The sequence below is a fragment of the Erpetoichthys calabaricus genome, chromosome 5 (genome assembly GCF_900747795.2).
Source record: "Erpetoichthys calabaricus chromosome 5, fErpCal1.3, whole genome shotgun sequence".
NCBI lineage: Eukaryota > Metazoa > Chordata > Cladistia > Polypteriformes > Polypteridae > Erpetoichthys > Erpetoichthys calabaricus.
In genome coordinates, this window is record NC_041398.2 from 20,570,338 (window position 1) to 20,714,516 (window position 144,179).

General features: G+C 43.4%; 3 protein-coding genes across 3 annotated transcripts in view; 2 read left to right on the plus strand and 1 right to left on the minus strand.

Annotated features, from left to right (window-relative positions):
- The first annotated feature begins 10,411 nt into the window (after nt 1-10,411).
- Nucleotides 10,412-86,552, plus strand: LOC114641652 (zinc finger protein 665-like). The gene is made up of 5 exons (XM_051927764.1): nt 10,412-10,933; nt 25,241-26,375; nt 68,443-68,518; nt 68,583-69,003; nt 82,878-86,552. The coding sequence occupies exons 1-5, from the start codon at nt 10,543-10,545 to the stop codon at nt 83,765-83,767; spliced, it is 2,913 nt and encodes a 970-aa protein (XP_051783724.1). The 5' UTR covers nt 10,412-10,542; the 3' UTR covers nt 83,768-86,552.
- Nucleotides 38,572-55,144, minus strand: LOC114641687 (zinc finger protein 501-like). Its single transcript, XM_028790712.2, has 3 exons — nt 55,078-55,144; nt 45,098-45,635; nt 38,572-42,216 (listed from the first exon to the last, which is right to left on the minus strand). Exons 2-3 carry the CDS (start codon nt 45,489-45,491, stop codon nt 41,054-41,056), a joined length of 1,557 nt encoding a protein of 518 aa, XP_028646545.1. The 5' UTR covers nt 45,492-45,635; nt 55,078-55,144; the 3' UTR covers nt 38,572-41,053.
- Nucleotides 86,553-94,144: 7,592 nt separating the features above from the next.
- LOC114641699 (zinc finger protein 420-like) overlaps nt 94,145-144,179 on the plus strand; it is a 52,334-nt gene continuing 2,299 nt past the window's right edge. Inside the window, exons 1-6 of the mRNA XM_028790726.2 lie at nt 94,145-94,285; nt 101,975-102,432; nt 105,618-106,507; nt 112,559-112,795; nt 136,493-136,949; nt 142,805-144,179. The exon at nt 142,805-144,179 is cut by the window's right edge and continues 2,299 nt beyond it. Of these exons, the coding sequence (XP_028646559.2) occupies nt 102,072-102,432; nt 105,618-106,507; nt 112,559-112,795; nt 136,493-136,949; nt 142,805-143,640 (2,781 nt within the window). The 5' untranslated portion in view covers nt 94,145-94,285; nt 101,975-102,071 and the 3' untranslated portion in view covers nt 143,641-144,179. The remainder of the gene's footprint in view (nt 94,286-101,974; nt 102,433-105,617; nt 106,508-112,558; nt 112,796-136,492; nt 136,950-142,804) is intronic.

The window sequence follows — 144,179 nt, forward strand, 5'->3', positions numbered from 1 at the left end:
GTTGTCTCTGCTACCCAACTGGCAGTACGCTCTATAGAGTCAACTTCTGATCCAGTCACAGAGGCAGTTCTATCCACATCACACTGGTCCCAACTTGGTTCAGAGCCACTATCAAAGGAAGGCTCCACTTCCTGTTCGATTACCACTGGCAAGAAGCTAGCTTGCAAGATCAAGTTCCTATGAACAATCTTCTCCTGTCCATTAATGGTGTTTTTGATGTGGTATGTATGGCACTTTGAATCTTTAGAGACCACAGTGTACAGTGTAGAGTCCCATCTGTCAGCCAACTTCCTGCGACCACGTTCACCTCTGTTTGCCAAGAGAACTCGATCTCCTTCCTCAATGTCTGCACCTTTTGTCTTCATGTTGTACAAGTCTGCCTGGCGCCGCTGGCTGGAATCAGTGTTGACTTGGGCCAAGATGAGAGCTTCCTTGAGGTCATCCCTCATTCTCCTGACATAGCTATCATAGTCAATGATATCACTGTTCCTCTCCACATTGTGGAACATAACATCCACCGGCAGTCTAGGGACCCGCCCATACATCAGGTAGAAGGGAGCATACCCAGTTGACTCATGAGCTGTACAGTTATATGCGAAAGTCAATGTCTGCAGCATTTGCGGCCATTTAATCTTATCCCTGGGCGGTAAGGCTCTGATCATGTTCCCTAAGGTTCTGTTGAACCTCTCAGTGTGGCCATTCCCCATTGGGTGATAAGGTGTTGTTCTGGACTTTTTCACACCTGCAATCTGTAACAGCTCCTGGATCAGTTGGCTCTCGAAACTCGCCCCTTGGTCTGAATGGATCCTCTGGGGGAATCCATAGACACAAAAATATCTATCCCAGAGCTGGCGCGCAACTTGTTTTGCTGACTGGTCTGAGCAGCAGAAAGCATGGGCCATCTTGGTGAAGTGGTCTGTCACCACCAATACATTCACACTCCTTCCTCTGGAGTCCTCTGCAGACCAAAAGTCCAGACAAACCAGCTCAAGGGGGTATGTAGTCTTGATACTTTCGAGTGGGGCTCTCCCCTCTGGCTCCAGTGTCTTGCTGACTACGCAGCGTTTGCAGCATTTGACATAGTCTCGGACGTCGTGCTCCATGGTACTCCAGAAAAATCTCTGCCTTGCCAGGTACAGTGTCCTACTCTGACCCTGATGACCGGCATCATCGTGGACACCACGAAGAACATGTGTGACTAGGGAGGAAGGTGTCATATACTGGTGGCGCTTCTTCCCAGTCACTGAGTCTTTACATACCCTGTACAGGATATCATCAAGCATGTTCAGTTTCTCCCATTGCTTCAGAGTCTTAAGAACCTTCAGCGATAGTACAGCCCTTTCTCTCCTTGATGGCCGCCTCCCTCGGGTGACAAATGGGATGACCTGGGACAATATAGCATCTCTCCTTTGCTCATCCTGGAGCTCTTGGAGTGAGAAGACAGGCAAGGCATCTTGGCCAGGTGGGATTAGCTGTTCCAGGTCTTGAGCCAACCAAGTGACCACCCTCTGGTTGGCTCCTTGGTCCCATTCCATATGACCTGAAAGGACCGCAGACACTTCACCGCTTGTCATAGAGCAGTGTCTAAGGCTCTCAGGTGGGAATGAGCACTTGATACTCTGGTTGTTAGCACTGACTCTAAATGCCTCCTGGACCATGCCCTCTCTAACCTGCTCCGACTCCTCTAACAGTGCTTTGTACGGCTCTTTAATGAGCCTCTGGCAAACACGATTTTGGACAAAGGGCTGCCTGCTTAGGGCGTCTGCAACAATGTTCTTACTACCAGAGATGTACTTGATGCTGAAGTTGTATGGGGACAGTTTTGCTACCCATCTCTGCTCGCATGCGTCGAGTTTGGGCTTTGTGAGGATGTAGGTTAGCGGATTGTTGTCGGTCCAGACGGTGAAGTTGTGTCCCTTTAGCCAATGGCTAAATTTATCACAAACAGACCATTTCAGTGCCAGAAACTCTAGACGGTACGCTGGATAGTTGCTCTGAGCACGGGTGAGAGCCTTGCTGGCAAAGGCAATGGGGCGTGCCTTACTCTCACCCTCTTGGACCTGAGATAGCACAGCACCTAATCCATCCTGCGAGGCATCTGTGGACAAGATGAATGGTCGACTGAAATCAGGGTGTGCAAGGACAACAGAGTCTAAGAGAGTAGATTTTAACTGTTCAAATGAGTCACGCTGCTCTTGCCTCCAGTCACTTGGATGTAATTTCCTGAACGAAGCAGCACCTCGTGCATTCCCTTTCCTCCCCTTAGGTGCAGCAGTCAGGGCGAACAAGGGTTTAGCTATACTGGAACAATCTTGGATGAACTGCTGATAGTACATGACCATGCCCAAGAATGACCTGATCTTCTTCTGTGATGGCGTTAAGCCATCCTCCATCATAAGGTCAGCCTCTGTCATAGCAGCGATAGCTTTGACCTTGTCAGGGTCAGTTGAGACACCACTTTCATCCACAACATGCCCCAAGAACCTCACAGTTCTTCTGAGTAGCTGGCATTTTTTGGGGGCCAGTTTCAGTCCATGAGCATGGAGCCTGCTGAAGACCATCTCCAGCCTCTTGAGGGCTTCAGCCTCATTGGGTGCATACACTAGCACATCATCCAAGTAACAGAGCATCGTCAGGAAGTTCTGGTCACCAAAAATACCCATCATGAGGCGCATGAAGCTTGCAGGGCTATTACAGAGGCCCTGCGGGAGCCTGTTAAACTCATACAGCCCCATGGGTGTGGTGAAAGCTGTAAGTTTTTTGTGTTCCTCTGCCATTGCGATGTTATAAAAGCCAGAGGTAAGGTCCATGGCACTAAAGATGGCACTCCCTCCCAGAGCTGCGAGACAGTCAGACTGGTGTGGCAAGGGATGTGCGTCCTTGACTGTGCGCGTGTTCAGCCAGCGATAATCCACACATATCCTGAGATCACCATTCTTCTTCCAAACAAGCACTAGTGGGGAGGCCCACTCACTGTTAGACTTGCGGATGATCTCAAGCTCTTCCATCTCTGTGAGCGCTTGACGGAGCTTATGATATTGCCCTGGTGGGACACGTCGATATGGAAGTCTGAAGGGTCGATCATCAGACAGATGGATGTGGTGAACAAAGTCTTTAGCCATCCCACAGTCAAGCTTACTCTTTGAGAACACATCCTCATACTTTTGCACCAGCTGCAGCAACTGAGATTTCCAGTGGTGGGACACCTCACAGGAGTCAATATCCAGATCTTCCAACCCCAGCTTATGTAGGCTATCATGAAAACTGGGACAAGGAGGGCAGCCTGGCTTGCTGACCACTTCATCACACAGTGTCTGACTCTGCAGCTCAAGCTCCTCAGCTGGTGTCTGTCCAGTGGTCACATCCAAATCTTCAACAGCAATGCAGGGTGACACATTTGCAACCTTGGTGTTGCGCTTTAAGATGATAGGTTTGTCAGAGGTATTCAAAATCCTTATTGGGACCCACTTATCACCACTCATGGAGCACACCGACCTGCAGACAATGATGATTTTCTTGTGAGTTTGTGCCTTAGATGGTTCGATCAAAATGGCACTGCCCTCAGAAAGAGGTGAGGCTGCAGGTAATTTGGCCCAAACCAGGTGTTCTTGTTTAGGGAGAAGAGTCACTGCCTGTGCCAACCTGGCGGTTCCAATAGCATCTGGGATTGTTTCACCTCTCCACCTGTTAATGCCAGACAGCATATTAAGAAACTGCATTATTTCAGGTGCTTTAGTGGACTCAGGTTTGCTTACAACTTGCCAGAACTGGGGAGACTGCTTGAACCACTTTAGAAGGTGCTTTATAACATTTGTGCCCAGGATAAGCTGGTCTTTTTGCCCAGGGACCACCAAGGCAGGCACACTGAATGCACATCCATACACCTCCATCCTTAAATTGTAAATGCACTTGGGCCTAACCTGAACTCCACCACAGCCAATGAGCACAACATCAGTCTGGATATTGTCAGTCTCCAGTGCCAATCCAGCATTCTTTAGCACCTGCTCAGCCTCTGCATTAATGGTGCAAGCCATAGAGCCGGTGTCGAGCAACGCTTGTAGTGAGACTTTATCACCCACCTGTGCACTGGTATAAAACAGACTGTCAGCTTTATCAAGTCTAATCATGTTCTGAAACAGTACAGTACTTCCAGGTGGGGCAGATTTCAGGCACTTTGTATACACAAACTGCACATCTTCATCAAGGTTGAGGGCTTCAACATTTTTACTCACACTGTCCCCTCCTGAGTGTGAGCAACTTAGTTTCCCTGATCAGATGAGCTAACATTCTGTGCAATAACGGCTTTGGGGCAGTCTCTCCGCTGATGCCCTATTTCTAGACAGGTTAGACATCTCCTCTCTCGCATACAATGTGTTCGTGTTGAGTGAGAGGCGTCCCCGCAGACTTGGCATGGAGGGAAACGTGCTGGGGTTGAAGCCTGTGGTCTAGCTGTAGCGTGAACAGGCTGGCTGGTGCGCTCTAACACTCTCTCCAGCATACTTAGCACACGTTCCAGAGCACTTGGCTCTGAAATGACTGCCTCACTTGACTTGGTTGGATTAGGCGGGCTGCACCTGGCTGTGTTCACATGAGCACATACAACTTCAGGTTCTGGCACACTGCTACTTGTTACGGCAGTGGCCACTTGTATAGCATGTGACTTCATCATGTCTGCACCTGATCTTTTAGCTCGGTATTCTCGCTGATGCTCATCTATAGCCTCTTGCACCTCTGTAATTGACCACTTGCTTGTAGGCTTACACTTGAAAACACATGCGAGACTACGGTCAGGACAGTTTCGGATGAACATCATGGCTATTTCTGCATCCATATTCTCTAATTTACTACCCTGACGTCCCAAGTGCCTATTGGCCACTTCAGCAGCTGTGTTCAACCTGACCCAGTAATCTATTGGCGTTTCTGTTGCTATTGGTTGGGTGGCATAGAAATCGGCCAGTGGTAGACATGAAGCAGGGCTCTCACTAAAGTAGCGTCTCAATATAACATAGATTGTCTCAGGGTTAACAGTAGCACCAGGTGAGGGGTTGCTTTTCAGTCCCACTTTGACTATACTTTTTGCCTTACCAAGGAGGTGGTTCAGGACCTCATCTCCCTGCTCATGACTTGGAAGGCCTTTTTTATGCAGGTACACCGCCATCAGCTCAATCCACTCCTGAATGGAGTATCTGTCTGCACCATCGCCACGATACATCGGGGGCTCTTTGATATCCGGCCTCACTACTAAGTTCACTTTGGATAAGTTTAGAGTTGTGTCAGGTGGTTCAACCCTAGCTGACTCAGCTGGTGGAGGCTGACTTGGAGTGAATGGGTGCTGACTAGCCAGCAAACAGCTGGCTATGGATTCACCTATCTGGCTCCCCAACTCACCAATTAACACACGTAACTGTTGTACAGTGTTGTCATTTGTAACAGGAGTCGAGAATTGAGGTTCAAGGACAGGTATGTCATTTACGCTTTCTGATTCAAATGGTTCATTTAAATCATAGGTTAGCACTGGGGTCCTACCAACTTCTCCATCTATATTAAACAAACCCCTCCCCCTGCCTGAAAGTTGTGTAGAAATATTAAAGGTATGTTGACCCCTGCCTGCCATATCTCACACAGGAACAAAACAGTTACAATAACAGTGAGCAAGAACTATTAAGCAGTTTACATTAAATATTTCAACTTATGTCACTAACTTTTAACATGAACTTATATTAACCACAGTTGCGCTTATACAAAACACCAAAAACCATCTCAGCAGCTACAAAAAGATCCACACTTCCACCAACTTGATATCCCACGATGTCACGAGCACACAGCTTGACCTCGGCGATCGGCGGTAGCTGATCAGTGGATCCGGGTCACGGCACCAGTTTTATGTAGCGGCTTTAGAATGGCTGCTGGTGATTTGGAAGAAGACAGACACAGCAATAGCCAAATTCTGCCGTTTATTCTACAAAAGCGTCATCCACTTTTTTCTACAAGACAAGCAGTAAAGGGCACAGTCAGCACATGTAACGTCAGGCGCTCTCTGTCTCCTCCAAAAGCGTCCTCCAGCTTTTTTTTTTTTTTAATTAACCATATATACACAAATACGATAAATACAAATTTAACAATTGAATATAAACAGCAACAATGAAGGACAATAATTAACGTTGCAACATACCTACAAGACAAGCAGTAAAGGGCACAGTCAGCACATGTAACGTCAGGCGCTCTCTGTCTCCTGTAGCAAGCCAAACAAAATACCAATGAGGTTGGATCTCCGCTAAACCAAACACTTTTAAAATCCACTTCTACCGACCAAAAGTGACAACAGACCCTCAAAACACATCAACAACCACGTGGTGTGATGTTTCCACTCAGTTTCAGACAGAAAAACACTCATTTAAAACTTGTCAGCTTATACAAGAGACGGAGAGCATTGAGAAGCACCTTACCTGCAAAAGCGTCCTCCAGCTTTTGCCAGGAGCCTGCTGTACGTCACATGTGCGTCCTATGGGTGTTACATTAATTAAAGCCCCCCCTGCTACAACAGACAAATAAGAACTATATACAACAGATACAATGATTACATTCACATTAAACAAAATTCACAATATATAAAACAGAAGAATTTCAGTATAAAAAAATATAGTTTTGAGAATGTTCACAATACAACAAACTAACTCAGCCACACTTGCAAATTCCGAGAATGCAGCTCTGTTGAAACAGAAATCTGCCTCCATCTGTCGATTCTAAAAAGGATTCCATCCACCTTAGAAAAGATTACCTTGTTACCGCGAAAAACTAAATACTTTATTGATCTGACGCTCAATGCAAGTGACCGCTTTTACTTTTACAGCTTTTCTTTCCGTTTGTGACGTCATTTGTTTGCGCGACGTATTTTGATTGGGTCGTTGACTGAGTGGAGTTCCGCACGTGGTGCCTTTTGAGCAGTTCGGCTCGCTATGCGGGGAGTGTGTCTGTAACTTAAGAGAGAAAAAGCAGAAGAAGAGAAAAGAAAAGAGCGAGCGGTAAGGAGGAGGAATATTGGTGAGTAATGGGGACATCGAGCAGCTGGGGTTTACTGAGAGGAAAGAAAGTGGGGCTGGACACGACTGGAATCTCGAGGAGGTGGAAAAGGCAAGGGCGGCGTGTAGGCAATGAATCCCGAGAGTGGTGGAGTGAAAATGAGAGGGAGGAAAGGAAAAGAGAGTTGTGGTGATCTACCGAAGTAGTCCGGTGTCAATGGTGACGGAAGTCCGCCCGCCATGCACTAGCACTCTCCCGTTTACGTTCACGAAGGCTGCCGTACCGAAGTCAAGTTAGTTTGATGTTTGATATTCGGACTTTGAGGCTTAATATCTCCGAGATGAAAATAGCAATGTCACTAAAGGTATGTGTACGCCAATCGTTCGTCTCGTCAAGTCATTGAAAAAACTCCCGGTTGGGAGTTTCGCAAGAACGTTCTACTTAATAGCGTGTGCGTACGTAATGGAGGTTAATTAGCCTTACATATCTATCTATCTATCTATCTATCTATCTATCTATCTATCTATCTATCTATCTATCTATCTATCTATCATATAGTTCTATATCTATCTTTTCTTAGTTTAATTAAATTTTAAGGCCTTAAAAAAGCACAGGGATATTTTAAGTTTTATTTTTTTTTTATTTCAGTGGAAACGTTGCCATTGCTGAACTGAGAGGTACAGTAATTAACACCAGCACCCCTGCCATGTAAATGGAACTTTCCCAAAGACCCTTTTTGCATTTTCTCTTGAATGTCTTTCTACATTAAAATCATTCACTTTTCATGAAGAACAAAGGCCGACATCACTGAGCTTGGAGATGATTTTGTAAGGGGAAATGCAGGGTGTCATTTTTCACACGTCCTGATTAACAAACCTTGAACAAGACAAGAAGTGGTGGCCGTGCTTACCGCCTGGACTGTTGCCCAAGTGGAAATATCCATAGTCTTGCATGGAGTTTGATGGGTAAGAAAATATATATATTTAATATTACAGTGGAACCTCGGTTCACGACCATAATTCGTTCCAAAACTTTGGTCGTGAACCAAAGCAATTTCCCCATAGGATTGTATGGAAATACAATTAATCTGTACCTGACTGTATGAACTGTATGTATATATATATTTTTTTAATTTTTAAGCACAAATATAGTTAATTACACCATAGAATGCACAGCGTAATAGTAAACTAAATGTAAAAACATTGAATAACACTGAGAAAACCTTGAACAACAGAGAAAACTAACACTGCAATAGTTCACGCTATAGTGCTAGGAACCGTGCACTAAAAACACTTTTTTTTTTTTTTTTTTAATGAGTTTTAAGCTCAGGGGAAAAAATGAACATTTGAAAAATCCATAATGTAATAAACCACCAAGAAAAGTAACATTGCAGCAATGCAATGCAGGCTACGAACCGATCGCTGTAAACAGAACTGAAAACAAAAAACAAGCCTTCTCTACCTTATGCGTCCCTCCCTCTCTCTCGCTCGCCCGCTCTCTCTCTCTCTCTCTCTCTCTCTCTTTTGCGAGCCTGGAGCGCCTGTGTGTATGTCTCTCTAGCGCGCTTCTGTGTGCGCGCCGCGCATCTGTCTCTCTCTGTCTCTGCCTGTGTGTGTGCGCGTATGGCTCTCTCTGTCTCTGCCTGCCTGTGTGTGTGTGTGTGTGCGCGGCACTATCTCTCTCGCTGCCTGTGTGTGTGTGTGTGTGTGTGTGTGTGCGCGCACGCGCGCCTCTCTCTTGCGCTCCTGTGTGTGTGTGTGCGCGTGCGCCTGTCTCTCGAGCTCCTGTGTGTGTGCGCGTCTGTCTCTCTCTGTCTCTGCCTGCCTGTGTGTGTGTGCGCGGCTCTATCTCTCTCGCTGCCTGTGTGTGTGTTTGTGTGTGTGCGCACGTGCGCCTCTCTCTTGCGCTCCTGTGTGTGTGTGTGCGCGCGCGCGCTCATGTGTCGAGCTCTCTCGCTCTCTCTTGCTTGCTGCACGGGAAATGCACAGGGAGAGACTGAACATGTACAAAGTGAAAGGGAACCTGGCTTGTTCGTGAACCGAGGCAAAAGTTTGGCAAACTTTTTGGTTGTAAACCGATTTGTACGTGTACCGAGACGTTCGTGAACCAAGGTTCCACTGTATATATAATACAGAAGATTGTTTATACTCCCAAGTTGAGAATCCCTGCACTAAGCCGACGCCTGGCCATTTAATTTTCTTTATATAATAACATTTATTTGTATAGCACATTTTCATACAAAGAAGTAGCTCAAAGTGCTTTACATAATGAAGAACAGTAAATAAAAATATATAACATAAGAAATTAAGACAATATTAGTTAACATAAAAAAAAAAAAGAGTAAGGTCCGTTGGCCAGGGGGGACAGGAAAAAAAAAAAAAAAAAAAACTGCAGACGGCTGGAGAAAAAATAAAATCTGCTGGTGTTCCAGGCCACGAGACCACCCAGTCCCCTCTGGACATTCTACCTAACATAAATGAAATAGTCCTCTTGTGTCTAAGGTTCTCACGGCAGGACTTGATGATGATGGACATGCAGACTTCTGGCTTTTAATTCTTCACTGTTGGAACATCGTGGTGCTTTGTTGGCCACCACCAAAAGGACACCGGAAAAAGAAACAGAAGAGAGAGTAGGGGTTAGTACAGATTTTAGAGCTACCATGGATAGTTTATTATAATGAATTGGATATATATCAGGATTAAATTACAGTGAAATTATGAGAAGGCCATGTTAAAATGTGTTTTCAGCAGTTTTTTGAAGTGCTCCACTGTATTAGCCTGGCAAATTCCTACTGGTAGGCTATTCCAGATTTTAGGTGCATAACAGCAGAAGGCCGCCCGCCTCACCACTTCTTTTAAGTTTAGCTGTTGGAATGGCATCAATACAGATAGTTCAGGAAACCCATGGGGACTTCCAAAATGACTTTTTAGTTTGTGATTGTTTTAGAAAATGCACATGAGAAGAGACAGACAGCCATTGAGATGCTTGCAGGTCCAAAATTTCCTGGTTTTTTTTTTCCTTCAGGTGCCCCCTGCCCAGGTTCTTGTTCACCCATTATGCTTAATCTGGGCGTGGGAGATCATAGCCCACCCTAGCAGCATCAGGTTAAAAGTAAGAACCAACCCTGGGCAGGGTGCCAGTCCATCACATGGCACACTCGGACAGTGACACCGAGTTCGTTGAGAGCCACCACTCAGCCATAACATAGTCATTTTGGTTAGAAGGGTCGTCTTGGTCTTTGAATTTGAGTGTGTTTGTTTTTTGAGGAGGGGATTGGATCGATGTTCTCGGAGCAGGGCCGAGCAAACGAGGGAAGTTTAATTTATTCGTTTTGATAACCTTGTATGAAGTCATTCTATCACTCTTATTTTGACAGAATTAAAAAACGGAGCCACCTGCCCAGTTCCCACGTAGTGAGGTGTCTTAATGGCCTCCAGGACAGGGCTGTCCGCATGAGAAGAGAAATCTTAAAAGGAGAAGAGCAGACAGTGGAGTGAAGACACAATAGTTTTAAACAGAGCTATGGCCTCGGCCAGGGATGAAGACATGGAGGATCGACTGGTACACATTAAGCAAGAGGATCGTGAGTGGGGCGCATTGACAGACTTGTGCGTAAAGTCGGAGGATTCTGATGAAACAAATTCAATTTTTCAAGATGAGAAGGCTGCCGCCAATAAAGTTGAGGAATGTGAAGATCTGTCAGTTAGTCGTGAACTGCAAAAGCACAAAACTGGGAATGTTTTGAAGCAAGAGGTCGGTGAAGAGTCTCATTCCAGTTTACAACCCTGGGTTGGTCATACGGGACAACTGGCTACCCAGCAGCATTCTGCTGAGCTGAAATCGGAGTTATCGGAGTCTGAAGGGAACGGGAGAGACGCAGAAGAGCAGAAGTCCTCTAGGAGTGCGGGAATAGGTGAGTAATGGGATTTAAATGTTAAAGGAAGGGAAACTGGGAAGGTTTATTTGTTTTGGTGTTTTTAGTGGGTGCAAATGAGAGTGAGAGACACAAATAGATGAGTGACTCGAGTGCATACCGACTAACGACCGACCTGCCAGATAGTGAACTGGAAAGGTTTATGCAAATTCCAAACAAAACCTGAAAGGGTCCGGCACGTGATTTTCCCACATAAAGTCGTGTTTGTACAAACCCTTGGGAAAAATGGTGGAATCCCGACTCTTGGAGGATGTCCGTTCAGCTGTCTATCTTTACTATTTTTTTTTTTTTTCCTTGATTTGGTCTAAACAAAAACAAATGTGCCATTAATGACAACAATTTCATTTGAGGTATGTTTTAAAATGTCGGAATGTTCAGCTGTTAAATTAAAGAGTTTGGTGTCGTATCTGTGATTTGTTTTATTTATTTATTTTTTTGTAACAAAGTTAAACAGCTGAGTGGAAATCCACCAGGAGTCGGGATTGCACAGTTTTTGCCAGGGGTTGTAGCAGTAAACCATCACAGACTTTTAGGTCCAATGAAATAAAAGAATCAGAATGCATGCTTTTAAGAAGATCCATCAGGTGTGCTTTAGTTATGGGAATATCTTGAAGAAAGTAAACAAACGTGTAGAATCCTTCCAACCATGCAGTTAAATCTACTGGCGTAATTTTGGTCCAAAGGCGTCTGTCCGTAAACTCCGTGGTTCAAAGTCGCACACACAGGTGGAGCAGACCCATCGGGCACCAGAGCTGTTGGGGGTGCCAGTCCAGTCCGCCCCTTCACCCCCTTTGACATCCATATTGGGCCAGTTCAGAATACCCTCCGTGCACCTCACCTGCATGTTTTCTGAGACGGTGAAAGGAAAAGCTGCAGTCTCCTGAGAATAGCTTGTGCAGATCTAAACATGTGAAGCCAATAGGGACAACGTCCGAATGCAGGATTTGACCCAAGAATACTAACTATGAGACAGCAGAAATGACCAAACTGAACGGACAGAATCCAGCTGCCAAAAGCAACCCCTCTGGCCACTCCACAAGGCATCGGGCAGGAGATATGAGCGGCTGTGCTAACCACTGCACCGCCAAGCTTTACTAATGTAAGGAAAGGCATAGATAGGCTTACTGTTTAATTTGAATTATTTTGTAAGGCATCACAATTGTATCAAATTAAATACAAAGAAGGAAAACACAAACTTCCATTGGTCAGCTCTCCACTTGGGCCCCTGTGGTACCCCTTTGTGCTGGAGGTGAATGTCAACAGAATAAGACAAAATTAAGGGGGTGAGACCATCATTGGAGATAAAGAATGTTCACTGCAAGATCATATTAAAGTCTGTCTGTCTGTGCCTTTAGTGAAGCTTGACCTTTCACTACATTCATAATGGTTAATACGGTACAACACCCTGGTACTACACGTAGAGTGCCTTTCATATCGTCTATCAGATAGTGATACTAATGGTGGAGGATGACTGGTGCAGCTACCCAAACAGTGGTATTTTTTAATGAGTTATGAAATTAAGGGTATTGCTCAGTTCTTTTTCGACGATCCTGTGGTCATTTGTGTATGAGGGTAGTCAAGTCACTTCCTCACTACTTGCTAGTGTGTCTCAATTTTATTGCCTATATCCTAATTATCTGCATCTAACCTGATTCCCTGATGTTTGCTGAAAAAGATGGAATGCATTAGGGTTTATAAGTTTCTATATTATCTTTCTGTTTATCTATTGTTAGTAAATTAAAAAGAGTCTTAAGTCATTGTTATAAATGAAATTCAAAGACATCCTTAATTTACACTAGTTGGTGGAGGCTCACTATGTGAGCAGCACGACTCTCCATCGCAAGCCAGCTTAATCTTAAGAGAACAGCTCCAGTTATCACTTAGGTTCATTTATATCTAGTAGCTGGTAAAGATTTCAATTCCACCAATGAGCACTGGGATAAAAGGTACATTCCAACAGTACCCCTCTGCCATTTAAAACATCCAAAGGTCCAGAAATTGTTCATAATCACAAGCCTTGTCTAAACATTTTGGTTTACAGAATAAGTCGTCTTTATATGCAAAACTGTTATGACAAAACCGAGCACAAGGTTAACTTTAATAATGAATGATCTCATTTCCTAATTTAAAGTGTGCTGCTATAAATGAAGTCACAATGTCTCACCATAACACGCAGGCAGCTTCAAGCACTTTTTTTTTCTTTAGATTACTTGATCTATCAAATCTAATCTAGTCTAATGTAATATATCCTAATCTATTCTGTTATGTCCTATTCTAGTCGGTCTAATCTATCCTAATGTATATATCCTAGTCTAATCTGTCTATCCTAGTCTAATCTATTGACTCTATCCTAATCTACTTTATCCTAGTCTACCCTAATCTAGTCTGTCTATCCTAATCTACTTTTATCCTAATCCTAATATATCCTAATCTATCCTAATGTATCTACCCTAATCTAATCTGTCTATCCTACTCTATCAATTTATCCTAATCTAGTCTAATCTATCCTATCTACCATAATCTAGTCTAATCTATCCTAATCTACTTTTATCCTAATCCTAATATATCCTAATCTATCCTAATGTACAGTTAGGTCCATAAATATTTGGACAGAGACACCTTTTTTCTCATTTTGGTTCTGTACATGACCACAATGAATTTTAAATGAAACAACTCCGATGCAGTTGAAGTGCAGACTTTCAGCTTTCATTCAGTGGGGTGAACAAAACGATTGCATAAAAATGTGAGGCAACTAAAGCATTTTTTGAACCCAATCCCTTCATTTCAGGGGCTCAAAAGTAACTGGACAATTGACTCTTTGGCTATTTCATGGGCAGGTGTGTTCAAGTCCATCGTTATGTCTTATCAATGAAGCAGATAAAAGGCCTGGAGTTGATTTGAGGTGTGGTGCTTGCATGTGGAAGATTTCGCTGTGAACAGACAACATGCGGTCAAAGGAGCTCTCCATGCAGGTGAAAGAAGCCATCCTTAAGCTGCAAAAACAGAAAAAACCCTTTGGAGAAATTGCTCCAATATTACGGGTGGCAAAATCGACAGTTTGGTACATCCTGAGAAAGAAAGCAAGCACTGGTGAACTCAGCAACACAAAAAGACCTGGACGTCCACAGAAGACAACAGTGGTGGATGATCGCAGAATCATTTCCATGGTGAAGAGAAACCCCTTCACAACAGCCAACCAAGTGAACAACACTCTCCAGGGGGTAAGCATATCGATATCCAAGTCTTCCATAAAGAGAAGACTGCATGAAAGTAAATACAGAGGGTGCACTGCAAGGTGCAAGCCACTCATAAGCCTCAAGAATAGAAAGGCGAGATTGGACTTCGCTAAAGAACATCTAAAAAAGCCAGCAGAGTTCTGGAAAAACATTCTTTGGACAGATGACACCAAGATGAACCTCTACCAGAATGATGGCAAGAAAAAAGTATGGAGAAGGCGTGGAACAGCTCATTATCCAAAGCATAGCACATCATCTGTAAAACACGGTGGAGGCAGTGTGATGGCTTGGGTGTGCATGGCTGCCAGTGGCACTGGGACACTCGTGTTTATTGATGATGTGACACAGGACAGAAGCAGCCGAATGAATTCTGATCTGTTCAGAGACATCCTGTCTGCTCAAATCCAGCTAAATGCAGTCAAATTGATTCATGATACAGATGGACAATGACCCAAAACATACAGCCAAAGCAACCCAGGAGTTTATTAAAGCAAAGAAGTGGAAAATTCTGGAATGGCCAAGTCAGTCACCTGATCTTAACCCAACTGAGCAGGCATTTCACTTGTTGAAGACTAAACTTCAGCCAGAAAGGCCCACAAACAAACAGCAACTGAAAGGCCTGGCAGAGCATTAAAAAGGAGGAAACCCAGCATCTGGTGATGTCCAGGAGTTCAAGACTTCAGGCTGTCATTGCCAGCAAAGGGTTTTCAACCAAGTATTAGAAATGAACATTTGATTTCCAGTTATTTAATTTGTCCAATTACTTTTGAGCCCCTGAAATGAAGGGATTGTGTTATAAAAATGCTTTAGTTGCCTCCCATTTTTATGCAATCGTTTTGTTCACCGCACTGAATTAAAGCTGAAAGTCTGCACTTCAACTGCATCGGAGTTGTTTCATTTAAAATTCATTGTGGTCATGTACAGAACCAAAATGAGAAAAAAGTTGTCTCTGTCCAAATATTTATGGACGTAACTGTATCTATCCTAATCTATCTAATCTATCCTAACCTATCAACGCTTAGCTAATCTATCCTAATGTAATCTATCATAATGTGCCTTACAGATCTGTCTGTCTGTCTGTCTACTGCTATGTGAGGAATAACATGAAAATAAGGATTAGTAAGAGCAGTGAAAATAACAAAGTGAAGGTCACCAGTGACCACTTGACATGGTAAGAAATCCACCTGAGAGAGACTCGCTTCATCATCTCCATTTGTCAGATCCTGTCCTTCCATTTCCTTCACCTGGGGTCTCCTGCAACTTTTGGAGAATGTCCTATTTATCAGCCTGAGAATGGATTGCAGTCCACTGCAGGGCACACACATCCACCACTCAGTCACACCAGATGGTGACTAACACAGCAGACACATCTGTGGGGTATGATGGATAGTTTATTAATCCCAAGGGGAAATTCCTCTACTCCAGCAGCAGCATACTGATAAAGAACAATATTAAATTAGAGAGTGATAACAATGCAGGTATACAGACAGACAATAACTTTATATAATGTTAACGTTTAACCCACCCCCCCCCCCACCCCCCCCCCCCCCAGGTGGAATTGAAGAGTCACATAGTTTTGGGGGAGGAACGATCTCCTCAGTCTGTTAGTGGAGCAGGACGGTGACAGCAGTCTGTCGCTGAAGCTGCTGCTCTGTCTGGAGATGATCCTGTTCAGTGGATGCAGTGGATTCTCCATAATTGACAGGAGTCTGCTCAGCGCCCGTCGCTCTGCCACGGATGTCAAACTGTCCAGCTCCATGCCAACAATAGAGCCTGCCTTCCTCACCAGGAAGATGGGGGAGCCAGACAGACAGGCGGTGAACAAGCCAAGTCCATTTACACAGTGGGCAGACTGGGGGGTGGATATACCACGATTCCATGAAACGTGCCTAAGCCAGTAAGTCCCCTTTAAATTTGTTGGATACTTCAAGTAAAGAGGAGCTTGTGTTAGCATGTCTAATGTTCCTGAATATCTGTGACACTAGATGATGATCTTTCCACTATAACGGCACCAGCAGGGTCCTTCGTGTCAAATTCAAATCCTTCATACTATCCGAGCACAGGTCCATCCATTTTTTTTTTTTAAATGACAGTGACATGTCTGTGGACAGTCGTATTGTGCAATGAAACATCTTGATGAGAGACGAGTGACTGTGGGGTACCACAGCTTTCATTTGGACTGTTTTAGTGCACAATACAGTTAAGGTCATAATCATTAGCCCCCCTATGAGAAATGGGGCATTTTCCTACACGTATGTCCAATTTTAACACGATTTTTCAAACTTGACAGATTACAGTGGTGCTTGAAAGTTAGCAAACCCGTCGGCATTTTCCATGTTCCTGTTAGGATATAGCGGGTTGGAGAATGACTGACTGATTGGTATAATTCAGAATTCATCTTCCTGTCCACGGTGGCAAACTGTCCTGGCCCTGATGCAGCAAAATGGGCCCAAAATGTCATGATACAACCACCACCATGTCTTGGATGAGGTTCTCATGATGGAAGGTAGGGTCTTTCTTTCTTTCGTCAAATAGAATGCTTCTCATTTGAATCCAAAACTCCTGTTTTGGTCTCATCTGTCCATAAGCCATGACTCCAATAGCTTTCAGGCTTGCCCAAGTGCTCTTCAGGAAACTGTACATGGGACGGGAAGCAATGCTTTCTCCTTGCCACCCTGCTATGCACACCGCTGTTTTTCAGTGTTCAGTGGTGGACTCTTGAACATTAACATTTAACCAATGGGGGAGAGGCTGATGAATGAAGAGAGAGAGAGAAGAGGTTGGATGATGCGGAGATAGTGAATCCGGAAGTGCAACTAATTAGCAAGGAGGAGGTAAGGACAGCGATGAAGAGGATGAAGAATAGAAAGGCTGTTGGTCCAGATGACGTACCTGTAGAAGCATGGAGGTGTTCAGGAGAGATGGCAGTGGAGTTTTTAACCAGATTGTTTAATGGAATCTTGGAAAGTGAGAAGATGCCTGAGGAGTGAAGAAGTGTACTGGTGCCGATATTTAAGAATAAGGAGGATGTGCAGGACTGTAGTAACTACAGGGGGATAAAATTGATAAGCCACAGCATGAAGTTATGGGAAAGAGTAGTGGAAGCTCAGTTAAGAAGTGAGGTGATGATTAGTGAGCAGCAGGGTGGTTTCATGCCAAGAAAGAGCACCACAGATGAGATGTTTGCTCTGAGGATGTTGATGGAGAAGTTTAGAGAAGGCCAGAAGGAGTTGCATTGTGTCTTTGCGGACCTGCAGAAAGCATATGACAGGGTGAGGAGAGAGGAGCTGTGGTATTGTATGAGGAAGTCAGGAGTGGCAGAGAAGTACGTAAGAGTTGTACAGGATATGTACGAGAGAAGTGTGACAGTGGTGAGGTCTGTGGTAGGAGTGACGGAGGTGGGATTACATCAGGGATCAGCTCTGAGCCCTTTATTTGCAATGGTGATGGACAGGCTGACAGACGAGATTAGACAGGAGTCCCTGTGGACTGTGATGTTTGTTGAGGACATTCTGATCTGTAGTGAGAGTAGGGAGCAGGTTGAGGATACACTGGAGAGGTGGAGATATGCTCTAGAGGGGAGAGGAGAGGAATGAAGGTCAGTAGGACAACCAAGACAGATTACATGTGTGTGAATGAGAGGGAGGTCAGTGGAATGGTGAGGATGAAGAGTAGAGTTGGTGAAGGTGGATGAGTTTAAATACTTAGGATCAACAGTACAGTGTAATGGGGATTGTGGACGAAAGGTGAAGAAGAGAGTGCAGGCAGGGTGGAGTGGGTGGAGAAGAGTGTCAGGAGTGATTTGTGACAGACGGGTATCAGCAAGAGTGAAAGGGAAGGTCTACAGGATGGTAGTGAGACCAGCTATGTTACATGGGCTTTAGACGGTGGCACTGACCAGAAAGCAGGAGACAGAGCTGGAGGTGACAGAGTTAAAGATGCTAAGATTTGTATTGGGTGTGACGAGGATGGACAGAATTAGAAATGGGGACATTAGAGGGTCAGCTCAGGTTTGGAGACAAAGTCAGAGAGGTGAGATTGTGTTGGTTTGGACGTGTGCAGAGGAGAGATGCTGGGTATACTGGGAGAAGGGTGCTAAGGATAGAGCTGCCAGGGAAGAGGAAAAGAGGAAGGCCTAAGAGGAGGATTATGGATGTGGTGAGAGAGGACATGCAGGTGATGGGTGTCCCAGAGCAAGATGATGAGGACAGGAAGATATGGAAGAAGATGATCTGCTGTCTTGACCCCTAATGGGAACAGCCAGAAGAAGAAGAAGAGGAGAGAGGCTTTAAGTTACTTAGAAGTGACCCATTTGTTTCTTTTTGTGATCTCATGGGACAATCACACACCTTGACTTTGGTGTGATCTTTCTTGGTTGACCACTCCTGGGGAGAGTAACAGTAGTCTTAGACTTCCTCCATTTGTACACAATCTATCTGACAGTGGATTGCTGCAGTCCAAACTCTTTTTAAAGATGGTCTGGTAGCCTTTCCCAGCATGATGAGCATCAACAATTCTATTCCTGAGGTCCACTGAAATGTCCTTTATCCCACAGTGATGATACACTGACACTGGACAGACATGTTTGAAGATGAAGCCTAAACAGGGTGCCCATTCACAACTGATTGTCATCACATTGACTGACAACACCTGACGCTAATCGCACTTTCAAATTACCTGCTAGCTTCACATACGTTTGCCACTCACAAATATGGAATACCAGGAGATTTGCCTCAATGAATGACCAAGTATGACTTTTTTTTTGTCTCCTTTGTTTAGCTGGGTTCTCCATATCTACTTCGAGTTGGTGTAATAAATATTTGATCCCCTGCTGAATTTGTAGGATTGCTCATTTACAAAGAAATGCACAGTGTCTCATTTGTACAGTAGTTTAATTTTAATGGAGTGAGACAGAATATCCACCAAAATCCAGAAAAAACACATCACATAAAAGTTACAAATTGATTTGCATGTCAGAGAGTGACCAAGTATTTGATCCCCTACAACCCAGCCAGAATTTTAGCTCCCACAGTTTGTAATCTGTGTGCCATGTGGGCACACAGCCAATCAATCAATTCCAGATACTCTTAATCTCAATTTATGTGTATAAAGCACACCTGTCCACCAAATCAAATGTCTTCCATTCCAACGTCTCCACCACCACGGGCAACGCTAAAGAGCTGTCAAAGGACGCCCAGGACAAGGCTGGAATGGGCTACAAGACCATCAGCAAGAAGCTTGGTGAGGAGGGGACAACTGTTGGTGTGATTACTCGGAAATGGAAGATAAATATAAAATGACCATCAATTGCCCTCCGTCTGGAGCTCCATGCAAGATCTTGCCTCATGGAGTGAGCAGAAAAACAGCCCCAGAGTGTGATGTGTCCAACTCCGTGCTTCACTGTGTGGATGGTGTTCTTTGGGTATACAGCTCTTCCTCCAAACAAGCTGGGTCGAGTTGATGCCATAGAGCTCGATTTGGGTTTTATCTGACCACAGCACTTTCTCTCAAGCCTTCTCTGAATCATTGTGATGTTCACTGGCAAACTTGAGACGGGCCTGTACACGTGCCTTCTTGAGCTTGCGAGGCACTGCAAGATTTCAATCCGTTACAGCATAGTAGTGTGTTACCAATGGTGTTCTTGGTAACTGCCTTCAGATACTTAACAAGCTCCTCCCGTGTAATTTTGGGCTGATCCCTCACAGTTCTCAAGATCATCCTCATCCCATGAGGCAAGATCTTGTGAAGTTGTGGTCCCACAGCTCCCCAAACTCCCAGCACACACACAGGCTTGAACTCAAGTTCCAATAAGCAGAGAGGTTTTTATTGTGTCAATATCTTACATAGGTAATCGTTTCACACCCCACAATCACAATTCTGTATCTCTGCCACTCTCATCATCTCTTTCTCTGCTCGTCTCGCAAGCTTCGTCCTCCTGCTCTCAAGTCTGGCCCCCTCAATTGAAGTGGGGCTGCTCCTTTTATGTAATTCCCAGGAGCACTTCCTGTGTCCCAAAACATTTGCTTGGAAGCACTTCCAGGTGAAGTTGAAGTCCAATAAAGTAGGACTCGCTAGTCCCCTCAGCTACCCCCTGTCCGCACCCATGGAACCCCAACCAGGCTGAGCTGACGAACTCCCAATTTCCTACATGCCCTATTGGAATCTGCGGTCAAGCCCGGGGGGTGCCATATAGCATTCCAGGGGGAAGACAATGTCCTGCACAAGCTGTCTCACCCTGTTCTTCCATGTTGTGGGTGTCCCGGCCAGATAAGATTTCCAGTACAGCACCGGCCAGATTGGCAGTCCCCATGTGGCGGCGTCCCTCACAAGGTTTACAATGAAAAGGTTACAAAGTAGGTAGCAGGCTAAGAAAAAGCAGAGGAAGAAAGTATTTTCACAATCGGGCAACATTATATCGACCACCGGTGGTCTGACTCCTTTGTGGCTAATGTTGACTCTTACTGCACTGTCACATGAAGCGATTACACCGAATTCTATTTCCTGTGACAAACTATTGATTTTTTTGAAGGAAGCAATTTCAGCCTGCATCTTCTGCACTATTTCTTTGGAATTACATGCACATTAGAACATTAGAATAATCTAGATCAGCAAAGCTCACCAGTCCTGTTCACTTAATTCTTCTAAAAAAAAAAACCTCAAGCTGAGCTTTCAAAGTCCCTAAATTCCTATTGTCTACCATACTACTTGGTAGCTTATTCCAAGTGTCTATCATTCTTCTTGCATACATCTACATTTTGGAAAATACCAAGCAAATAACAGCAATGCAGAAACCCAATTCATCTATGTGTCTACAATTAGAAGTCAAGTTCAGAAAACTTTAATCACATCATACATGTGACTTTGCAAAGATCAGGATGCTACGCCACATATCGTCACTTCCATCCGGATTGACGCATTAGGGAAGTGTTCAGATCTGTACAAATGGGCACAGCTTAGGCAACATCTATTAGAGGCATGGGGGAACTGCCCAAGCAACCCCCCCAACCTCCAACACACTACAATTAATTCCCCCAACACGATCCTAGAGCAATGCTGGAGAAACACTGCCATGATAAAATGCGTGGGAAAGTCTATTCTGGCTGCGCCGGACTCCATTTGTTGCTCCACTCAGCTACATTCAGATTGCAGTGATGAGGATCTCCATTCTCCATTTTGGCTCATATCTGACTTTTTTCATTTGATGGTTCTCATTCACTTAGTAAGCGTTTACAATCTGATATAATCGTTTGCCCAAATCTATTAGTAACAATTCATGAGACGGGTACATCTTAACAGACCAATGAGAATCCCAGCTGCATGCCAATTGCTGACATGCTGGCTTCAGATTCTTTACAGTGCAAATCGGTCAGCTCACTATGGCCCATGCTCAAAGATCTCCTTAGTGGATTCATCAGTTTTGTTTTTCATATCTGCCCAAGAGGTAGGGCTCAGATTACCGGAGGGCAGTCCCAGTGGTGCCGAAATCAGAGGGAGTGGCAAGGAGGATCTGGTGGGTGGGCTATGTCTAAGGCAGAGCAGTGATCTGGCAGGATGAGCACAGATGACATGTTGGGACCTGTTGATGATGAAAAGTAGAGATGTTTGCAGCGGAGTGGCCCTTCTTGAAGTCCACCTGATTAGGACCAAGCAATCGGTTCTGTAGAAGAGACTTAGTTAGAGACGGCAAGTTCCAGTGCTTTGGTTTAGAAAGAACAGGAGAGAGAGACTACTTGAGATGGGTCCTACAGTAAGTGGACTTCATGAGGAGAGGAGTCAGTAGGGCTTGACAGAACAATTTGCGGAGTGAGGAGTTGATGACTTGTTAAACTGCAGGAATGATTGCGGGAGAAATAGTCTGGAGGAGATGTAAGGGGATTGGGGGTGTGGGTCAAGTGGACTTGGACTCAAATTCCAATAAGCAGAGAGGTTTTTATTGTGGCAAACTCTTACATGGGTAATCTTTTCACACCCCACAATCACAATTCTGTATCTCCGCCACTCTGTTATCTTTTCTTCCACTCGTCTAGCAAGCTTGGTCCTCCTCCTCCCAGGTCTGAACCCCCCCTCCCCCCAGAGCACTTCTGGTGTCCCAAAACTGTGGCTCAGAAGTGGGTAGTGGGGTGACTAGACAGGTGGTGGGAGGGAGAGAGAGAAGGAAGTTGTGGTGTGTTCAGGAGGGAGCAGACTGGCTGGTGAGGGTGATGACAGTTGGCTGTTGATGCTAGCCAAGGTTGAGGGTAGAGGCACCTTTGGGTCAAGTAGAGTGGTGGAAGCAGAGAACAAGCCATGAGTATCAGATGTACTGCTAATGTTGTTTTGAAAGAAACTTACCTTAAGGTTGGTGGTAGCAGAAGAGAAGGGAGACTTCCTTTGATTTCCTCCCTCCTTTTCCTTTCGGCTGTCCTCTGTTCGGTCCATTGACTGCACAGAACTCCAGACAGCCATGAACAGGAGGGTGTTTGGCATTCAGGCCTAGTGGAGAAAAGATGGAGGGCATCAAGGCAAGGAACTGAGAACAGGATGTCAGTGGCAGCATTGATGGAGGAGGTGGAGAAGATCAGAAAAGCCAAAAGAAACAGGTGCTGGTGGGGAGGGAGTGGCGGTGATGGTGGGAGGAATGTCAGTGGAATAAGAGACAAGGAGTAGAGAGAATGGAATGAAAAAAGTGGTGTGGTGGATGCAGTAGAGTGATAGTTGTGCTTGTGCAAACCGAGTTTGTTGCGTGAGCGGACACAGTCCAGAAAAATTAACGTCTTTGTGAGTTGATAGAGTTTGGAGGTTTCACTGGGTGAAAGAGAAGAGGAGAGAAAGGAAGTCTGTCCAAGCAGATGTTCCGGTCCCAGAGGATTACAAGTGGAAATTTGATCACATTATATTACACTTCACTATTAGTTGAGAGTCGGAGTCGGTAAATTTAAAACGACTCCAACTCCAGTAACCCAATAACTACTTCCGACTCAACAGCCTGCTCACTGCATGCCACAAATATCCAGATATCATCACATATAATTTCAATCAGTAGCATTATATTTAGAAACGGCAACAGACGGAGCACTGCTTTGTACTGTAATGTCCCACGCTGAACTTTTTTGTCAGGTCGAGGAGCATTCACTGCTACAGCGCATTACTGCACCCACCACACGATGAAACAGCTCGGGATCCCGGTTGACAACTCTCTTAAGGCAGACACGCGGTCCAGTCTCACCCTTTGGAAATGACCATCTATCTGCCGCAGCCAGGTGTTACGTGGGCGCCCCCTGGGCCTGGTCCAGCCACTCGGGTCCCCAACAATGAGGATCTTACGAGCTGGATCACCCTCGGGGATACGCGCCACATGGTCATAGTGCCGTAACTGACGCTCCCTCACAATGCAGGTCATGTGCCTCATTCGGGACTCCGTGAGCAACACAAAGTCAAACCAGCGGCACCCAACAGTACCAAAGGTTTTTGTGGATGAATTCAAATAAATGGGGGAGTAATGACACGACGGGGTTCTTCATTGAAAACAATGAGAGATGAGCCGACTTTGCATGCAGTTTACATTAAGAGGCCGCAAACTATGAATGATTGTACAGACCACTAGAGACATTTTGACAGAACAGAGCACTTCCCGAATATGTTGATTAGTACACAAGTAACTTTCAAAGTCAATCATATAAGATAATTAAGTAGCCCTGATGCACACATTGCTGATTTTTAATTCTGAACAGCAGCACTACCGTGTATGTATGTGTGTATATAATTTTTTAATCATGCGATTCAGAGCTTTCATAACATCCAAACTATTGTATAAAAAACTAGGGGGCTCTGCCCCCTGCTCACTTCACTCACCCACCCCCTCACAACTGAGGGTGTCGGGTGCCCCTCCGTTAGAGAAAGCGATTGTATTTAAAGAGATGGTATATAGAAGAGTATGTGGGGTGCGGGAGGAAGACGGTTTGGTGTTTAGTTCTTACAGATAGAAAATCAGTTTCTTGAGTATTTCACTACAGCTGTCTATTTTAAATACCAATGAATAAGAAAATTTAGTAAAATGTAAAAAAATAAAAATTAAATTACATTAACGCCTCATCAAAAACAGAAGTATGAAGGACTTTATCCTCTAACTTACATTCTATAACCGTTGCTTTTTTGCGTTTTTGTAATAAACTCTTCCATGGAAAGCTTCTCTGCAGTCTTAAAAGTAAAGATGCCAGAGCGGTGCCATAGGGGAACCATTTTTGGTTCTCAAAAGACCCATCCACATGAAGGTTCCAGAAAGAGCCCTTTATTTATTTAGATCTGTAACGGACTCCACACACTAAATTACCACGATTGCTAAAGACTTGTGAAAAACCAGTGGAGTCCTGATTCTTAAGGGGCTGTCGCTGCGTACAAGTAACACGGGCTAAGGTCTGGTTTTCTTAATCTGTTGGTGTTCTCCTAGGTAGCCTACCATCCATTTAAGATTTCAGGGTTTTTTTTCTACATGTTTGTAATTTTGTCAAATCACAAAGAACCAACTTCATAGGCAAAGAACCTTTCCCAGAATGAAATGGTGTTTTGTCAAGCAAAAATTGCACAAGAAACCAAATCACACGTTACTAAAGACTCTGTCACATGTTCTTCTGTTTTATGACAATTGTTAAAACTCTTAACTCTTCCAAGCTATCCCATAATGCACCATACATCCCATCAGCTTCACACTCGCTCACAGAGTCATCAGTCTGCAGACATCACATGCTCCATCAGATATTGCATTGTCCCTCCGTGACTTTTTGAGCCCTCACAGATGCTTCTAATGATTGGTTATCGGGGCTGCTTAAACGTCACACGTATCATGGATTGCCTCAGCCCGGTTCATGGTAAACACTTTGTATTTGTGGAACTGATTTAAGCCTCAATGGGAAAAGGAGGATTATTGCAGGGAAACAAGGCTCAAGTCTCAACATCATAAGTGCTGATCTTGGAACTGAGGAGTGAGGAAGAAATAACAAGCAATGTGGCACTTGTCTTGTGTTACGGTTTTGTTTATTTAAAAACATTGAACAAAGTCTTTGTATCATTGCAGACTTTCAAGAGATCGGCAGCTTCTCCCTGTCATCATTTGTTCAGACCTCTCTTCAATGTAGACCACAAGACAAATGGGACAAGGAGAAGACAAAATCAACAAGAGGATCTGAGAATTTGACAGCAGCTTCTTTCCAGTGTAATTCTCTTCCTATGAGAGAAGACGTCACTACTAAACAAGAACAAGGGGATAACACAGATCAAGAGGCCTTGCATGCTGGCCAAGAGTGTGGAAAAACATTTAAAAACAAGTTTGACTTTAAAGATATCAAATCAACTCATTCAAGACCAAAGTCATATTACTGTTTTGATTGTGGCAAACAATTCACTGTCAGTAGCCATCTAAAGAAGCACATAAGAGTTCACACTGGAGAAAAACCTCATTGCTGTTCTGAATGTGGCAAACGATTCTCTGCCAGCAGCAGTCTCCAAAGACATAAAAGAACCCACACTGGAGAAAAGCCGTATGGCTGTACTGATTGTGGAAGAAGATTTTTTGACAGTAACTGTCTTCGGATCCACGCACGAATTCATACAGGAGAGAAGCCGTTTGGCTGTTCTGAATGTGGTAAAAGATTTACAGAGAGTACAAATCTTCAGAGGCACAACAGAATTCATACAGGAGAGAAGCCATATGTCTGTTCTGAATGTGGAAAAAAATTCACCAGAAGCGTCCATCTTCAGAATCACATAAGAATCCACACAGGAGAGAGGCCTTATTGCTGTTGTGAATGTGGCAAACGATTCTCTGATAATAGCACTCTTCGCCTGCATAAACAACTTCATACTGGAGAGAAGCCATATTGCTGCTCTGAATGTGGCAAGCAATTCTCTAACAGTAGCAATCTCCGGCAACACAAACAACTTCACACAGGAGAGAAGCCTTATGTCTGTTCTGAATGTGGCAAACTATTTGGCCAAAATAGCAGTCTTCGAAATCACCTAAGAATTCACACAGGAGAGAAACCATATTGGTGTCCTGAATGTGGTAAACTATTCACTGACAGTAGCACTCTTCGCCAGCATAGACAAATTCATGCAGGAGACAAGCCATTTAGCTGTTCTGAATGTGGCAAAATATTTTCCCTTAAGCGGAGTTTACGAAAACACAAAAGAATCCACGCTGTTCCGCAGTTGTAAATGTACCAGAATATTTTCCAAAAACAGGAGCCTTCAGCTTCATTTAAAAATAAACCCTGAAGAAAAAATTTTTTACTGTGAAGCTGGTAAAGGATCCTTCCTTTTAAGTAATTTCTGTTGGTGCTCATAGTGGACAGAAGCTTTATTTTTGTTGTGGATGTGGTAAACTATTCTCAAACAGCAGTGGACTTCATTACCATGAAAGTCTCGTGGCTTTTCTGAATGCATCAAGTGTCTCTCGGAGAGCAGGAGTTTAAAGCCATGAGAACCGAACAGGCGAAGACCAGGGGCCTCATGTATAAACGGTGTGTATGCACAAACATGTTGCGTATGAACGTTTCCACGCTCAAATTGCAATGTATAAAACCTAAACTTGAAGTAAAGCCATGCACATTTTCACGGTAGCTCCAACCCTGGCGTACGCAAGTTCTCCACTAGGTTTTGCAAACTGGCGGCACCCAGCGTCAAAGCAGTACTACTATTCTGTGTGGTTTCCCTTTCTTTTTTTAGATCCACATCCCTGACGTGGCTTTATAAATACACTGAAATTAACTACATATTGTTTACTAGTTTAATGCATCTGATTGTAATTAACCTGCAACAATATAATGGTCCACAGAATGGTCAAACTATTCCAAATACCATAACTGCTTTAGCATTGTTACTGTCACTGCACCTTCTTCTCCTTTCAGCTGCTCCCGTTAGGTGTTGCCACAGCGGATCATCTTTTTCCATATTACTCTCACTGCACCACTCAGAGTATTTATATCACTGTATCTGAGTGGGAATCACAGATCTACAGCAGCTGATCGGAAAGACAATTATCGGCATACAGCATCAAGCACACGCTGTCTCAGCCATGCTGTCTATTGAACTGCTCTCACACGGCAAACACTTCAGAGCCTTCCCTGTACGGACCTCGTGGTTCAGAAACAGTTTCATCCCAAGAGCTATAAACGCACTCAATCAGTCCATCAAGTGCTCCTTGTAGAACTGTTTGAACCTATAAGTACAATCACCTCACTGTAAACTTGAGATAGTTATAATATTGCACAACCTGAGCCACTTTATAAAGCGCGTATTTACAGTACATATGACAATATCATTTTTAAGATAAAATGCAGCAAAATGTTTATTACATTATACAGATAAAACTTTAACTTAATTTAAATAATCTATATTGTTAATAAATAAACATGTGAGGACACGGTGTTGCTGCGCTAGCGACGATCTGACACTCCGTTCACGGATTGTTCCTGCCTCGCACTGTTTTCTAAACACGTACCACAAAGATATTTCAATGTTTCTTAAAAGTTTTGAAGAATCGGCGTTCTAAGCTTACAGATGGCTTAACATCTATTACAGTGCTGATTGTGTGGTGATTGGGTATTTGGAGAAAGAAAAGTAAGGACAGGAATTGGAGGTCAGTACGTTTGAAAGAGACAGTACTGCTACAATAAAGTATCTCATCGAAGGTCGCGCACAGCGCAGCAAGCATCCTGTGTGAGGCAGGAACAATAACTGTGACATTGTGTTCTCATACTTTAACTCCTATCATCATGAAAATGATATCACATAAACATCTCAGTATTTTAATTATTCAGAGAGCTGTAATATCACGAATGTAATGGATTCTGTGTCCTGTCGGAGGAAGAGAAAGCCGGTTTAAGAAGCACGTAGTGATTCACACACACAGAGCACAAAGAAGATCAAATACAAAACAAAGCATTTAACGTGCTACTTTAATTACGATGGGATTTGAGAAACTAGTAAATTAAGTGATTTTAAGATGAAGTTTATGATGTTCTACTTTAATGACAAAATAAACTACGTGATTAAAGTGGAAAATTAGAGATTAAAGTTGACATTTCGTGCTTTTTTCCCCCACTGTGTGCCTATTTTTTTTTTTTTTTGTCTGTACCCTAATAAGCTTTCATATGACACTCAGATGGTGGGCTATGACTCGGTACGATATCTGACAACTTCTTTTTTATTTTAGGCACTGTGCTACTTTGTGAACTTGAACTTTTGAGTTTCTCCGAAACACTATGTCACTCAATCAACTTCCTTTTGGTTGTTTATTCCACTGTTTAAACCAACAAATTGTATGTTTTTCTTTGCCTCCACTTGGTATTCGCTGAAATTGTCTTTTCACAGAAGGCTGACCTTAAGGGTTATTTATATTGATTTGCATAATCAAAGAGGTGTAATTCTGGGAGGAGACGAGGCGGGACAGCAGGCGCATGCACGTGCGTTACTTTTCACACTGACCGGGATTTATGGAGCGGAAGAACGTGGAAGTTGGCGAACGCACAGATTTATTCATCCGGATTTTTTTGTGCGTACGAACATTTCCGCTATTGTGCTTACGTCATGTTATAGTGTGAGTTCTATGCACGCTGTTATGCATGAGGCCCCTGGGATGGAGAGAAGCTTAAGACCTCAAATGGAGTGCCGTGTATGACAACATGAAAACATCGGCAGACAATCTGAGCGAAATAGAGGAAACTAACAACTTTTTTTGGGGGGGGGATTCAGAAATAAACAATCAAATATTTGTTACGCTTCAGCCAGGTTTCCTCTGCTGGCTTATGTTTAAATTCTTTTTGTCTTTTTTTTTTTTTTCTTCATTTGTTATCCTTTTAAATCCAGAAGGGCTACTGTGGCTCCAGGCTTTCCATTCTAATCCTTAATTAGTGACCAGTTTTGACTGCTAATTAACTCCTTTTGCCTTCATTTAAACTGACTTGTTTTTCAAGACCCCCCCAACACACACACACACTGCTTCATGTTTTTTCCTTAAATGACACCCAATGAGAAATTGGACACTGGAGAAGTTGGAACCCCAGATGCAAATCAGTTCCTTAATCAGAATCTGATTCTTATTAATTAAGCCCATTATTTAATCCCATGGCCCGTTGCTGCTCTCATTTTGCCACACCAGACATTTCCAAAACTGTTGATTTATTTTTGTGTCTTTTTTTCTAAGAACACCATCAATGTGTTTGGTGGACCTGAGCAGATCACCATTACTGAGACCATCACCTTTCTTTATTTTTCAGATATTGTATGAGAGGCACAGGTTAGCTGGTTATGTGTTGATCAGTTGTGTGTATCGTTCTTGTTTCTGCTAATTAATGCCATCGGAAATAATAAAGGTCTCGGAATCTTAAAGAGTTAGACAGTTAAAATTAAGGCCAAAGAATTAATTAGCATCAAAAAACATAAACAAACTGGCCAATAATTAAGAAAAGGGTTAGAATGAAAACCTGCAGCCATAGTGTAGTGCTCCAGGGATCGGAGTTGGAGGCTCCTGCTATAAATATTATTTTGTTTATATTTGTTATTCATACAATTCTGTACATTTTGTCAGTTTTGATTTCTCTAAGTTATGACAGTATGTTCTGCCCAGTGTTTTCTGGGTGAATTTCCACCTGTGTGTCACTGCTGAGTGTCCTATAATGGCTGATGAGAACTGCAGTCCCTCGCTGGGCGTTGTATGCACTTGGTGTTGGTGAGTCCTCTTTCTTCTTTTGGTTCTCTGGCTAATTAGCAGGTTTTTGTGTGGTTTAGTGTAAGGATTTTGACAACCCCTTGTTCCTCTTTTTCATTGTAATTGAGTTATTTTTTTTTTTTAAATAAATGATTTCATTTATAAAGATTCTTTGTTTGCCTGACCTATACAAGCTACGGGTTTACGATCACGCCTTCCCTTGTGGGGCTGTTTCAAGTTTGCTGAAATATTTATTTTATTTTTCCGACTCTCCTTTTTTTTTTAGGACCTGTTAGGCTGAAGCCTGCAGGTAGAATTTTGAGGTGAGCCTCTGCTGGGCAATCCAGGTAGGATCCTAGCCTCATTTGAAGGCTTCACCTTATTTTGCTTTAGAAGTACAAGAAACCCCCAATCATTAACAGTATCAAATCACATTTTAACAGAAGAAATGTTAACCAAAATACTGTGAAATTGTATGAGGAAGTTGGGAGTGGCAGAGAAGTATGTAAGAGTGGTACAGGGTATGTATGAGGGAAGTGTGACAGTGGTGAGGTCTGCGGTAGGAGTGACGGAGGTGGGATTACATCAGGGATCGGCTCTGAGCCCTTTCTTATTTGCAATGGTGATGGACAGGTTGACAGACGAGATTAGACGAGAGTCCCCGTGGACTGTGATGTTTGCTGATGACATTGTGATCTGTAGTGAGAGTAGGAAGAAGGTTGAGGAGACCCTGGAGAGGTGGAGAAAGCATATGACAGGGTGACTGAGAGGAGCTGTGGTATTGTATGAGGAAGTCAGGAGTGGCAGAAAAGTACGTAAGAGATGTACAGGATATGTACGAGGGAAGTGTGACCGTGGTGAGGTCTGCGGTAGGAGTGACGGAGGTGGGATTACATCAGGGATCGGCTCTGAGCCCTTTATATTGGTGATGGACAGGTTGACAGACAAGATTAGACAGGAGTCCCCAACATTGTGATCTGTAGTGAGAGTAGGGAGCAGGTTGAGGAGACCCTGGAGAGGTGGAGATATGCTCTAGAGAGGAGAGGAATGAAGGTCAGTAGGAACAAGACAGAATACATGTGAGTGAATGAGAGGGAGGTCAGTGGAGTTGGTGAAGGTGGTTAAATACTTGGAATCAACAGTACAGAGTAATGGGGATTGTGGAAGAGAAGTGAAGAAGAGAGTGCAGGCAGGGTGGAGTGGGTGGAGAAGAGTGTCAGGAGTGATTTGTGACAGATGGGTATTAGCAAGAGTGAAAGGGAAGATCTACAGGACAGTAGTGAGACCAGCTATGTTATATGGGCTGAAGATGGTGGCACTGACCAGAAAGCCGGAGACAGAGCTGGAGGTGGCAGAGTTAAAGATGCTAAGATTTGCATTGGGTGTGATGAGGATGGACAGGATTAGAAATGAGGACATTAGAGGGTCAGCTCAGGTTGGGAGACAAAGTCAGAGAGGCGAGATTGCGTTGGTTTGGACATGTGCAGAGGAGAGATGCTGGGTATACTGGGTGCTAAGGATAGGGCTGCCAGGGCAGAGGAACAGAGGAAGGCCTAAGAGAAGGTTTATGGATGTGGTGAGAGAAAACATGTAGGTGATGGGGGTGACAGAGCAAGATGACAAGGACAGAAAAATATGGAAGAAGATGATCCGCTGTGGTGACCCTTAACGGGAGCAGCCGAGAGAAGATGACTCTGTGAGGCACCTTGAGCACAGGAAAGGTGCTAAATAAATGTGTTATCATTAATTAAATAATGGCATACAAGTGACAGTGATGCAAGCCTGTGTGTGTATTTTTAATTTTTATTTATATTTGTTTATAACAAGTACAATTCCTCCCCTTGCATGCAACACAAAGCATTGCCAGACGTGTCCTCTGCCGTTTTCCTGTCTGACACGTGTTAATATGGTGCTGTATCACCAACACTCTGACCCACTTTCTAATCTACAGTTCACACCATTTTTCCTTATGTAGTATTGCACTTTCTAGAGCAATTTGTCTACTTGCAGTGAGTACCGACTCCCTCCGTATTTAGTGATATCATTGTTTTTAAAAAAAGGCTGATATTATATTTTAGGAACTTGAAGACCACGTTAGTCCCAAAATATCAGCTCTTGTGACCAATCTACCAGCAAGTTTGGTAGGAGAGCGGTGGTTGGCATAGTGGGCTCAGAAATCTGTGAGTCACCTGCATAGGAATGGAATCTCACCCAACTGGAGAAAACTGGACAAGAACTGAGCCCTGAATAACATCTTGTGTAACTGAGACAGGTGGGGGGAATGTGTGGCTACCAATAGACGCAAACTGCAGCCTGCCAGTTAGATAAGCTTGAAACCAGTCCAGCACTACATTCATGAGACCTAAACAAGACTGTAGATTGTGGATGGTAGGGGGCGCTCCAGCTCCCCAAAAACTCAACACAAACACAGGTTAAAAACCAAAGAGTTTTGTTGTGGGAAAACTCTTCTGTTGGAAGTGTTTCCCACCACTCCAGCCACAAGTACACTAAACACAATACAGCGCACTCTTTGTCTTCTCTCTCGCTGCCACCGCTGCTCCTTTCACAAGCTTTGTCCTCCTTCCTTCCTCTTGAGGTGGGCAGACCCTTTTCTTTTAGCCGCACCAGAAGTGCTCCCGATCTTCCGCAACACATTGTCTGTGAGGCAGAAACCCCATGATGTAGGAACTCCCCAATCAGGCAGCTCCTTCTGGCGCAACCCAACAGGGCTGTCCCCTGGGACTACAATACCTGGCATGCCCTTACCCACGTGGGAATCTGCCTGTGCTCGCTGCCATCTAGCATCCGGGGGGGAGATAAAGCCCTGTGTAAGCTGTCTCCTCCTGTCCTTCCATCCAGAAGATCGTTGACAGCCTCCACCGAGGCAGGCTCAGTCCTGTGCTTAGCCCTGAAACCAGAGTGACGCGGTCCAAACAGCTGGTGCCTTTCCATACAAGAAATGAAGTGTGAGGCAACGGTCCATAATATCTTCAGCCTTCATTTCGCTGAAGGGAGTTTATTGACATCCACTGGTTGTGACCATGTAAACAAGTCATTATGATGTTCAGCGAGTCATCAGATTTTAGTGGCAGATACAGCCGAGTGTCACCTGCATGGCGGTGGTTAGAAGTGGTACACTTCTGAAAAGTGAACTGAAAGGAAGCACATGCAAATAGAACAAGACCTGACCCAAAAATGGAACCCCCCGGAGAAACCTGTGGTAGGAATAGCCGTTCAGCAAAGACAGGCATATACCACAATCTTTATTACACAGCAAAGTAACAGAGAGAGTTCACCAAAGTGCATGCACGTAAACCAGGAAGATGATTCTTATCATCGATGCCAAATATTCTCCCCCTTTGAGCTCTTCCCACTGTTACCTAATGTCCATGCCCACCATTACCTTCATTCCCTGTGCAGGTGTCCGAAACGTATTTACTGATCAACTCCCACTATTAGAGTTGAGACTAGGAGGACCCACACATGAGATAATGTTTCCTTAAAGTGTTGTTATATTACACACCGTCCTTGACTTATCGCTGCATGCTGGTGTCTTAACAAGCAGGCAAACGAGCCTTTAATAATGAACTCTTCAAGCCAGCTACTACAACACATTCTGCTTCAATCTGAGTGAGAAGGCATTGATCCGCAAGTTTAAATTTACCTATAAAAGCCGCTCGTCCAATACGGATACATTTTAATCATTAGTACCAAAGGTTACTCAATTAGGCCAATACTACAAACCCCACAGGAGACAGTCATATGAAAAAGTTTGAGACTCCCTCTTTGGATTTTTGTTTCTCATTGGCTGAACTTTCAACGTAGGAACTTCCTTTTGATATACGACATGCCTTATGGACACAGCAGTATTTCAGCAGTGACATTAAGTTTATTGGATTAAAAGAAAATATGCATCATAACAAAATTAGACAGGTGCATAAATGTGGGCACCCCAACAGAGATATGACATCAATACTTAGCTGAGCCTCCTTTGCTAATCTAACAGCCTCTAGACGCTGTCCTCCTGTAGCCTCTGATGAGTGTCTGGATTCTGGATGGAGGTATTGTTGACCGTTCTTCATCCAAAATCTCTCCAGTTCAGTTCAATTTGATGGACAGCCTGCTTGAAATCATCCCATAGATTTCCGATGATATTCAAGTCAGGGGACTGTGACGGCCATTCCAGAACATTGTACTTCTCCCTGTGCATGAATGCCTTTGTAGATTTTGAACTGTGTTTTGGGTCATTGTCTTGTTGAAATATCCAACCCCTGCGTAACTTCAACTTTGTGACTGATGCTTGAACATTATCCTGAAGAATTTGTTGATATTGGGTTGAATTCGTCCGACCCTCGACTTTAACAAGGGCCCCAGTCCCTGAACTAGCCAAACAGTCCCACAGCATGATGGAACCTCCACCAAATTTGACAGGAGGTGGCAGGTGTTTTTCGTGGAATGCGGTGTTCTTCTTCCACCATGCAAAGCGCTTTTTGTTATGACCCAATAACTCCATTTTTGTCTCATCAGTCCAAAGCACTTAGCTCCAAAATGAATCTGGCTTGTCTAAATGAGCATTGGCATACAACAAGCGACTCTGTTTGTGGTGTGAGTGCAGAAAGGGCTTCTTTCTCATCACCCTGCCATACAGATGTTCTTTGTGCAAATTGCACTGAATTGTAGAACGATGTACAGATACACCATCTGCAGTGAGATGTTCTTGCAGGTCTTTGGAGGTGATCTGTGGGTTGTCTGTCACCATTCTCACAATCCTGCGAATATGCAGCTCCTGTATTTGTCTTGGCCTGCCAGACCTGCTGGGTTTAACAGAAACTGTGCTTGTGGCCTTCCATTTCCTGATTCCACTCCTTACATTTGAAACTGACAGTTTAAACCTCTGAGATGGCTTTTTGTAGCCTTCCCCTAAACCAGGAGACTCAACAATCTTTGTTTTCAGATCTTTGGAGAGTTGCTTTGAGGATCCCATGCTGTCTGTCACTCTTCAGAGGAGAGTCAAAGGGAAGGAAGCACAACTTGTAATTGACCACCTTAAATACCTTTATATCTCATGGAATTGAGGAGTCTGATGTTGGTAGATACAGTGCATCACTTTTTCCACATTTTGTTATGTTACAGCCTTATGCCAAAATGGATTTAATTCATTTTTTTCCTCAGAATTCTACACACAACACCCCATAATGACAACGTGAAAAAAGTTTACTTGAGATTTTTGCAAATTTATTAAAAATAAATAAATGGAGAAAGCACATGTACATAAGTATTCACAGCCTTTGCCATGAAGCTCAAAACTGAGCTCAGGTGCCTCCTGTTTCCTCTGATCATCCTTGAGATGTTTCTGCAGCTTCATTGGAGTCCACCTGTGGTAAATTCAGTTGAATGGACATGATTTGGAAAGGCACACACCTGTCTATATAAGGTCCCACAGTTGACAGTTCATGTCAGAGCACAAACCAAGCATGAAGTCAAAGTAATTGTCTGTGGACCTTCGAGACAGGATTGTCTCGAAGCACAAATCTGGGGAAGGTTACAGAAAAATTTCTGCTGCTTTGAAGGTCCCAATGAGCACAGTGTCCTCCATCATCCGTAAGTGGAAGAAGTTCGAAACCACCAGGACTCTTCCTAGAGCTGGCCGGCCATCTAAACTGAGCGATCGGGGGAGAAGGGCCTTAGTCAGGGAGGTGACTAAGAACCCGATGGTCACTCTGTCAGAGCTCCAGAGGTTCTCTGTGGAGAGAGGAGAACCTTCCAGAAGGACAACCATCTCTGCAGCAATCCACCAATCAGGCCTGTATGGTAGAGTGGCCAGACGGAAGCCACTCCTTAGTAAAAGGCACATGGCAGTCCGCCTGGAGTTTGCCAGAAGGCACCTGAAGGACTCTCAGACCATGAGAAAGAAAATTCTGTGGCCTGATGAGACAAAGAATTGAACTCTTTGGTGTGAATGCCAGTCATCACGTTTGGAGGAAACCAGGCACCGCTAATCACCAGGCCAATACCATCCCTACAGTGAAGCATGGTGGTGGCAGCATCATGCTGTGGGGATGTTTTTCAGCGTCAGGAACTGGGAGACTAGTCAGGATAAAGGGAAAGATGACTGCAGCAATGTACAGAGACAACCTGGATGAAAACCTGCTCCAGAGCGCTCTTGACCTCAGACTGGGGCGACGGTTCATCTTTCAGCAGGACAACAACCCTAAGCACACAGCCAAGATATCAAAGGAGTGGCTTCAGGACAACTCTGTGAATGTCCTCGAGTGGCCCAGCCAGAGCCCAGACTTGAATCTGATTGAACATCTCTAGAGAGATCTTAAAATGGCTGTGCACCGACGCTTTCCATCCAACCTGATGGAGCTTGAGAGGTGCTGCAAAGAGGAATGGGTGAAACTGGCCAAGGATAGGTGTGCCAAGCTTGTGGCATCATATTCAACAAGACTTGAGGCTGGAATTGCTGCCAAATGGGGCATCGACAAAGTATTGAGCAAAGGCTGTGAATACTTATGGACATGGGATTTCTCCGTTTTTTTTATTTTTAATAAATTTGCAAAAACCTCAAGTAAACTTTTTTCACGTTGTCATTATGGGGTGTTGTGTGTAGAATTCTGAGGAAAAAATGAATTTAATCCATTTTAGAATAAGGCTGTAACATAACAAAAGGTGGAAAAAGTGATGCGCTGTGAATACTTTCTGGATGCACTGTAGACAGAGTTATGAAAGGCACTAATTAGATAGATGGATGTGAAAGGCACTATAGAACACAGATAGATGTGAAAGGCATTATATAACAGAGATAGATAGATAGAAACACAGATGCGTAAGGCAGCCATGAAATTTTAAATTTGTGAATATTTACAAAATAATTGGTCAGTACAACTACTGAAAATCTTTTGTCAGTTAAATAAAGTGTGATGGATTGCCGGCTACATATTCCGGCCCTCACCCCCAGGCCGCCAGGAGGAGCTCTCCCGACAGCATGAACGTGCCGCCAATTCCAGCAGGGCATCATGGACTTTGTAGTTTGTATACACAGCCCTGCTGGATACCATGAGGGCCACCAGGAGTCGCTGTGGGGAGGCTGTCTGACGGCTATGTACCCTATAACCTAGAAGTACGTCCTGGCCAGATGAACAGGAGGAATGACGTGCTTCCAGGTTGAAGAGAAGGACTTGTACCCTGGCCCGGAAGTAATAAGGACTTGTGGGTTGTGGAACAGAAACACCTCCGGGTCAGGGGGTATAAAGGACTCGGGGGAAAGCCTAGTACACTGAGCTGAGCTGGGATGTAGGTCAAGAAGTGTCTGGGTGAGGAGGAGAGAGTATTATTTTGAGTAATTGGTAGTTGTATGAATAGTGTGGAGTGGAGGGTGCTTAGTGCACATATTTATAATAAAAAGAAGTCTTGGACTTTTACCTGGTGTTTGGAGTGGTACCTGAGGGTTCAAGAGGTGGACAAAAGCTTCTACTGCTACAAAAGGTTCACTTGAACTAACATATCACAGATTTTTGATTTTATTACATTTTGCACAATATCCCAACTTTTCTGGATATGGGGTTTGATAAGGATAAGATTGGGTATCACAAGGCAATGACAGGAGTTTAACTGATCAGTCAGCATGGGCTCAGAAGAGGGAGGTCGTGTTTTACTAACATGCTGGAATTCTAAGAGGAGCAGATGAGATTATTTATCTGGACTTTCAGAAAACATTTGATGAGGTGCCACATGAGAGGGTGGGCATCAAATTAAAAGAAGTGGCAGTTCAGGGTTTGGTTTTAGGTGTGTGCAGAGTTGGCTCAGACACAGAGGGTGTTGGGGTGAGGAACCAAATCAGAATTGGCTGATGTTAAGAGTTGGTGACCAGCAGGGGTCAGTGCTGGGGGCTGCTGCTATTTTTAACATACAGAAATGATTTGGATAAGAATATAAGTAGGAAGATGGTCATGTTTGCAGATGATACCAAGATAGGTGGATTGGGAGATGATCTTGAATCCGTTGATTCATTACAGAGGGACTTGGACAGCAGACAGGCTTGGGGAGATTTGTGGAAAATGAAATTTAATGTCAGTAAATGTAAAGTTTTAAACGTAGGAATTAAAAATGTGAGGTCTGAATACACAATGGGCGGTCTGAAAATCGAGAAGAACTTAGGAGTTGTGGTGGTCTCTAAGCTATCAACTGTCAGACAGTGTGCAGAAGCCATTAAGAAGGCTAACAGAATGTCAGGTTATATAGCGCCTTGATGTGTGGAGTACAAGTCACAGGAGGCCCTGCTTAAGCTTTATAACATACTGGTGAGGCCTCACCTGGAGTCCTGGGTGCAAAAAGGACATAGCAGCACAAGAAAAGGTCCAGAGAAGAGCGACTAGGCTGATTCAGGGCTACAGGGGATGAGTTATGAGGAAAGATTAAAAGAGCTGAGCCTTTACAGTTTAAACAAAAGAAGATGAAGAGGAGACCTGAGTGAAGTGTTTAACATTATGAAGGGAATTAGTCCAGTGGAACGAGGCGGTGACTTTAAAATGAGTTCATCAAGAACACAGGGACACAGTTGGAAACTTGTGAAGGGGAAATTTCACACAAAGGTTAGTTAGGAAGTCTTTCTTCACACAGACACATAATATATTAATAAATTTTATTTATATAGCGCCTTTCCCATGCTCCAGGCACTTACAGAATATAATAAAGAACAGCAGCGTATACAGTACATAGCATTGTACTAAACCAGATAAATAAATAAAGAAGATTAAGACAGTAAATTCAGAGAAAAGCCTAACAGACAACATCATTGATGGTCTCGCACACACACACACACACTCACAGGTTACATCAGCATCTTGACAGAGAGGGGTAATAAAGTCAAGTGGAGCTAAAAGCCTTCCTGAACAGATGAGTTTTGAGTTGTTTTTTAAAACAATTCATGGAGTCCGCTGACCTGATTAATTTTGTTAGCTCATTCCAGAGTCTGGGCGCTATACAGCTGAAGGCCCTGCTGTCACCCATGGAGTGTAGATTAGTGAGGGGCACAACAAGATTACCAGAATCAGAGGACCTTAGTGGGCGGGCAGGCACATACTGATGGAGAAGGTCACTGATGTAGTTTGGCGTGAGGTTATTTAAGGCTTTGTAGGTTATTAGTAGGATTTTATATTCGATTCTGTAGGACACAGGGAGCCAGTGGAGACGGAGCAGGATGGGTGTGATGTGCTCGCTGCTGCTGGTCCGTGTCAGGACTCTTACAGCCAAGTTTTGAATAAGCTGGAGCTGTGATGTAAGATTAGAAGGGGCACCTGCCAGTAGGGAATTACAATAATCAATGTGGGATGTGATAAAAGCATGGACAAGTTTCTCAGCATTAGAGAAGGAGAGGAAGGAGCGAACACGAGATACGTTACAGAGGTGAAAGTAAGAAAGTTTCTTAATGTGATTTATGTGGGTGGAATAAGAGAGGGAGGAATCAAAAATGACACCAAGGATCTTTGCAGTAGAGGCAGGTCTGATGCGATCACCGCCAAGACGGACTGGTGAAGGAGCTCATTTTATTAAGTTGCACTTTAGTCCCAATCTGCAGGAGTTCAGTTTTGTTGCAATTTAATTTTAAAGAGTTCTGCTCCATCCAGGTATTAATTTCACGGAGGCAGGTTGTGAGCTGAGAAAGCTCTGATGAAGTTCCACTTTTAACATTGAAGTAGAGTTGAGTAACATCTGCATAAAAATGATAACCCAGTCCATAGCTATGAATAATATGGCCAAGGGGAAGCATATAATTACAGAAGAGAAGAGGGCCGAGCACAGAGCCCTGAGGAGCTCCTTGTGTGACTGGCACCGAGTTGGATCTGCTGTTGCCAAGACTAACAAACTCTTGTCTATCAGTCAGATAGGACTTGAACCAGTGGAGGGCAGTGCCAGAGATACCCAGCATGTTCTCCATTCTGGACAGTAGACTGTCATGTCTGACCCGAGTGTTGAATGCTGCACTGAGGTCTAACAGAATTAATATGCTAGTTTGTCCAGAGTCCACTGCCATAAACAAATCATTGGTTACCCGTAGCAGAGCAGTTTCACAGCTGTGCCACACCCTGACACCAGACTGAAAGGGTTCCATCAAGTTATTAGAAGTGAAGTTATTGGTGAGTTGGGAAGCTACAACACGCTCAAGAGCTTTTGACAGAAAAGATAAGTGGGAGATAGGCTGGAAATTGTTAAGATTGTCAGCATCAAGGCCAGACTTTTTTAACACTGAGGTTACAGAAGCGATTTTAAAAGTGAGCGGCACAGTGCCAGTGTCAAGGGACGAGTTTATTATTGTTGTAACAGTCGGGATTGTGGCATGAAGGCAGGATTTAAGTAGTGTGGTGGGGATGGGGTCCAGTACACAAGTAGTCGGCCTCATCTTACAAAGCAGGTCATTAACAAACACAGATGTGACTGGTGAGAACTTAGAGAAGGAGCTGGATGGAGTGGGAGAACAGGGAGAGATCTAAACAGATGATGGATTTGTTAGTTGAATTATTACATTGTGATTCCTTGAAAATATTCAGATTTCTCTTTGCTTAATAGTTTCATACCAATTAGAGATCTTAAGTCTGTATCTGTTATATTATTTAATTTGGAAAAGAAGGCTCAATTTCTGGATGGCAGGTTTATGGAAGCCCACCTGGCATATCCCTTTAAAAGAAACCCAGTATTTGACACCCTCTTTGTCTTCAGTTGACCACTGATGTCTGTCCAGTCATCTTATTTTATTTCCCATGATACAATGTTGTGGTCTTGTTTGTTCCATTATGCTGGGGCTAGCAACGTCGTGCATCTGAAATGACACAACAGTGGAGGTCTTCCTCATCTAGTTGTAGAATTACTACCATCATCACCTTCCCTGTTGCTGAGGCAGGGGTTGGGCATCTTTTCATATGAAAAATGTGCAGCCAATGCTGAATTTTTGTTTTTGATGATTTCATACTAAGATCGCTTTACCTTGATGAGAGTTCCTATGGATCTTATACAATATAACCCACCATGTGAAGGTACTTATCAAGACTTGTAGGCAGGTGAGGTTTTGACTCCTTTTTCTTCCCCTCTAACAGACCCTCCCTTCAAGGTTTTGTTTCTCATCAGTGTGAATTCTTTGGTTTCTAGTAAGCCCTTACAAAATGGAGAATCCTGTTATCACCTTCAGAACGGCAATAAGGGTTTTCCTTCAGTGTGCACTTTTGTATGCTTATGAAAACTGCTATTACTAGAATATCTTTTCCCACATTCAGAGCAGCAATACGGCTTCTCTCCAGTATGAATGCGTGTGTGTTGTCGAAGAGCACTATTGTCAGAGAATTGTTTTCCACATTCAGAACAGCAATAAGGTTTCTCTCCAGTGTGAATTCTTCTATGTTTACGAAAACTGCTATTACTGGAATATTGTTTGCCACAATCAGAGCAGCAATATGGCTTCTCCCCAGTATGAATTCGTGAGTGCTGTCGAAGACTACTGCTGATGGAGAATTGTTTTCCACATTCAGAACAGCAATATGGTTTCTCTCCAGTATGAATTTGTGTGTGCTGTCGAAAATTACTACTGTCAGAGAATTTTCTGCCGCATTCAGAACAGCAATAGGGTTTTTCGCCTGTGTGGATTCTTGTGTGCCTCTGAAGATGGCTTAGTAGTGAGAATCGTTTACCACATTCAGAGCAGCAATATGGCTTCTCTCCCGTATGTGTTTGTGTGTGCTTCTGAAAGCTGCTACTGCCAGAGAACCGTTTTCCACATTCAGAACAGCAAAAGGGTTTCTCTCCAGTGTGGATTCTTGTGTGGTTCTGAAGATGGCTTACTTGTGAGAATCGTTTACCACATTCAGAACAACCAAATGGTTTCTCTCCGGTGTGAATTCGTGTGTGCTGTCGAAAATTGCTACGGTCAGAAAATCGTTTTCCACATTCGGAACAGTAATAGGGTTTCTCTCCAGTGTGAATTATTATGTGTTTTTGAAGACTGTTGTTTTTGAGAAATCGTTTGCCACAATCAGAGCAGCAATATGGCTTCTTTCCAGTATGAATTTGTGTGTGCTTCTGAAAACTTCCACTGTCAGGGAATTGTTTTCCACATTCGGAACAGCAATAGTGTGTCTCTCCAGTGTGAATGAAGTGTTTACGCAATTGTTGATCAGTGTTGATGGATTCTGTCCATCTTAGTTTAACATCAGGAAGTGAACTGCACTGCAAAGAGAGTGCTGTTAAGCTCTGTGATCCAGTTGTTGATTTCTCCATCTTCTCTTTGTCCCATTTGTGTGGCTGTCTGCACTGGGCAAAAGATGATGTGGAAAAGCTGCCATTCTCCTGTGAATCTGCAATAAAACAAAAAGATTATCACATGTATTTAAATAAATATATTATTGTAAAAAGACAGGTGGAACACTAGTAATAATAATCAATTAACTGCATCAATATAGCACTTTTTCACTACTCGAAGTGCTCAGACAGAGGGGAATCACTTCAGCCACCACCAACGTGTTAGCGCCCTACCTGCCGTTATTTAGCCAGTACGAGAGAGGGGTAAGAGAGACAGTCAATTAGAGATTAAGGGGCCAGAATGATTAGGCCATGAAGGGCAATTTAGCCAGGACATCAGGATACACCCTGCTCTTTATGAAAGGATGCCCAGGGATCTTTAATGACCACAGAGAGTCAGGACTCCAAGTTTTATATCTCATCTGAAGTACAGCGCAATATTTATAGGGCAGTGTCCCCTGTCTCCGCACTTGCATATTGTAATCTTTTTAGTTAGCCAATAAAAGGCGTCATTTTGCTGACCGTCTCATTACATCCATAATGGCTACCACGGTACAACACCTTAATGTCATGGGGAAATTCAAAACCACAAGTTAAATCAAGTCCATGAAGAAATTAAAGCTAAGAATAATACAGGGAGATTCACTCGAAAGAGGCCCACGAATATTCTGTAATGACTCTCTCGCTAGGACGAAACAACATGCAATGTGCTCCTCAGTATATGGAGCTTCAAACAAGCCGGGATGCCCCTGCGTCAGAGTGGACAGTGACCTTTAACCTCCGTTTCCACCTTCTGGGTGCATATTGCTCATACCCCATCACTCAGTCACTCAACTTCTCATCAGGATGGTGGTGTACAGTATGGAGCAGCGTGTCCTCATGGTGCGAACCTATTGGCTCACCAATTCGTTTTAAGCAATGTCAGAATCAACTGGATGATCGAGAGTTAACGGAAGGTGACTTCCAGCAAGATGGAGCAACGGGTCACACAAATCGGCAAGGAGCGTAGCAGACACTGAGTCCTCCTTCGGCAACAGGGTCATTTGGCCACCACAGTCGCCGGATCGGACACCACCAGACTACTTCTTCCTTTGGGGTCTGCTCAAGGGAAAAGTCTATCGGGACAAGCCTCACAACTGTTGAAGATTGGAAGGAAAACATCCAACGTTAAATTCCTACTATCCCCCCCCCCCATCCCCGAGACACTGGCCGACACATTCGGGAACATGGAGCGCCGCGTCGAAATGTGTCTGGCAGAAAACGGAAACCACTTCCGGCATGGCATGTAATGCAATCGATTACACATATGTCAAAGTATTGAGAGTTTGGTTCAGATTGCTTCATCCTAATGGGCGTTCCAACAGAATATTCCGGGGCCTCTTTCGACTGAATCTTCCCGTAGTATCGAAGGCTAAAAATGGAGACGTTAACGCACGCTTTTATTTTTTCACATCTTGATTATTGGAATTCCCTGTGACCCTGTGTTTGGATTCAGTGGGTTGGAAAATGGATGGATTATTGGAATTCTTTACTAACATTTAAACAAGACATCGCTGCTGTGTCTTCAAACTATTCAGAAGACTGCTGCTAGATTGTTAACCCGCTCCAGTAAGTGGACTCCCATTACTCCATGAGTGTCAAACTCCAGTCCTAGGGGGCCGCAGTGGCTCCAGGTCTTCATTCTAACCATCTTCTTGATTAGTGACCAGTTTTTTTGCTGCTAATTAACTTCTTTTGCCTTAATTTTAATTAACTTGACTCAGGCCCCTTAGCAGCCAAACAATAATGAGACACAAAACAAGCCGCCCACATGACCAGCTAACCCATGCCCATCGCACAACATCTGAAAATAAAGAAAGATGAAGATGTCGGTAAGGCTGATCTCTCAGGTTACCAAAACATTTTGATGCCGTTCTTAGAAAAAAAACAGAAAATCAACAGTTTTGGAAAATGTCTGCTGTGGTAGAATGAGAGCAGCAACAGGCCTTCTTCTCATTAAGAAAGTAATTGGAGTGAAACTGGCTGGAGTTTGAAGCCCCAGTTTAGCTGATCATCTGTTGGCTTGTTTCACGTCTCATTTCTGTTTGGCTGTCATTTAATGAAGAAAAGAATCAATTCAGAGGACTGAATCCTTAAAAACAGGGCTATTAAAATGAAGAGGAAAAATAATTTAATTAGCAGTGAAAACTGGGCACTGATTAGGAAAAGAGTTAGAATGAAAACCTGCAGCCACTGCGGCCCAACAAGACCAGGGATAGCCACCCCTGCATTACTCCAATTATATCTTCGCTGTATTGGCTTCCAGTGGAATTTAGAATCCGTTTTAAACGTTTAGTAATCTGTATGGTCAAACTTCACAATATATTTTAGATTTTTTTTTACAACATTATACTACTAGTCGGCCACTTATTGATACACAGACTCGGCTAAAGACCCGTGGGGATCGGGTTTTTCAGTCCATTGCCTCCAAAATGGCAGAATCGCCTTCCTTGTGCTTTACGGCCTGCTAATACAATTGACACAATCAATGAGGCACCTTTTCAGGTTAGCGTATGGGTAGCCGTTTTTGGTTTGTCCGTTTTATCTTCATTTTGTTGAAATGGTTTGTAATTGTTATATTGTTAGTAACTGTGCATGTTGTTTTCTATGCTGTACAGAGATCTGTGACTCTGTCTGTGAAAGGCGCCTTATAAGATATTAAAAAAAGTGAAAGTCATGTGCTGGAAACTTTTTTTTGGCAACCACTCCCCCCACGTCCCCCCCAAAATTAGGTAACCAATTGTTAATCTTCCAGCCCTGCTGCCCATGAGCTCCATTTAATTTTAATCAAACGAGTGCCCTGCTTTCATTTTCACTTATTAAAAAAATTCAACACAACCACCATTAGAACTTGTACCTGTGCTCAGTTTCTCTTGAATGTTAAATTCCATTACTTACTTATCCCAGCACTCTGCTCTTCTGCTCCTCTCCCGTTTCCTTCATTGACTTTCTCTTCAAACTCCGAGGACTCCGATTTCACTTCTAGCGAATTCTGCCGTGCCATATTAGTGAGCTGGGCCGGTAAACAGTAAGGAGGCCCGTCAGAGATATCTCGCTTGACAATATGCCCAGTTTCATGCGCCTGCGCTCCAAGACTAACCGGGAAATCCTCTGAATCCTCAGCTTTAATAGTGCTAGTCTCCCCCTTGGGTTGCTCTTCTTTAAAAACTGAAATTCTTTCTTCACACTCCTCCACCTTTACACACAAATCCCCTGGGTCACCCCACTCACACTCCCGTTTCTTCACGGGTGCCAGTTTTTCCTCCATTTCGTCACCGGTGGAGGAGGCCATTACTCCGTGTTAAACTCTTCTCTCCCCATAAGTGTCTGTTCTTCTCTTCTAAGATTTCCTTCTTCACATGGACAGCCCCAGTCTGGAGGTCATTAGACATCTCACTGCATAACTAGATGATCTGGGAAGGGGGCACTTTATTATCTGTAAACAGAAACAGGGATAGAATTATTCCATAAAGTCACAACACATGGCAGAACAAATGTCCAAGTTGTCACACACATGCATATGGCAGGCAGCTAAAAGGCCTGAACGAGAGTAATCCCATGCCAGACCAGGAGGTGGCAGAGTGCACCAACTCCTTCTCTCACTCTTCTGTAGACCAGTTACGAGAAATAACGCCTGGCTCCGATGACATCACTTCTGGTTCTGGGGTGGAGTGATGCCACGTCCAGTTCCGGCCCCAGAAATGATGTCACGTCCTGTCCCAATGACATCACTTCCGTTTCTGGCCCTGGAGATGGTGTTAGTTCCGGCCCTGGGCTCAATGACATCACTTCCGGTTCAGCCCCCACAGATGATGTCACTTTCAGTCTGGGGCATAACATCACTACTTCTGGTTCCGCCCCTAGTGATGACATCACTTCCGATTCCACGCCCTAGAGATGACGTCTGTTCTGGTCCCGGGCTCAATAACATCACTTCCGGTTCTGACCCTAGAGATGATGTCACTTCTGGTCCCCGGCCTCAATGACACCACTTCTGTTTCTGGCCCCCGAGATGACGTCACTTCCTTTGCTCCTCCTTAAAACCGCCAGCTTGGTGCCAGCAAGTCAGTTCTGTTCTGGACTCTGATCTGTATGCTTCTATTGTGATTATTCATTCCATTTGCAGCCAGGAAATAATATATGAGTGGGCTGCCCCAAACCTTTCTGTGGCTTTTTTTTTTTGTCAATTCCTGACAAAGTTTATGAAGAGAGATTTGAAATGCTGAGAACAGCCCAGGTCAGCCAAAACGGAATCTCAGCAGACTTGCATACATGCAGATGACTCTTCTACACAAGAATCACGCACATAGGCTTCTACCCATCGCTAATAAATGCGGCACTTTTGTTAATTACCAACGTAAAGCAAAAATTGCTTCCGTTTACATTGCCACATGCCACATCTCCTTTCCACCAGATGACCAGCAGGTCTCAACCCGCATCTCAAACTGCCTTGCTGATATCTCCTCTTGGATGACATCCCACCACCTCAAGTTGAATCCCAGCAAGACTGAACTCTTGTACATCAAAGGCAACTCATCTCTGAATCTTGACCTTGCAATCTCTTTTGACACCTCGGTTATCGTCCCCTCAAAAACAGCAAGAAGTCTTGGTGTCACTCTAGATGAAGAATTGTCTTTTTCTCCACACATCAGCAACCTCTCCAGGTCCTGCAGATATCTTCTTTACAACATCAGGAGAATCCGCCCCTTTCTCACTACAGAGGCTACTCAGCTTCTCGTCCAGACCTTGGTCATCTCTAAGCTGGACTACTGCAACTCTCTGATGTCTGGACTTTCACTAAAGGCAACACGACCACTTCAATTGATCCAGAATGCAGCTGCAAGACTCATTTTTAATGTTCCCAAATTCTCACGCACTACACCTCTGCTGCGGAACCTGCACTGGCTCCCTGTGGCTGCCCGCATCAGGTTCAAAACCCTAACACTTGCCTTTAAGGCCAAAACTGGAACTGCACCACCTTACATAAAGTGGTGTGAAAAACTATTTGCCCCCTTCCTGATTTCTTATTCTTTTGCATGTTTGTCACACAAAATGTTTCTGATCATCAAACACATTTAACCATTAGTCAAATATAACACAAGTAAACACAAAATGCAGTTTGTAAATGGTGGTTTTTATTATTTAGGGAGAAAAAAAAATCCAAACCTACATGGCCCTGTGTGAAAAAGTAATTGCCCCCTGAACCTAATAACTGGTTGGGCCACCCTTAGCAGCAATAACTGCAATCAAGCGTTTGCGATAACTTGCAATGAGTCTTTTACAGCACTCTGGAGGAAGTTTGGCCCACTCATCTTTGCAAAATTGTTGTAATTCAGCTTTATTTGAGGGTTTTCTAGCATGAACCGCCTTTTTTAAGGTCATGCCATAGCATCTCAATTGGATTTAGGTCAGGACTTTGACTAGGCCACTCCAAAGTCTTCATTTTGTTTTTCTTCAGCCATTCAGAGGTGGATTTGCTGGTGTGTTTTGGGTCATTGTCCTGTTGCAGCACCCAAGATCGCTTCAGCTTGAGTTGACGAACAGATGGCCGGACATTCTCCTTCAGGATTTTTTGGTAGACAGTAGAATTCATGGTTCCATCTATCACAGCAAGCCTTCCAGGTCCTGAAGCAGCAAAACAACCCCAGACCATCACACTACCACCACCATATTTTACTGTTGGTATGATGTTCTTTTTCTGAAATGCTGTGTTCCTTTTACGCCAGATGTAACGGGACATTTGCCTTCCAAAAAGTTCAACTTTTGTCTCATCAGTCCACAAGGTATTTTCCCAAAAGTCTTGGCAATCATTGAGATGTTTCTTAGCAAAATTGAGACGAGCCCTAATGTTCTTTTTGCTTAACAGTGGTTTGCGTCTTGGAAATCTGCCATGCAGGCCATTTTTGCCCAGTCTCTTTCTTATGGTGGAGTCGTGAACACTGACCTTAATTGAGGCAAGTGAGGCCTGCAGTTCTTTAGACGTTGTCCTGGGGTCTTTTGTGACCTCTCGGATGAGTCATCTCTGCGCTCTTGGGGTAATTTTGGTCGGCCGGCCACTCCTGGGAAGGTTCACCACTGTTCCATGTTTTTGCCATTTGTGGATAATGGCTCTCACTGTGGTTCGCTGGAGTCCCAAAGCTTTAGAAATGGCTTTATAACCTTTACCAGACTGATAGATCTCAATTACTTCTGTTCTCATTTGTTCCTGAATTTCTTTGGATCTTGGCATGATGTCTAGCTTTTGAGGTGCTTTTGGTCTACTTCTCTGTGTCAGGCAGCTCCTATTTAAGTGGTTTCTTGATTGAAACAGGTGTGGCAGTAATCAGGCCTGGGGGTGGCTACGGAAATTGAACTCCGGTGTGATACACCACAGTTAGGTTATTTTTTAACAAGGGGGCAATTACTTTTTCACACAGGGCCATGTAGGTTTGGATTTTTTTTCTCCCTAAATAATAAAAACCATCATTTAAAAACTGCATTTTGTGTTTACTTGTGTTATATTTGACTAATGGTTAAATGTGTTTGATGATCAGAAACATTTTGTGTGACAAACATGCAAAAGAATAAGAAATCAGGAAGGGGGCAAATAGTTTTTCACACCACTGTATCAGCACTGGTTAAGCAGCGTGTCACTTCTCGCTCTCTCAGAACATCAAGCACTGCTCGTCTCGAACCACCCTTACTTAAAAGAAGAGGACGACATGCATCGAGACTCTTTGCAGTGTTGGCTCCTCAGTGGTGGAACGAACTTCCTCTTGCTGTACGAACAGTGGAGACCCTCACTGTCTTCAAACGTTGTCTGAAGACACACTTCTTTAAACAGCACTTGGGGGACTAAAGTTCCCATACTTTTTTTCTACCCTTTTCTCAAAAAAAAAAAAAAAAAAAAAATTTGTACTAACTCCTAGTACTAACAACTTACTATTTTCTTCTAGCATGGTTTTGTGTACAACTTGGTCAGCGGTAACTTGTTTAATGACAGTAGATTTAATCCTAGCCTTAAAGACTGAAGAACAGTCGTAGACTACTAAGCACTGTTGTAAGTCGCTCTGGATAAAGATAGATAGATAGATACTTTATTAATCCCAATGGGAAATTCACAAATCCCAATGGGAAAAGAGGGAAAAAAAAAATGGGATAAGAGCGTCTGCTAAATGATGTAAATGTAAAAATTGTTCATGGGAGAAGACGACTCAATGCAAACGATAAGTAATATGAATGAACCGGTCTGACACTTGCATTCCACTTTCTCATGCGTTTGTCTTGAAACAATGCAGAGTCTCAGAAAGGTGCCTTTCCAGTAGCCATTGTTAAATTGAATGAAATCATTGATTGTAGTCACAATATTACTCAGCTATTCAGATAATTATGGCCAAAGTCACTCAGCATTTATCAACAATTAATGCACAGATCACAGTTTTATTTACTTACATTTCATTAAATATTTTTCATGGATTGCTTAGAATTTGTAAGGCACCACAAATAAAGTTCACGTGTACGTCCCTACATGTAGACAATGTATATACAGTACCGTGCAAATGTTTTAGGCAGGTGTGAAAAAATGCTGTAAACAAAGAATGCTTTCAGAAATATAAATAATGATTGCATTTTGTAAATTGATAACAATAAACAAAGTGAGCGAACAAAAGACAAATCTAAATCAAATCAATATTTGGTGTTCCTACCCTTTGCCTTCAAACCAGCATCAATTCTTGTAGGTCTACTTGCACAAAGTCAGGGATTTTGTAGGATTCTAGTCAGGTGTCTGATCAACCAATTCTACCAAACAGGTGCTAATGATCATCAATGTCACACGTAGGTTGAAACACAGTCATGAACTGAAACAGAAACAGCTTCAAACTGGGTGAGGAACAGCCAAACTCTGCTACCAAGGTGAGGTTGTGGAAGACAGTTTCATGTCATGGGAAGATTGAGCACAGCAACAAGACACAAGGTAGTTCTACTGCATCAGCAAGGTCTCTCCCAGACAAAGATTTCAAAGCAGACTGGAGTTTCAAGACGTGCTGTTCAAGCTCTTTTGAAGAAGCACAAAGAAACGGGCAACGTTGAGGATCGTAGACGCAGTGGTCAGCCATGGAAACTTAGTGCAGCAGATGAAAGACACATCAAGCTTATTACCCTTCGAAATCGGAAGATGTCCAGCAGTGCCATCAGCTCAGAACTGGCAGAAACCAGTGGGACCCAGGTACACCCATCTACTGTCCGGAGAAGTCTGGCCAGAAGTGGTCTTCATGGAAGAGTTGCAGCCAAAAAGCCATACCTCCGACGTGGAAACAAGGCCAAGTGACTCAAGTATGCATGAAAACATAGGAACTGGAGGGCAGAAAAATGGCAGCAGGTGCTCTGGACTGACGAGTCAAAATTTGAAATATTTGGCTGTAGCAGAAGACAGTTTGCTCGTCAAAGGGCTGGAGAGCGGTACAGTAATGAGTCTGCAGGCAACAGTGAAGCATGGTGGAGGTTCCTTGAACGTTTGTGGCTGCATTTCTGCAAATGGAGTTGGAGATTTGGTCAGGATTAATGGTGTTCTCAATGCTGAGAAATACAGGCAGATACTTATCCATCATGCAATACCATCAGGGAGGCGTATGATTGGCCCCAAATTTATTCTACAGCAGGACAACGACCCCAAACATACAGCCAAAGTCATTAAGAACTATCTTCAGCGTAAAGAAGAACAAGAAGTCCTGGAAGTGATGGTATGGCCCCCCATAGAGCCCTGATCTCAACATCATCGAGTGTGTCTGGAATTACATGAAGAGAGAGAAGGATGTGAGGAAGCCGACATCCACAGAAGATCTGTGCTTAGTTCTCCAAGATGTTTGGAACAACCTACCAGCCAAGTTCCTTCAAAAACTGTGTGCAAGTGTACCTAGAAGAATTGATGCTGTTTTGAGGGCAAAGGGTGGTCACACCAAATATTGATTTGATTTAGATTTCTCTTTTGTTCATTCACTGCATTTTGTGGATTGATGAAAATAAATGATTAACACTTCCATTTCTGAAAGCATTCTTTGTTTGCAGCATTTTTTCACACCTGCCTAAAACTTTTGCACAGTACTATATATATATATATATATATATATATATATATATATATATCTTTCTGTATCTGTCTATATATATCTATATCTATATCTATACACACATATATATATATATATATATATATATATATATATATATATATATATATATATATATATATATTCCTCTGACTGTGGAAACATCACACTGGACCCTCAAGCAACTCAGATTCTGTGCCTCTCCACTCTTCCTTCAGACTTTGGGACCGCGATTTGCAAATGAAATTTCAACTAAAAACAGTACTTTGGACCACTGAGCTGTTAACAGTCCAGTCCGTTTTCTCCTTAGCCCAGGTAAGACACTTCTGACGTGGTCTCTGGTTCAGGAGTGGCCTGACATGAAGAATGCTGTGACAGTTGTAGCCCCCATCCCAGATACACACATCTATGTGTGGTGGCTCTTGAAGCACCGACTCCAGCCGCAGTTCCCCAAATTCTTCACAATCCCCTCAAGGCTGCGCTTATCCCTGTTGCTTGGGCACCTTTTTTTCCATTAATCTGCTTGGATACAGCACTCTGTGAACAGCCAGCTTCTTCAGCAGTGACCTTTGGTGGCTTTGCCCCCTTGTGCAGGGAGGGTGTCAATGACTGTCTTCTGGATGACCGTCAAGTCAGCAGTCTGATTGTGTGGCCTACTGAACCAGACGGAGAGACCATTAAAGGCTCAGGACCCCTTTGCAGGTGTTTTTGGTTCATTAGCCGAGTGGAGTGGGACACCAATATTCTAATTTTCTCAGATGCTGAATTTTGGGTTTTCATTAGCTGTTGGCCATAATCAGTAAAATGAAAGGAAAAACACACTTGAGATCACTGTGTGTGTAATGAATCTACAGAATATGGGAGGTTTCACTTTTTGAATTGAATTACTGAAATAAATGAACTTCTTTGATGATATTCTAATTTATTGAGATGCACCTGTACACAGTGGCTTGCAAAAGTGTGGGCCCCCCCGTTGCTTCAAATGTCCGTTCCTGTGAATAGTGAAATGAGCAGAAGATGAACCGATCACCAAAAAGGAATAAAGCTCAAGATGTCACATTTCTTGTCAGCCTCTGATGTTGGATTAGTGGATTGTGTTTGTTGTGTACCATGCAAAAGTTTGTGCACCCCCAAATATTTGAGGTCCCAGATAACTTTCCTCAAGGTGGTCTCAGAGCTTCATTAGCTTGTCAGGACTCTGGCTTGTTCAGAGTGTCACCCACCTGCCATTAGGAGGCTGCTAAAAGGACCAACTGAAGGTAATTCCATGCCAGGCCAGGCCAGGCCAGGGGGGTGGCGAGGTTACGCTAATCCTTTCTCTGTTATCTCTGCAGATCAAAAAATGAAAATTCTGCCTGCTTCCACTCCTGGCGCTGAAGATGTGGGTTTTAGGCTGTCTGCCAGGAAGTGACACCACTTCCTGTTTCTAGTCAGCTGAATGTTGGACTCAAACCTGTTCGTATCTCTGCAACTTCATTTACCTTCTGCAGCCAGGGCTCAAGGATACGGGTGCCTACCCTAAACCTTTCTGTGTGTCGAGGCTGTTTACTTCACAACAATCATTGTTAGGAAAGCCCCGGTGATGTTAAGTGCACAGCTGTATAAATTCTCAGAACCCTCAAAACCTTGCTAAACCAACAATCTTAATATTTTTTGCTGCTGGAGTATGTGAATTTCCCCCTGGGATTAATAAAGTATCTATCTATCTATCTATCTATCTATCAGCAGCCATGGGATCCTCTAAGCAGCTGCCAGGCCCTCTGACAAATCAGAGAATTGTGGCTCACAAAGCAGGACGACGCGGCGACACAAAGACAGCAAAGCGTTTTCAGGTCGCCGTCTCCTCAGTTCCTAATGTTATTAAGAAATGCCAGTGAACAGGAACGGTGGAAGTCAAGTGGAGGTCTGGAAGACCAAGAAAACTTTGACAGAACTGCTCATTGGACTGCTAGAAAGACAAATCAAACCCCCTGCAAAACATCTTCAAGAAGATTTAGCTGACTCGAGAGTGGTGGTCCACTGTTCTACTGTGCAGCGACCCCTAACCTTCATGATAAAGCCAGCAGAAGAAAAAACCTTGCCTGCATCCTCACCACAAAATTTCAGGGCCTGAAGTGTGCAGATGAACATCTAAACAAGCCTGAGGCATTTTGGAAAACAAGTCCTGTGGACTGATGACATCAAAATAGAACTTACTGGTCACAATGGGCAAAGGTGTGTTTGGAGATAACTGGGGGCCGAACTCCAGGAAAAGACCACATCTCTGACTATTAAGGATCAATCAGGCTTTGGGCTTGTGTTACAGCCAGTGGCAGAAGGAACATGTCAGAGGTAAAGGGAAGAATGGAGTCAAATGAATACCAGAAAATTCTGGAAGGAAACATCACACCATCTGTTAGAAAGTTGAAGTTATAAAGAGGACGAGTCCTACAACCAGATAATGATCTGAAACACACCTCACAATCTACAATGGAATACCTCAAAGAGGCACAAGCAGACCGTTTAGCCACGGCCCCCACAGCCCCCCCCCCCCCACAGCCCCCCCAAACATCTGTGGAGGTCTCGATCAAGAGAAAGACAAAGAATCTGCAGAAACAGAAGCCTTTTTGGAACGACGAATGGGTGAAAATACCTCAAGTAAGAACGGAAAGACTCTTAGCGGGCTACGCAAAGCGTTTACAAGCTGTGATACTCACCAAAGGGGGTCTTTACTAAGGACTCACCATGTCAGGGGCCCAAGCTTTTGCTTCAGGCCCTTTTCATTTTTTATTTTTTGGAATAATAGAAATAAAAAATGTAATCCTGCCTAAAATATTCAAGAAATGTGCCATCTTGAACTTGATGTCTTTTGGTGATCAGGTCATCTTCTGCTAATTTCAGTCTTCACAGGAACAGACATTTTAAGCAACGGGGGTTTGTTTGGGAGGGGGGGGCACAAACTTTTGCATTCCACAGTACAGTATGTGTATTGTGTCAAATAGACACACTCCAGTTATAACGAAAGTCCATTCTTTTAATACTTGTAGAGTTGTTTATTCAAATAACGCGATCGTAACAAAATTTCAAATTAAGCCTTCCTGTTTAGTTCCGACTGCGGTGGGTTGGCACCCTTCCCGGGATTGGTTCCTGCCTTGTGCCCTGTGTTCGCTGGGATTGGCTCCAGCCGACCTCCATGACCCTGTGTTCGGATTCAGCGGGTTGGACAATGGATGGATGTTTAGTCCCGATACCGGGACTCACACACCAGGCTGCATCGGTTAGTGGTGGTAGGCAAAGTCCACCGCCCCCCCTCAAGCTTTAATAAAACATTCCCGTTGCCAAAAGCTATAAACCGACATTAAACACAACTATTTCAAACCCAACATGAAATAAATCATAATTAAGAGTTTCATTTTAGGTGCTGCGCCGCACAGCCTCCTGGGACGTCAGTGCCGCCCGTCGCTACAATGTGGGTGTGTGTGAGCATGTGGGTGTAAAAAAAAAAAAAACACGTACAGTCGTTTAAATGCAAGCACGTTAGATAGAGAGGTGGTGGTCCCGTTATGATTTGCATAAAGGGCTCTGAATCGTAAACAAACGAGTTAAATAAAACCTCGTAAAAGAAGTAAAACAAAGAGGTTTTAATTAAGTAAGAAAATGGTTAAAGGGAGAGCCTACAACCATTGCGGACCTCCAGGACCGGATCACCGAGGCACACTCACACACCTCCACCACTTTGTCGTTGCTTTTTCCGCCTCACCAGCATTGCTGCTCCACTGCCTTTCCTATTTTTTTTCATTTTCATTTTCTTACCTCTCATCTCCCGTCGCTCAATGTCACTCCTCCTCCTGGCCGCTCTCTTTCCTTCTTTCTTTCTTTCAATTCTATATGCAGTCTGAGAGAGGAAATAAACGAACAAAGAGAAACAAAACGAGTCGTCAGAGAGCAACGCCAAGGAAAAGCAATGTTACGTTGGTAAACACTGCCATCTACTGGAAGGAAGGAATATTATTTTTAAACGTGTTCTTTTTCTCTGTTTTTAAGACCTGTCTCTATTGAATACCTCAAGACAATTGACTAATTTGGACCCGCGAAGGACTGGCATACTGCCCACTGCTAAATCCAGTCAGTTGTCCAGCTGTAGCATCCTAAAGCAACCGGACAACTGGACTGGCGCTTGCTGTCAGAAAAGTGAGGTCACTCGTCTAAATCAGTTTTTCGATCTACAGAATATTCACTGTACGGTGTTTACAGGCCAGTGAATTGGTAATAAGCAGCAATGGACATATGATTTTTCTGAATTGGGGTCTTTCTGACACCCCCGAACACACACACACAAACACCCCTCTCTCTCTCTGCTGTACAAAATGTTGATGCACATGTACAAAAAGTTTGTTAGGGTATGAAGATTTTACAAATAACGAAGCAAAAACATTCTAAATATAAGATGTATAAGCACAAAAAAATTGGTCCCGTTAACGTTAAGAGTGGTGCCCAGCAGGGGTACTGTACTAGTGGCAGGAGGAAAAGTAAAAGGGATACCGTTTGCCGATGTGCCCGCCTCTCTTCTGTATTAGCCTCTAATCGAGTCATTCTTTCTTTGGAAGTTTCGCTTTGCCAACGTGCTGGCCTCGCTTGCGAATCCTCGGAGGTGGAGCCCTTACCCTGACTCCGCCTCTCACTTCCAGGCCGGACAGACAGACAGACACACTTCCACGCGTATAACTTTAATATATAAGAAGATAAAAATATGTTAGCGGCAATGTGTGAAAAGCAGGTATTTTATGGGATGCTTAGAAAATCTATAGAATTTGTGACGTTTTTAGGCTGGTCATGAAATGTCGGTGTTATTTTAATATGCTATATTCTTTCCTTAGGTATTGTACAGAATGACAAACAATATTTGCCTTTTGGCATTGCATAGAATGCCTAGTAAATGTTTAAAATTTTAATTGTTTCATGCTTTGATGCCCCATTTTCAGCATTCTATAGATTTCCTACCCCCGTGACCCTGTGTTCGGATTCAACGGGTTGGAAAATGGATGGATGGATGGATAGATTTCCTATAGGCTTTCTGCACAATGCCTAATTTCCCACATTGACGGTAACATATAGAAATGATTTGGACAGGAATATAAATAACAACCCGGATAAGTTTGTAGATGATACCAAGAGAGGTGGATTGGCAGATAATCGAGAATCCATTAAATGATCACAGAAGGACTTGGAGAGCATACAGGCTTGGGAAGATTTATGACAGATGAAATTTAATGCCATGAAGTAAATGTAAAGTGTTACACAAAGGAAGTAAAAATGTGAGGATTGAATACACAATGGGAAACAAAGTGGCAAAAATCACCTCTAGTTGGGTGGTTGACCCCTGCTGGACACTAATCTTATCTTTGGCCAATTCTGATTTGGTTCCTCACACCCTCATCACCCTCTGCTTCCTGTGTCTGAGCCAATTCTGCACCCGCCACACCCTGAACTGCCACTTCTTTTAGTTTGATGCCCACCCTCTCATGTGGCACCTCATCAAATGCTTTCTGAAAGTCCAGATCAATAATATCATCTACTCCAGTTTGATCAGATCCTTGTGTTGCCTCCTCATAGAATTCCAGCATGTTAGTAAAACACGACCTTCCTCTTCTGACCCGATGCTGACTGTCCGGTTAAACTCCTGTTCTTGCCATGTGCTGCTTAATCATATCCTTAATAATTCCTTCCCTGAGGCACATTAAGCTTACTGGTTTATATGTGCTTGGATCTGCCAGGTCATCCATTTTTATATAAAAAGATAATATCTATCATTTTTCCAGTCCATAAGAATCTCTCCAGTGACTTCTTAAAAATATGTGTCAAGGGTTTATATCTGTACTCGCTAGCCTCCTTAAGAACTCGAGGGTAAAATATGATCTGGTCCTGGTGATTTGTTAGATTTCATCTTATATAATCGGAGCAGCTCTTCTCCCTCTATAATTTCCAAATCACTCAGTAGCTCCTTAGTAGTCCCTGTTACCACTGAGAGATTATTGTCCACTTCCTTAATTCCCCTTTACTATTTCTGATACACTTCACCCCCTTGACTGTTCTTTTACTACTCAAAAACTGAAAGAACTGCTCTGGGTCATCTTTCACTTTATCTGCTATATTTCTCTCTAATTGCCTTTTAGTCTCCATAATATTCTTCTTAATAATTGGCCCTCATTATCTCAGATGGCCTACTGTTCACATTGGAATTATCAGTCGTATACAGCTTTTGTTCAAAATTTGGGGTCCATGGCCAGGAAACTCTCCACTGAGGATTTGTGGTCAGTCCTTAAGCAGTGGGTGGACAAACAAAAACCCACCAATTCTGACAAACTCCAAGCATTGATTATTAAGACTTGGCAGCTGTCATCAGTCAGGATTGGGCCCAGAAGTTGATTGCCAGCCTGCCAGGGTGAATTGCAGAGGTCTTGAAAAAGAAAGAAGGGCCAACACTACAAATATTGACTCTGCGAATAAACTTCATGGAATTGTCAATAAAAGTCTTTGAAACTTCTGAAATGCTTGTCATTCTAATTCAGTGTACCAGAGAAACATCTGATACATAGATCTAAAAACACTGACGCAGCCGACTTGGTGATAACCAATACTTGGGTCATTCTTACAAATTTTAGCCACGACTGTACTGTGTTTTAAAACATTCCCTTGGTCAGGTCTAAAAACTCCTGCCAAGATAATATTCTGAGAGTTAAAGTCCCCCATGAATATAAAGTCCCCCTGTAAACTTGCCTTTTTTAATACTACTAAAGAAATGTATATTGTAATTATTACTTGCATTGCGGGGTCTATAATACAACCCTAAAATAAGTCCTGATTTCCAGATGAACGCAGACGTCAGACTGAAGAAGACTTGCATTTAAATTCTGTTTGACATGAGCATCTCCTCCGCCCGCCCCTTCCTCTTTTCGGTTTTGTAGTGACACTTCCTTCAAAATGTGTAGGCGGAGTCAATTCTTCCGAGTCGCAGACAGATGACGTAAATTCTGTTCATGTTTCCTGTCTCCGAGCGCAGGGCTTTTACTCGAGAAGGACAATCGTGTTCAGACTTCATCAGCACACATAGAAACAGACAAAAGTGCGGAAGGTGAGATAAAGTCGGACGCGGAGGCTATGTACGGGTCGGAATCTTCGGGGGATGAGGGACACGATACGCTGATCAGTTCCATATTGTAGAAGCTATCCGGCAGTGCGTGGATCGCTTGCATTTAGACAATTCACGCCAAGTTTTCATCTTTTTTTTTTTAGCGTTTTGGAGTCGGCATAGCGAATCGCGTCCTCGTTATTTGATGAGTTTGAAGTCGATTGCGGAGTATGTTCGCTTCCAGCTGGTGCGGGATATTAACTTGGGAGTGTTAAGAAGATGATCGGTGTAGCGTAGCATGCAATTCAGTGCGCCATCAGGTTTAGCGCAGGCAAATTAATTCGTAATTATTGTTACCGAGGTCTTTACGCAAATAAACATTTGTTCGCCGTTTCTCGTTTCCATTTAACCCGAGCATTGTGCTGTCATGCCAGACGGTGAAGTTCATTGCAATCCCGCGCAGCCCACTCGTCAAATCCGCACTCGGATTTTCCCGGCGGACTGCCCATTTTTTTTTTTTGCCGTTTTAGGGGGATATGTCTGTTGGAAAAGTGGACGGTGAACTTTGTTAAAGGGGCGTTCAGAAATGGCACTTCGAGAACGTCTTCAGTTATTATATGCAAGCGGCTGAAGCATCTACTGTGGTATTTTAGTAACAAACTAGATTCCTCAACGAGACGTCATTGGCACAGAAAAACGCAGATTATGATGGATAACAACAAATGCGGGCCTTCATTTTTAGATAGATAGATAGATAGATAGATACTTTATTAATCCCCGAGGGGAAATTCACATACTCCAGCAGCAACATACTGATTAAAACAATATTAATTAAAGAGTGATAAAAACACAGTGCGAGTTAAAAAGTGCAAGGTGCAGAGTGCGAGGCAGGTATAACGATCAATAACATTGTAGAATGTTACCGTTGACCCTAAACCCCGCCCCCAACCAAAACCGCCCCCCGCCCCCGGTGGAATTGAATAGTCGCATAGTGTGAGGGAGGAACGATCTCCTCAGTCTGTCAGTAGAGCAGGACGGTGACAGCAGTCTGTCGCTGAAGTTGCTCCTCTGTTTGGAGATGATACTGTTTAGTGCAAGCGTGTCAAATCGGCCCGCATGACAGATCCTAGTTAGCACTAAACTTGTACAAAATGATTACTATCGTTTGTGATTGAATCATTCTTCATCTTCGGCATTACTTATTGACTTTTCTTACTTCTGCCTTCTGATAAAAGTGCGTTTTCCCCATGGCATTACGGTACCAGAAACGTCATCTATTAGTATAGCCACGAGCCTTGTCCAAAGTTAATAAGTCGCAACTGACGTGCTAGGCTGCAGCAGCGGGCGGCCTTAGGCATGTGCAAACTGTGCACCCGCACAGGGCCGCCACGCCAATATATATTGAATATAAAACAGAAAGAGAAAATAATAACACAGCTGACGGCAATATGGCCGAAAAACATTGTGTTTCTTGTTAATTAGTACGCTGTATTTACTAATGTCACTCGAGTCGGAGCAGTATATGCAGTATTATAACGTTCTGTCGTAATGAGAATATCACGGGCCGCCACTTGGTTTTCAAGTTACGGACACGCGCATATAGAAGCGTGTCATGAGCACGAGGCGGCTATGCAGTGTCCGCAACGGACGTGGCCATCCGCCGTGCGTAAGATACCATATTGACACTGGTGGGCGAAGGGGCCACCGATTCTTTCTCTGCCCAGGGTCGCCACGAGCCTACAGCCGCCCCTGGCAGGCTACACTACTGAGACTGGCCACTGGGCAGAACTGACCATCACGAGTAGTAATAGCTCGCATATTTTCACGTTTTTTTTTTGCTCTAGTTTTATTTAATTTTGTGCTAGTATTGTAACGAACAGTTAGTGCAGACTACAGCTGAAGATCTGAAGTGGACGTGAGAAGTTGGTGAGTTGTTTATTAAGAAATGTTTGTGATTTTGAGTTTGTAAAATTAGTGTAGGTCAGGGGGCTTTTTGCATATCGGCTTATTTTACAATATAAACTTTGAAATAAACTTAGTAAAGTAAAATTAGATTTTTGGAGGATTTGTTTTCCAACTTGAATTACTGAGCAATGAATTCAGTGAGCGTTTTCGTGATTTCACACGAACAGGACTTTGCGCCATTTACGTCACCATACTCTTACAGCGTTGAGAATGCGCCTGAGAATATCCAAATGGAGTTTATTGAACTGCAGTCCGATTCTATTCTGAAGGCAAAATACAACGAAGTTGGTTTGCCCGGCTTGTATGCTTACCTGCTACCCTCGTATGTGCAGATCCGTAAGTTGGCATCGAGAGTACTGTCTATGTTCGGAAAGCACTTACCTTTATGAGCAATTGTTTTCGTTAATGAAAGCTACCAAAACCCCACATCGCTCAAGACTTACCGTCGAGCACCGTTCACCCCTCATAAAAGTTGCAGCTGCACAAGATTTCAAGCCTGATATTGATGAACTGGTTACTAACAAGAGATGCCAAGTGTCGGGACAAAATAAATAGATCTCACACTGTAAGACTCCTGTATAAGCAATGAATAAAATATAATAATATAAGGACCTAGCTAAGAGGCTAAGACTCTAATTGTACACTGTTGTACGGAGATTGTATGGAAATAAATTGCTTTTCTTTAAACTTTAAGTGTTACATTTTTTAAAGTTTTCAGTATTGGAAAGAAAGCTACAGTAACTTTGTATAATAGTATACTAGTATTTGTTACAGTGCAACCCGCTAACGCACGTATGGCATTCGAAGCGGCCCACCAATGGTAGTGAGTTTGACATGCCTGTTGTACCGTGTTAGCCATAGACTGATACAGAGGCCTCTCTTACTGACAATACACTTCCAAAAAAACCTTCCAGGACTTTCTCTAGTGATGGTTATCTTATCTCTGCATTTTATTAGTTCATTGTTCTCTTCTTTCAGGGTTAATTCATCTTAGGTTTAATAATTTTGCTAAAATTTGAACAAAAAGGTTGTTAAGATGAAAAAAAAAAATCACTTTGCTGTCCCAATATAAGCAAGAGTATTTTTCAGTTTCTTTGTTACACGTTGCCTGATGAAGGGGCCTTAGCTGCCTCGAAAGCTTGATTTTCTAATCTATTTAGTTAGCAAATAAAAGGTGTCATTTCACCATACTTTCTTTTTACTTGTCATCCCCACTGACTTTAAGTGGGCAAAGAGCTCCTTTTCACAGCTGTGCTTTCCCTGCACTCTTGAAACTAAAGGTGCCAGCGTAGTTCTACTGAGCGATACCAACGAGGGACCGTTTTTGGTTACCAAAAGACTCATCTCGACATTTTAGACCTCCGAGTCCAAAAATGCCATTTTTTGAATTATGTCTGTTTGTGTGTGTGTGTGTAAACACAATAACTTGAGTGCGCTTTCACTTAGGTTGATCAATTTTTGCATACAAGTATTGGGTACAAAACGTAGATTCCTATTAACTTTTGGTCTATTTCCGCTAACCACAAGTGGTACTTTACCATTTATTCATGCATCTACAGAGTCCGATTTATTCCACTTTACTTTAATAATAATTGTTCAATACATTATTAATTTGATTTGATTTGTTGTTGATGGTTCTTTAATGTATTTATATAAAAATAGAATCATTGTCTTGCGCTTTACTCCTCAAATATCCATCCCCATATCGGAGTACAGTGTATTCAGAAAGTATTCACAGCACATCACTTTTTCCACATTTTGTTATGTTACAGCCTTATTCCAAAATGGATTAAATTCATTTTTTTCCTCAGAATTCTACACACAACACCCCATAATGACAACATGAAAAAAGTTTACTTGAGATTTTTGCAAATTTATTAAAAATAAAAAAAATGAGAAATCCCATGTCCATAAGTATTCACAGCCTTTGCTCAATACTTTGTCGATGCCCCTTTGGCAGCAATTCCAGCCTCAAGTCTTGTTGAATATGATGCCACAAGCTTGGCACACCTATCCTTGGCCAGTTTGGCCCATTCCTCTTTGCAGCACCTCTCAAGCTCCATCAGGTTGAATGGGAAGCGTTGGTGCACAGCCATTTTAAGATCTCTCCAGAGATGTTCAATCACATTCAAGTCTGGGCTCTGGCTGGGCCACTCAAGGACATTCACAGAGTTGTCCTGAAGCCACTCCTTTGATATCTTGGCTGTGTGCTTAGGGTCGTTGTCCTGCTGAAAGATGAACCGTCGCCCCAGTCTGATGTCAAGAGCACTCTAGAGCAGGTTTTCATCCAGGATGTCTCTGTACGTTGCTGCAGTCATCTTTCCCTTTATCCTGACTAGTCTCCCAGTCCCTGCCGCTGAAAAACATCCCCACAGCATGATGCTGCCACCACCATGCTTCACTGTAGGGATGGTATTGGCCTGGTGATGAGTGGTGCCTGGTTTCCTCCAAACGTGACACCTGGCATTCACACCAAACAGTTCAATCTTTGTCTTCTCAGACCAAAGAATTTTCTCTCTCATGGTCTGAGAGTCCTTCAGGTGCCTTTTGTCAAACTCCAGGCGGGCTGCCATGTGCCTTTTACTAAGGAGTGGCTTCTGTCTGGCCACTCTACCATACAGGCCTGATTGGTGGATTGCTGCAGAGATGGTTGTCCTTCTGGAAGGTTCTCCTCTCTCCACAGAGGACCTCTGGAGCTCTGACAGAGTGACCTTCGGGTTCTTGGTCACCTCCCTGACTAAGGCCCTTCTCCCCCGATCGCTCAGTTTAGATGGCCGGCCAGCTCTAGGAAGAGTCCTGGTGGTTTCGAACTTCTTCCACTTACAGATGATGGAGGCCACTGTGCTCATTGGGAACTTGAAAGCAGCAGAAATGTTTCTGTAACCTTCCCCAGATTTGTGCTTCGAGACAATCCTGTCTCGGAGGTCTACAGACAATTCCTTTGACTTCATGCTTGGTTTGTGCTCTGACATGAACTGTCAACTGTGGGACCTTCTATAGACAGGTGTGTGCCTTTCCAAATCATGTCCAGTCAACTGAATTTACCACAGGTGGACTCCAATGAAGCTGCAGAAACATCTCAAGGATGATCAGGGGAAACAGGATGAACCTGAGCTCAATTTTGAGCATCATGGCAAAGGCTGTGAATACTTATGTACATGGGCTTTCTCAATGTTTTATTTTTAATAAATTTGCAAAAACATCAAGTAAACTTTTTTCACGTTGTCATTATGGGATGTTGTGTGTAGAATTCTGAGGTAAAAAAAATGAATTTAATCCACTTTGGAATAAGGCTGTAACATAACAAAATGTGGAAAAAGTGATGAGGTGCTGGGAATACTTTCCGGATGCACTGTATATGAGAAAGTTGAGGGGGAGCACTCCCAATTTTATTTCCGTCTTGTGTGAGTCGGTGGGACCTGCAGCTAAAAGCCACGCTTCCTGTCCTTGATTTAGTGATCCTCATCATGCCAATCATCCTCTGTGCACACTTCACCACCCGTTGTAGTGCCCCCCATGCCCCACCCACCATCTGCACCCGAGCTGCTGCAGTACCACACGAGAAGGGAAGGTGAAGGTGCTGTACACCATACAGTGTCATCAGCTCAGAACTGGCAGACACCAGTGGAACCCAGGTACACCCATCTACTGTCCGGAGAAGTCTGGCCAGACGTGGTCTTCATGGAAGAGTTGCAGCCAAAAATCCATACCTCCGATGTGGAAACAAGGCCAAGCGACTCAAGTATGCACGAAAACATAGGAACTGGGGGGCAGAAAAATGGCAGCAGGTGCTCTGGACTGAGGAGTCAAAATTTGAAATATTTGGCTGTAGCAGAAGGCAGTTTGTTTGTCGAAGGGCTGGAGAGTGGTACAATAATGAGTGTCTGCAGGCAACAGTGAAGCATGGTGGAGGTTCCTTGAACATTTGGGGCTGCATTTCTGCAAATGGAGTTGGAGATTTGGTCAGGATTAATGGTGTTCTCAATGCTGAGAAATACAGGCAGATACTTATCCATCATACAATACCATCAGGGAGGCGTATGATTGGCCCCAAATTTATTCTGCAGCAGGACAACGACCCCAAATATACAGCCAAAGTCATTAAGAACTATCTTCAGCATAAAGAAGAACAAGAAGTCCTGGAAGTGATGGTATGGCCCCCACAGAGCCCTGATCTCAACATCATCGAGTGTGTCTGGGGTTACATGAAGAGACAGAAGGATGTGAGGAAGCCTACATCCACAGAAGATCTGGGGTTAGTTCTCCAAGATGTTTGGAACAACCTACCAGCCGAGTTCCTTCATAAACTGTGTGCAAGTGTACCTAGAAGAATTGATGCTGTTTTGAAGGCAAAGGGTGGTCACACCAAATATTGATTTGATTTAGATTTCTCTTTTGTTCATTCACTGCATTTTGTTGATTGATGAAAATGAACGATTAACACTTCCATTTTTGAAAGCATTCTTTGTTTACAGCATTTTTTCACACCTGCCTAAAACTTTTGCACAGTACTGTATATATAAGTGTGTGTGTGTGTGTATAATCTTTAATGTATAGTAGGCTACCTAATAGCACGCTAATAGATTATGAAAACTTGGACTTGGCTTGTTGTGTTATATGCAGGAAGAGTCCTTTTAAAACTGTAAGCCATTGTTATTTCTCCCATCTGTTCATGGTTAGGTTTAGGTTTAGGTTTATTTGTCATATATAGGTTAACACAGGGTCAACATACAATGAAATGTGTATGACGAGAAAAACAAGTCACTCAGCCTAGATCCAATAAAGCTTAAAAAAAGATTACAAGTTAAAAATAGACAAGTCATATAAAATAAAATGTGTATGTTTTAAAAGAAGTTATAGAGCGATATGAGTTGAATGAGCAGCAAGTACAAATGACAGTTATTGCACAGATAATGTTTTATAAGTGCAGATGCATATTCCATAAAGTGCAGATGCATGTTCCAGTCAGTATTCAGAGTGTGTGCAGGTACAGTTTGTGTGTGAGTAGTGCAATGTAGATGTAATGTAAGTGTGTGTAAGTGTTCAGGTGTTGCTGTTGAGGAGTCGAATGGCCTGGTGGTAAAAGCTGTTCTTAAGTCTCCTGTATCGTCTGCCGGACGGTAACAAGGAGAACAGCTGGCGTGCTGGATGGCTGTGGTCCTTTATGATGCTGCTTGTCTTACGCAAGCACCGATGGAGGTAAATGTCTTCAATGGCAGGAAGACTCTTGCCCGTGATGTGCTCTGCTGCCTTCACCACTCTCTGTAGTGATTTCCGGCTGCTGGCAGAGCAGCTCCCATACCAGACGGTAATGCAGCCCGTTAGCAGACTCTCGACCACACTCCTGTAAAAGTTTGAGGTGATGTTGGCATTCATGCCAAACTTCCTCAGCCTCCTCAGGAAGTAGAGCCGCTGGTGAGCTTTCTTGACCACAGTGTCTATGTGAAGGGTCCACGAGAGATCCTTGGTGATGTTTACTCCGAGGAACTTGAAGCTGTTGACCCTTTCAACTTCTATGCCACTGATGTAGATGGCCTGGTGTTCTCTGCCTTGTTGTTTTCGATAGTCCACAATCATCTCCTTGATTTTGCTGACATTAAGAGACAAGTTGTTATCTAGGCACCAATTACTCAATGCCAGCACCTCCTCTCTGTAGGCCGTCTCATCATTGTCAGTGATAAGGCCTATGATGGTTGTGTCGTCTGCAAACTTGGTGATGGTGTTTGTGCCGTGTTTTGCAACACAGTCATGGGTGAACAAGGAATACAGGAGGGGGCTAAGCACACAGCCCTGCGGCGCTCCTGTGTTTAAAATGAGTGATGAGGATGTGTGTTTGCCGACTCTCACCACCTGGGACCTGTTTGTGAGGAAAGAGAAAATCCATCTGCAGATGGTCGTCCCCAACCCAAGGTCGTCAAGCTTCAAGACGAGTTTTGAGGGGATGATGGTGTTGAATGCCGAGCTGTAATCTATGAACAGCATTCTTACATATGTATTTCCTCTTTCCAGGTGGGTGAGGGCAATGTTTATTGTTAGCGCAACGGCATCCTCTGTCGATCTGTTTGCTCTGTAAGCAAATTGGAGAGGATCCAGCGTGTCAGGGAGGGAGGAGCAGATGTAACCTTTGACTAGTTGCTCGAAGCACTTCATAATGACCGATGTCAGTGCAACCGGGCGATAGTCATTCAGACAGGAGACCACCGGTTTCTTTGGGACAGGAATGATGGTGGATGCCTTGAAGGAAGTGGGGACCACTGATTGCCTCAGGGAGAGATTGAAAATTTTGGTGAACACACCTGCTAACTGGTCAGCACACGCCCTGAGGGCACGGCCTGGGATGCCATCTGGTCCCGGAGCTTTGCGAGGATTGACCTTTTTGAAGGACCTTCTCACATCAGACGTTTCAAGGATCAGAGTGACAGACTCACTGCCCCCTTGAGGATATAGCACGTGTTCTTTGTTGGCTGCATCAAAACGAGCATAGAAAGTGTTGAGCTCGTCTGCAAGACATGCAGTGGGCTGAACACTGAATGTGTTTTTCTTTTTATAGTCAGTGATGCAGCACAGTCCATTCCACAGGCGCTTGGTGTCAGAGCTGTGGTAGCTTGACTCCACTTTGTCCCTGTAGTCCCGTTTGGCCTTCTTGATGGACCTCCGGAGGTCGTATCTGGCTGCTTTGTATGCATCAGAGTCCCCTGAGCCAAAGGCAGAGGTCCGCGCCTTGAGCTTAGCCCGGATCTCCCTATTTACCCAGGGTTTCTGGTTAGGATATATGCAAACGGTGGTTTTAGTGACAACATCGTCAATGCACTTGCTGATATATCCTGTGACAGAGTCTGTGAATTCATTGATGTTGCCATCAGCTGCATCCTCAAACATCTCCCAATCAGTTGTTTCAAAGCAGTCCTGTAAGACCCCCTCAGCTTCACTGTCCCATTTGTAGATGTTCCTGTAAACCGGTTTTTCCTGCTTAAGTCTTTGTTTATATGCAGGCAGCAGCAATATAGAGCAATGGTCTGATTTTCCAAAAGCTGGTCGAGGGAGAGATTTGTAGGAGTCCTTGAATAAGGTGTAACAATGATCCAGTGTTTGATCACCTCTTGTGGGGGGAGAGATGTGCTGATAGTATCTAGGGAGAACTTACTTCATGTTTGCTCTGTTAAAGTCTCCCAACACAATAAATGCTGCTTCTGAGTTAGCGTTCTCTAGTCCACTGATAACATCATACAGTTCATCCATAGCTGAAGCTTTATCAGCTTGTGGGGGGATGTAAACAACTGAAAGGAGAACTGAACTGAAGTCCCTCGGGAGGTAAAAGGGTCTAACTTTAATGGTCAGCAGCTCAAGAACCGGTGAGCAGTGTGTTTTTAAGACACACACATCCGTAGCCCATGAAGAGTTAACCATAAAGCACACACCCCCTCCCCTTGACTTGCCTGAGTCCTTTGTTCTGTCTCCCCGATAAACTGTGAACCCGTCTGGTGTGACTGCGCAGTCAGGTACGCTGGGCTCCAACCACGTCTCTGTGAACGCCAAAACGCAGCAGTTCGTGATGTCTTTCTGGTGCTTTATCCGTGCGCGCAGCTCATCTAATTTGTTGTCCAGAGACTGAACATTAGCGAGCAGGATGCTAGGCAGAGGAGGCTTGTTGTTCCTCTGTCGGGTTCGGCACAGAACTCCGGCGCGTTTCCCCCTCTTTGTTTTCCTTCGGCGTCGCGCGAGTAAGCAAAAGGCTCCAGGCAGTACAGCGTCCGCGATATCAAAAACTGTTGTAAAATCCAAACTGGCTGATGAACGTAATTCCAATAGTGTTTGCCGGTCATACTGAAAGTGTGATAAAGTAGAACGCACAAAAAGAGTGAGTAGTAAGAATTATTTACTGTATGGATTATGGAATGTTCGTCTGGATGGGTGTTTTTGGAACAAAAAATGGTTCTCTTTTGGCATTGCTCTGAAGAACCATTCTGGCACCTTTTAAGACTGTACTTGGTACTTTTCTATGCCTGTCTAGTCATTAATCCCGAAATGTGCTCAAGTTATTTTTGACAAGTATTTTAAGTAATTATCTCATTTTTATTTCACAGTGCAAAGGAGCCTCCTTCCCAGTTCACCTGGCCATTCAGTGAGATGTCTAATGGCCTCCAAGCCAGGGTTGTCTATGTGAGAAGGACATTGTAGAAGAGAAAAGCAGACACCTGAGTGAAGAGAGAAGAGTTTTACATAGATGATGGCCTCAGTTGATAATGAAGCTATGGGTGAAAGGCTGGCACACATTAAACAAGAGGTCTGTGAGTGGGCGGCACCAGCAGATGTGTGCGTGAAGGCGGAGGATTGTGAGGGAAGAATTTCCGTTTTTAAAGAAGAGGAGTTAGAGGAGGGTACTGTCGACATTAAAGTCGAGGAATCTGAGGATTTGTCAGTCAGTCTTGAGCTGCAAAAGCACGAGATTGGAACTATTTTCAAGAAAGATATCTGTGAAGAATCTCATTCCAGTTTACAGTCCTGGTTCACTAATACTGGACATCTGGCCTCCCAGCACAAATCTGTGGAAATGAAATCGGAGTTCTCTGAAATTGACGTGAGAATCGGTGAAGGAAACAGGAGTAAAGGAGAAGAGCAGAAGTCCTCTAGGAGTGTGGGAATGAGTAAGTAATGTAATTCTATATAGGAGAATATAATGGTGAGAACATTCACAATTCTGTTAAGGTTTCGTGGTCTTTGCTTTTTTAGTAGGTGGAATTGGGAATGGGATGCCGGAAGGTAAGGCAGGATCAAGCACGTGCCCGAAAGAAACTTCTCAGTCCAAAAAGTTCATTTTAAAATGTTTAGGGAAAATTCAAAGCAAACAGTCTACACAGGAATAAAGAAAAAGGCTGTTACACGCGTAGAATAAAAAGCAAAAACAATGGGGGAAAAATGTGTCTTCCCTAAACTTAGCCTTTTCTTGGTAAACTTTAGTTGTTTTCTATACTAAGGGATGCTTTACTTCACCTTCAGTACGTGCTAAACATACGGCGCTGCACGTTCAGTAGAGCTCATCACGTTACATACAACTGGGCACGGTAAGGCGCACTTTGAAACCGTGTGCCCTCCACGCCTTACTTTCGGCAAGGAAGGTCACTAACTGAGACTAATCTGCAGTTAGAGGGACAAGAAACAGTTAGAGTACACCGACTCAATTCAGCTTGCGGGGTTATAAGAACTTCTCATAGACTATTCACTAATATAGAGTATAGACAAACATCTCTCTATTATAATAAAATAATCTTGGGGCGAGACGTGACATTTTGGAAGGAAGTCCCGTGAGACTTTTAACATGAGATTTTTTCAAGTCACGCCCTACTTACAACCATTTTCAAACAAGACCGCAGTCATCTAACCTCTCAGTCGTGTGAATGCTTTTGTCAGGCACACTTCCTGCACGCTCAGCTCTTATAAATTTTATCAGGACAATCACTTTATACATTCTCGATGACACGTCAACGACTAAGCGGAGAAAAAAGAGCAGGGACAAACATTCGAGAAAGTCGGGTAATTTATTTGAGATAAAGAAACGAAATTCACTCACGGGCAAGTTACTCGTTGCGTGGTCACGATGCAAGTCCAAACATGGGATCAAAATTCAATGAGATCTTGATGAAAAGTTTGTTCAAATTATTGTTTTTACTAAAGTTTTAACTCTCTTAGGGCTAATTTTTTTTTGGTTTCTTTTCTCCCAGGGCTGAATATTTTTCCAAAAACTAACTTTTTTTTAAAAAAAGAACACAAAGCAATTGTTTAACATATCAAATCAGCAAAAAATATTTACTTTTGACAAATGTTACTGCCTTGCATGTTGTATGAGCCTGCATACTCTATGACTTCACATAAATGTTACACAGTAAAGTCTGATCTCGCTCAAAGCAGCCAATTTCAGTCATTGCCACATTGCACTCCTTACAATACGTGTTGCTTTGGTGCCTCCATTTCAATTGTCTGTTGCTGCACTTTATCACATATATTGTTAGTGTGTACTGTAGAGAGACAAGTCACCCTTTGACATCGTGTCATGCCACTGCCACCAAGTTTTCCGCAAGCATGAAAACCGTATTGTCGCCTCTTTTTATCTTCAGCCTGTGAAGGCCTGTGTCTCCTGTTCACCCTCACTGTGCCACAAGCTCCAATCCCCCTGCTCTGTAGCTCCATGAACACTTCTGGTGATGTGTAAAAATTATCCAAATGTACACAACATGACCCAAATGTTCATAGCCCTGAAGCAGCTCCAGCACAACCTGCCTTGTCGAGGGACAGTTCTCTCTTTGTAAGAAATACTTTCCTGTATATGTAATTACTTTCAGGCAGAAACCAGTGTTTGCTTCTGCCAGTACAAAATCCTTTATGTCATACTTTGTGGGGTTGTTTGGCATATATTGGCAGAAAAAAAAGGCGCCCCTTGTATTTTATCATAGATTCATACACAGACAAATCACGGCCAGGCTGATCAAATTGTTTCTATGTTGGTTCCACAATGTCAAGCAGGGGCTGAACTTTATGCATGGCGTTATAGCCTGGCTCACACCTTGGGATTTGCTTCTGTTTATTACAGAAGTGAATAAAACTTTGCAGCATCACGTACCTATCATCACGCTGCATAACCTGTCCAAAGCCACCAGGGGACAAAGCACATTTGGACCAATGCTCCCTGAAGTTATATCACCAGTTCTGTCCCATCTCTATTTGTAATGCCACAGCGCACTTCATCTCGTCTTTTGTTGTGGGTTTCCACTTTGAAAAACGAGAATGCAGTGCAAGCGCAGCCCGCGATTCAAAAAATTGCTCTGCATACCTGTGTGTCTCGTCTGACAGTAGCTGAAAAGCAGCATCAGGAGAGAGCAGCCTGAAGTAGTCCAGCAGCTGGTGATCTGTCGTGTCCAGCAGCAAGCCATGCCATCTTGTGAAGTCCGGAAGCCAGTTTGGCTCCCACAGATCAATGTCTGGGTATTCCTCCCACGTGAACCTTGCCGTAGGTGCGTCAGCTGTGCGAATGCACCTAGCTGGCAGCCGATCAGCCAATGCCAGTTCCTCACTCTCTTGCTCGATCTCCTGATCACTGTCAACAAAATCAGATTCTTAAAAATCAGAGTCCAACTTGGCGATAAGGTGCAAAAACATCGTTTGCGATTGCGTTGAGTATTTTCTTTTCTGCACTCGCTTTGCTCCCTCATGAGATGTCGATGCCATCTTGCCTTTGTTTACATTTGTTTACATTTCGTTACTCACGCACACGCAAGGATTAGATGTCGACTCTATGAGTCTAACATTCCTCTGAGCAGAGAGGGAATGCCTGTGACGTGACAGTGAGTTTTGTCGTCATTAACAGCTGATTGTCGCCCTCAACCCTTGGATCAGAGCCCTCTTCTACGTGGTGGTGTGCTGGGGAGGCAACATTAAGAAGAAGGACGCCTCATGCCTGGACAAACTGGTGAGGAAAGCAGGCTCTATTGTAGGCATGGAGCTGGACAGTTTGACATCCATGGCAGAGCAATGGGCACTCAACAGGCTCCTATCAATCATGGAGAATCCACTGAACAGTGTCATCTCCAGAGAGAGGAGCAGCTTCAGTGACAGACTGCTGTCACCGTCCTGCTCCACTGACAGACTGAGGAGATCGTTCCTCCCCCACACTATGCGACTCTTCAATTCCACCTGGGGGGATAAACGTTAACATTATACAAAGTTATTTTCTGTGTGTATACCTGCCTTGTTATCACTGTTTAATTTAATATTGTTATTATCAGTATGCTGCTGCTGGAATATGCGAATTTCCATCCATCCATCCATTTTCCAACCCGCTGAATCCGAACACAGGGTCACGGGGGTCTGCTGGAGCCAATCCCAGCCAACACAGGGCACAAGGCAGGAACCAATCCCGGGCAGGGTGCCAACCCACCGCAGGCGAATTTCCCCTTGGGATTAATAAAGTATCTATCTATCTCTCTATCTAATCTATCTATTCTATCTATCTATGACATGCACACTCAACTCGTCCTCTCAACATCCGACCTAAAAGAGTTCAAGTGAAAATAATACATATAGTTCGGTCCATAAATATTTGGACAGAGACAAGTTTTTTCTCATTTTGGTTCTGTACATTACCACAATGAATTTTAAATGAAACAACTCGGATGCAGTTGAAGTGCAGACTTTCAGCTTTAATTCAGTGGGGTGAACAAAACGGTTGCATAATAATAATAATAATAATGATTCATTACATTTATATAGCGCTTTTCTCAGTACTCAAAGCGCTATCCACACAGGGAGGAACCGAGAAACAAACCCACAATCTTCCACAGTCTCCTTACTGCAAAGCAGCAGCACTACCACTGCGCCACCTGTGAGGACCTGTGCATGAAAATGTGAGGCAACTAAAGCATTTTTTGAACACAATCCCTTCATTTCAGGGGCTCAAAAGTAATTGGACCAGGCCCGGTCTTAGGTATTATGGGGCCCTAGGCAAAAGGGGGGTCCAGGGGCCCCCTGAGGGGTGCGGAGCCCCCCTGGATCTCTGCGAAATGCGTGAAAATTAGACCAAGGAGACGTTTTCTTGTAACGTTACGAGGTCATTGCCCCGGAGTAGTTAACTGCTACAATTTAGCCAGTTTGAACTGTTAAACATGTGAGGGGAGGGGCGGGCCGGGGGCCTGGCCGCCGTCGATCCGGGGCCCCCCGGACGCTGGGGCCCTAGGCGGTCGCCTACTTCTCTTATGCCTAAGGCCAGGCCTGATTGGACAAATTAAATAACTGGAAATCAGATGTTCATTTCTAATACTTGGTTGAAAACCCTTTGCTGGCGATGACAGCCTGAAGTCTTGAACTCCTGGACATCACCAGATGTTGGGTTTCCTCCTTTTAATGCTCTGCCAGGCCTTTACTGCAGCGGCTTTCAGTTGTTGTTTGTTTGTTGGCCTCTCTGTCTGAAGTTTAGTCTTCAACAAGTGAAATGCCTGCTCAGTTGGGTTAAGATCAGGTGACTGACTTGGCCATTCCAGAATGTTCCACTTCTTTGCTTTAATAAACTCCTGGGTTGCTTTGGCTGTATGTTTTGGGTCATTGTCCATCTGTATCATGAATCAATTTGACTGCTGCATTTAGCTGGATTTGAGCAGACAGTATGTCTCTGAACACCTCAGAATTCATTCGGCTGCTTCTGTCCTGTGTCACATCATCAATAAACACTAGTGTCCCAGTGCCACTGGCAGCCATGCACGCCTTCTCCATACTTTTTTCTTGACATCATTCTGGTAGAGGTTGATCTTGGTTTCATCTGTCCAAAGAATGTTTTTCCAGAACTGTGCTGGCTTTTTTAGATGTTCTTTAGCAAAGTCCAATCTCGCCTTTCTATTCTTGAGACTTATGAGTGTCTTGCACCTTGCACTGCACCCTCTGTATTTACTTTCATGCAGTCTTCTCTTTATGGTAGACTTGGATATCGATACACAGACCCCATGGAGTGTGTTGTTCACTTGGTTGGCTGTTGTGAAGGGGTTTCTCTTCACCGTGGAAATGATTCTGCGATCATCCACCACTGTTGTCTTCCGTGGACGTCCAGGTCTTTTTGCGTTGCTGAGTTCACCAGTGCTTGCTTTCTTTCTCAGGATGTACCAAACTGTAGATTTTGCCACTCGTAATATTGTAGTAATTTCTCAGATGGGTTTTTTCTGTTTTCACACCTTAAGGATGGCTTCTTTCACCTGCATGGAGAGCTCCTTTGACCGCATGTTGTCTGTTCACAGCAAAATCTTCCACATGCAAGCACCACACCTCAAATCAACTCCAGGCCTTTTATCTGCTTCATTGATAAGGACATAATGAGAGACTTGCCCACACCTGCCCATGAAATAGCCAAAGAGTCAATTGTCCAATTACGTTTGAGCCCCTGAAATGAAGGGATTGTGTTCAAAAAATGTTTTAGTTGCCTGACATTTTTATGCAATCGTTTTGTTCACCCCACTGAATTAAAGCTGAAAGTCTGCACTTCAACTGCATCGGAGTTGTTTCATTTCAAATTCATTGTGGTCATGTACAGAACCAAAATGAGAAAAAAGGTGTCTCTGTCCAAATATTTATGGACCTAACTGTATGTAACAATTCCTATGAAAATAAATTGTATATCCGGTAAGCCAAACCCGGGGGTGGGCGAGCAAAGCGAGCAGGGGGTGGAGCCCCCTAGTCTTGTATATAAATGTCTACGCGTGGAAGTGTGTGTGTCTGTCTGCCCGGAAGTGAGAGGTGGATTCGGGGTAATGGCTCCTCCTCTGAGGAAACTGAAAACTCGCTTAGCCGCTAATGACACAAGCGGGGCCAGCATGCCAGCAAAACAAAACCTCAGAAGTGAAAGACAAAGTCACTTAGCTGCTAACATCGGCAAAATGGTATCCACAGAAACACAAGCGAGGTGAGCACATCAGCAAAACGAATCCTCCAAGGAGAGAGAGAGAGACGCCCAGAGGCATTCCTTTCAATTACCTGACATCTCTACATTTTGATTTTTTTTCTGACGATTTCAGTAGTTTCTAGGACTCCAGACTTTCTACATCATGGGCTTACACAGCTAGTTTAACATAACTAAGCAAATACTTCTATCAACTTGACATAACCTCACTAACTAGCAAATGGCTCTGACAGTGGGGAACCTTTACATGCGAGACCACTACTATGAAGCATCAGAAGGTCACTTTGAGCAATAAGTGCTTCATCAGCAATAACTGACTTCTCGTTAAGAAATTGGGTTGAAACCAAATAACCTGCAGCCACTGCGACCCTCCAGGACTGACATTGCCCACCCCTGTTCTAGGCCGACCACTCCTGGGTAGATTTCCCACTGCTCTTAGTTTTCTCCTTTTGGAGACGATTGGCTCTCATGGTGGTTCACTGGAGCCCCCCAGGGTTTTGGAGGTTGCCCTGTGACCCTTTCCTGACTGCTATGCTTCAGTATCTTTCTTTCTTGGGTCTTCTAGAATTTCTTTTGCTCGAGGCACTGAGTGGTGGCTCTGAGGCTATGGATCTGCTCTGGCAATTGGAAGGTTGCTGGCTCGAATCCTCGTAAACACCAAAAGTGACTCTACTACGTTGGGCCCTCGAGCAAGGCCCTTAACCTGCAATTGCTCTGTCCTGGGTAAACGTTAATCTGCATCCATCCCTGCATGTAGGCCCTCCAACCTGCAGTGAAAAACCTGAGGGTTGGTGGCAGAATTGGCACTCCAGCCACCATAAAAAACTTCACACTGTTCAGTGTGGTGCTGAGGTGTCACATGTTGTATGGCAGCACTCGGGTCCTAATCTGGGATCCTGAGTTGGTTTGTCATGTGTTGGGTGCAGCAATGCGCTCTATCAGCCTGTGCTTCTAGCTTGTCTCTCTCTCTGAAGCATGGAGTCCTGCTTGTGGAGACCTTTTAGCCAACTTACTTCTCATTACTGGAAAGGTTCTGTTGAAGTGATGTTCAGATTCCAAAGGACTGGCACCCATCGAGCTGGGCTGTATTTAGTCTCATTTCACCCGTTATCACTGAAAGGTGGTTCATTGGTTGAGTGAGTGACTAAGGGGGTAATTGCTTTTCCACATGGGTGATGTAGGTCTTAGTAGACTTTTTTTTTTCCTTCAGTAATCCAAATTATGTAAAAAAACATGTATTGTGCTTACTTGGGTTGTCTTTTGTATTCTGTAAATTCTGCTTGGAGATCAGAAACGAGTGTTGTGAATGAGAGAAAGCAGTGCAGATTAGGAATGGGGCAAATACTTTTTCACAGCATGGTGGATGGGTGAAGTTTTAAGTATAAATTGGGTTTTAAAGGCATTCCAACTTTATCAAATAAATCACAGCAAAGGATGGAACCCCAAATTCACGTCTGGATTGTCATTCCTGAAGGTCATTTCCCCCTCCAGGTGTTCTCTGTTACTCCACCACAGTGATGGTAAATGTCAACAAAATAAGACAATGCAGTGGCACCGAGACCAGGAAAAAAAAAAAGTGTGTGTGTGTGACATGCGTGGCTGAATCCAGCAGGGGGCACACACTTCCTGGGAATATGTTTGTTAGAGATTGCAGCTGTCACTAAACCAAAAGTGATAGAGATTCTCTCTCTCTCTCTCTCTCTCTCTCTCTCTCTCTCTCTCTCTCTCTATCTATCCTATCTATCCTATCTATCTATCTATCTATCTATCTATCTATCTATCTATCTATCTATCTATCTATCTATCTATCTATCCTATCTATCCTATCTATCCTATCTATCCTATCTATCCTATCTATCTATATATATATATATATATATATATATATAATATATATGGTTGAAATAGTTTACTGTCAAATAAATGCAAAGAGTACGCGACACGTGTTTCGCCCTCATTCTGGGCTAATCAGGCGTACACACTCCACTGCACTCCCTCTCGGGAATCGGACCTCAGCGCCAGAGGCGATGCCCCTAACGTTGCGCCACGGCGTGTGGTTCGTTTATTAGACAGCATGTAGATCGGGGTAATTACATTCATGGCATTCGAAGTCTGTGTCACAATCTGATTATATGGGTGGTTACCTACCAGGTAACGCTTGTGGTTGGCCAGCAATCTGCTAACATCCGCCACGGTGCCCTCAGTTTGTGAGGAGCAGATCATAGAATGGTTGAAATAGTTTACTGTCGAGAGGGAGTGCAGTGGAGTGTCTACGCCTGATGAGCCCAGAATGACGGCGAAACACGTGTCGCGTACTCTTTGCATTTATTTGACAGTAAACTATTTCAACCATTCTATGATCTGAGAGAGATAGTTAGAGATACAGTAGAGATATAGTCAGAGAGACAGAGATATAAATATAGAGATATAGTTAGAGATGAGATGAGAGATATAGAGATATATCTCTATAGAGATATATAGAGAGATATAGAGATATAAATATAGAGTTATAGTTATAGTTAGAGATGTAGAGAGATATAGAGAGAGATGGAGAGATATAGAGATATAAATATAGAGATATAGTTAGAGATATAGAGTTGTAGATATAGATAAAGATATAGAGATGTAGAGAGATATGTAGAAATATAAAGAGAGAGAGATGGAGAGATATAGTTAGATATAGAGATGTAGAGAGATATAGAGATATAGTTAGAGATATAGAGATATAAAGAGAGACAGATAGATGGAGAGATATAGATATACAGTAAATATAGAGATATAGAGTTATAGTTAGAGAGAGATGGAGAGATATAGATATAAATATAGAGAGATATAGAGTTATAATTAGAGATAGAGATATAGATAGATATATAGAGAAATAGAGATGTAGAGAGATAGAGATACAGATACAGAGAGATATAGAGATATAAAGAGAGAGATATAGAGATATATAGTAAATATAAAGATTTAGTTAGAGATATTGAGAGAGATATGGATAGATATATAGAGATATAGTTAGAGATCTAGAGATATAAAGAGAGACAGAAATGGAGAGATATACAGTAAATATAGAGATATAGTTAGAGATATAGACTTATAGTTAGATATATAGAGATAGATGTATAAAGATATAGAGATATAAAGAGAGAGAGAGATGGAGAGATAGAGATATAAATATAGAGATATAGTTAGAGATATAGATCAGGGGTGTCAAACTCAAATAATGAGTGGGCCAAAATTTAAAACTGAACAAAGCCGCAGGCCAAGGTTGAAAAAAATTACCTTTTAATAGGCACCCAAACAAGTTTTGCGTTGAAAATTGAACAAGCAAGGCTTATATAACTTTATAATGACATGCAAACCCGAGTTTCATGTTTAAATATAAAAATTGAATGCCTCTTTTCTATTTGCAGCCTTCTGAGGTAAATATCAAAATAAACTTTTTTCCACAGGCTAATAAATACATTTGAAAACAAAATAACAATAATGAATGAATCAAACATTCAAGCCTTGAAGTAGCAAGAGAAGAGTGCATGAATAAAATGTTTTTGCTCAGTTTGCTACACTGATTTGCTTTAACACTGAATATGGAACAAGCCATGCTTATAGCTTAACTTAACTTAATAGTGCAAAATCAACTGTCAAAGAACAAACGAAGAAACATCAATGGCATATTAAATAACATTTAAATAAAAAATGAATGCCTCTTTTCAATTTGCTAAATATCAACATTAACTTTTTCCACTGGCTAATACATAAATCAATCATTCAGGCCTTTTTACTGTTCAGTTTGCGACACACTGATCTAACATGGTGTGTTCAAGCCAGACACCTGGCATCTTTTCTTGGATGCTAGTTCATCAGTGTCGGGGCTCAGGCTTTGAGCTGAGGCAACCTTCATTATCGAACGAAGGTGTTCATCAGTGAGACGTGCCCTGTGAGATGTTTTCGTCATCTTCATTGAGGAGAAAAGTTGCTCACATAGGTAAGTGCTGCCGAACATGGAGAGCAATTGAGCAGCTTGGGTGCGGAGCTGAGGCATTGTGTCAGGGATGTGTTGTGGAAACTGTGCGGTGCCAACAGCATCATACTTTGACTTCAGCGTGTCATCACACTGGAGTTCAATCAGCTCCATTTGAATGTTAGTTGGTGCTTTTTCCACATCGACTGCGAAGGGATTACTAAGCAGTTCAAATCTCCATTTCTGACCATCAAAGTCGCCAAATCGTCGGTTAAACTCAGCGCCGAGTACACTGAGTTTTTCAGCAAACTGTGCGCACACGGCGGTAGAGATCTGCGTATTTATGGTTTGGCAACAGGGGAAATGGCCAAGGTTTCCTTGCAGCAGCTGATTCTCCCACAGGCAGAGTTTAGCTTTAAAAGCTTTCACTGACGAGTACATCTCGGTGATGATGCGGCCCCGCCCCTGTAGCTGCAGGTTCAGCGCATCAAGATGGCTTGCGATGTCAGACAGAAAGGCCAGCTCACACATAAACTTTTGCTCCTGGAGTTCTGCTGTGTCCTTCCCTTTGCTTTGCAGAAACTGACATATTTCTTCACGCAGCTCGAAAAATCTGTTCAGTACTTTTCCGCGGCTTAACCATCTCACCTCTGTGTGATACGGCACGTCTGTGTGTTCCGAACCAAACTCTTCCAGAAAAGACTTAAACTCGCGGTGATTCAGACCTTTGGCTCTTATAAAGTTAACAACTTGTGTTACTGTGGTCATAACGTTCCATCTTTAGGGCTTTAGCACACAGTGACTCTTGATGTATAATGCAGTGATAAACCGATAGCTCACCTGCACAGTTCTCTTCCCGCATCTTTTCACGCATCCTGCCCACCAGACCATTCTTTTTACCACTCATCGCTGGCGCACCATCAGTGCTTAATCCCACGAGTTTATCCCACGGCAGGTTTATTTCAGTTACACATTTGCAAACCTCCTCAAAAATGTCCGTCCCTGTGGTTGTGCCATGCATGGATTTAAATCCCAAAAGCTCCTCCGTAACACACTTTTTTGAGTCGACACCGCGGATGAAGACTGACAGCTGCGCAGTATCAGACGCGTCAGTGCTCTCGTCCACAGCGAGGGAAAAAGAAACAAAATCTTTCCCCTTTTCCATCAGCTGGTCATGCAGATTGGTGGCAAGATCACATATGCGCTCCGCTATTGTGTTCCTGCTCAGGCTTACGTTTGAAAAGGCCTGTTTTTTCTCTGGGCACACTTGGTCACAAACTTTCAGCATTATCTTTTTAATAAATTCTCCCTCATTAAAGGATCGGGTTGATTTGGCGATTTCTTCTGCCACGATATAACTCGCCTTTACAGCAGCCTCGTTTTGTGCTGTGGCTTTTTTGAACATATTTTGTTGTGAAACCAACCCTCTCTTCATCTCCTCTACTTTCTGGCTCCTTTGAGTCGTGTCCAGGTCCTTGTACATGTCCTGATGTTTCGTTTCATAGTGTCGCCTAAGGTTGTACTCCTTAGGTACCGACATGTTGGCTCCACAAACGAGACAAACAGGTCTGTCTTTCAGATACGTAAACATATATTCTGTCTCCCACCTGTCCCGAAAAGTTCTGTTTTCTCCCTTCCTTTTCGTCATTTTTGGTAGGGGTAAAACAGTGACACCTAGAGTTGTAGTATTGGGCCGCAGCACGTCTGGAAAGAACTCTGCTTGCTAGAAATCTACTGACACAAAGCTGGCACGCCAAAACAACCGCAGAGCATTATGGGATTTGTAGTATTCGCAGTGAATGCGGTGTTACAGCAACACCGCCGCTGTATAATACCGGTGGGCCAGCTCTAATGTTAATTTGATATTGCCCCACGGGCCAAATGAAATTACACGGCGGGCCAAATTTGGCCCGCGGGCCAGAGTTTGACACCTGTGATATAGATAGATATAAAGATAGAGATATAGTTAGAGATAGATATAGAGATATAAATATAGAGAGATATAGAGAGATAGATATAGAGAGCGATGGAGAGATAGAGATATAGATAAAGATATAGAGATATAGTTAGAGAGATAGAGAGATGATGGAGAGATGTAGAGATAGAGAGACAGAGATATAGAGATATAGATAGATATAAAATACACTTACCAGCCAGGTTATTAGGTACACTTTGCTAGTACACGGTTGATCCCCCTTTTGCATTCAAAACTTCTGTAATTCTTCATGGCATAGACTCAACAAGGTGCTGGAAATATTCCTCCAGGATTGTGGTCCATATTGATTTGACAGCATCACACAGTTGCTGCACATTTGTCAGCTGCACATCCATGATGCGACTCTCCCGTTTCATGACATCCCAAAGATGCTCTATTGGATTGAGATCTGGTGACTGTGGAGGCCATTGGAGTCCAGTGAACTCCTTGTCATGTTGTCATGATGATATTTTGAGCTTTGTGACGTGGTGTGTTGTCCTACTGGAAGGAGCCATCATAAGATGGGTACACTGTGGTCATAAAGTGATGGACGTGGTCAGTAACAATACTCAGATAGGCTGTGGGCATTTCAGTTGCTTTTGCAGGCAAGACGTGGCTTACCAGCTCTGATTTCAAGGAGCATTTCAAAGTAAGCGTCGCTGCATGCAGCAACAGAGATGAACACGGGGATGAGGTGGAGGAAGAAGCAGACCGTTAGCATATCATGAGACCCACCGCTGCCTCCTCAGGTAGGCTGAGGCATTTAAACGATGCTCAGTTGGTACTAAGGGGCCCAAAATGTGCCAAGAAAATATCCCCTACACCATCACACCACCAACAACAACCTGAAACGTTGATACAAGGCAGGATGAATCCCTGCTTTCACCAACATTTTCCCATTCTTCTATTGACCAATTTTTGTGAGCCCGTGTGAATTGTAGCCTCAGTTGCCTGTTCTTAGCTGACAGGAGAGGCACCTGGTGGGGTCTCCTGCTGCTGTAGCCCACCTTCTTCAAGGTTTGACGTGTTGTGTGTTCAGAGCTGCTCTTCTGCAGACCTCGCTTGTAATGAGTGCTTATTTGAGTTCCTGTTGCCTTTCTATCAGCTCGGACCAGTCTGGCCAATCTCCTTTGACCTCTGCCATCAACAAGGTGTTTTCACCCAGAGGACTGCCACTCACTTTATATTTTCCCTGTTTCAGACCATTCTTTGTAAACCCTAGAGATGGTTGTGTGTGAACATCCCAGTAGATCAGCAGTTTCTGAAATAATCGGAGCACCAACCATGCCACATTCAAAGTCCCTTAAATCCCCTTCCTTCCCCATTCTGATGCTCAGTTTGAAGTTGACGATGTCTACAGGCTGAAATGCATTAAGTTGCTGCCATGTGATTGGCTGATTAAATATTTGCATTAACAGTCAAACAGGTGTACCTGATAAATGGCCTGTGAGTGTATGTGTTCATTCTTACCTTACTTACATTTTAGTAAACAACAATTGGATACGATTAGCTTTTGAAATTCTTGTCCTCACTGCACCAGTTGTTGCAAATGTTTGCTTCATTGACGTAATGCCCAGTTTCACTATATTATCACTCGTGTTTTTGTGCATTTGAGAAGGTGATTACGTCTGTCTGGCACACTGTAAGCAGCTGTCTTCATAAGTGACATCCAGTTAAGATTGTACATGAAGAGTTAGGTCTTTTGTGTTTTTTATCAAATTGTTTTTGAGTTGGAACTCATTACATGGACCAAAGTCCAAAACATTGGTAATCTGCTGGGCTTTGTCAGTTTATGATTTGGTTGTCCAGAATTTAGCACTTGCAGTTCTAGGCATCTGAACAACCAATTTGTCCCCCCTTGCTGTGGTCTCAGGTAGGTTTTGAAGTAAGGCAGGCATCTCCATGATAATGGAGGGTACACTGGCACACACACATTCACACTCAGTCATACCAGACAGAGATCTGTAGGATATGAGAGGAAGATGGAGAAACTGAACAGATACCAGGAGAACATGAAAGTCCAAACACACATTAGACAGATGAGGAATTAAACCTCAGTGTACAGCAACCACCCCAATCAGTGTTCCTCCTCTCTCTTTACAATGATGAATTTATTTAAAAACATGAGACTGATCTCTTTGTGTTATTGCAGATTTCCAAGAAAGTGGCAGCTTCTCCCCATCTTCGTTTGCTCAGCCCTCTCTTCAGGGCAGACTGCAACCCAGACAGAGCAAGGAGAAGATGTTGAATACTTCAGGTGCACCAGGGGATTTGACAGCAGCCTTGTTGCAGTGTAGTTCTGATTCTGCTGTGAAAGAAGCACAGGTAGAAGCTGTCAACATCGACCAGCAACAAATGCATAACACGGATAAAGAGGCTTTGTATACTGGCCGAAAGTGCAGAAAAACCTCCAAAAACCAGAAGTCGATTCATGCGAGAGAGAAGCTATATGCCTGTTCTGAATGTGGCAAAATATTCCTCCATAACCACAGTATTCAATTACACATAAGAATTCATACAGGAGAAAAACCTCATTGCTGCTCGGAGTGTGGCAAACAGTTCTCTTCCAGTAGTAGTCTGCACAGGCATCGAAGAGTCCACACCGGAGAGAAGCCCTATGGTTGCGCTGAATGTGGCAAACGATTTATTGACAGCAGCAATCTTAAGCAGCACACACGAATTCATACTGGAGAAAAGCCATATTCCTGTGCTGAGTGTGGGAAACTATTCACCAATGTCTGCAATCTGCGGCAGCACATGCGGATTCATACAGGAGAAAAGCCATACTGCTGTTCTGAATGTGGTAAAAGATTCCCCCATAAATGCACTCTGCAAAGACATACAAGAATCCACACTGGAGAAAAACCATATAGCTGTTCTGAGTGTGGGAAAAGATTCTCTGATGGCAGTGCTCTTAACTATCACACGCAAGTCCATACTGGAGGAAAGCCATATTGCTGTTCTGAGTGTGGCAAAAGATTCCCCCATAACAACAGACTACAGAACCACATAAGAATTCACACTCAAGGGAAACCTAAATAAAACCTTACTGCGGTTCTGAATGTGGCAGTATATTTTCCCGTAGCAACAGCCTTCAAAATCATGAAGAAAGTTGTGCTGATGAAACATCTTATTGCTGCTTTAAATGAGGTAAAATATTCTCACTTTTTAAGTAATGTTCATGAACAATTAAGAATCCCCAAGGGAGGGACGAATTATTGTTATACTGAATGTGGTAAACGATTCTGAAATGACAATGGACTTCATAACCTTAAAATAATTTGAAATTATGGATGTGGCAAGTGTTTCTCAGACAGCAGGAGTCTTAATGGCCACATGACACTGGAGTAACCCTGAAAGACTAAGCTAGAGAGTAAAGGAAGCTTTCAAAACAAACTCTCATAACTGATGGGGGTCTTACAATGAGTGAAATTCACCAAATAGGTTTTTCACAGAGAATAGGCCATGTTTGCCAAACGTTTTCCTGAAAATTCATGGTGTGGAGCTGGCTTAAACAAACTTTTTTTATTATTATTACTCCCCCAGCGCCCCATAATGCTTTGTCAGGCTAGCGTAATGTCACACAGGTTTAACAGCCAGTAATGGATGGTACAGAATTCCAAGTATAGAATGCTGATCCTAGCAGTAGACTTAAAAATTAGCGGAAAATACATGTAAACAAGCAGAAGGAAATGGGAAAGGTGTCTGTGCTTTCATGTCTTAAAGGTAATGTCTTTGTTTACCGACTTGTGTGTGACCTGTGTGTAATACTGAGCCTACCCCTTGAGTAATTTTACCCAGAGTGCTATGCAGTTGATGCAACAGAAAGGAGTGAAGAATCCATGGCCCTTCATGTCCTGGACCGCGTAGTTTCAGAATTTTGTGACGGCACAGCCCCGTGCGTGTAGGGCTCATTCGAGGAAGAGTTGCATGATGTGATTCGTTGCTACCCACGTCCATGCAATCCAACGTTAAAAATACACAAAGATAGCCAAAATCTGCACAGATGCGTGGCGAGAATCACCCGGACTATGAGTAAAGCTGAAAGTTTTGTAAGAGTAAAGAAAAATCTTCAGGGGAAAAGTTGAGGGATTTTATAAACGTGCAGTGTCGCTCACTAAACGCTTGAACTTTAAACGGACCAGGGTGTGCATCTTCTGTGTGCAACGGTATCTTCCACTGTCTGCTCCCATGTACAAGCGGGACTTTACAGTACATAGTATAAAAACGGTCCAGAAAAGGACTCCGTAGTGGCCGCGTATCTCCGAACATTAGCGGCACCTCTGTGTTAGGAGCCAGTGGGGCACCAACCCCAGAATTCCACCAGAGGGCGCTGTTTTACAAGGCTTCACTCAGTAAGTTCAACTTGTGTAAATATTTACATCTTGCCTGAAGAAGGGGCCTGAGTTGCCTTGAAAGCTTACTTATTGTAATCTTTTTAGTTAGCCAATAAAAGGTGTCGTCTTGCTGGACTTCTCACTACATTCATAATGGCTAACACGGTACAACACCCTAAGTACCAGCAAACTTGATTAATTCATCTTTATTACAAGCTAAAGTTAGAAAATGGAACAAACCTTAACAAAGCTGATCATGTCATTTCTCATTGCACTTGTGCCACCTGCCAGGTAGTGCCCAGATGCCAGCAGAATAAAAGGTTTGGTCTTGTCCTCGTGACCACTCATGCACTGCTTTCTTCATGTCGGGAGGATGTGGCAATCCCTCCAGCTTCACCTTGGTGTTCTTAGCTGTGTGTGTTTCATTGTCTGGCAGCAAAAGGACCCCTTGAGACAGCAGTCCCCGCTGCTTGGATCAAATAGCAGGCTTCACATTGGTCTCCAACTTGCACTAGCGACTGTAGTGCCCCACGGCATGTAGTGTTCGACAAGAACTCGGGTGCACGAGTGGTGGCGAGGATGAGGCAAAACCTTTTATTCTGCAGGGAACTGCCAGGCAGGTGGCGCAAGTGCATTGAGAAATGACATGATCAGCTTTGTTAAGATTCGGTCCATTTTGTAACTTTAGCTTGGCTCCCCCTCGTACTTTTGTTTTTTTAATTTCCCACCATATACTACAGAATGCATTTTCTTATCTATAACAGACTGTGTGAAATCACCTTCCCATGTGTTGCTGCCTGCTGGTTTCTCCTTAGTAATATGGACCCTGAATTGTTTTCCTGATAACCTGACATGCATGTGCACGTATGCAACCGCAGCTTCCATAAATGCCGAGGGGGGTCCGATGGCTACACACCCAATTGTATTGTCAGCAGAAAAAAAAAAAAAGCGCTCCACAGCTGTCCTTTTCGTTCGTTCACACTTAACAGTCTGAGGTCGTGTCAGTCAAGGCAAGCCAGTGATGAGTAACAAGTCCAGAACTGTTTCAATAATAAAACATTGTCATAAAATAAGGAAAGACAATTTTCTATCGGAAATGCTTCAAGCAGAAGACACACTGATGGGCATCTCAACATCTTTTGGTATTCAGCCCTCCATGCTATTGGCCAGGCCAGGCTTTACATTTTTAAAAGCTGCCCCAGATGGCATACGTTTGGGGAGTAAAGCTGAGAGAGGAGACGCCAACCTGCAGGAGCGTCCTGGCAGCGAGTCGAGGGATGTGCCGATCTGCTAAGCACACGTGGTGGACGTGTCTGATTTGAGGCCAGCGGTGGTGTGTGTAGGCTGAATATGTTTATCGTCTTTTTATTACAATGTACTGTAAGGGTTAAATAATTTTCTCTTCTGTTTTATGTTATAATGCTGTACTTTCTATTGTTTTTTTTTTAAATATCAATAAAATGTTTCAGTGGTTGCCATGTTTATCCCATCCAGCTGACTCCTGCTCAAATTCTCTTCCTATTTTTTTTTCTTCATGGATTCCTTGCTGTGCGGACTGGTGATCTGTTTGCTGCATTTGTGTTTTCTCGTGTTCTTAACCCTTAAAGTCCTGCTGGTTATGTACTATTTGAACCCGAGTCTCCTCTCGTCATCCCTCCCTTCACTCTCTGTGTCTCTCCATCGCCCCCTTGCTGGTGTGACTTGTGGTAAATAAGGTCAGTGTCTCCCCCCCCCCCACCAAAATGAACTCTCTCAGTAGTCTCCAGCCACCGTCACTGTATATCCTGACCTCACTTAACGCATTCAATGGACGTTCAGTCCAAGCCCACGCGTTGCCTTCCTTTAAACTGACCGCGTCACAATTCATCTCCTGGACTGTCTCCGTTATCCAGCCACCTTCTTCTCTTTTTACTTCAAGTGAGCCCCTCTAATACTCACACAATGACCAACAGCTCTGTCCTTGTCAATCCATTGTATGTGGACGAATGCCTTTTTATGTTTATGTTGACTGCTCAATGTATTAGAATACATTTTATGTATATAGCACCTTTCCCATGCTCAAGGCGCTTGTGGTCAGGCTCTCCTGGGCCTGGTCATCTGTGAGCACTGACTGGGTTTGGTCACTTGTTTTATTTGTAATTCCGCATTTTCTGGAGCATCTAACCTGTTAGAATCCCACCATAGTCCCCAGGGGGGTGCTGCAGCTCCCCAGACTCCCAAGACAACAGGCTCGGACACAAGTTCTAATGAAACAATGAGGTTTTTATTGTGAGAAACTCTTACAAAAATGGTTTCCCACATCACGACCACAACTCTGTTTCTTCCCTTCTCCATAACTCTTCCTCCACTCCTCTCAGCAAGCTTTGTCTTCCTCCTTCCCAACACTGGCTTCCCAAATTGAGGCAGGTTGCTCCTCTTATACAAAACCCGGAAGTACTTCTGGTGTCCCAAGATATATACTACATATATGTAAATATATATACTGTATATACAGTATCACACAAAAGTGAGTACAGCTCTCACATTTTTGTAAATATTCTATCTTTTCATGGGACAACACTGAAGATATGACACTCTGATACAATGTAAAGTAGTCCATGTACAGCTTGTGTAAATTTGCTGTCCCCTCAAAATAACTCAACACACAGCCATTAATGTCTAAACCACTGGCAACAAAAGTGATTACACCCCTAAGTGAAAAATGTCCAAATTCTGCCCAAAATGTCCATATTTTGTGAGGCCGGCCACCATTATTTTCCAGCACTGCCTTAACCCTCTTGGGCATGGAGTTCACATGAGCTTCACAGGTTGCCACTGGAATTCTCTTCCACTCCTCCATGATGACATCACAGAGATGTTAGAGACCTTGTGCTTCTCCACCTTCTGTTTGAGGATGCCCACCCCCCCAACAGATGCTCAATAGGGTTTAGGTCTGCAGACATGCTTGGTCAGTCCAGCACCTTTACCCTCAGTTTCTTTAGCAAGGCAGTGGTGGTCTTGGAGGTATGTTTGGGGTCATTATTATGTTGTGTCCCAGGGAGGGGATCATGCTCTGCTTCAGTATGTCACAGGACATGTTGGCATTCATGGTGCCCTCAATGAACTGTAGTTCCCCAGTGCCGGCAGCTCTCATGCAGCCCCAAACCAGGACACTCCCACCACCATGCTGGACTTTAGGCAAGACACACTTGTCTTTGTACTCCTCACCTGGTTGCCGCCACACACGCTTGACACCATCTGAACCAAAGAAGTTTATCTTGGTCTCATCAGAGCACAGCACATGGTTTCCAGTAGTCCATGTCCTTAGTCTGCTTGTCTTTATTGTGCATCACCTTTAGAAGAGGCTTCCTTCTGGGACAACAGCCATGCAGACCAATGTGATGCCGTGTGCGGCGGGCGTATGGTCTGAGCACTGACAGGCTAATGTGTCATATCTTCAGTTTTGTCCCATGAAAAGACAGAATAAAATATTTACAAAAATGTGAGGGGTGTACTCACTTTTGTGAGATACTGTATATATATATATATATATATATATATATATATATATATATATATATATAAAGAAATTATACTACTCAAAAAATTGAAAGGCCCACTTTTGAATGAGAGTACAACATCAAGTCAATGACACTTGTAGGCTATTGATCTGCTCAGTTAAGTAGCAGAGGGGCTCGTTCATCAGTTTCAGCTGCTTTGGTGCACTAGAGGGGCAACAATGAGACGACCCCCAAAACAGGAATGAATGGTTTCACAGCTGGAGGGAGGCCACTGACATTTTTCCCTCCTCATCTGTCGTTTTTCACTTGTCTACGGTCAGTGTCACTACTGGTAGCACGAGGCCATACCCGGACCCTACAGAGTTTGGTGGCACAGGTAGTCCAACTTCTCCAGGATGGCAGGCACATCAATACGTGCCTCCCATTGCCCAGAAGGTTTGTTGTGTCTCCCAGCACAGTCTCAAGGGCATTGAGGAGATTCCAGGAGACAGACAGGCAGTTACTCGAGGAGAGCTGGACAGGGCCCCTCGTAGAAGGTCCTTAACCCATCAGCAGGACCCACCGGTATCTGCTCCTTTGGGCAAAGAGGGACAGGATGAGCACTGGCAGAGCCTACAAAATGACCTCCAGCAGGCAGGCAGCCCACTGGTGTGAATGTCTCTGACCAAACAATGAGATATAAACTTCATGAGGGTGGCCTGAGGGCCCAACATCCTCTAGTGGGCACCGTGGAGCTCGATTGGCATTTGCCATAGTATACCAGAACTGGCAGGTCCACCACAGGCGGGTGCGCTGTGCTTTTCACAGATGAGAGAGCAGGTTCACCCTGAGCACATGTGACAGACGTGGAAGGGTCTGGAGAAGCCGTGGAGAACGTTATGCTGCCTGTGACATCATTCAGTGTGACCGCTTTGGTGGTGGGTCAGTGATGGTATATCTGGGAAGACATATCCATGGAGGGACACACAGACCTCTACAGGCTAGACAACAGCACCTTGACTGCCATTAGGTATCGGGGTGATATCCTTGGCCCCCTTGTCAGACCCTATGCTGGTGCAGTGGCTCCTGGGTTCCTCCTGGTGTACCACAATGCCCGGCCTCATGTGTTTGTGAGAGGAGGAAGGAATTGAAACTATAGACTGACCCCCACGCTCACTCGCCTGACCTCAATCCAACAGAACACCTCTGGGTGGGACATTATGTTTTGCCTCAGCCTCTCCAGGACCTCAGTGATGACCTGGTCCAGATCTGGGAGGAGATCCTCCAGGACACCATCCGTTGTCTCATTAGGATGTTGTCAGGCATGAATACAAACACTTGGGGGGCATACAAACTACTGAGTATGATTTGGAGTTGCTGCAGTGAAATTTTGGCAAATGGAATCGCCTGCCTGCCTGTCACATCGTTTTTTTTTCCCTTTGATTTTCGGGGTGTCTTTGAATTCTGCCCTCTCTCTGTATGTTGATCTTTTTCATTTCCATCCTTTCGTTCCTAACACATCCCCATATCAGTCCAAAGTAGTAGAGAGAGCCAGCAGGTTTATTTGTCCCATTGAGATCTGATGTGTTATCAAAGTGTTCTTTTAATTTCCTGGAGCAGTTTTACACAAATAGCCATATACAGTATACATAAATATATATACATATACTGTATGTACGCACACTCCCACATCAATCAGCCACAACATTAAAACCATCTGCCTAATATTGTGTGGATCCTCCTTGAGACACCAAAATAGCTCTGACCCATCAAGACATGGACTCCACAAGATGCCGTATTGAGGAGACTGTGTAGAAAGTGTTGTCATGTCTACACGGTGTGACTGAAATGTCTGCAAATCTCCTTAAATGAAAGTCTGCAATGTACACTGTGGGGCAGAGGAGAACATCGAGGGTAAATGTGCATCCATCCATCCATTTTCCAATCTGCTGAATCCTAACTATAGGGTCACGGGGGTCTGCTGGAGCCAATCCCAGCCAACACAGGGCGCAAGGCAGGAACCAATCCCAGGTAGGGCACCGACCCACCGCAGGACACACACACACACACACCCACACACCAAGCACACACCAGGGACAATTTAGAATCGCCAGTCCACCTAACCTGCATGTCTTTGGGAGAACAGGGAGAACATGCAGACTCCACGCAGGGAGGACCTGGGAAGCAAACCCGAGTCTCCTTACTGCGAGGCAGCAGTGCTACCACTGCGCCACCGTGCCGCATTTATCTGAAATATTATGGAGGGCACTATTTAAACACACACACCAATCAGCCACAACAAACCAGCAGCCAAATATCGTGTAGTACCCTCTTGTGTCTGACATTAACTCCACAAGGTGCCCTGTGGTATCTGCACCAAGACATCAGCAGCAGATCCTGTAAGTTGTGAGGTGGGGTCTCCGTGGATTGGACTCGCTTCTCCAGGCACATCCCACAGATGCTCGATTAGGTTGTCATCTGGGAGATTTGAAGGCCAAGTTAACACTTTGAACTCTTTGTCATGTTCATCAAGGCATCCCTGAGCGATTATTAGTGTGATGGACCACGTTATCCTGCTGAAAGTGGCCACTGTCATCAGGGAATGCTGGTTGGCATGAGCTGGTGTCTGTGCTCTTTTGGTCAGTGGTACAGTCGTGGCCAAAGGTTCTGAGAATGACCCAAGTGTTGCTTTTCACTAAGCTTCAGTGTTTTTAGATCTTTTTGTCAGATGTTCCTCTGGTAGAATTACAAACATTTCATAAGTTTCAAAGGCTTTTATTGACAATTCCATGAAGGACTCGGGTGATGGTAATTTCCCGAATAGCAACACTGGACGGCGCTACCTACTAACCCCTTGTCACTTCCTCTCTCAGCAGACCGTCAGATTGACGGCGTTACCACAATTGATGTCACTTCCGGTGCCCGCCCACCTGCACCCGCCTCTTCCTGCCAGAAGATCCGCCGTTTTGATCCAGACACTCGCGTCTTCCTTAACACGTTTATAACTCGCGTTTTGTTTCACTTGCGGGTGTCCCAACTCTTATAGTGTTTGTGGTTTTTCTTACTAATGATGCCTGAAGATAATTTGGTGCTTCCGTACTGTAATTCAAGCGTAAAAAGTGCATTCAATAAAACCAAATAAAGACAAAACTTAACTCCCGCGACGTTTACAACTGCATTGGAGACTCTGGAAGCTCTTGTACCTTTTCAACGCATACAGCACTAAAATGCTCAGTACTAAATTGTCATTTTTTTTAGATAGGAAATAGAATCCCAAAGTTAGCCTAACCGTGGAAATGACTGCACACCCGCCTCCTCCAGTGGACAGAAAAGAGGGGCGCAAAATTGAACAATGTACTTTTAAATATAGGGTGGTCCAGATCTAATTATGCAATTTTCATTACGCTATAACTTATTAAGTTTATTACATGGAGAATTGACAGCACCTGCCCTGCACTTCGAGATTTCACTTAAAATTCTTTTTGTTGCCAATAGATGGCAGCACCTGCCCTGCATTCCAAAATTTCAGGGAGGCGGTTGTCAGTCGAACAGTTACATAATTAGATAGAAGTGCCCAGTTTGTGAATTCTGACCATAAACTTGTTGTTGCTACTCTTAAGATCCAGCAGGACACCACCTACTAGGAAAATGAGCCTGGACTTGGCCAGACCCCAAGACCAAGCTGTTTCTAATGAGTTTGGACGCAGTTTGTGTGAGGAACTTTCAGATTTACATTACATTACATTTACATTTACATCATTTAGCAGACGCTCTTATCCAGAGCGACTTACAACAGTGTTTGTTAGTTTTTTCGCATACCCCTTGGGGTCAGAGCGCAGGGTCAGCCATTGTACAGCGCCCCCTGGAGCAATTACAGGTTAAGGGCCTTGCTCAAGGGCCCAGCAGAGTAGGATCTCTTTTGGCAGTGACAGGGATTCGAACCGGCAACCTTTGGGATACCAGCGCAGATCCTTAGCCTCAGAGCCACCACTCCGCCTATGACTGGGTATGACTGCCAATCCTAATGTGATGTGGGAGACCTTCCGTGACAAGACCCTGAAGGTTGCTGAGGGTTGTGTTGGTGTTACCGGTGTTCCCAGAAGGAGGCGTTTCATCTTGCAGGGCACCCTGGATATCATCGAGAGGAGTCGCAGTGCACGGCTCAGTGGCAACTCTGGTCTGTACCTGGGAACTGAGAAGGACGGCTGCAAAGGCTCTGAGGGCAGATAAAGAGGCATCTGTTAGAAGAATCTGTGAGCAGGTGACACACCATCTGTGGTCTAGCGACCCACATCTCACTTACAGAGGTATCGAAGCATTACGCACATCTGAATCTGTTCCTCGGAGAGTCCCAGTCAGGGCGGCTGATGGAGCGGTCCTTAACGATGACACTGCAGTTGTGACCCGCTGGGTTGGCTACTTTGAGCAGTTGTTCAAAGCTGATCCTCTGGCTAGGATGTTGGACATCTGTGGGTCCACGGTTCTTGAGGTTGATCCTCCAATTAGCTGTGAACGACTCCAGTCTCACTGAGATTGAACCAGCTGAAGGGGGGAAAGGCTGCAGGGATCTGTGGTATCCAGGGTGAACTTCTCCAGGCTGGTGGTGAGGCTGTCCTCCTGGCATTTCAAACAATCTTTGCTTCCATTTGAGAGACTGGCATCATCCCAACTGACTGGAAAACGGGACTTGTCGTCCCTATCTGGAAAGGAAAGGGTGATCAAGTACAGGGGGATAACACTGCGCTCGGTGCCGGCTAAGTCCTGACACTCTGTGCTCATAACAAATCCATGGGCATCCTTCGTAAAGAACAGGGTGCATCCCGATTATCTTAGTTAAATTGACCTTCACGGCCTAGTCATTCTGGCCCCCTAATCATCCCCTGTCCCTCACCAGTTCAGCACTTAACAGCTCGTGTGGTGAGTGTGCAGTCGCAAAAAATGGCTGCCATCGTATCCTACGGGTGGATTGGCTGAAGTGACTCCACACTCACTGTGGAAAGCGCTTCGAGTAGTGAAGTAAAGAATTACCGGTATTACCAGGGCAAAGACGTGACCCCGACAGTATGAAAGGACAAAAGAAGGAAAGGGACATTGAATCTTACGTGACACAAATGTCATCATGAGACAAGATCCACGCGCCGAATCAGCGTGCAGTGGGGCGAGCGGCTGCGCGTGCATGAGGCCGGCGGTGCGTAAAGGTGCACGAGCAAGAAACTAAATATAGCAATGACGGTTTAATGTCCGTATGAAACACAGACACCCTGACCACCGAGTCGGAAAATTCAGTCAGCGGTAAACTCAGGAAGCACGCGTTTCCCTCTTGGTCACCAAATCAAATCAGGTCAAGTCCGGCGTCCCCTAAAATCTAAGGCCCGTCAAAGCGTTGCCCTGTCCTGATTCGCGTCCATACAAGCCTTCCACACTTTTTCGTTGTACTTGTGGATTGAAAGGAGTCTGAACACGCGTGTCGAACTGGCACGGGGTAGCGAGTGCTTAGAGACGTAAGGGTCAGCAGCAAGCCAGATACCGTTATGGAGAAAGAAAACAAACTGCCAAAAAAGGACGTCATCATCATACGACGAGGATTCGTAACCCCGCCCCCCTCTCCCGCGCAGGCGTAATGGTAGGAGTCCCTGCCCTCAGACTCCTCCGACTGCCACGCGCGGCGCGGGTCTGCAAAAAGAGTAGAAAGGGCGGCGAACAGGACGAGGAGTGTCGGTGAGCAACTGGAGAATTGGGCGAGGGTGAGTAAGCCGGATGGGAGACGAGAAGAAAAGAAAAGGACAGTGGATCAGGACTTCGCAGGGATATCGGGGAATCACAAATGCACGCCAGGGTCGAGCAGCGTGGAGGCGATGAATCAGGAGAGAGCTTACGTTCATGCTTTCCCAGGTCTACAGTCTGCCATGTAAGCCGCTTGCCAGCCCCCGTTCCCGATAGTCATTCAGCCCGTGTTTAATGTACGTAGGGATTCACAAAATTCTCAGACTGCCGAAAAGCTGAAAGCAGCACAGTGGAGTGAGCATTCGTTCGCAGAGTGAGCTGAACCTACCAAGATAAGGCGCGGCAAAGACAAGACCCACGGGAACTTTGATTCTGTCAAGTAGTACAGTCCAACGTGAGAGCAACTGTACCGTCCCAGCATAAACGTATTCCTCTAAAATATTCAAATCATAGTGAATAAAGAATAAATAAATTCTAAGACTCCACTTTGACGTTTCACAAAAAAATGTCTGCCCGGTAGCGTATAGAATACCGAAGGGAATGTCGCGTGGACATGGGGTGGGCAAGTGTAGAGGCCCATAACTCAGCCATGTAAAATCGGACAGAACTCCGGGTAGAGCCAGTCTCTGACAGGACACGCTCACCCGCCCCCTCACTCATGTTTGGACTTCCAAAAAAATGAGTCATCAGATTTAAAAAAAAAAAAAGGCATCCAGAAGACTTCAGTGACGATGCTAAAGAAGAGAATATGAAGGAGCTCATCTTAAACAAGGCAGCAATGACACTGAGAAACTCGAATAACACGGTGGGCAGAGTTTGAAAAAGTACTTGAAAATGATAGTTGAGTAAAAGTAGAAGTACTTTGTCCATTTTTTTTCCTTCACTGAAGTACCAGCAACACAATTTCTGTCCAAATCTAACTATGCAATTATTGTATTGCATTGCATTAAAAGTTGCATAGTTAGATCTGGACCACACTGTATAGCACATATTCATACAAAGAATGACACTCCAAGTGCTTTACAACAAAGTAGTTACAGTGCATCCAGAAAATATTCACAGCGCATCACTTTTTCCACCTTTTGTTATGTTACAGCCTTATTCTAAAATGGATTAAATTCATTTTTTCCTCAGAATTCTACACACAACACCCCATAATGACAACATGAAAAAAGTTTATTTGAGGTTTTTGCAAATTTATTAAAAATTAAACAACTGAGAAATCCCATGTCCATAAGTATTCACAGCCTTTGCTCAATACTTTGTTGATGCCCCTTTGGCAGCAATTCCAGCCTCAAGTCTTGTTGAATATGATGCCACAAGCTTGGCACACCTATCCTTGGCCAGTGTCGCCCATTCCTCTTTGCAGCACCTCTCAAGCTCCATCAGGTTGGATGGGAAGCGTCGGTGCACAGCCATTTTAAGATCTCTCCAGAGATGTTCAATCAGATTCAAGTCTGGGCTCTGGCTGGGCCACTCAAGGACATTCACAGAGTTGTCCTGAAGCCACTCCTTTGATATCTTGGCTGTGTGCTTAGGTGTCGTTGTCCTGCTGAAAGATGAACCGTCGCCCCAGTCTGAGGTCAAGAGCGCTCTGGAGCAGGTTTTCATCCAGGATGTCTCTGTACATTGCTGCAGTCATCTTTCCCTTTATCCTGACTAGTCTCCCAGTCCCTGCCGCTGAAGAACATCCCCACAGCATGATGCTGCCACCACCATGCTTCACTGTAAGGATGGTATTGGCCTGGTGATGAGCAGTGCCTGGTTTCCTCCAAACGTGATCCCTGGCATTCACACCAAAGAGTTCAATCTTTGTCTCATCAGACCAGAGAATTTTCTTTCTCATGGTCTGAGAGTCCTTCAGGTGCCTTTTGGCAAACTCCAGGTGGGCTGCCATGTGCCTTTTACTAAGGAGTGGCTTCCGTCTGGCCACTCTACCATACAGGCCTGATTGGTGGATTGCTGCAGAAATGGTTGTCCTTCTGGAAGGTTCTCCTCTCTCCACAGAGGACCTCTGGAGCTCTGACAGAGTGACCATCGGGTTCTTGGTCACCTCCCTGACTATGGCCCTTCTCCCCCGATCGCTCAGTTTAGATGGCCGGCCAGCTCTAGGAAGAGTCCTGGTGGTTTCGAACTTCTTCCACTTACGGATGATGGAGGCCACTGTGCTCATTGGGACCTTCAAAGCAGCAGAAATGTTTCTGTAACCTTCCTCAGATTTGTGCCTCGAGACAATCCTGTCTCAGAGGTCTACAGACGATTCCTTTGACTTCATGCTTGGTTTGTGCGCTGACATAAACTGTCAACTGTGGGACCTTCTATAGACAGGTGTGTGCCTTTCCAAATCATGTCCAGTCAACTGAATTTACCACAGGTGGACTCCAATGAAGCTGCAGAAACATCTCAAGGATGATCAGGAGAAACAGGATGTACCTGAGCTCAATTTGGAGCTTCATGGCAAAGGCTGTGAATACTTATGTACATGTGCTTTCTCAGTTTTCTTATTTTTAATAAATTTGCAAAAATCTCAAGTAAACTTTTGTCACATTGTCATTATGGGGTGTTGTGTGTAGAATTCTGAGGAAAAAAATGAATTTAATCCATTTTAGAATAAGGCTGTAACATAACAAAATGTGGAGAAAGTGATGCGCTGTGAATACTTTCTGGAAGCACCGTACATGCAAAGAAAACCAAATTAAATGTAGATAAGGAGAACTGAGATAAGGATAATAATGAATAACTGATTATTTGCTTTAATTCTTCAGCCAATTAAAGAAAAAATGCTTATTATTGTCATTAATTAAAAGGCACACCAATAAACAAAGATATTTTAATGTAGAGAGCAGCACTATGATCACCTAGTAAGGTTATTTATGATCTGAAATGGCTGAATGGCGGGAACACCAAAGGCTTGGGGGTCCCTGTACCCTCATCATTCTGCCCCTCACATCCATGCTACACATACTTGGTGTACAGACAGCCGGGACCCCAGGCTTGGATTAGTGTCACGAGGATGAAGATCTGAAGTGTGACACTGGTGGGTGGGAATATGACTTACAATAATAGGCCTCACCCACCTGGGAGATGAGATGCCCCTATTCCTGAAAGAAAAAGAATCAAATATCTATATAGTGCTTTTCTCACTACTCAAGGCACTCGTCATACAGGGAGAACCCGGGAAGCAATCCCACAATCTCCATTACTGCAAAGCAGTAGCGCTACCACTGAAATATAAGGGCAAAAAAAAATTAAGGGAATATCTCAGAACCTTATCACTTAAATAGATACACAATAAAAAATAATTGAAAGTCGACACAGATTGTTTATACTAGGATGCCTCAGTTAGTAAAGATGGATGTTATAATGGCAGTTATTACAATTGTCACATTAATTTGAACACGCCTGATGGTTCTCATTTATGAATTGATTATAGTGTGGTCTGTGTAACGACTAACAAGGACTTCCTGGTCGATGTAATGAAGTAGGCGGCACGGTGGCACAGTGGGTAGCGCTGCTGCCTCGCAGTTGGGGGATCTGGGGACCTGGGTTCGCTTCCCAGGTCCTCCCTGCGTGGAGTTTGCATGTTCTCCCCGTGTCTGCGTGGGTTTCCTCCCACAGTCCAAAGACATGCAGGTTAGGTGGATTGGCGATTCTAAATTGGCCCTAGTGTGTGCTTGGTGTGTGGGTGTGCTTGTGTGTGTCCTGCGGTGGGTTGGCACCCTGCCCAGGATTGGTTCCCTGCCTTGTGCCCTGTGTTGGCTGGGATTGGCTCCAGCAGACCCCCGTGACCCTGTGTTCGGATTCAGCGGGTTGGAAAATGGATGGATGGATGTAATGAAGTAAAAGGTGTTGCCCTTTGGGAAAATGCACATTCATGGGGAACGACCCACCAAATGAGTAGCGGGAGGTCCTACAACTCTTTTATTGTTGAATGATGTACGCATTCAGTCGGCTGTGTCTGAGCAACGCCGTGATGTAATCCCTTAGTTGAGAACACGCCTGATGGTCCTCATTTATGAATTGATTATAGTGTGGTCTGTGTAACGACTAACAAGGACTTCCTGGAAGATGTAATGAAGTAAAAAGTGGGGTAAAAGTAACAGTTGCCTTGAATGAAATGTAATCAAGTAAACTGCAAAATGTTGAAAAGTGTACTTACAGTAACTAAAGTAACAAAGCAGCTGCATTTCATTGACACCTCTGATGGTGAGTATTAACACGGCAGGGTGAGCCACAGTCCTGCGGGTAGGAAATGATCACCTTATGAACTGCTAGCCGTCCCTCCATTACGACAGCCAGTTCATTCATTTCAAGGTTACAGCGGACATAGGTGGCGATGGGAGGAAAGGCAGGGACCAACCAACCCTGCAGGGGGCCACCGGTCCATCACAGGCCACACTCGGGCATCGCTGGTCAGTTTACATCTGGGTGATTGAGATGTTGGAGGAAAAGTGAAGGAGCCAAAGAAAAACCCGAGACCACAAGTGACCAGTGCAGAGTTAGAAATGAGCCTCCTTGACAATGAAGTGTGAGTGTGGGATAAACCAGTGGGAATGTCACGTGTACTGATGCTTGCATACGGCCCCCTCCAAAAGTATTGGAACAGAAAGGCCAATGAATTTGTTTTTGCCGTGCGCTGAAGTCATTTGTGTGCGAGATCAAAGGATGAATATGAGAAGAGAGAGATCCGAGTTTCCGCTTTTATTCCCTGGTATTTACATCTCGATATGTTAAACAGCACAGAGCAGAGCACACGTTTTGTATCCAACCACCCGATTTTTCCAAGGGAGCAAAAGTGTTGGAACACAAGCCTTCAGAACTTTCATTGAAAGATTCAGACAGGTGGGGGGCTTCTCTCATCTCAGTAGAGTTTGTGTGCCCAGGGGGCTGATGGTCCGGCCTCCTACACTCATTTTATTGCCCTTCAATATTTTCAAGTGGCTGGCATTCTGAACTTTCAGTGTAGGCTTGTGGTGCTGGCGTTAATAACTAGCATAAGGCAAGTGGTGGCACAAAGCACCTTCTTCCTAAACTGAGTTTTGCTAATTTGGTTTTCTGGTTAGGAAAATTTTAAATGTTAAAAATAGCATTTTTTTTTTCTTCTATCCAATAGGTGGAAATAAATTAGCCACAACTATTGGGACCTTTAAATAAGGGAGCGTGAAGGCAGCACCGGCCCTTTGTAGGCTTATGATGTGGAGACATGAGGGTCAGCCAGTGAACATTCTAGCCACTGAAAACAAAATTTCAGACTTGGACGGTTGTCTGGGGGGGCATTAAAATCATCTCCGCACCCAGAAGTATATTGAGCCTGAAGTGGAGAGCTAAGCTGCAGAAACAGAGAGAGAGGAGTAACAAGAGGAGTGATAAGAGGAGTGCTTTAGTAGTTGAAGATGTGGACAGGTGGATGAGCCGCCTTTCCTGATAGATGGGGGTCATTCAGGTAGGCCCACTGAGGCAGAAGGTTTGGTTTGTTTTAATGGTAGTCAAACATGACTTGGTACACGTTTGTGCCAGGCGGGTTTTCCTCAATGTGTGTTGCTGTCATTTTTCCTGTGGCACATCAATGTCTTACAGGCCGTGTCTTTTAAAATGGTGGCCTTAGTTCAGTTCAGACCCAGCCTGTGGTGAATTAGGAAACTTCATCCATTTTCATTGTTCTTGGCTTTGCCTCAATCAGCTGCATTTTGTCTCCGGATCAAGTAGGTTTTCACTCCAAATCTGCCAAGTGCTTCTTAGGCTAACATGGAGGACTTCGACCAAACTATTGTTCTTAAATTGAAGTTCTGCTGCAATCCTGTATAAATCAAAGTAGAGAACAGCAGTGTCTGTGTTTAATAAAATGCAAATATCTTTATATTGAGAAACAGCAATCCTAGATCTTACAGCTGTTTCAGAATAAGAACAAATCCATGACTTAAAATGAGTAGTTTGTGTATACCGTGGAAGCCATTGTGCTGAGATATTGGAGGCCTGTGCACTCAATGTAATGATGGATTAACATTTGTAACAGATGATACTGGCACTGTCTGCTTTCATTAACTCTTTTAGGGCTAATTTTTTTTTTGTTTCTTTTCTCCCAGGGCTGAATATTTTTCCAAAAACTAACATTTTTTTTTAAAAAGAACACAAAGCAATTGTTTAACATATCAAATCAACAAAAAATATTTCCTTTTGACAAATGTTACTGTTTTGCATGTTGTATGAGCCTGCATACTCTATGATTTCACATACATATCACATACATTTTACACAGCAAAGTCTGATCTCGCTCAAAGCAGCCAATTTCAGTCATTGCCACATTGCACTCCTTACACTACGTGTTGCTTTGGTGCCTACTTTTCAATTGTCTGTTGCTGCACTTTCTCACATATATTGTTAGTGTGTACTGTAGAGAGACAAGTCACCCATTTGCCATCGTGTCATGCCACTGCCACCAAATTTTCTGCCTGCATGAAAACCGTATTGTCACCTCTCTTCATCTTCTGAAACTTTCTGAACTTTATGTATGGCATTATAGCCTGGCTCACCCCATGAGATTTGCTTCTGTTTATTACAGAAGTGAATAAAACTTTGCAGCAGCACGTACCTAAGCCACCAGGGGACAAAACACGTTTGGACCAATGCTCCCTGAAGTTATATCACCAGTTCTGTCCCATCTCTATTTGTAATGCCACAGCGCGCTTCATCTCGTCTTTCGTTGTGGGTTTCCACTTTGAAAAACGAGAATGCGATGCAAACACAGCCCGCGATTCAAAAAAAATCTCTGCCTACCTGTTTGTCTCGTCTGACAGTAGCTGAAAAGCAGCATCAGGAGAGAGCAGCCTGAAGTACAGCAGCTGGTGATCTGTCGTGTCCAACAGCAAGCCATGCCGTCTTGTAAACTCCGGTAGCCAGATCGGCTCTCAACGGATCAATGTCTGTGTATTTATCCCATGTGAACCTTGCCGTAGATGCATTGGCTGCACGAAGGCACTCAACTGGCAGCAGATCCGCTGGCGCGGCATCGGCTGGTGTCTGATCAGCTGATGCCTGCTTCTCACTCTCTTGCTCGATCTCCTGATCACTGCCAATAAAATCCGATTCTGAAAAATCAAGAGTCCGACTCCGCAATAATGCACAAAACATCGTCTGTCGAGTGTTTTCTTTTCTGCACTTGCTTCACTCCCTTTTCACATGTCGGTGCCATCTTGCCTTTGTTTACATTTCGCAACTCACGCACACGCAAGGTTTAGTTGCAGAGTCAACGAGTCTAGCATTCCTCCAAGCACAGAGGGAATGCCTGAATTTCCCATTGGGATTAATAAAGTATCTATCTATCTATCTATCTATCTATCTATCTATCTATCTATCTATCTATCTATCTATCTATCTATCTATCTATCTATCTATCTATCTATCTATCTATCTATCTATCTATCTATCTATCTGTGACGTGACAGTGAGATTTGTCGCCATTAACAGCTGATTGTCGCCCCCTATCCCTGGATGTCGACTTTTGTCGACATTCGCCTTCAACCCCTCCTGTCGACAAAAGTCGACATCCGCCCTAAAAGAGTTAAACATGTTGGGATCACAGAATTTCAAATCTCTCATAAAAGGTTTGTGGGCAGTTTCCTGTGTTGTCAAAACCTTAGTTAACCCCTGGAATGTGCTCAGGATCCTCTTGGTGACTTTATCAAATAACTCTGTCACTTTTGTTTTCACAGAGAGAAGAGGTTCCCATGGTGACGAGGCGAGGTGCCTATTGGCCTCGAGGTCAGAGCTGTCCATGTGAAAAGGGGAGAGAAGAGTTTCACACGGAACATGGACAAAGGACTGGCACACATTAAAGAAGAGGACTGTGAGTGGGGTGCACCAGAGGATAGTAAAGAGCACCGGTTAGCTTTTAAAGAGGAGGAATTTGAGGTAAACATTGTTGACATTAAACTTGAAGATACAAAAGATTTCTCAGACAGTTTTGAATGTCAAAAACAGGAAACAGGGAACATTCTCAAGCCAGATATTGGTGAAGAGTATCCTTGCAGTTCACACCGCTGGTTCACCAATACAGGACAACTGGCCAGCCATTGGAATTGTACGGAACTGAAGTCTGAGTTTTCGGAAATAAGTGAAGGAAAAAGAAGTGAAGGAGAAGAACCGCAGTCAACTAGGAGTATTAGAAAAAGTAAGTGCTGCGATTTCTGTTATTTTCTGATTGTGATATGCCAGTTTTCATTCAGATGGGGCCATTTGTTTTTGAGTCATCCTGTCCACAGACTAACACCCTGATGTGCACAGGCTCTGCGGTGAAGTTGTGTTCAGGGATGTGTAAAATGTGTAAATCTGTCGAAAGCTCAAAGCTAATGATTTTTACCCCATATATAATATATACTAACAATTATATCTGACCCCAAAAGGTCATGCGAAAAGACTAACAAAGTACAGTCATCCCTCACCTATCATGGGGGTTATGTTCCAGAGCCCCCTGCGATACGTGAAAATCCGCGAAGTAGCAATCTTATATTATTTTATTATTTATATATACAGTATATTTTAAGGCTTTATAAACCCTTCCCACACTCTTATAAACTTTACCGCCTTATTACATCCACTTACAACTCCTTTTGCGCCCTGGTTAAAGCACACTGCGGCCATAGATCTTATATTCTTTTCCTCCTTTTTAAATAAAGCATATCCAAACCTTTTACCTTTTCGGCAATTGTTAGCATCTTCCGTTGGCGCTTGGGCACGGCCCCTGAAGCAGTAGCAGGAGCAGATCGTTTTGGAGCCATAACGAAGGGCTTGACTATGCACAAAGATAAACACAAAAGAGCACAAAAGTTAACACAGCGAAACACGTTGAGCGAGATGAGACTTCCAGGCTAACGCAGCAGAATCGAATTCGGTGCTCCGTTGCTGAGCCAATCAGCACACAGGAACTTAACTGCATGCTCTGATTGGGTAGCTTCTCAGCCATCCGCCAATAGCGTCCCTTGTATGAAATCAACTGGGCAAACCAACTGCCAGAAATAAAAAGACCCATTTTCTGCAGAAACCCGCGTGATATATTTAGATATGCTTACATATAAAATCCGCGATAGAGTGAAGCCGCGAACGTCGAAGCGCGATATAGCGAGGGATTACTGTATATATTGTCACAAGAATGAGTCAGAAATTCTTCAGGATAATGTTCAAGCATCAGTCACAAAGTTACGCAGGGGTTGGATATTCCAACAAGACAATGACCCAAAACACAGTTCAAAATCTACAAAGGCATTCATGCAGAGGGAGAAGTACAATGTTCTGGAATGGCCGTCACAGTCCCCTGACTTGAAGATCATCGAAAATCTATGGGATGATTTGAAGCAGGCTGTCCATCAAATTGAACTGAACTGGAGAGATTTTGTATGAAGAATGGTCAACAATACCTCCATCCTGAATCTCATCAGAGGCTACAGGAGGACAGCGTCTAGAGGCTGTTAGATTAGGAAAAGGAGGCTCAACTGAGTATTGATGTCATATCTCTGTTGGGGTGCCCACATTTATGCACCTGTCTAATTTTGTTATGATGCATATTTTCTGTTAACCCAATAAACTTAATGTCACTGCTGAAATACTACTGTGGCCATAAGGCATGTCGTATGTTAAAAGGAAGTTGCTACTTTGAAAGCTCAGCCAATGATAAATAAAAATCCAAAGAATTAAGAGTGGTTCCCAAACTTTTTCATATGACTGTATGTGATACAACATCTGCCAAGTAATACAAAGAGTACATGACACATGTTTCGTCAGGTGTACGCACCTTTGCATCACCTTACTGAGATCGAATCTTGGACATCTGCGCCTGAGGCGAAACTTCTGACATTGCACCATGGTGGCTGGTTTGCTTACTTGACAGGGTGAAGATCAGACTGTTACATTTATAGGTCTGAATTGCAATCTGGTTATTTGGATGGTATTATATGGCAGGTACTGTATCACATATCTATGATCTGCTTCTCGCAAATGAGAGGATGTGGCAGATGTTTGGTGACTGGCCGACCAACCACATGCGTTACCTGGTAGGTAAGCACCTCAGTAATCAGATTGTGACTCAAACCTAGAAATGTAATACTCCGATCTTCACCCTGACAAGTAAGTGAACCAGCCACTGTGGTGCAACATCAGAGGCTTCGCCTCAAGTGCTGACATCTGAGGTTCAATCCCTGTAAGGAGATACAGAAATGCAACACCCAACGAGCCCCAGTTAGGGTCAAACACGTGTCGTGTTTTCTTTGTATTATTTGGCAGGTACCGTATAACATGTATGTGATCTTCTTCTCGCAAATGTGAGGACGTGGCAGATTTTTGCCAAATAGCCAACAAAACACAAGCATAACCTGGTAGGTAACCACCTAAATAATCAGGTTGTGATTCAGAACTAAGTATGTAATAAATATAAAATATTTTATCATTTCCTAGATGAAGAAAGAAAAATAACTCTAAAGAAATGATATGCTTGGCTTCTTTTAACATTGGCTGGACACTCACAATAACACAATTTTTGAAGGAGAGCTACTGGGGAGAAGCGCAATGCAGTCGTGCAGTTCTTGGCCACTTTGTGAGTGCAGTAGGAGTGTTTCCTAGGCGCGGGCAGGAGTGATGTCATCCATCTGTCTTTAGGTGAGCTCTAATGCTCAGGGCAATTACCAGAGACTTTATACTTTCTTACAGTCCAAGGTTCCCATCTTCCAAGATGTTAAAATTTCCATTGGGTGTGACAAGGATGTCAGGTTGGACAGTTGGGAGACCAAGTCAGAGAGGCGAGATTGTGTTGGTTTGGACATGTGCAGAGGAGGGATGCTGGGTATACTGGGAGAAGGGTGCTAAGGATAGAGCTGACAAGTAAGGGGAAGAGAGGAAGGCCTAAGAGAAGGTTTATGGAGAACATTCAGGTGATAGGTGTGACAGAGCAAGATGACAAGGACAGGAAGAGATGGAAAAAGACAATCTGCTCTGACGACCCCTAACGAGAGCTGCTGAAAGAAGAAGAAGCAGTCTGGCTGACTTCACCAGCTCCAATGGTCAGATCCCATTCTAATGTTTCCTTTGAAATCAACTTTGATATCAAATGGAGAATGGACGCCAGTCCGCAGAGGGGCACACGCATCCACACTCTGTGACACCAGACAGTGATCAACACAGCAGACACATTTGTGAGATACGAGAGTACTATGGAGAAACTGAACAGACAGGAGGAGAACACAGAAGGCCACACACATTGTGACAGTCACAGGAAATGAACCGAGGGCTGAGACACCAACACCAACCAATCTCTTTTTAATATCTGTTATTTTATAACATTTAACTAAACTGTTTCTGTTGTTTCAGATGTACAAGAGAACAGCAGTTTCTCCATATCTTCATTTGCTCAGACCTGTCTTCAAGATAATAAGAAGAGGAAAAAATCAACAATAGGATCAGAATATTTGACAGCAGCCTCCTCCCAGTGCAATTCTGTTCCTGCTTCCAAACCGACACAGACAGGAGCCATTGATGATGAAGAAGAAGATGTACCTAATACAGATCAAGAGGCCTTGCATACCAGCGGAAAGTGCAGAAATGCTTCCAAAAACAAATCTGCCTGTACAGATGAAAAGTGGACTGACTCCAAACAGAAGCCATATTCCTGTTCTGAATGTGGCAATTTATTTTCACGAAGACACAGTCTTTACTTGCACAAGCGCATTCACAATGGCGAGAAGCCCTATTGCTGTCCAAAATGTGGCAAACATTTTTCACGAAAAGGTAATCTTCAAAGCCACTCACGAATCCATACTAGAGAAAAGCCTCAGTGCTGCTCTGAATGTGGCAAACGGTTTTCTCACTGCACCAATCTCCAAAGACATATGAGAATTCACACTGGAGAGAAGCCGTATTGCTGTTTTGAATGTGGAAAACAATTCTCCAGCAGCAGTAACCTGCAAAGACACACACGAACTCACACCGGAGAAAAGCCATATGGTTGTGCTGACTGTGGGAAACGATTCTCCGACAGTATCACTCTACAGCAACACACACGGATTCATACGGGAGAGAAGCCATATGGCTGTTTGGAATGCGGCAAACAATTTTCTGCCAGTAGCAGCCTCCAACGACACACACGCATTCACACTGGAGAAAAGCCGTATGTGTGCGGTGAATGTGGCAAACGATTCTCTGACAGTAGCAGTCTTCGGCATCACACAAAATTTCACACTGGAGAAGCCATATTGCTGCTCTGATTGTGAACAAAGGTTTTCAAAAGTAAATCTTCACCGCCACTTAGAAAATCACACTGGAAAGAAAACCCAGTGAGCAGAGTTGCAGGTCCAGCATCCACTCCTGTGGCCAGCTGTAGTCGGTGTGGAGATTGCATGTTGTCCTCCTGTCTCTATGGGTTTGCCCTGGGGTGCTTCAGTTTTCCTCACATCCAGTTATCTTCTCTTAATAAGAGGAGAGCCAAATCTGCAGCTAAACAATGGAAATAGTACTCGCTGGTGGTGCTTGGATCCAGAGGACTAATACAAAGACGTGTCCAAGGCCATCTTGACATCCTCTCTATTAGTGCCTGTCCACAAGGTTTACAAAAGCAGACAGAGAACAACAGTACAATGAGATATCACTCCTTTCTTGACTAGAATCACAAATGACCATTATGAAGAAATGAACCATTGAGAGAAAACTCAGAGCTGTTGGGACTGTGGTAAACGATTCTCACAATTAAGTAGTCTTTAGAGCCATAAACCAATCCACACTGGAACATCTAACCATGGCTAAGCAGGACAAGCGACCTGCACACAAAACGGTTTAAGGCATCATTGGGGAAAAAAAACGTCACCACAGATAAATGCTGCTTCTGCCAGACCGCGTGGGAAACAACCACACATCTTTTGTGACAGCAGGGAATTGCATATTGCTGCTGAACAAAATCAGTCCAAGGAAGCTTTGATAACTGAAGCTTTAGTCCTAAATGGTGAAAAAGTAATAGTCATAAGAAATGCAGTCAGATGTATGTGGAGTCTGTTGTGTTGGCATCTACATGACTAATGTCGCTGATCTGTCAGGCCTATTGTGATATCCTATTATTCTCCAGAACCTCAAAGGAATTCTGGAAGGAAGCCTTACTAGGAGCCAAGAGCTGATTTATACTAAATTTAGTGTTCACAAACTGGTGGAATCAAAGGGAAGCCGGAGAAGCAGACACGTCAACTGATACCAGCTTCAGTGTTGTAAACCCTTCCAGATGCTTTGTTTGCCATCATCCTCATTGCCTAATCTTCATCTACGCATGCTCTGAAATGAGCAAAAGATAAACAGAAGGCTAATGTCCTTAAAATGGGGATGTCGTGGTGGCGCACCAGGTAGCAGAATTGCAGGTCCAGCATTCAATCCTGTGGCCAGCTGTAGTCGGTGTGGAGATTGCATGTTGTCCTCCTGTCTCTATGGGTTTGCCCTGGGGTTCTTCAGTTTTCCTCACATCCAGTTATCTTCTGAATGTGGCAGAAAAGTCTCCAAAAGCAGCAGTCTTAACCAGAGAAGTACCAAATGTGGAGCAAAATGATGGAAAAAGTGCTGGCTGGTGGTTCTGGAAGCCAGAGGACTAACACAAAGAAGCTTCTAAGGCTATCTTCACATCCTGTCTATTAATGTCCGTCCATAAGGGTTACAAATGTAGGCAGTACTGAGGACAATGCTAAGAACTATGGTGGTTTAAGAGAACAACAAAACAATGAGATGTCACTCCTTTCTCGACTAAAATCACAAATAACTATTATGAAGAATTGAATCCCTGAGAGAAAACTCACTGCTGTCAAAACTGTGGCAAACAATTCGTACAATTAAATAGACTGTAACAAACACCAATATTGACGAGGTTCACCACTCAATAACAAAGACATTTTCAAAAAGGGTGAAATCGTAACTTGCTTACCATGGCTTAGTGGTGTTGGGAACTATCATTAGCCCCCAATAATCAATTTTTAAAACTCCTCTTATTTTCTAGATAAAAAAATGAAACTCAAGGATGGTATTATACCAATTGGGTAGCAATAGCAAGCATTACAATATACCAAATACAAGAATATGATAAAGGCGTCACAACAATCAACATGAAGACACTACAGTATGCAATACGTTAAACACTTTTTGATATTTTCTTCCCTCTTCGAGTCTTGTAAAGTCCCAAATAGAAGATCCTACTCCATCCACGGAAAGAAACAGACATTTAAAGTAGGAGAAAACCAAGGTCATGCGGTATCCGATTGTCTGTATTGTCCACAGAACTGCGATTCTATTTGCTTTTTTATTACTCAGCCTGCAACCTAGCAGTAAATCCTCCTGGTTCAGCTGGGATCTCTTCATGGTGTGATTCACTCCTGTCTCCTCACCTCTTTCATGCTCCTCATTTTAAAAGGAAAGATCTCAGGTCGGGACTTCTGCACCCGAATTGGATTCGTTTTCTGGGGGAAAAAATAATCCAATCCAAAATGCCAGTGCTACCAGGACTGCCTGTGGCATCCCATAACACCAAATTATATGACATGGCTATGGGGTTTATGTCCAACTGTTGGTTTTTGTCTTCTTTGTGCTTTTTTTCTTCAATTTCTTCATATCTCCCTATTTGAATTTTTGATTAAATGGTTTCGTTTAGTGTCCCGTATCAGCTCCTTGTGTTTCTCTGTCCTGTTCAGATGATTTATTTTACACGTTGGTTATCTCCAGGTGGTGTTATTGTCTAAAGCTCCTGTGTTGAGGGCTATAAAAGTCACCCCCCCCCCCCCCCACCTTCACTTCTTCGGGTCTCTGCTGCCCTTTTACAATCTTATTTTATGTTTTGGGGGTCATCAATCCTTTATTCTTTTATTTGCATTTTTGTTTTTGCTTTCATATTTTTTAAAACGGACTGGCTCTGATAGATAGATAGATAGATAGATAGATAGATAGATAGATAGATAGATAGATAGATAGATAGATAGATAGATAGATAGATAGGTGAAAGGCACTATATAATAGATAGATAGGCGAAAGGCATTATATGATAGATAGATAGATAGATAGATAGATAGATAGATAGATAGATAGATAGATAGATAGATAGATAGATACTTCCTTTATTATTCCCAAGGGGAAATTCACATGCTATTTTGGATGCATTTTTACTTTCTCATATAGGGAAAGTATTATAATCGTCCAAAGATTGGATGTCAAGATTTTGATTAATCTCGACGTTTTAGACCTCCCTGAGTCTGAAAATACAATTTTTGAAATTATGTCTTGTGTCTGTATTGTGTGTGTGTGTAAACAGGATAACTTGAGTGCGCTTTCACTTAGGTCAACCAAATTGTGCATACAAGTATTCGGTACAAGACGTAGATTTCCATCAACTTTTGGGCTATTTCCGCTAACCGGAAGTGGTGCTTTACCTTTTTACCGATTTATTCAATTTTACTTTTGTAATAATTGTTCAATATATAATTTATTTGATTTGATTTGTTGATGGTTCTTTAATGTACAGAATATAAAATATAATAATTTTCTTGCAGTTTACTCCTTCAAAACCCATCCTCATATCTGAGTGTACCCATAAGTGTAAGGGAGGCCACTCCCGAATTTTCTCTCTCTCTTTCTCTCCCTCTCTCTCCACTCTCTTTTCTACCAGTGGGGGGCGCAGGCGCTCCACCAAACGAGACGCTGAGAGCCAACAGCTGAGTCGACTGCACAGGCGCGCAACCGACAATCAACTCGCTGCGCCCTTTAAACTCCCCGCGACGCGGCACTTGCCGGAGTCCGCGGGCCGCAGCCTGGCCGCGCCGCTTTCAATTCAATTTGTTTGAAACGACACAAGCGCTACGAACCCCGCTAAGACGCGCACAGTAAGTTGTCATGTTGCCATATGCGACATTAAATCACCTTGTTCAGCAAGCTATCCCTTGATAATAAGGCAAACATATCGAGAACCATTTGAGCTTGTGGATTTAAAACTTTTATGACATTTTCTAACCCAATTAATCTAGACCAGAGTCCCGGTGTGCTGGAGCCTATGTCATAGGGATGGCATTTTTTGTACATTGGGTGGTCTTCTTTTTCTCTTAGACAAAAAAAAAAAAAAAATTGTAAAAAGCCAATAGATAAAGGGGCAATAGGCACCATTTGTTGAGACCGGAGTGATACTTGAAAAGGCAAATCTCCTAAATAATTCTGGCTACAGGTTATTGTTGATGTCTGTCTGCAAGACATAGATGTTCACCTGTCTTGCAGGCAGGGACGAGCGGTTTGGGGAGGCATGAAAAGTAAAAAAAATAAAATAATAATAACATAAAATAAATGTGTCCACTTGTCTGTGCTATAAATTTGTTTTCTGTATGATTCCAATAATTTTGATCATTTTTATAGTCAAAATCGCTGAACTGGCGCATTTCCTGTTCAAATACAGCAGAGAAACGCGAGATGCGGCGAGACTCACCTCACCTCGGACTGCGCTCTCCGCCACACACGGGGTTGATGCGTGTAATTGGCGCGTGCCTGTTGCTGTCTCTCTGTATGTTGCCAATATAATGTGTGCACTTTTATTATACACCTTGACTGTCCACAGTCTGGTTAATATCTTTAATGAATGTGTGTGACAGATTTAGTGTTGTTGATCGGACGTAAAACCGCAGTGAAAAGGCACAAGGTGAGCAGACAGTACAGTGCTGACCTGAAGGGGGCGCATGTGAGCCCAACTGGTGCCTGTCACTGCTGCTGTTCTGCGCAGAGGCGCCAATAAGTTAGCGATATCAGAAAGTCAAGGGCATTGCAGCGGTCCGTTTATTTTAACTTTTTATTCTGACTGGCCGCCAAAATGGAAGATTGAGACTTTTAAAACTAAAGTAAAATAATGAGGACCTTTACGAGAAAATGACAGATTTTCGTGGAGAAGGATAGGCGCATGGACTTCATTTACAAATAAAGGTAAGACCACAAACGGTTTTCAATTTTATAAAAAAAATGGGATCAGACTAAGAAAAAAAAAAATTCAATATTTTAAAACTTAATTTTGACCTTAAATAAAATATTCTTTTGTTTTTTTTCTTATCCTTTTGTTGAGCAGCCTGTATTAAAAATGATGAAAGCATCAGAATTAAACGCTTTTAAAAACAACTAAATATTTCAATTAAAGTCAAAATCTAAATCTGTTTTTTTTTTTTTTGTACACCACTCTATACTTTCATTTGTATTGAATGAGTATGAATTGTGGAATCGCAACAGCAAATTTAGAACGCATGGAGGGTGAGGAGCAAATACGCTCTTTCTGCTCCCTCCCGCCGCTATAAGTGTAACGTTCTTTCTTATCCAAATATGCGCCTTACCTGTCTATGTGTGCGTAAAGCAGCGTTTCTCAACCTCTAAGTATTTGCGACCCGAGTTTTCATAACAGTTTTAATCGCACCCAAACTAACGTTTTTTTTGAAAGGAGCCCACTAATACCAATTTGTTCTTTTTAAATTAATGATATATCCATCCATCCAATCATCCATTTTCCAACCCGCTGAATCCGAACACAGGGTCACGGGGGTCTGCTGGAGCCAATCCCAGCCAACACAGGGCACAAGGCAGGAACCAATCCCGGGCAGGGTGCCAACCCACCACAGTAATGATATATCATAGATGCATATTTTATTATACCTACTTAACTTTTATCAAAATTTATCTAACTCTATATTTATTTTTCTAGTATCAGAGTGTAGGTTAAGTTAATTTGTTTTGGTTTCAATAGATGTATTTTTCATATTTTCGATTGTTCTTTTCTTTTTTTCATATCTTCACCCCACAAGTATGAGAACCGCTGGTGTAAAGAATGCTGATAACCAGTAGTCAATGTGCATACTGGCTGCCAATTGAACAGTCAATAAGCTACTCTTTGGAGTTCATATATTTGTAAATCTCACTCTGAAGGACTCGGTGCCTCACCAGCCATGAACCTCACCGCACGTCACTGCTTGCAAGAGAGTCACCTGCTTTGAAGATTTAACTGCTTGGTATCTCCTCAAAATGCCAAGATTGTGATAACAGAACTGCCTGCTTCCTTTGAAAATGTTTGCGTTGTTACCTGCTTTGAAAGTTAACATGTTCTGGGAACAACGGTTTCTAAGAAGCCGATGTTCCTCAGAACATGTTAATGCAGCATACAGTGGTATATGGACGTCTACAACAATACTTTTTTTTTTAAACAATGAACATGCGTTTACACCATTGATAATGTACCGAAGTCAATATGTACCATTGTTTAATTATTCATCATGTTGATCCAGGCAGAGACTGAAACAGTCATATTCTTCTCAGGGATAGGGGAGGTGGACAGTCCACCAAGAGCGCTGTCAGGACCACTCACACTAAGCGCAGAGACTCGCAGGCAGACGAGGCTACATGGTGGACAGGATGCAAGGCACACGGCGCTGGGTCCAGAGAGAGAGAGAGAGAAGACTCACGAGAGGACCGAGGAGAACCAGCGGACAAGAAACAAGCATTCGGTGAACAGAGGGGTTTCAGTGAGTCATTTGGAAGGTTGATTGTTCCAACTTGGACTTCACCCCACCTAAAGTTGTATGCGCCTTTGTTACGTTTTACCAGACTTTGAGAGTGTGGACTGTGTGCTCTCCCTTTTAAAAGGTTTTCACTCCTCTTTATCTTCTTTTATCTTCTCGGTGGATTTTATATGGTCTGGTGTAATACAAGTGACTGTTGTTTCTCTTGAAATCGCTGCCGTATATTTTGTTGTGTGTTTACTCACCGCCCAAGTTAAAGAAATCTGTGCGCTATTATCTTTAAAGTTCACGAGTTCCCATACTCTCAATAAAACTGGATGGCGTAGTCGGATATTTGAACTGTGTTTAGGTTCGATTACCAATAAGTGTGACCAGACAGCCATCACAGCCTATCCCAACTGGCATAGGGCACAAGGCAGCAAAAAAACCTGGACAGGGTACCAGTCCATTGCAGGGCAAACACACACCAGGGCCAGTGTAGCAGCACCACTTCTAACCTACATGGGAGAACATGCAAACTCCACATGGAGAAGATGTGAACCCTGGTCTCCTTGCTGTGAGGCCACTGTGCCACCCCCAAAGTCTTTTTTTATTTTATTTTATTAGTAACTCTTAAGAAGAATACACTTTTCTATTTTTATTACTGTAAGACGCGCACCCTAATTTTCACAAAGAAAATCATGTATCATTGTATAGGAAGAGTTTAGGGCACGATTTTCATGAAATGTCTTTCTGTTTTTGTTGCATGATGAAAGAGCGAGGGAGAGACAGAGAGAGGGAGGGAGAGAGAGAGCGTGCGTGAGCGAACGAGAGAGGGAGAAGAAGGGAGGGAGAGGGAGAGAGGGAGAGAGTGCACGCACGAGTGAACGAACGAACAAACAAACGAACGAATGAACGAACGAGCAAGCAAGAGAGAGAGCGCGAGCGCAAGTGAACAAACGAATGAACGAACGAGCAAGAGAGAGAGAGGGAGGGAGAGAGCATGCATGAACGAACGAACGAACGAGAGAGAGAGAGAGAGAGAGAGGGAGAGAGCGCACGCGAGTGAACAAACGAATGAGCGAGAGAGAGAGAGGGAGGGAGAGAGTGCACACGAACGAACGAACAAATGAGAGAGGGAGAGGGAAAGAGCGTGCGTGAGTGAACGAACAAACGAACAAGCCAAAGAAAGAGAGAGAGAGAGGGAGGGAGAAAGCGTGAATGAACAAACGAACGAACGAGAGAGAGAGAGAGAGAGAGAGAGAAGGAGGGAGAGTGCGTGCGTGAGCGAATGAGAGAGAGAGAGAGAGGGAGAGGGAGAGGGAGAGAGCGTGCATGAGCAAACGAGCGAGAGAGAGAGAGAGAGGGAGGGAGAGAGCGCACATGAATGAATGAACGAACAAGAGAGAGAGAGAGAGAGGGAGAGATAGAGCACGCGCGAGTGAACGAACGAACGAACGAGCGAGCGAGGGAGCGAGGGAGAGAGTGCATACGAATGAACGAATGAAAGAGAGACAGAGAGAGAGAGAAAGTGTGCATGAGAGAGAGAGAGAGCGAGAGAGAGAGAGAGAGAGAGAGAGAGAGAGAGAGAGAGAGAGAGAGAGAGAGAGAGAGAGAGAGAGAGAGAGAGAGAGAGAGAGAGAGAGAGAGGCAGAGAGCACGCGCGCGAGTGAACGAACAAATGAAGGAACGAATGAGAAAGAGAGAGAGAGAGAGAGAGAGGGAGGGAGAGAGCGTGAATGAACGAACGAACGAACGAGAGAGAGAGAGAGAGGGAGGGAGGGAGGGAGGGAGGGAGAGTGCGCGCGCGAACGAACGAGCAAGAGAGACAGAGAGCGTGCACAAGAGAGAGAGAGAGCGAGAGCGAGCCCAAGCAAGTAAACATTACAGAAAAAAATTTCCTTGTGTATAACGCGCACCTGATTTTCTAATGGAAATTTTTGGGAAAAAATTGCGCGTGGTACACGGGTAAATACGGTATTATTTTAATAACCCACATTGCCATTCTTCTCCCCACCCTATAGAGTGAGAGAAGGAAAATAAACGAGGGGGAGTCAATAGGGCCGCCTTAACACATGGGGACACTGGACAGTTGCCTGAGGGCCCTCACGAGCACAGAGGCCCCATGCCAGTCTTTGTATGTTGTGACTTGCTGAGTGGGTGTGTAGGTAGGAGCCACAATACACTGCTTTCTTTACCTGGGGGTCTATAATGCTGGCCCTAGGAATCAAGCTGCTTCTTCTTCTTCTTTCGGCTGCTCCCGTTAGTGGTTGCCACAGCGGATCATCTTCTTCCATGTCTTTCTGTCCTCTGCATCTTGTTCTGTAGTCAAGCTAAAGTTTGAAAATGGGATTTATTAGAAAATGGCACCAACCTTAACAAAACTGATGCTGTCATTTCTCATAGTGGTCTCCACCTTTCCCATTGCACTTGCACCACCTGCCTGGAAGTTCCAGCAGAACAAAAGGTTTTGTCTCATCCTCACCACCACTCGTGCACCGCTTTCTTCACATCGTCATCTGTCATCACACTTGAATCAACGGCCACCCAGATGTTTTTTTTTTAGCGGTCCAAAAAGGTGGAAATCACATGGTGCCAAATCTGGAGAATAAGGAGGATGTGGCAACATCTCAAACTTCAGTTTCTCTAGACAAGCCCCTTGGTGTTCTAAGCAGTGGGTTTCATTGTCTTGTGGCAAAAGGACTACTTGAGACAGCAGTGCCCGCTGCTTGGATCGAATAGCAGCCTTCACATTGGTCTCCAACTTGCACTCGTGACTATAGTGCCCCTTGGCATGTAGTTTTCAACAAGAACTCGGGTGCACGAGTGGTGGTGAGGATGAGACAAAACCTTTTATTCTGCAGGGAACTGCCAGGCAGGTGGCACAAGTGCATTGAGAAATGACAGCATCAGTGTTGTTGAGGTTTGTTCCATTTTCTAACTTTAGCTTGACTCCCCCTCCTATGTACTGGCACTGCTGCAGTTTTTCCAGATAATGCATCAGTTCTTCCACAAAATGTTTGACACTACAAAATGATTGGTGATAACAAATGTATTTTATTCATTTGTAATAAAACATGGATGTCAAACTCTGGTCCTGGAGGCGTCGCAGTGGCTGCAGGTCTTCATTCTAATCATCTTCTTCATCAGTGACCAGTTTCTGCTGCTAATCGACTTCTTTTGCTTTAGGTTTAATTAGCTCAACTCAGGTCCCCTTTGTTGTTTCTTTTCCCTTAATGAGCAGCCAAATAATAATGAGACACAAAACGAGCCGCCACACGACCAGCTCACCTGTGCCCATCACACATTATCTGAAAGTAAGGATAGGTGAAGGTCTCAGTAAGGTTGATCTCTCATTTTGTTGGTGTTCTTAGAAAAAAAAAAACAGAAAAATCAATAGTTTTGGAAATGTCTTCTGTGGCAGAATGAGAGCAGCAGCAAGTCCTGATATTCAATGACGGCTTTATTAATAGCAAGAATCGGCTTCTCATTAAGAGATTGGTTGGAGTGAAACTGGCTGGAGTTTTGATGTTCCAATTTAGCTGATCATCTGTCAGCTCATTTCACGTCTCATTTCTGTTTGGCTTCCATTTAATGAAGAAAAGAATCAACTCAGAGGATTGAATCCTTAAACACAGGGCTATTAAAATGAAGGGAAAAATAATTTAATTAGCAGTGAAAACTGGGAACTATGATGAAAAGGGTGAGAATGAAAACCTGGAGCCATTGCGGCTCTCCAGGCCTGGAGTTTGACACCCCTGCTTTAGAGGAATAATAAAAAAGGGGGTGCAAAGGTAATCTTGTTTCAAACAGAACCCTAAAAAGGGCAGTGAGGAAATTGTTGGCACTTTTAACTTCATATTTGGTGGCACAGCCTTTGGAAAGAGCAAATACATAAAAAATGCAGTCCTGACTACATACATATGTAAAGACCCCTAGAGCAACTGTATGTATATATATATATATATATGGAGACCTGGGGACCTGGGTTCGCTTCCCGGGTCCTGCCTGCATGGAGTTTGCATGTTCTCCCCGTGTCTGCGTGGGTTTCGGTTTCCTCCCACAGTCCAAAGACATGTGCTTGGTGTGTTTGTGTGTGTCCTGTGGTGGGTTGGCACCCTGCCCAGGATTGGTTCCTGCCTTGTGCCCTGTGTTGGCTGGGATTGGCTCCAGCAGACCCCCATGACCCTGTGTTCGGATTCAGCGGGTTGGAAAATGGATGGATGGATGGATATATATATTTAAAATATATTCTACGGTGCTCTGCCCCCCTGCTTGCTTCTCTCGTCAACCCCGGATGGGCGCTACATGCTAGCCTCTTTGCGGCTCATGCAAATACATATATACATATAAGTCATATTTATATACTGTATATGAGCTAAGCATTTTAAACACAAACTGGTCTACACTTATGTTAGGAATATACTTTAGTCCAAGTAATTTTATTATGGATATATCCATCCATTATCCAACCCGCTATATCCTAACTACAGGGTCACGGGGGTCTGCTGGAGCCAATCCCAGCCAACACAGGGCGCAAGGCAGGACACAAACCCCAGGCCGGGCACCAGCCCACCACAGGGCTTATTAGGGATATATTATATCGTAAATCGGTTCTCAGTGTTCTTTAAACATTCAGTGGCTAAAGAAATCTTCTCATTTTATTTGCAAGCTATCACAATCACGGGTCTTGTTCAGAAAGCGGACGCCACTTGAGACGGTGTTCCTGTCGCCCAAACACTAACCTTAAGGTCAATAAAACAGGTCCTTGATGTTAAATCACTACTTTAGGGCTAAAATCCATCCATCCATCCATTTCCCAACCCGCTGAATCCAAACACAGGGTCACGGGGGTCTGCTGGAGCCAATCCCAGCCAACACCGGGCACAAGGCAGGGAACCAATCCCAGGCAGGGTGCCAACCCACCGCAGGACACACACAAACACACACCAAGCACACACTAGGGACAATTTAGAATCGCCAATCCACCTAACCTGCATGTCTTTCGACTGTGGGAGGAAACCCACGCAGACACGGGGAGAAAATGCAAACTCCACGCAGGACCCGGAAAGTGAACCCAGGTCCCCAGGTCTCCCAACTGCGAGGCAGCAGCGCTACCCACTGCGCCACCGTGCCGCCCCTAGGGCTAAAATGATAATAGAAATGTGAAACCTTCTTATATACCTAACAAGGGGGCTCCGCCCCCTGCTCGCTTCGCTCGCCTACCCCCGGCATTTTGAACCCGTGCCCGCTGGGCAGCCACGTGTGAGGATGACGCACGTTTAATACGGAGCATTCGCCCGTGTCACTCTGGGGCCCCCCACTGTTAAAATGGAGCTCCGTCCGTACCATTATGTGGTGCATTGTGGAGTACGGGTCCGCCTGCGCTGTGTGGTGTGGACGTTTAACTGTCGTTGTTTCTGCCTTTATATTCTGTATCTCGGTGTGCATGTGTTTCGTGCCTAGGTTTTTTTGAAGCTGTTGCATTTCAGTTTTCATCATCTGTATCTCGCTCTCCATGTGTTTGTCCCCGTTCTTTAATCCCTTTCTAAAGTTTTACTTTGTTTCCAGCAGCTCCGTGTATGACTGTATGTGAATGTGTGCTTTTCTACTTTTATTTTTCTATTTTTATTTATTGATCACTTTCCAGACAGAAGAGCAGCTTCAGCGACAGACTGCTGTCACCGTCCTGCTCCACAGACAGATTGAGGAGATCGTTCCTCCCCCAAACTAGGTGACTCTTCAATTCCAAGCGGGGGGGGTAAACGTTAACATTTAACATTATTATACAAAGTTATTGTCTGTTTTTCACCTGCATTTTTATCTTTCTTTAATTTAATATTATTTATTGTATCAGTATGCTGCTGCTGGAGAATGTGAATTTCCCATTGGGATTAATAAAGTATCTATCTATCTATCTATCTATCTATCTATCTATCTATCTATCTATCTATCTATCTATCTATCTATCTATCTATCTATAGTGCCTTTCATCTATCTATGTCATATAGTGCCTTTCATCTATCTATCTCTCTATCTGTTAGATAGATAGATAGATAGATAGATAGATAGATAGATAGATAGATAGATAGATAGATAAAAGGCACTATATGACAGATAGATAGATAGATAGATAGATAGATAGATAGATAGATAGATAGATAGATAGATAGATAGATAGATAGATAGATGAAAGGCACTATATGATATATAGATAGATAGATAGATAGATAGATAGATAGATAGATAGATAGATAGATAGATCCTTTCACATATCTATCTATCTATCTATCTATCTATCTATCTATCTATCTATCTATCTATCTATCTATCTATCTATCTATCTATCATATAGTGCCTTTCATCTATCTATCTATCTATCTATCTATCTATCTATCTATCTATCTATCTATCTATCTATCTATCTATCTATCTATCTATCTATCTACTCTCTGTTTTATTTCTGACCTCGCTTTATCCTGCTTGCGGCATGTTAGACGGTTCATAGTCTTTCTCGTTTTACTCTGGGCAGGGGGGCTTTGTTCTGTAACCTGCTCTCTATGTGTTTGTCCCTGTTCTTTAACCTCTTTATGACGTTTTACTTTGTTTCCTACTCTGACGGTTCGTAGTCTCTCCTGTTTTGCTCTGGTGCAGGTGTGTGTGTGTGTGTGTGTGGGGGGGGGGGGGGGGGGGGGGGGGCTTTGTGTGGCGTATGTGTATGTGTGCTTTTCTACTTTTATTTTTCTATTTTTATTTATTGATCACTTTCCAGACAGAAGAGCAGCTTCAGCGATAGACTGCTCTCAATGTCCTGCTCCACAGACAGATTGAGGAGATCTTTCCTCCCCCAAACTATGTGACTCTTCAATTCCACGCAGGGGTGTAAACGTTAACATTTAACATTATTATACAAAGTTACTGTCTGTTTTTCACCTGCATTATTATCTTTCTTTAATTTAATATTATTTATTGTATCAGTATGCTGCTGCTGGAGAATGTGATTTCCTTCTGACCTCGCTTTATCCTACATGTCAGACGGTTCGTAGTCTTTCTCGTTTTACTCTGGGCAGGGGGGCTAGGGGCGCGTTGCCTCATTTCTTATTTCTGTTAGCGGAGGGGGGCTTTGTGTGTCGTGGGTCTGAATTCTCCTTTTTGTGTACGTCCCGTTTCGTGTGCTATGTCCGTAGTCTGTCCCGTTTCGTGTGCAATGGGCTTTGTGTGGCGCTCGTGTCTGACTCCTTTTTTTTTTTTTGCTAGGGGCGCGTTGCTTCATTTTTTATTTGTGTTAGTGGAGGGGAGCATTGTGTGTCGTGGATCTGAATCCTCTTTTTTGTGTGCGTACCGTTTCATGTGCTATGTGGCGCTTGCGTCTGACTCCTTTGTTTTTGGTGTGCTAGGGGCGCGTTGCCTCATTTCTTATTTCTGTTAGTGGAGGGGGGCTTTGTGTGTCGTGGGTCTGAAGCCTCTTTTTTGTGTGCGTCCCGTTTCGTGTGCCAAGGGTTTGTGTGGCGCCTGCGTCTGACTCCTTTTTTTTTGTGTGCTATGGGCCCGGCGCCTCATTTCTTATTTTCCGTTGCTTGGAGGAGGGCTTGTGTGACGTCTGCGCACTACGTCTTTTGCGTCCACGGCCCATGTCCCTGCGTCCATATCCGGTTTACCATTCTCGTTTAGTAATATGGATCTTAATTATTGTGAAACAACCAAGTGGCGTCCGCTTTCTGAACAAGAGCCACAATCATAAATACAATTTTACTGACGACATATTTTAAAACCGCTGAAATTGTATAGATCTGTTTAAACCGTGAAACTTATTTGGGTCTTGAAGAGCCACTTATTTAATTAGTTGTTATTTAATTTGCTATTTTTATTTTCATTGCTTCCTCTGTATTTTACCATTTTATAAATGAAATAGTTAAATAATAATAAAAAGTCGAATTAAGCAGTACAGGTACGAATTGTTCGTTATTTTGCTACCTGCTTGTTATCAAGGTTTTCACTGAGATGACGTTAACTACCTTCTAATACTTTATTTCGACAGCATGTTTTTCTCGCTTGTGACGTCATTTGTGTGTGCCACGGAGATGTGCGTTTTGATTGGCTCGTCAACGGAGCGGAGCTGCCGAAGTCATCAGCTGGATTCTTTTCGCCGTTTGGCACTCGTCTGTGCGGTGCAGTGACAAAAGCGAACAGAAGGAGGAATGAAAAAAGAGGAAACAGACGAGGAATGAACGAACGGTGAAGAGAAAGAGTGTTGGTAAGCAACGTGGCATCGGGGGTGGGGGAGAGACAGAGTACCGTGTGGGAGAGCAGAGCAGAGGAAAGGAACGGAATGTGAAGAAGGACGTGTGCGATAGAAAACGGGGGCAGTGTGTGGGCGATGAAATCAGGAGGGAGAATCGTGGAAAAAAGCTGATAGTGAGGAAAAGAGTGAACAAATAGAGATTCGCGTCAGTATACACAAGTCCACTTTGGTGTTGCACGCACCCCAAGCTGTCCCGTCCGTGCTCCTAATTCAGCCCTAGTTTAGTATGCGAAGGAAGTCGCAACAATCCGAGACTCCAGGTTTCTCAAGAACTTTCTCCTGATTTGCGTTTGCAATACAAACAAAACATCGGAGGACATGACATAGGAACAGCTCCGGGTTAATGCATGAGCTTAAACCGATGGGCTAAGAGAGTGGAAGGGCGTACGACTTTTTCTGTAAAAAAAAAAAATGCTAAAAATGTACGTATACACAGTAGCACTTTTATTGAAAAGAAACCGTAAAGATATCTTGAAATTGTAGCCAGGCGTATAATATGTGAACCAGGCGATAACTACCAGGAAACCGTTAGACGACATACTGAGTGTCACATCTCTGAACCAATCCAACGCTTTATTAAGGCGCCGGTCACTGTGGGGGCGGGGATTTCGAACGCGCAACGTTCTGAGGTGCGCTCGTTAATCTAGTCCGACAAAGAGCAAGCTTCCGGTTCCGATTAACTATTTACAGCTGAGCAGCCTCCTGAAAATATTAGAGCAGACTGCACGTTTTAAAAATGAACAAACAGTTGCAAGGGAAGAACCCTTGTGTAGCAGATTATTCATTGGCATTTGCCGAAATCAATGAACGAGTGGTAAACGTGAACGATATGTTGTCGCAGGTGCCGTGTGTGCTCTTTGTTGTTCACCGTAACGACAATGTTGTCGGAGTCAAAGTAATTTGAACGAATTGGCCGCCACATCCATGAAAATACCTACTGCAAAAATTGCATTTGACGAAAACGGTGTGTTTCACTCCGTCAAAAGGATTGCGGTTAAGAGAGCTGATGACGAAGAGCCACAGTAGGTGCAAGATTTCCGTACTCGAAACAAATCTGCATCAACAAATCTGCCTACAACAACAGTAGGTCCATAGATGTGATTTTCTGGATTTGTTTTTCTCATTTTGTCTCTCATAGTTGAGGTAAACCTGTGATGAAAATTACAGGCCTCTCTCATCTTTTTAAGCGGGAGAACTTGCACAATTGGTGGCTGACTAAATACTTCTTTGCCCCACTGTATGTGTGTGTGTGTGTGATCTATCTATCTATCTATCTATCTATCTATCTATCTATCTATCTATCTATCTATCTATCTATCTATCTATCTATCTATAGATAGATATAGATATAGATATATAGAGAGAGACAAGCAGGCTCCTGAGACCGACACTTTGGTGGTGTTACTGTCCGGTCCATAAGTATTTTGGACAGTGACACAATTTTCATACCTCTGGCTCTGTGCGGCACCACAATGGATCTGAAACAAAGCAATCAAGACATGATTGAAGTGTGGACTTGCAGTTTAATTGTACGAGCTGTTTAGAAAAGACAGCCGTTTTTATACAGGGACCCCCTATTTTCAGGGGCTCAAAAGTATTTGGACAAGCTAACATTATCATAAATCTATAACAATTCTTTTCAATATTGAAAGTCCTTTCCATTCAATGGCCACCTGAAGTCTGAACCCGTGATCATCTCCAGTGCTGATGTTCTGCCAGGCCTTTTCTGCCCGCTGTCTTCAGGTGCTGTTTGTTTGTTGGACTTTCTGCCTTCTGTTTAGTGTTCTGTAAGTGATCTGCATGTCCAGTTGTGTTGAGGTCAGTTGACTGACTTGGCCATTGATGAATATTCCACTTCTTTGTGCTGGTTTTGCCCCTGGTTTGCTGTCCCAGTGTGTTTTATCTCCTTGTCCATCTGTACTGTGAAGTGTCGTCCTGTCAGTTTTGTAGCATTTGGCGGACTCTGAACAGACAGTATAGCGCCCTCTACACTTCAGAATTCATCCTGCGACTTCTGCCAGCAATCACATCATCAACACCAGTGAGTGACTTCCATTGGCAGCCATGCATGATCAGGTCATAACACGGCCTCCGCCATGTCTCACAAGGTGAAGTGGTGCTCATCAGTTCCTCTTCTCCATACTCTTCTCTTTCCATCATTCTGTATATTGATGTTAGTTTACTTCGTGCAAAGACCATTGTCACATAACTGGACAGTCTTTTAAAAAACGTTTTCTGTCAAAGTCTGATCTATCCTTAAGGCCTACCAGTGGTCTGCACCTTGTGGTGAATCCTCTGTCTTTAATGTCATGACATCTTCTCTTGATTGTAAACTTTGCCAATGACAGGTCTTCCTCCCAGAGAGTGGTCTTGGTTTGGCTAAATGTTGTGAAGGGGGTCTTCTTCACCAAGGACAGAATTCTGTGACCATCCAGCACAGTCATCTTCTGTGGTTGTCCAGACCTTCTGGTGTTGCTGAGCTCACCAGTGTGTTCCTTCTCTTTAAGAATCTACCAGATGGTTGACTGGACCACTCGTGGTGTTTCTTCCGTCTCTCTGATGGGTTTGTTTGTTTTATCTTCTCCCCCTAATGATGGCCTCTTTTTTACTTGCATGGACAGCTGTTTGGACCTCACATTTAGAGTTCACAGTGATGGCTTCTAAATCCAAATAACACACATGGAATCAACTGCAGACCTTCTACCTGCTTAATGAAATAATGAGGGACCTGCTGACACCTAGCTATGGAGCAGCTGGTCAGTCAAATGTCCAAATACTTTTGAGCCCCTGGAAATGGGTTAACCTGTAAAAAAAAAATGGGTGTCACTCCTAAATGGCTGATATGATATTTCTGTTAAATCATTTGAATTAAAGCTTGTAGTGGACTAAAAAACCAGTTAAGATTCACACCATTGATATGACGATGATTTATTTATCAGTCGGTGAGTGGGGGCATACACCAAAATGGGGTTGTGGACCTGTAGCTCTAATCACAAACAAGAATGTGTGACTGTTCTTCAAATTACAGAAATAAACACACATGGAGGTGTTACCAGTTAACTGTTTTATGAGTATTTTTATAGCTTGATTTTTGTGGCTAAAAATGTTTATTCGGTAACACTTTAGGTACTACAAAAATTAATCTGTTCCTCATTTGCTCTTCTGTAACAAGACCTTAACAAACACTTCTTTTGGTCTTCATAACCCTCGTGAAACATCAGCAGGTTGGTTTTTCCTGTCTGCGCTGTACTGGTAAAGTGACTTGTTGACATGATGGATTCATGGGTCTTCTCCTAAATAAGGAATGTCACGAGAAACACATCTTGGTGAAGTCTCCAAACAGATGCTTTGTTAGTAGGTCACATGGCAGAGACGAATTAACACTTCTCTGATGCTTTTCAAGTGTCATGAAGACCTACAGAAGTGAATGCTGGGGTTAGCCTCACCCTGAGATGTTCAATCCCAACATCAATTCGAAACGTAACCTCTTTCACTGGGCCCCAATGTTAAGACTCTTTTCACATGACCCTAGTCTTAAAGTTTGTTGTCGATGCCCTAAGCTTAATGTTTACTTTCTGGGTGATACTTATTATAACATCTTTGCCCGACCAAAATCCTTAACTTAACCTCCATAACTTATCCTCCTCCTAATACAGTATTTTAATCATAGCCCTAATTTTATAATGTTTTTTAGATAGATAGATAGATAGATAGATAGATAGATAGATAGATAGATAGATAGATACTTTATTAATCCCAGTGGGAAATTCACAGTCCCTGAGGTTAACCTGACTCCTTGGGGACACACCTTATACCCACACCTTTTAATTTCCCTCTTTAAATTATTTTATCATTTTTTAGTAGGATATATTTAATTATTTAATACTATCTGTGTGTAAGCCTGTGCTGTAAATAGCCCGGGGTCCTAAAAACTATTGAAATCGTCAGAAGAAAAACTGAAATGTTGAAATGTCAGGTAATTGAAAGGAACTCCTCCGGGCGTCTCTCTCTTTCCTAGGAGGATTTGTTTTACTGATGCGCTCACCTCACTTGTGCATTAATGGTGGGAGGAAAAGTAAAAAGGGATACCGTTTTGCTGATGTTAGCGGCTAAGCGACTTTGTCTTTCTCTTCTGAGGTTTCGTTTTGCTGATGTGCTCCCCCTCGCTTGTGTTATTAGCGGCTAAGCGAGTTTTCTGTTTTCTCGGAGGCGGAGCCCTTACCTCGACTCCGCCTCTCACTTCCAGGCCGGACACAGACACACACACACTTCCACGTGTAGATGTTTATATATAAGATCTTTTTTTTTTTTTTTTTTTTAACTAAAACCCTTTTACATTTTTAACTAGTTTTATATATTTTTTTACAATATATGAGGTCCTGTGGGCGGCACGGTGGCGCAGTGGGTAGCGCTGCTGCCTCGCAGTTGGGAGACCTGGGGACCCGGGTTCGCTTCCCGGGTCCTCCCTGCGTGAAGTTTGCATGTTCTCCCCGTGTCTGCGTGGGTTTCCTCCCACAGTCCAAAGACATGCAGGTTAGGTGGATTGGTGATTCTAAATTGGCCTTAGTGTGTGCTTGGTGTGTGGGTGTGTTTGTGTGTGTCCTGCGGTGGGTTGGCACCCTGCCCAGGATTGTTTCCTGCCTTGTGCCCTGTGTTGGCTGGGATTGGCTCCAGCAGACCCCCGTGACCCTGTGTTCGGATTCAGCGGGTTGGGTAATGGATGGATGGATGGAGGTCCTGTTTTACATTGTCATTTTATTTAATATTTTTATTTTATTAATTTTCATTGTAATCATTCCATACAAACAGATCAATTTATAACCCAACAAGTTTGAAGACAAATCAAACCCCACCCCTGAGAAGGAGAGCTTAGCTAAAGGAAAATTGCTTTAAGCTTTTTAATAAGGCAACATTAGACAAAAGAAGGGGAGAAGTAAATATCTATATAAATAAGAGATGGAGAAGGGAGTTAAATGCAATAATAGTTAATTCTCTTATTCTAAAATAATATTGATTAAATCCTGCCAAGTTTTGAAAAAATTTTGTACAGATCCTCTAACTGAAAATTTGATTTTTTCCAATTTCAAATAATATAAAACATCGGTTTCCCACTGACTTATCAGAGGAGAGTTAGGATTCTTCCAATTTAACAAAATAAGTCTGCGTGCCAAGAGTGTAGTGAATGCAATCACCGTTTGCTTGTCCTTCTCCAATTCCAGTCCATCTGGAAGGACACCAAACACAGCTGTTAGTGTGTTAGGAGGGATTGTGACCCCAAGGCTGTCTGAAAGGCACTTAAAAATTTTTGTCCAAAATGATGTTAGTTTGGTGCAGGCCCAGAACATGTGACCCAGTGAGGCAGGAGCTTGGTTGCAGCGCTCGCAGGTTGGATCCTGGCCTGGAAACATTTTGGACAGTTTTAAGCGAGACAGATGAGCTCGATATATAATTTTTAGTTGAATAATTCTATGCTTTGCGCATATAGAACTCGAGTGAATTCTCTGCTTTGCTACCTTCCACTCCTTTTCTGATATATTGATTAAGAGATCTTCTTCCCAATGTCCTCTTGGATCTTTGAAAGGTAGGGACTCTAATAAGATTTTATATATTGCGGAAATAGTGTTTGTTTCCTCGGAATTGAGCAGTATTTTTTCCAGCATTGTGGAGGGTGCAAGGTGGGGGAAATCGGGCAATTTCTGTTTAACAAAATTTCTAATTTGAAGATAGTAAAAGAAATGTGTAGCTGGGAGGTTAAATTTTGAACGTAATTGTTCAAAAGATGTAAATATGTTGTCTATATAAAGATCTCTGAGCATTTTAATCCCAAAACTTTTCCAGGTATTAAAAACTGGATATACTTGCGAAGGTTGAAAGAGGTGGTTCTCTTGCAGAGGTGCCACTGATAAAAGATTTTCCATCTTAAAATGCTTTCTAATTTGGTTCCATATTCTGAGTGAGTAAAGCACAATTGGGTTATTAGTATATTTGCGATAACTTTCATTTATTGGCGAGCAGAGCAGGGAATATAAAGAAGTACTACAGGATTTTACTTCTATTGCAGACCAAGCCTGTGTATGTTCATTTATTTGTGTCCAGGTTTTTATGGCTTGTATGTTTGCTGCCCAGTAATAAAACTGAAAATTAGGTAAAGCCATGCCACCTTCTGCCGGAGGTCTTTGTAGGGTCGCTCTTCGGATACGTGGGTGTTTTGAGTTCCAAATGAATGAGGTTATTATTGAATCTAACTGTTTAAAAAACGATTTATTGATATATATTGAAATGTTTTGAAATAAAAAGAGAAGTTTAGGAAGGATATTCATCTTAACGATGTTAATTCTTCCGGCTAGAGTGAGATGAAGGGTTGACCATCTGTGCAAGTCTTGCTTAATTTTTTCCATACAGACGCCAAAATTTTGTTGATAAAGAGCTTTATGTTTACTTGTGATATTTACCCCTAGGTATTTAAACTGATCTGCTATGGTAAAAGGTAGGGTGTCTAATTTAATATTATATGCTTGTGAGTTCACTGGAAAGAGTATACTTTTATTCAGATTAATTACATTGTCATTTTAAATTTAACTATTTTGTAACAGACCTTTTAGATTTATATACAAAACATATTTTAAAAAAAAGTAGCAGTTTTTATGCAGGGGTAATATTTTTTTTAAGAAGAGTATTTATTAAATCTGGGGATAATAGAAAAATATGGGACTCCATCTCTTACTTCCGGGATGGACAGACACACACTTCCACACGTAGATGTTTTACATTATGTATATGGGTGGCATGGTGGCGCAGTGGGTAGCGCTGCTGCCTCGCACTTAAGAGACCCAGGTTCCCTGCGTGGAGTTTGCATGTTCTCCCCGTGTCTGTGTGGGTTTCCTCCAAAAGTCCAAAGACATGCAGGTTAGGTTCATTGGCGATCCTAAATTGTCCCTAGTGTGTGCTTGGTGTGTATGTGTGTTTGCCCTGCAGTGGGCTGGCACCCTGCCTGGGATATGTTTCCTGCCTTGTGCCCTGTGTTGGCTGGGATTGGCTCCAGCAGACCCCCATGACCCTGTAGTTAGGATGTAGCGGGTTGGATAATGGATGTGTGTGTGTATATATATATATATATATATATATATATACTAACTAACTAACGGTGTAAGCCCATGCTGTAAAACTATTGAAGTGTCGCGATGTCAGGTAATTGAAAGGAACTCCTCTGGGCGTCTCTCTCTCTCTCCTTGGAGGATTCATGTTGCCGACGTGCTCACCTCACTTGTGTATTAGCAGCTAAGCGACTTTGTCTTTCTCTTCTGAGGTTTAGTTTTGCTGACAAGCTGGCATCGCTTGTGTTATTAGCAGCTAAGTGAGTTTTCTGTTTCCTCGGAGGCGGATTGCTTACCCCGACTCCGCTTCTCACTTCCACGTGTAGACGTTTATATATAAGGTCTTTTTTTTTTTTGTACTAAAACCCTTTTACATTTTTAACTAGTTTTATATATTTTTTTTTTACAATATACAGTATGAGGTCCTGTTTTAAATTGTCATTTTAAATTTAACTATTTTGTAACAGACCTTTTAGATTTATATACAAAATATATTAAAAAAAAAAAAAAAGTAGCAGTTTTTATGCAGGGGTAATATTTTTTTTTAAGAAGAGTATTTATTAAATCTGGGGATAATAGAAAAATATTGGTACACTGCAAATAAAAAAAAAAGCACATGCAAAACTAGATGTAAAAGCTTTAAATGGGAGTTGTTTTGCTTTTATTTATTAAACAAATCTGCCAATGGGGTAAGCAAAATTTATTTGACAAGATTTCTTAAAGGAAGCTCAATAGTCATCAATACATTTTTTTATGTATATATAAATCAATAATTCGAATCTTTTATCTTTCTCCTGTTAGAGGTTGACACAGCGGATCATCTTCTTCCATATCTTCCTGTCCTCGTCATCTTGTTCTGTCATTCCCATCACCTGCATGTCCTCTCTCACCACATCCGTAAACCTTCTCTTAGGCCTTCCTCTGTTCCTCTTCCCTGGCACCTCTATCCTTAGCATCCTTCTCTCATTATACCCAGCATCTCGCCTCTACACATGTCCAAACCAATGGACATGTGCAGAGGAGAGATGCTGGGTATATCTCACCTCTCTGACTTTGTCTCCCAACCATCCAACTTGAGCTGACCCTCTAATGACAATGACTAATGTCATTGTATAACTAATAAATAATAAATAACTAATTAGAGTCTAATGACTCTAATGACCCTTTATTATTAATTAATAAAGTGTGTCTGTCTGTCTGTCTGTCTGTCTGTCTGTCTGTCTGTCTGTCTGTCTGTCTGTCTATCTATCTATCTATCTATCTATCTATCTATCTATCTATCTATCTATCTATCTATCTACTGTCCTCATTTCTAATCCTGACCATCCTCGTCACACCCAATGCAAATCTTCACATCTTTAACTCTGCCACCTCCAGCTCTGTCTCCTGCTTTCTGGTCAGTGCCACCATCTCCAGCACATATAACATAGCTGGTCTCACTACCGTCCTGTAGACCTTTCCTTTCACTCTTGCTGATACCCGTCTGTCACAAATCACTCCTGACACTCTTCTCCACCCACTCCACCCTGCCTGCACTCTCTTCTTCACTTCTCATCCACAATCCCCATTACTCTGTACTGTTGATCCCAAGTATTTAAACTCATCCACCTTCACCAACTCTACTCCCTGCATCCTCACCGTTCCACTGACCTCCCTCTCATTCACATACATGTATTCTGTCTTGTTCTTACTGACCTTCATTCCTCACCTCTCATATCTCCAGGGTCTCCTCAACCTGCTCCCTGCTCATCTCTACAGATCACAATGTCATCAGCAAACATCACAGTCCACGAGGACTCCTGTCTAATCTTGTCTGTCAACCTGTCCATCACCTGAGTCAATAATATAATACAATATAGAAAACAAGATTTAATGTCATGATATAAATACTTTTCCACTTTGTTAGATTTCATGTTTTTGCAGGGTTCATGCAGGTCAACTAAACAGTTGTGTTACAGAGTGGTTGTCCTCTTCTGGACTTTCTTCCCCTTCTACCCTAAAGTATTTTTTAAGTATTTTATTTACTCAAAAAAGAAAATATGAAACTATAGGGTCCATTTAGGCCACTTTATTTAATTTAAGTATGACTTTCACTCAACACTCTCTAGAAATATGTAACAATTTGTAATGCCCCCAACCTCATGAGGGGTGTTTTACCTTTTCACCATTCCAGGTCATTCCTTGCATTGTGGCTGATTACGTTTGAAGAAAACCTGAAGTGCTCTGAAACTATTGACCATCAGTGTTAACGTTAAAAACTCAAGTAGCCATCATCATTAGTTAGCACCAGCTGGACTGAGAGGAGTTCTTGTACATAAAGTTCAGGATTGCTCCTTCCTGTGACGCAATGAAAGCCACCTGAGCCGCCTTTCTCTTTGGTTTCGGATAACCAGATTCGTGTACTCGAAATCTTTTCATTTTGCTTAGAATGGGTATGCGAATGTCTTGTGTCCCCTATCCGACCAGATATTCACTATGACTACTGCGCTAAAACTAATATTTTATTAAAACTAGATGAAACATTACCTTGTAAGACGACTCGCCCACTTGCACTAGCTTCGCATCTATATGCGCGTGTCCGTAACTTGAAAACCAAGTGGCGGCCCATGATATTCTCATTACGGCAGAACGTTATAATACTACATCTAGCTTACCGCTCCGACTCGAGCGACATTAGTAAATACAGCGTACAAATTAACAAGAAACACAATGTTTTTTGGCCACATTGCCGCCAGCTGTGTCGTTATTTTCTCTTTCTGTTTTATATACAATATACAGTATATTGGCTTGGTGGCCCTGTGGCCTAAGGCCGCCCCTATCTCCTGTGTATTAAGCTAACAAAATCAACCAAATATAGGTAAATTATGCATCAGAATTGAATATGCTTAAAGAAAAAACGGCATCACCACTCTCCATTAATGGGTTTTCATTTGTTGTATTTCAAACTGCTCGAGTAAAAACCCAAAGCACAAGCTTTATCTGACACTTGATGTTTTAAGTTAGCTGACAAACAAATCTTCAATTCGCCGCCCAACTGCGTTTCTGGCTAAGCGCACTTTGTTGAATTCCTGCATTTCCTCCGCGCACATTATTCCTGCGACTTTAGTGAGGCGCAGTTTTATGATGTCACTACCTGCGGAAGGTTTCCCTTGACGGGCAGTGAGTTACGCTACTTCCTAACTGGCTAATGTGGCATTTTCTTGTGTTTTGTTAACACGGAAATAAAAATCCTGTTGTTGAGCTAGCAGACTAGCTGCCATTTGCTTAACCTTCTGTTCTCGCTCGGCACCGGTGTAGGTCGGATGTTTGGTGTTGTAGTGTCCATACACCTCATAATCTTTCATCACTGCAATAGTTTCACTGTAAATCAAATAGACACATTTGCCCTTGGCTTCTAGGAAGAAATATTAATTTTCCCACCGTGTCTGAAATTTTCTGCACACACTTGCTATTGTGCGATTCTTTGGTTCTGCCATTTTTAGTCACCCGTAGCAAAATTATTCTTTGGTAAGCGCTTGTTTGTGAAGACGCTGCCGTGATCAAGACAGTAGCTCCACCTAGTGTTAAAACTAAGAAGTACAATTCGGTGATGTAAAGCACTTTGAGCTATATTATTTGTATGAAAATGTGCTATATAAATAAATGTTTCGTGTGTGGGCCATATTTCATTATATTTTTAGAATTTTTCTGCGTGCCAATTAAAAATGGACCACAGGCCGCTATAGCGCATGGATTGGATGTATGCGAGACCACGCAGTGCACCTCCGCCTCCCTAATGCTAAGATGTAAATTGAGATCACTGGGCACCCAAAAGAGATGAACAGGATTGTTGTGTAGTTCATGTGTCTGATGTTTTTCACAAATTTGTATGTCGGTACAGATACCAATGTGCCCCCCTCATCCATTCTTAAGATTGTAGCGGTCCAGTGCAGCTAAGATTCACGACGGTGATTTATTTATTTTTGTAGAGGAGATCCCAGGGACGCCCCCAGCGTTGGCCCGACCCACACACACTCAAAAACAGAGACAAAATGAAGCACACTGGGAACTAACTAACAATTAAGAATATAATGAAATTAAATAATATAAATGAAAACAATAATACCACCCCTGTACCCCTACGGCAATATTACATTAAACATATAAAGATGACGATTGTGAGTCCAGAGATCTGCACACCGAAAGGGAATGAAAAAACAGTCCTACTGTAAGGGTGAAGACGGGTGGATGGTTCAGGAGCGCTCCTTTACTTGCAGGAAAGCCAATGAATCCACAATCAGTCCTCAGCACACAGGTAGACAGAAGACGATCGAGACCCCAACGACGACACAATCCAGGACACAACGACTAAATACGGCTTAATCAACAGGAGGCAATCCGACAGGTGAACGGAACACAAAATACAACAACAACAACAAAAAACAACCTTTCTTTCCCTTGGACACCTGCCCTCCTTTTAAACCCCTCTGACCACCTTTGACCCCAACAGCCCCTGCAGGGACTGCTGGGAGATGTAGTTTTAACTAATAGTAGCACTGCTACAGGATGGTCTGAGATGCCACTCCCATAATTGCTGTACATATGTTGAGGTGGGGACTGGTGGCTTTTAGGTTTAGGGACCTGCATTCTTCCAGTTCAAATCCTGCAAATGCCAGAAGTGACTCTACTTCGTTCGGCCCTCGAGCAAGGCCTTTAACCTTCAATATCTCCATCCTGGGTATGATGTTGACCTGCGTTTTGGTCCTACAAGCAGGTCCTCCAACTTACAAGAGGAAAACTTGGGGGTTGGTGGCAGGATTGGCATTCCAGCCACTGCCAGAATACAATAGAATTTATTTTTTGTGTAGCCCAAAATCAAACAAGAAGTGCCGCAATGGGCTTTAACAGGCCCTGCCTCTTGACAGCCTCTAAGAAGACAAGGAAAAACTCCCAAAAAACTCTTGTAGGGAAACAATGCAAGAAACCTTGATAAAGGCAGTTCAAAGAGAGACTCCTTTCCAGGTAGGTTGGGCGTGCAGTGGGTGTCAAAAAGAAAGGGGGTCAATACAATACAATACACAGAACAAATCCTCAATACAGTATAAAAGTAAAAAATTTAGAAGTATGGAGCAGAATTTAACAGTAGATGACATCACATAATATGATTTGGATTTGTTCAGAGTCCTCAGCCATCAAGCTGCCTCCCCCATTTAGTCAGTGCTGGTCCAGCCAATCCGAATAAAGGACCCCTTTACCCGATGATTCCTGTGATCCTCCATCAGAGATGACTTTACCTTAGGCAGGCAAAACAACTTGGCAGGTGGGCCATGGCACCAAGTGCCACATTTGAGTGCACGAGAAGAGAAACAGAATAGGTGAGGGTTAGTATACAATTCTAACTGTCATGTTACTTATGTTTTAGTGCTAATGACTGACAACAGAGATGCAGTCTGTACAGTTAATCAGCAGCTCTAGTCGGGGTGTGCTAAACTGAAATAGTGAGATTTGAAAGCTGAGACCGAAGGGACACCTCTTATAGTAGCAGGCAGACCACTCCACAGTTTAGGGCCTCCTGCAACTAAAAGCTCGACCTCCCACTGTTATTTTATTAATCCTTGGAATCGTAAGTAGACCGGCATCTTGAGATCTTAATGTCCATCCATCCATTTTCCAACCCGCTGAATCTGAACACAGGGTCACGGGGGTCTGCTGGAGCCAATCCCAGCCAACACAGGGCACAAGACAGGAACCAATCCCGGACATGGTGCCAACCCACCGCAGGACACACACAAACACACCCACACACCAAGCACACACTAGGGCCAATTTAGAATCGCCAATCCACCTAACATGCATGTCTTTGGACTGTGGGAGGAAACCGGAGCGCCCGGAGGAAACCCACGCAGACACGGGGAGAACATGCAAACTCCAGATCTTAATGTGCGCTCTGGTTTGTAACTCATGATAAGTTCAGATAAGTAAGCTGGGCCTTGGCCATTTAATGCTTTATATATTAAAAGGAGGATTTTTGAAACCTGCCCTAAACTTAACCAGGAGCCAGTGTAAGGATTTAAGAACTGGAGTTATGTGTTCGTATTTTCTAGTTCTTGTAATAATTCTTGCAGCCACATTTTGGATTAACTGGAGGCTGTATAGAGAACAGTTTGAACACCGCATTGCAGTAGTCAATCCTACTAGAAAGAAATGCATGAATTATTTTCTCAGAATCCTGTTTATTTAGAAAGCGCCTTAATTTCCTAATATTTTAAACCTCCATTCAAAGTAGTGTGGTGCTGAGGTGTCACCCATTGCACGGCTAAACTCGGGTTCGTTGTGTGGTGGGTGCAGTTTCAGTGCCTCATATGTCAAGGCCAAATATCCAGGGAACAGGGTAACTTACCATCCAGAGAGTGGGCATTGGAAATCCTCTGGGGCAGATTTGTACATGAAAGTGATAAACGTTTGGTTTCTTTGTGCCTGTAATTACCGGATGTCACAAGGTAGGTGAACATTCAGCATCTCTCACAGTAATGACGACATCTCCATGTATGCCGAACACTTATTGCCACTAACTTTTTTTTTTTCTTTTCCCTATCGTTGTTATTCAAAAGGGCGGCACGGTGGCGCAGTGGGTAGCGCTGCTGCCTCACAGTTGGGAGATCTGGGGACCTGGGTTCGCTTCCCGGGTCCTCCCTGCGTGGAGTTTGCATGTTCTCCCCGTGTCTGCGTGGGTTTCCTCCGGGCGCTCCGGTTTCCTCCCACAGTCCAAAAGACATGTCGGTTAGGTGGACTGGCGATTCTAAATTGGCCCTAGTGTGTGCTTGGTGTGTGGATGTGTTTGTGTGTGTCCTGCGGTGGGTTGGCACCCTGCCCGGGATTGGTTCCTGCCTTGTGCCCTGTGTTGGCTGGGATTGGCTCCAGCAGACCCCCGTGACCCTGTGTTCGGATTCAGCGGGATGGACGATGGATGGATGGATGTTATTCAAAAATGGCATATGCTATGCTTACTTGAGGGCATATAATGTTTCAAGTAGAGCAGTATCATCAGGGGTACATCTTGCACAATGCAACAGTTTTACCGCACAACGTTCACACAAGTTTGACTGTCACATTCTTTGAGCACACGCCCAGGTGTGTTGTCAGGTCCTGCAGCCTTGTGTGGATTGACTCTGGATAGAGTCCTCTTCACGTCAGTTATGGAGAGACAGAGGACCTGGTCATTCTGAGATACGGAGATCATGGACCGGATAGCAGCCCATCACAATCGTATGTATAAAGAGACAGAGAGAGATTAGGAGCATGCACTGATACCACACGTTGCCACACCCACCACATGACAGACCACCTAAGGATCCCATGCAACGGGTGACACCTCCGCACCACTAACATTGTCACAAATATGGAAATTTCAGTCCCAGATCAGAATTCATACAGGAGTGAAACCTTCTTATTCTCCCAGATTGTGGCAAAGGATTCTCGGACAACATTGCCCTCAGCACCAAACTACTGTAGTTCAGATGGAATGGAACAGTGTGAGGTTTTTTATTTTATGGTGGCTGGAGTGCTAATTCTGCCACCAACCCTGCATGGTGGAGGTCCTAGTTGCATGGCTGGATTCAGGTTAACATTATACCCAGGACAGAGCCTACGTTGCAGGTTAAGGGCCTTCCTCGTAGAGTCACTTCTGGCATTTTACGGGATTTGAACCGGCCTTGGAGCCGCCACTCTGCCTGAACACCCAGAAGCACAAGGGCTAATTTAGCAATGGCAGCTCTCCTCAGTTTAAAATCAGGTTGATATTCTTAATTTCAGTCCAGATATCTTAACATATCAGAGTTGGAGTGCAGAGCTGTCGTTTCTGCCTCACAGCGCCAGTGTTAACATGGAGTTTGCATGCTCACCTCTGACTGGTATCCATGTAGGATAAGCATATCAACTCAGTGTACGTTAGAAAAAATTTGATTATTGGATTCTGGTGGTGTGTTGTTGGAAAACATTACTTTTGTCCAGTACAAAGCAGATGGCTTAAACGATATGACAAATGTAGAGTTTGTTAGTATAAAATGTAAGGAAGGCTTATAAAGTGAGTTTGAATGAATTCACCTGAAGTGGATGGAAACGTTTGACTTCAACTGTATTTAGGCTAAGATGGAGAGTTAACAACATTTCAGATCTGTCATACAAAAACACAGTCTTTCGTTTTTTTATGGTGAAGTTAATTCTTAAATGGTGTCAAATTGTTTTTGATAGGTTAATGAATTAATTATGTCACTTTTATTTTGACAGATAAAGAGGAACCTCCCGCCCCGGTCACATGGTAATGCTGCGATGCGTCTTTAATGCCCTTCATGCCCATACTTGAAAAGAGAGAGAGAGAGAGAGAGAAGTTTTCCAGGAAGCATGGCCTCCATCAACAGTGAAGGCCTGGATGAAAGACTGGCACACATTAAAGAAGAGGATTGTGAGTGGGGTGCGTTAGCACATTTGTGTGTGAAATGGGAGGACTGTGAAAGCAGAGTTTCAGTTTTTCCAGAGGAGGAGTCCGAAGGGGAAATTGTTCAGGTTAAAGTTGAGGATTCAGAAGAGTTCTCAGTTAGTTTTGAACTGCCGGACCATGAGAGTGGGAATCTTTTCAAGCAAGATGTCTCTGAAGAGTCTCATTCCAGACTGCAGCCCTGGCTCAACATTACGGGACAACTGGCTACCCGGCAGAATTCTGTGGAACCGAAGTCGGAGTTATCAGAGTCTGGGGAGAAAATCAGTGAAGGAAATGGGAGCGAAGCATATGGGAGTGTTGGAATAAGTAAGTAATGGGATTAAACATGAAAGGAAAACTGAGCTTAACAGCCGGTGTGTGTGCTGGGGGGGTTTTGGGATCGGGTTGGGGTGTTAATCAGTGATAATGAAAGCAGGGCACACATTTGATTGTTAGGATCATTCACCCCAGGGCCTTAAGAAAAGCAATAGGTGACTTGAATTGAAAAACAAATTGGGTCAGGTTATGTTTCCAGCACATGACTGTCACTTTATAAAGTTCTGAATTTAGTAGTGACATATTGTGTTGCATTTAATGAAAGGATCATATTTTGTGAAGAAAGTTTGTCAGTTAAGGCCTAAATGTGCACACAAACTTAAAAGGTTCATGTAAGTGTTTTCATTGAAATTCAGCAGACTTCTGTAGCCTTTTATAGGCTGTGCCAAGATGCCTTTGGGTGGTGGGATTCACTTGGAGGGTTTTGTGTCAAAGACGGACGTCACTGGGAATCATAAAATGCCAAAAATTTAACATTTTCACTGCATCAATATACTTTCCCAATATGTATACACACACACACACACATATACAGTGGTGTGAAAAACTATTTGCCCCCTTCCTGATTTCTTATTCTTTTGCATGTTTGTCACACAAAATGTTTCTGATCATCAAACACATTTAACCATTAGTCAAATATAACACAAGTAAACACAAAATGCAGTTTGTAAATGGTGGTTTTTATTATTTAGGGAGAAAAAAAAATCCAAACCTACATGGCCCTGTGTGAAAAAGTAATTGCCCCCTGAACCTAATAACTGGTTGGGCCACCCTTAGCAGCAATAACTGCAATCAAGCGTTTGTGATAACTTGCAATGAGTCTTTTACAGCTCTCTGGAGGAATTTTGGCCCACTCATCTTTGCAAAATTGTTGTAATTCAGCTTTATTTGAGGGTTTTCTAGCATGAACCGCCTTTTTAAGGTCATGCCATAGCATCTCAATTGGATTCAGGTCAGGACTTTGACTAGGCCACTCCAAAGTCTTCATTTTGTTTTTCTTCAGCCATTCAGAGGTGGATTTGCTGGTGTGTTTTGGGTCATTGTCCTGTTGCAGCACCCAAGATCGCTTCAGCTTGAGTTGACGAACAGATGGCCGGACATTCTCCTTCAGGATTTTTTGGTAGACAGTAGAATTCATGGTTCCATCTATCACAGCAAGCCTTCCAGGTCCTGAAGCAGCAAAACAACCCCAGACCATCACACTACCACCACCATATTTTACTGTTGGTATGATGTTCTTTTTCTGAAATGCTGTGTTCCTTTTACGCCAGATGTAACGGGACATTTGCCTTCCAAAAAGTTCAACTTTTGTCTCATCAGTCCACAAGGTATTTTCCCAAAAGTCTTGGCAATCATTGAGATGTTTCTTAGCAAAATTGAGACGAGCCCTAATGTTCTTTTTGCTTAACAGTGGTTTGCGTCTTGGACATCTGCCATGCAGGCCGTTTTTGCCCAGTCTCTTTCTTATGGTGGAGTCGTGAACACTGACCTTAATTGAGGCAAGTGAGGCCTGCAGTTCTTTAGACGTTGTCCTGGGGTCTTTTGTGACCTCTCGGATGAGTCGTCTCTGCGCTCTTGGGGTAATTTTGGTCGGCCGGCCACTCCTGGGAAGGTTCACCACTGTTCCATGTTTTTGCCATTTGTGGATAATGGCTCTCACTGTGGTTCGCTGGAGTCCCAAAGCTTTAGAAATGGCTTTATAACCTTTACCAGACTGATAGATCTCAATTACTTCTGTTCTCATTTGTTCCTGAATTTCTTTGGATCTTGGCATGATGTCTAGCTTTTGAGGTGCTTTTGGTCTACTTCTCTGTGTCAGGCAGCTCCTATTTAAGTGATTTCTGGATTGAAACAGGTGTGGCAGTAATCAGGCCTGGGGGTGGCTACGGAAATTGAACTCAGGTGTGATACACCACAGTTAGGTTATTTTTTAACAAGGGGGCAATTACTTTTTCACACAGGGCCATGTAGGTTTGGATTTTTTTTCTCCCTAAATAATAAAAACCATCATTTAAAAACTGCATTTTGTGTTTACTTGTGTTATATTTGACTAATGGTTAAATGTGTTTGATGATCAGAAACATTTTGTGTGACAAACATGCAAAAGAATAAGAAATCAGGAAGGGGGCAAATAGTTTTTCACACCACTGTAAGTATTGGGCAACATACTCTAATGGTACTGTAGTTACTGAACAGACAGTCCTTTAATGTATTTAGATTTGTATTCTTATTGAATACTCGAAATGTGTGACTTATTCTGAACACTTTATGAATACTTTTCAAAAACTTTCAGGAACTGATGTATATTTCTCCTTGGGGACAAAAAAAAAGATCTGTCTGTGTGGCGAGAAAGACACTTCGAAAATAAAGAGACATTCTGAGAAGCAGGCTTTACATGAACGAGCATGAGAGACCGAGCTCCAGTGAAACGATTTTCACAAACGCAAATACAGAAGAAAGGTGTTGAAGGTACAAATGGGGCAAGAGACCGCAAATATTTGTTTGTAATTATTTTATTACCTGTCTTTGAGTGATACCAAGGCTAACAAATAAAGAAATAAATAGTTATATACTGTCAAACGTCTTTATCATGAAAGGGGAAAAAAGAGCAGGGAGTATCTATCTATCTATCTATCTATCTATCTATCTATCTATCTATCTATCTATCTATCTATCTATCTATCTATCTATCTATCTATCTATCTATCTATCTATCTATCTATCTATCTATCTATCTATCTATCTATCTATCTATCTATCTATCTATCTATCACATGTCTGTCTGTCTCTCTCTATTTCATAGAAGTCATATAAGAAGTTAACAAACATTTAAAGTAAATTGTGATCTGAAAATGTCCTTCAGTCAAATGAAGCAGAGGCTCTGGTTTTTACTGTTCATCAAAAACAAGGGAAACCAAATTTTTCAGGAAACATTTATTAATTTAAAATCGAATATTTAAAAAAATGACTTCAGCTCATAGTTTGTTTTAGCCTTTTCACATTCTGGAGTTGTTCTTTAAAGAAACAAACAAAATTATTCACTAAGATGTTAGTTTTTGCCTATGACCTCCACACATCCTCACATATACTTTAAATCAAATCCAGCGACATGAAACCTTTCCAAAGATCTAAGACTTGTGTTTTTCTCATCGACAGTCTGACGGCGCTCTATGCCTCCTCTTAGCCTTTAAATCGGTGGGTGATGAGCCGTGGTGTCGCTCCTGGGTGGCCGCAGCGGGTGCAGATTGTTGTTCCAGCCTGGTTGCTCCGTTAGATGCCCGTTATTGCTGATGAAGCACACATTGCTCAAGCCCCGTTTTCCTGCTTCATATTAGTGGTGCAGCTCGTTAAGATTTTCCATCCTTAATTGCTTGTTTTAGTCTTAAGCTGCTGAATTTGCCGTTTTGAAAGGCTCCTCATTAGTAACAAGGTGCAGATGACAAAAAGAGTCCGCAGTTCTCCATCTCGCTTGTTTCCGTTTACACCTGAGTGTATTCATTGTGAACTATCTGGTGTAATAAAATATTTTAGAAGGAAAGCAAAGAGAAAAACAAGTTAAGGATTGAGAATTTCTCCTCTGTATGAGGTTACATATCATTTGGCTGACATCTTTGGAAGTGATCTGACATGACAGCAGGAAGACACTAAGAAAATCTAAAATAAGATCTATAATTGTCTACAGAATGTGTGGAGAATGTTCAGTAACTCAGTTTGCATTTAATCCAATCAATGGTCATGTTCAGGAGGTTAGAGTCTAGGCAGGCAGCAGCCCTCTATTGGTGCCAGTCCGTCTCAGGGTACGTTCACCCACACAGGGCCAATTTATTGTCACCAGTCCACCCAGCCTAGGTTTGTGAGAGGGGAACCACAGTCTACTAAGGTGATCCAACGTGGACATGGTGAGAACATGCAAAGCCCAGATAGACCACCAGTGACTGCAAGGTTTGTTCCAGAGACACTGGAATCATGAGGCAGCTGTGGTAAATGCTTCACCACTGTGCTGCCCTAACATTAGCCCATGTTTATATATGAAATACAATTTGTAGAAATACAAATGATGTTCTTAAAGTGTATGATTTTAAAATTGAATAAATCAATACTAAGACCAAACTCACTTCCCACATTCCACTTGCTGATAGGTCGGCTCCCACCCCTTCCTCTCTTTTACTCCATAGTTCATCACAGGGGAGGTGAATATCAGCAGTTATGGTGGAATAAGACAAAGTTCAGGGGCTGAGTCCATCATGGAAGTTGACACACATCCACTGCAGGGTCCTGTTACAGATTAAGAGACTAGAAATGATAAGAACAGTGAGAACATGAGGATTAGTATGAGCAAAGAAAATAATACAGAGTGAGGAGGAGGTAGAGACCACTGTACATGGAAAGGATTGAACTCGAGTTTGGCTGAATCATCACAAAAGCCACACTTTATCTCCTCCACTTGTCATATCCCGTCCATTTATGACCTGGGAATACTTCTGGAGTGGGCTAACAAGCCACCTGAAATACTCCCAGGAGCAGCAGAATAGAAGCCAGCAGTCCACTACTCAAGGAACCGCAGTCAGAAGGTGGAGGACAAAGCTTGCCTGGAGGTGTGCAGGCACACTGAGAGGTAGAAGAGGAAAATGAAGGGAAGAAGAACGGGGGGGGGGGGGGGGGGGGGGAGGGGGAAGGTGTGCTTTGGTGTTTGGTGCTTTGGAACTGTGCTGTGCGGGTGGGAAACGAGGAAGGGGAGGCGTTTCCCACGAGGAGAATAAACAAAGCTTGTGCTGAACTTGTGTCCTGCGTCTGTCTCTGTCAGGTTTGGGTGGCAGGAACACCCTCTGCAGGCCACAATGTCTACCTTGTGTGTGTGTGTGTCCATGCGGAAGTAAATTACTGAAAGAAGGGAAACATTCCAGAAGTGTCTTGATTTGGAGTAAGGTTGTTTCAGCAGATTTTACTATACTTACTGTATGAATGTAGGAAAAGCCTTGGGCTTACCTGTATGTGTAAATGTACTATATGAGGGTTGTTCAAAAGGTTTCCACACTTTTATATTTTCGTTGAAACAGTGAAGGCAGGAGGACTGTGAGAGTGTCATGTGACTAGTCTGGCAAGCTGGCTGCCCTTGCAGTTTAGTTATAAGAGTTGTCACCCTGTGGTCCATTTATTTACTTTTAAAGTAAGGCAGACATGAACTTGAGAGTGGATGCCAGCCCACTGTGGGGCACACACATCCACACAAAGTCATGCCAGATGGTAAATGACGCTGCAGTCATTGCTGTGGGATATGAGGGGAAGACAGGGAAGTTGAGCAGACAGTAGTAGAACCTGCAAAGTTCATACAGAGTGTGTTTTTGGGGTCACCAACTTGATCAAGAGTGAAGGAGGTCAGTCCAGGTTTCTGGCAAATTCAGCTTAATTGTTGTCTTAAAGTTATACAGACGGGAGCTGTCTCTTCAGCGCACCCAAAACCCCAGGCCAGCATGCAATGGCACTGATGTCATCCTGTATTCACTCCTCAGGTTAAAAGAATAAACAGACTTCCAGCACAAGTGAGAGTGCAGACAGTGAGCACACAGTTTTAAAATGACCCAACCCCCAACCCCCCATATCAACCATCGGGCAACAGATGTGTTACACGGCGAGCCTGTGTTCTTGCAGTTGCACTGGTAGCAGACAAGCAATCCCTGCCCATGTTAGAGTTTTGGACACAGTGCACTTAGGGGGTTGTCAGGGTCTCAAAAATCTCCCAACACATCAGAAATTGAATGGCAGTGTTTTAGTAGGTGTGCCATCTGTCTCTTTACAATAATGTGTTTGTTTAAAAGCATGTCATCAGTCTGTTCTTGTTGTTGCAGATTCACAGGAGACTGGCAGTTTCTCGCTATCTTCATTTGCGCTGAAACCCTCACAAGTTCATACTGGAGACAAGCCATATTGCTGCTCTGAGTGTGGTAAACAATTCTCCCAAGAAAGCTATCTTCAACGCCACAAAAAAAGCCACAATGGAGAGAAACCTTATTGCTGTCCAGAATGTGGCAAACGATTTCTTAAAAATAACACTCTTCAAAAACACATCATAATTCATACTGGAGAGAAACCCCATGGCTGTTTTGAATGTGGTAAACGATTCTCACAAATAAGTCATCTTCAGAGCCACAGAAGAATTCACACTGGAGAGAAACCTTTTTGCTGTTCCGAATGTGGCAAACGATTCTCTGACAGTAGCACCCTACGAAAGCATATTCGACTTCATACTGGGGAGAAGCCATTTCGCTGTCCAGAATGTGGTAAACAGTTCTCACAACTTAGCAATCTTAACATCCACACAGTATTCCACACTGGAGAGAAACCCCATTGTTGTCTGGAATGTGGCAAGCGATTCTCACTACTACGACATCTGCAGAGGCACACAATAATCCACACTGGGGAGAAACCTTATTGTTGTTCTGAATGTGGCAAACGATTCTCTGACAGCAGCGGTCTCCGACAGCACACACGAATCCACACTGGAGAGAAACCTTATTGCTGTACTGAATGTGGCAAAAGATTTTCCCAAATAAGCAATCTTCAGATCCATAAAAGGATCCACACTGGAGAAAAACCTTATTGCTGTTCTGAATGCGGTGTACGATTTGCCAAAAATATCAGTCTTCAAAAACACATATTGATTCACATTGGAGAGAAAGTGTGAAAGTGCTGGGATCAACAGGACTAATAAAGAGAAACATTCAGGCCCATTTTCATGTTCTACTAAAAACTCTAACCTCAGATGAACTGCAAAAAGAAGTCTTGTTAGGAGCAATGCAGCTGCTGTGCTGGACTCTCGCTGCAAACTTAAGGGAGTAAGAAATAAAGCGGTACAAGTGCACTGCCCTGACTAAAGACTGAGGTTCACTCCTGTCTTGATTTTAACCCTTAAACCGCAGAAATTGGCTATAGTTGGTTCCCAGTGTAATTTGCCAGCATGCCCGCGCTGATCAGTTTGTACCGTACCACTGGCGCCCCCTAGCGAATGATCAACCTCACTGTCCCTGGGATTCAGCCGCTGCACTAGAAGAGCCCATGAGCATCAGCGTTGGCCTCTTTTGTGGTTGTGCAGCCAGTTCAAGCGCAGTTGGCTTGGTGATTTACTGAATCTCATCAATGGCGTCAGTTGCACCTTCTACATATAATAAGAGATTGTTGCAGTAGTTATTTTTTTTAATAGTTTTTACAGTTCATTGGCAGTGT

What these genes read in the sequence shown, in the direction of transcription:
- LOC114641687 (XM_028790712.2), bottom strand. Translation starts at nt 45,491, where the DNA reads ATGGCCTCCTCCACCGGTGACGAAATGGAGGAAAAACTGGCACCCGTG. An exon ending in AGAGCAGAGTGCTGGGATAA is followed by an intron (nt 42,217 to 45,097) that starts GTAAGTAATGGA and finishes GTTTTATTGCAG; the next exon opens with ATTCACAGGAGAATGGCAGC.
- LOC114641652 (XM_051927764.1), top strand. Translation starts at nt 10,543, where the DNA reads ATGGCCTCGGCCAGGGATGAAGACATGGAGGATCGACTGGTACACATT. An exon ending in ATCCACGCTGTTCCGCAGTT is followed by an intron (nt 26,376 to 68,442) that starts GTAAATGTACCA and finishes TTTATTTCACAG; the next exon opens with TGCAAAGGAGCCTCCTTCCC. An exon ending in TCCAAGCCAGGGTTGTCTAT is followed by an intron (nt 68,519 to 68,582) that starts GTGAGAAGGACA and finishes AGTTTTACATAG; the next exon opens with ATGATGGCCTCAGTTGATAA.